General features: G+C 43.8%; 1 protein-coding gene across 10 annotated transcripts; it reads right to left on the bottom strand.

Moving 5' to 3' along the window:
• Window positions 1-11,314: 11,314 nt before the first annotated feature.
• Window positions 11,315-105,050, bottom strand: LOC127317621 (uncharacterized). 10 transcript variants are annotated; one of them, XR_007861298.2, is made up of 7 exons: window positions 104,725-105,050; window positions 101,717-102,321; window positions 101,142-101,228; window positions 100,621-100,896; window positions 99,741-100,230; window positions 99,273-99,397; window positions 11,315-11,792 (listed from the first exon to the last, which is right to left on the bottom strand). XR_007861298.2 is itself a non-coding variant. In XM_051348191.2 (5 exons), exons 1-4 carry the CDS (start codon window positions 104,947-104,949, stop codon window positions 100,647-100,649), a joined length of 1,167 nt encoding a protein of 388 aa, XP_051204151.1. In that variant the 5' UTR covers window positions 104,950-105,050; the 3' UTR covers window positions 99,687-100,230; window positions 100,621-100,646. The 10 variants fall into 10 exon arrangements, 2 of the variants coding, with proteins under 2 accessions (XP_051204151.1, XP_071679297.1); XR_007861296.2 differs by having other exon boundaries at window positions 99,273-99,448; XR_007861294.2 differs by lacking the exon at window positions 11,315-11,792 and having other exon boundaries at window positions 97,742-99,448; window positions 99,741-99,868; window positions 99,990-100,230.
• Window positions 105,051-144,179: the final 39,129 nt, after the last annotated feature.

The raw sequence follows: 144,179 nt of genomic DNA on the forward strand, positions 1-144,179 counted from the left end.
ATTTAATTGGGCATTACGACAAAGTACATAGACCGCCATCCAATCGCATCTATGCCTAAAAAGTCCACCTTCAAAGTTATCATCCAAACCCCTTCCAAGATTAAGTTGCAAAGCAACAGACAATTGCATTAAGTATGGTGCGTAATGTAATCAACAACTACATCCTTAGACATAGCATCAATGTTTTATCCCTAGTGGCAACAAAGACAACACAACCTTAGAACTTTCTCACATCGTCCTGTGTGTCAATGCGAGCATGAACCCACTATCGAGCATAAATACTCCCTCTTGGAGTTACAAGCATCTACTTGGCCAGAGCATCTACTAGTAACGGAAAGCATGCAAGATCATAAACAACACATAGATATAACTTTGATAATCAACATAACAAGTATTCTCTATTCATCGGATCTCAACAAACGCAACATATAGAATTACAGATAGATGATCTTGATCATGTTAGGCAGCTCACAAGATCCGACAATGATAGCACAATGGGGAGAAGACAACCATCTAGCTACTGCTATGGACCCATAGTCCAGGGGTAGACTACTCACACATCACTCCGGAGGCGACCATGGCGGCGTAGAGTCCTCCGGGAGATGATTCCCCTCTCCGGCAGGGTGCCGGAGGCGATCTCCTGGATCCCCCGAGATGGGATCGGCGTTGGCGGCGTCTCTGGAAGGTTTTCCGTATCGTGGCTCTCGATACTGGGGGTTTCGTCACGGAGGCTTTAAGTAGGCGGAAGGGTAGGTCAAGAGGCGGCGCGAGGGGCCCAGACCATAGGCCGGCGCGGCCAGGGGGTGGGCCGCGCCACCCTAGGGTTTGGCCACCCTGTGGCCCCACTTCGTTTCGTCTTCGGACTTCTGGAAGCTTCGTGGAAAAATAGGCCCCTGGGCGTTGATTTCGTCCAATTCCGAGAATATTTCCTTACTAGGATTTCTGAAACCAAAAACAGCAGAAACAAAGAATCGGCACTTCGGCATCTTGTTAATAGGTTAGTTCCAGAAAATGCACGAATATGACATAAAGTGTGCATAAAACATGTAGATAACATCAATAATGTGGCATGGAACATAAGAAATTATCGATACGTCGGAGACGTATCACTGCCTAACATGATCAAGATCATCTATCTGTAATGCTATATGTTGTGTTTGTCGGGATCCGATGGATAGAGAATACTATGTTATGTTGATTATCAATCTATTACCTATGTGTTGTTTATGATCTTGCATGCTCTCCGTTATTAGTAGAGACTCTGGCCAAGATTTTACTCTTAACTCCAAGAGGGAGTATTTATGCTCGATAGTGGGTTCATGCCTCCATTAAATCTGGGACAGTGACAGAAAGTTCTAAGGTTGTGGATGTGCTGTTGCCACTAGGGATAAAACATTGATGCTATGTCCGAGGATGTAGTTATTGATTACATTACGCACCATACTTAATGCAATTGTCTGTTGTTTGCAACTTAATACTGGAAGGGGTTCGGATGATAACCTGAAGGTGGACTTTTTAGGCATAGATGCATGCTGGATAGCGGTCTATGTACTTTGTCGTAATGCCCAATTAAATCTCACTATACTTATCATATCATGTATGTGCATTGTCATGCCCTCTCTATTTGTCAATTGCCCGACTGTAATTTGTTCACCCAACATGCTATTTATCTTATGGGAGAGACACCTCTAGTGAACTGTGGACCCTGGTCCTATTCTTTACATTGAATACAATCTGCTGCAATACTTGTTCTACTGTTTTCTGCAAACAATCATCATCCACACTATACATCTAATCCTTTGTTACAGCAAGCCGGTGAGATTGACAACCTCACTGTTTCGTTGGGCAAAGTAATTTGGTTGTGTTGTGCAGGTTCCACGTTGGCGCCGGAATCCCTGGTGTTGCGCCGCACTACATCCCGCCACCAACAACCTTCAACGTGCTTCTTGGCTCCTCCTGGTTCGATAAACCTTGGTTTCTTTCTGAGGGAAAACTTGCTACTGTGTGCATCATACCTTCCTCTTGGGGTTCCCAACGAACGTGTGTGTTACACGCCATCAAGGCCGCTCCCCTCCGCTCCGGCGCCACCTCGCCTCCTTCGGCGCCGAGGCCGCTCCCCTCCACTCCGGTGCCGCCTCGCCCTCGCCGGCGTCGAGGCCGCCTCGCCCTCGCCGGCGTCGAGGCCGCTCCGCCGGTGGCTCCTGCTTCCGTCGCAGCCCTGGCGCCCTGAGCCTCCGCCGAACGCTGTGCCGTCGCCTCCGTCGGCCATCGCGCCAGATTTGTGAGATGCAGATGCGGCGGCGCGTTGCCTCTGTTCGGTGCGATGCGAAACACGGTGCAGTGCGGGTTTGGCTGGGTGGAAACCAGTTGAAACCAGTGAGTAATATTTTTCATACGGGTTGACTGGGTTGCTGGATCGAACCGGATACAAACCGGAGAGACGGTGCGGTGCGGTTTGGGCTCACGGTTTGAACGGTTTTAAACCAAACCATGCCCAGATTGACTCAGGGCTCAACCATGGGCGGACCTAGCGGAACTCCGTCTCTGCCCTCCGCTCTGGCCCAATGATACCCCTAATCTTCTCTGGCCCAATGAAGCCCGAGCGAGAGCGAGAGCGAGGTCAGCGAACGGACCTGCGGAACTCCGTCTCTGCCCTCCGCTCTCCTTCTCTGTCCTGCCCCTTGCGCCCTCCGCCGCCAACTCGCCTGGCTCAGCCGGTCGGCCCTCCCCACATCCCCTGGCTCACCCCTCCCCTCCTCAGGCTCCTCTTCCTATCCCCTGGCCCTGGAGGCAGTCGGCCGGATCTCGCCGGTCGCTGGATACGCGCTCGGCCGGCCACTGCTCGCCCAGCGGCAGTCCAGCCTAACAGCATGTACCAGCCTGATCCTCCACTGCCGACATGGTTTGGCGAATTGGGGAAAAATATGTGACTATGTTTTGTTAAATCTCTCTCCATAGTTTGTTCATATTATGATAGGAGCGTAATAGTGTTACATGTTGCTTCATTATTCAATGCAAAATTGGGCAGGAGCGTAGCCCTGTTTAGATTATAAACCTGTAGATATGAAAGCCTGAAACCCTGTTGGGAAGAAGCTTTACCGATAGTAGAAATTGCATGAGACTGATCTGAGCACCTGCAGATTAGTGAAATCTAGCAGTATTTGTGTGGTACACTTTGTTTTCGAAATAAAGATAGAATGGATGTACAAATAGATAAAACATAGAAACAATTGGACAGAACCAACTTCATTTGTAAACCGATCAATAAACGGAGCTGGATGCAACTTCTGTCATGTTTGTGATGGTACAAGTGGACAGTGCTATATGATATTGCTAGACTTTTCTTTTTCTCAGTTTGTTTCTAGAGGAAACATGAATTTACTGAACATCAATTTAATACTACTATTTTCTGCAGAGCCTAATAATGAGCAGAATTTTCTTACATGAGGGAGAAATCTTGATAGGATTAAGTTGCTGGAGTGCAAAACATATTTCAAGAAGAATGTTCTTAGCCAAGTTGGGGGCATGGGAACTTGTGTAGAAAGAATAATGTTGTATTGGAAGTTAGTTATTGGATGTTTCCTAGTCATGAATTATACAATTATTAATTGATGCGTATTTCCTCAACTATCACGATTCTTATGAACAGCCACTGCATAAAATCACATTTCGAAAAATAACACTTCCTGCATATCCTTTATTCCTGATTATACCTTTTCATGTTTATGCTATATTATATCATGTAAGGCTCTTTTCAAGTTTTGAAATTTTTGTATTGCAATCCTGCACATTTGCTATATTGTATTGAACTTCAATGTTGACAACGATTTTTTCTTATGTATTATTCATTTGGCAAACATTACAGGGGGCGCAAAAAAAATTTTGAGGTGTGCCCCCCTCCAATTATTTCCTGCGTCCGCCACTGGGCTCAACACTTGATGCACCATAGCTATATGCATTACCCGCGTGGTGCACCAAACCGTACACCACGCATATTTATTACCAATTGCGCTTAGCCTTTTCAACTTTGAACTCGTATCGTGGAAGTGGTGTTAGGAACATGGAGCATATGCTCCCTCTATTTTGAAATGCATCTTACACACATTATGAATTATGAATTTAAAAAAAGTTCAAACAAAAAATTTGGACGTATATCTTCATGTGCTACGAGCTCACAAAGTCGTTTCACAAAAAATTAACTTATCATGTGTGTAAAAAGACAAAATTCAGTACTAAAAATAATGTTTTTTACAAGATAAATTTTCTCTTTTTTACATAGTCCATAAAAATATTGGTTTTTCGTGAAACTTGACGAACGCATATATACTATGGAGATATATACATGTAGAATTTGTTATCAAAAAAATTCAACACTTCGAAATATGATTTTTTTGGCAGAGGAGCGTACGCACCCGGGAGCCGAATTGAATTTCCGCTCGTATAGGTAGGACGAATCATAGCCTGAACTTAGAATTATTGATATTTTGTTTGTACCCTAAACTAACTAGCCCCCAGTCTAAATCGAACCCTGGAAATATTTTTCGGAAATAGAACCCCAAATCGATATTCTCACCGACTGCATTTTCCCAAATATCACAACAGCCACCTCGTGTAATCGTCGTCCGTCCCCATCGAAGCAAGAAACGCACTCCATTTCGGCGTGAGGCAAGCAAGGACGGTGATCTCGAGCTCTTGTCCCGTATATGCGCCTTGCTACTAGGCTCACAAGGGCAACACCATCAATATCGTGTGCTACAACGAAGGTGAGGCAGAACAACACACACATCAGCTAAGGCGCCAAGGCGCGCCCCTGGTCTACATTATCATCTTTGGCGCGCACCAGCAAAATCCTCGACGGAGTCTATCGAGCCACACATTGTCCTTCGTCTTTGATTTCGATGACGCCCAACCGCCTTGGGCTTCAACTTTTAGGGACACGACGACGGTGGTCCTCGTTCACGAGCATAGGGGCACGAGGGTGGTCTTCGATTTTGACAATGACGACCATCGTCGTGCTTCAACGAGCGGAAGTGTGGCATTAGCCCTCTTGTGCAAGAAGGGAGCATGACGGAGGCGCTCGACTACGAGCGGGAGGGCACAGAGCAGGCAAGGATGGGGACTCGGAGGCACCGCCGCTCATTTTTAGAGTAGCAGTCACGCGAGATGGGAACTCGCGGCAGAGGGTGAGTGTCGATGAATGGGAGGGTGAACCTCAAGCTTTGGATGCTAGTGGACGGTGCAATAGGTCCGACGCTAGGTTGCTTGGACTGGTGCGGGAGGGGATGAGGAGGAGGAGGAGGAGGAGGAGGAGGAGGAGGAGGAGGAGAGGAGGAGGAGAAGATGACGAGGAAGAAGAAGACGAGGAGTTTTGACTTGTTCGAACTTTAAGAGTTTTGAGTTAAACTGTACTTCCATTCCAAATTAAATATTACAGCTATGGTTAGACACGTTTCAGTGTGCATATTTGCTCATTTTAGAAGTAAAAAACTGCGATGATTTATTAATTTAAAAATTGATCGAGTTGTCGTCATCGTCAAATAAATAGATCGGGCTTGTGCGCGTCTCGACTGCACCCGCGTGTGCGTGCCGCCATGTGATGTGCCTACGCTCTAGCGCCGTAACAAGCTGGCGTCCTGATACGCGATCTGACAATGGAGATACACGCCACGCATCACCCATATTGGTGCTCTGCACGGGCTCTGAATTTTGTTTCGTTTGTTTGTTCGTGACTGCGTCTGTTCGTGCGATTGATTGCGTGGTGGGGGCTACTTTAATCGTCGGATCTGTGGTACGACCAATGGCTGTGATCGGAGGAGTGTGGCCTCCAGAAGTCAGAAATGATCGGGGGCTGTGACGGAACTGCTCCAGCTCTGACTTTCCCGTATTTTAAAGGTTAGTTGGGATAGCCCGATGTTCTGTCGGACGTGCTGTCACACGACGACGAAGCGATGCACGATTACTTCTGCTTCACACAAGTAGGCATGTTTGATTCATATGAATTTCAAAGAAAACTTGTACTAGGAGATTCTTGCCCATATTATTTTTTCCTATAGTTGCCATTTGATTCGGGATTCTCCAAAAAAATTATAGATTGCTTTCTTGTACTAGAATCCTATAGAAATTGAGAACCAACCTGAGGTTGGATGGTTAGGAGGATGGTTGTATCCCCAGTCCACCAGAGTTCAAACCCCAGGTTTGACATCTGTGTGTCTCATAAAGGCGGAATATTCATTCAGTGGGAGGCGACGTTCCTGGCCGACAATGAGCGCCTGTGGTGACTTCACAATTTCAAGATCTAATCCGCCGCTCGCCTTCCGGAGGTGCTCATAGGGGTAGAGTGTGCGTGTGTGCGTTCATAGGGGTGAGTGTATGCGCGTGTATGTGAGCGTCTGCGTTTGTACTGTGTTCCTCAAAAAAAAAAAATCCTATAGAAATTCTAACAAGAGGCTAGACCTTTTGGAAAATTATCTCTGTGTCTATGACAACTATAACACGTACTTGATCTCTATAGAAATTTCATGTATTTTTTTCTGTAGTGCAACCAAACCACGTCTGCAACTAATCGCTACGTTTTCCATTCATGTAGGATTTCATATGTCATGACATACTATTCCTCCGTTTTCCAATTCATGTGTTTTCCAAATCCTTTGAATCAAACAAGCCCGTAGAGTTTTCTGGTGAAGCTAGAATACTTCATTGTCATAAGATGCATCTGAATCTATAAAAAATAACATGAAATGGAGGAAGTATATGTATACATCTAGCTCATATATTGTGCAAAGTGGAGCCCTCTCTGACCGACCCGGAGGATGCCGACGGTTCTCTCGGAGGCCCAATGAACCTAATACTCGTGTCTCTCGGAGGAGGCTGATGGCCGTTGAGGCGGCGATCTTGCCTAGAATCGGGAGAGCCACATTGCCACAACTAGAATAGAAGCCGGGGGATGCACTTTTTTCTCTAGCAGCGAACTTTTTTTCCAACGGCAGAAACTAATCATTTTTCGCGCATCTATTAGTTGTGTTCGGTGGCGGAGGTCTTGATTGATTTTTATTTTTGAAGGCGTATTATTTTTAATTGCTTAAGCGTCTAGAGTTGTACTAGCCCTAGTGATGAAAGTAGGTAACTTGTTTCTTACAAAATCTGTTGCGTTTAGAGAATTCTTTCAAAATTTACTTGTGAAACATCAAACAAAGTCTGGAACTTGGTGAGGCCAAACTGAAATACAAATCTTCGGTACGCCATGGGCCACTCTCTGCGAGCTTATGCCACGTTGACATTTTCTCCTTAATATTAACCGGGTATAGTTAAGACATGACCACATACTAGTGGACCTAGGTGGCTCACGGGAGGTGAGGTCAGAAGGTCTACCAATAGGCCCATTTTCCAAGGACCAACATGGAGGCCCAGCCAGGTTGGATCCCAAGAGGAGTCTGTCTAAGAGTCTAAGCCGGTGCCCGCCTAAGGCCCAAGAGGAAGGCTTGGAGTAGAAGACACAATCGGGTTGTCGTCTTAGTCCGATACTCTGTATCCTAGTCGGTTAGGTCCATCCATGTAACCCTAGATCCGACGTAGTATATAAATCGCCCCCGTGTATCCTAAGAGCATAGAAAAACTCATTATAACCTTGCAAACATGTTGCCATATAGTCATTTTATAGAAGGAGTAGAGATCTCCACTGTTGTGGATCTCGAACCTGGGTACCTAGTGTGTACAACCACCCCGATCTCCCACACGCCTTACTCCCTGCTTCTCTCTAGGTTCTAAGGTACCACCTTGGCATACATATTGACAATATCACGAAAGGCTCCTCAAGCTCAAGCATGACTAACACGGAAACCTCCCTTTAAAAGACTCGTGTGCACCCCTCCTCTCCCTTCCTAACACATTTTGTGCTTCTGATCGATCACGCTGTTGGTGGCAAGATTGACAACTGCAAGCTATTTGCCAATTTATGTGTTCTATTTTTCCTACAATTCGTGTGAGGATTTCAATGATGATCAATTACCGTGGTACCGGATGGCTTGAAAGTAGATGCTCGATTTGGTTCATTCCGTTGATATGTTTATGTGTTGCATGATCCTCCATTTGATGGATTGAAACCCTATGTTTGCATTTAGATAAATGCATGGTAGATTTAGCCGGCCACCCTAATATTCAACCCAACGCATATATCCTCTATAGAAAAAGGGAAAAAAAAGTCCAACCCAAATCAGGTCTATCCCAACCTAGTAAAATGTCATGATTAGCAACTTCGTTAAATGGCAACTTAATATGAGTATACAAATCTGAAAATTATACTTTAAATGTTGTTGCATTTTTATTGGTAGACACATAAAGGTGAATTATTGTAAGGCGGAATGGATTCAAAATGGACTCATATGCTCAAAGACAGAGAAATACGGAGTAGGAGGGAAAAAAAAGTGAAATATAGTGATAACAATTTCTATGGAATCTATCCAAACAGTTCACTCTGAAAATCCAGATTTTAAAAAGGAAAGCCAGAGTTGCTGCCCCAACTCTGACATGCGGATTCTAGAAAGATTCATAGAATTAGAAGAACTTTCTCTCTTGGACAAGATGATAAAAGAGAAACTAAAGACACATGCACAAAAACCTCCTATAGGGATACACAAGGAAATAATACAATTGGTCAAAATGGATAATGAGGATCATCTCCATATCATTTTGCATTTCTCGACAAATATAATATGTTTGGCTATTCTAAGTGGTTTTTTTTTCTGAGTAAAGAGGAACTTGTCATTTTGAATTCTTGGGTTCAGGAATTCTTCTATAATTTAAATGACTCAATAAAAGCTTTTTTTATTATTTTAGTTACCGATTTTTTTGTGGGATTTCACTCCACACGCGGTTGGGAACTAGTAATTCGTTGGGTCTACAACGATCTTGGATGGGCACCCATAATATGTGGAAGTATCGATGTAATTTCATAGAGTCATTCGATCTGAATGCTACATGAAGAACATAAGCCAGATGACGGAACGCGGAGACCTAGGATGTAGAAGATCATAACATGAGCGATTCGGCCCAAGATCCAATAAATCCACTTAGGTCTACGTTGCCGCGATATTGTTCTATGGAAGCGGGTGGGCTGTTTTTTAGAAGTTCGGCCCGGTTTTGAATAAAAAAAAGGAGGGAGGGATTGACCTTTCTAACGCATATTTTGTCGTACCGGCATGGCCCCACTGATAAACCGGGGGAAGGCACACAAACCATTCCGGTTCAAGGGCCAACCCTGGTAGAACATGTGTGTACACGCTTGTGTACACGCATGTGTACGCCTGTGTGTACGCGTGAAGCGGGTCACTATACAAAAAAGGCAGGCAAGTGCATGAAAGGTACCAACCCACGTAAAAGTTCCTCACCATGCTAAAAATCATCGAAAAAGCCTCTGAGACCGTTTTTCCGATCGAGCTCACCCCTATCTATCGACCCGGATCAAGACCCTATCAGACCTAAGAAACCCTTTCCTCTAATAGCCCCTAGCATCAAGACAAACAACAATAAATAAATAAACCATCGACCCCTGCCCCTATCCAGGGGTTCCGAGGCGCCTGCAGCGTGCCCAACAACATAAAAGATTTTCTCCCTTCATCCCTTCCCGAACCGACGAGAGCCAACTTACCGTTACCAACCAGAATCAACTGCCTCCTTTTCCCGACCCCTATCTTGAAAAGCACCAAAACTGGCTTTCCCCTATTTCCCTAGTTTTTACCCGAGATTGAGCAACACCGAAAAGTGCTTGCTAACCGTTTTGCTAAGAAAAAGCACGTCTCTGTGCCTTTCTCAACCGAAGACCCTGACACCCGAAGACTCTTTTTAGCATGCCTTCCTGGTTAGAACTGAAAAGCCCATCATACTAGCCAAACAAAGCCACCTCAGCTAGCTCCTCATAACCTAAGCCCATAGCCTGACAAGAGCCAGAAAGGAGCACCTATCAACAAAGAGACCAGAATGCTGGCGTTTAGCCTGGCAAGTCTACCTAGTTGAGCACTCAACCCTAATGAACCAGCTTTCAACGCGAGTCGGACTCATTCACTGCTTACTTTTTTGAGGATCGTTCGTTCTTCACTCTCTACATATAGGATAAATCATACTAGTCCGGGCCTATTTCGTAGATAGTCTGAGTTCGAGCTACTGTAGTCTCCCCCGTTGACCTTCTTTTTTAGATAGAATCCTCAATGAGTGGAAAGGACTCCCAGACTTGCTCCACAGTACGAGCCCCATACAGCGAATCCTTAGAACAACTTGATTCCGTTGATTCACCGTCCATTTGTCCTTCAACCGGATTAATGGTCAACGACTTTGACAGCCTTTCCTTCACACAAGGTTTTTAATCCATCTCCCCCGCTTAGGGCAGTAAGGGGAAGTAGCGATATTCCGATTCCTTCGTGGGGAATCAACGAAGGCAGCCGCTCCAGCAGCTTTAGTACTTAAGTTAATGCCCCAGCCCTTATCCCGCGATGAGAAGGTAGATGCGGTAAGCCAACTCCTATCCTTCTTGCGGAAAGGGCATTCAATGCCATCTTCATTCCCTTCCTTGCTTCGAGGAGCAGGTCGAATAGTCAAAGAAGGGGATGGCTAATTCCAGGAATAGAGTACGACGAAAGCCCCTTGGCTATACTCTACTCTTCGCCTCCTGCTGTTCTGTTCTTTTCTTTTGGCTCGGCGGAGCGGAGCTGAACATCTGTAGCAGAATCCGAGATAGGCGAAGGAAGGTCAACTCCTTACACTTCAGAAGTAGAAGTCAACTCTTTACCTTCTTGACTGCCAGCATCAAGACGAGCGGTTACCTCAGAGCAACCCTAGGAGAAGGAATCCCTGTCTGGGTGTACTTCTTTCATACAGTGAAGAGTGCTTTGTCGCCGTGCATGGGTTAACTACCCTGCGTGTTGCCTCTGACGAATGTTAATGGGCTGCAATTTTTTGGGGGGCAAGTTATTTTTTTCTTGAGCAACGACATGGCACTGTTGACCTGCTTATTGGGTTATGAGCTTATGACCATTTGGATAGTCTAAATGACGGACGCATTGCACGACGCGGTTTTGGCAGTTTGTAACGAGGCCTAGCCCACGATCGCACATATCAACTTTCTCAAATCATCCGCCGATGCCCCCAGAAAAAAATCCGCGGATGATCAACGGATAGAGATCATCGTTATTCTTTTTTTTAAAAAAAAATCAGGTCTGTATTACTCACTTAACAAAATATTTGTTACAAGCACAAGCACAAGCACAGTCTATTTGAGCCACTTCAACCACACAGGGAGCCCTGTTCAAAAAAAAAAAAAAACCACACTCTTTAACACACCCCACTCCACTCTCTTCCGGCAAAGCCATCAAATTCATGCACCACATAATTGGCAGATCTATTTATTTTACAATTTTTCTGATCAACAAATAAAGACATAAAGTTCTTTACATTGGTCATGATCACTGATATAGGTGATTAGGTGATTTGCTACTACTCTTGGCATTTAGTTCTTGGACCACCATAGCATTGTCACATTCTTGCCCCTTCACGCACTCCTTGCTCTGCACGGCGGAGCTGTCAACGTGCATATATGTGATCTTCCTTAGAGTCCCGCAAGCTATATTGCGCCTTCATAATAAATCTCCCACTCCCACCTTGCAAGCGAGCCACTTCGGTTCAGTTGTTGCGCCATCCACAACAGACTCGTCTAGGACGCGTAGGAGAGAACCGGGTCATCTTCGTCATTACATGCATAGAGGGAGTGGCTCGCGCAGTAGACTCGAGGAGGAACGGTGGTGCTCCTGCACCGCACGTGGCCGCCTCTATCAGTGGTGGGGCAGCATGTATTTTGTGATATCGATTGACATCGCAAAAGTTTGGTTAGCACCACTATGTTGGCTATACATAAGCAACTTATGACTTAGGACTAGATATATTGATACTACTAGCCTAATATATTACTACCTCTTTCCATAAATACATGGCTTTGATTTATCAAAATTTAGATGTATGTAGATATTATTTAGTGTATAGATATATTCAAATTTAAACAAGTCTATGACATCAGAGGGAGTACATATTTGGGGAACTTCAGAGAGGCGTGAGATACGCGAACGATACCTACCGGGGCCTGGTTACTCTTGAAATAAAAAAGTGTTAATGTGCGAACAAGGGCCCCTTGCTACGGTCTCGCCCCCGGGCCCCGTGACAAGGTATCAACTTGTCAATGCCTATGGATTATAGGCTAGGGTTTAGTTAGAAGTAGAGGGTAAGTAGATCTCGAAGGTTTCAGCCGAAAAGTACTCGACGATTATGAAAACTAGGGTTTGTAAATAATGATTCGATGATCTCTTCGTCCCTCGACTCCCCCTTTATATAGGAGGTGGAGCCGAGGGATTCGTGTCTACAAGTTACAGAATCCGGGACGGTTTCTAACTCATCCCGCCAGATTACAAATAACACTTCCTATTACAACTCTAGCTTTCCTTAATATATCTTGGGCTTCCGAATCTTCTTATTCTTCGAGTAGTGGGCCTTCATTAAACCCCGGGTACTATTTTCGGCAGACCCATTTAGGGTGCCTATGTCAGTAGCCCCCGAGATTTTGCTTGAATCGTAGAGTCAAGGAAAATCTCCACTGTTTATTTTTAATCGACAGCTTTATCTTTTCTATATTTCTTCTCACAAAATTCTATATTGTACAGGGATAATGGTAGTTGGGGCTAGTTCATCTGACGGATCAGGTACTAGTTAACTGCTCTAGTGGCAATCCGTAAAAACCTACTTCAAGATCACGTCCCTGGACATGATCTCGGGATACTGGTGTAAACTTCGACAGGTGCCGCTTAAGGTCTTACCATTCTGTCGAGTCCCAGTCAAATTTATCGAGTACCTAACGCGTCCGTTAGGATTTTTCTTCGTATCTGTTGATACGGATAAAAGTAGCAGAGCACAGTCTTCGGCGATGCTACGCCTAGCAGAACGGATCTGGGGTCTTACCTTCGCAAATTTGCGGCATTCAGAAATTGATCGCAACTTTGGCGTTCTGAGAATATATTGTCGAGTGCTTTTTCGGCTGTTGGAATGGCACATTTTATCGAGTCAAATATAACTTATATTGCTCTCCCGATGGGAGTATATGTAGAGTTAATTATAACTCGAAATATACTCTTTTGCTCTTCTATTTTTCTTTTTTAATTTCATCGGGCACGCGAACAGCGTTCCCGATGGGAGTAGCCCCCGAGGCTACAGCCAAGAACTTGTGCTTGGTTGTAGGCTCAACATTTTAGTCCACCTTGTCGCTATATTGTCATTATTTCCCGATATGATCTTCATTTTATCTCTCGGGTGCGCGAACAGCGCTCCCGATGGGAGTAGCCCCCGAGGCTACAGCCAAGGACTTGTGCTTTGTTGTAGGCTCCCCCAATTTCTATATTGCCATACTCGAAATTTTACTTTTGTCGGAGTAGCCCCCGAGCATTTGGGCAAAAACTTGTATTTGACCAAAGGCTCCCGAGGTATACAAATATCTTCTTCTGTCGCCAATCTTCTTTTATTTTTCTTGTCGGCACGCTTCCCTTATTCAAATTCACTTCATCTCTGTTAATAATCGGGATATTTCTGCCTTGTGGGTCCATTGTTTCCACCACGTTGACACGTCGTGCAAGTGGGGGACACACGTCCTCCGCTTTTCTTGGCGCACGTATGGTAACGCCTATCTCAGTAAAAATACCTTTTTACCCTTTATCTAGAAGATCTTTTTTCACCACACGATTTCTTCATCCAACGGTGCATTGCTTCACCCGATTCTTATATAAACCTTTCTTCAACCTCCGTTCACTCCTTCGCTTGCGCCGCACATCTGTTCTTCTTTGCAAAAACTTCCCCTGCGCCCAACTCTCTCTGATCTTCCGCACTCACGAACATTGCTTTTTCCATTGCCATTGATGCCACCGCGCACGCGACTCACTCGCCACAGCACTCCAGAATCCAAGATGGCCGCCGGAGATCTTGAGTGGGAGAGATCTAAAATCTCCAACCAGGACGTCAACACGCTGAAGAGGCTTGGCCTGATGAAGAAAGAAGACGCCATCCGCTTTCCCAGCGAAGAAAGCTACCCCAACCCTCCAATGGAGTACCGGGTTAGTTTCGTTGATCACCTCATTCGCGGCCTTTCGGCTCCAATTCACGATTTCCTCCGCGGCCTTCTTTTTGTTTACGGGATTCAACTGCACCAGTTGACCCCCAATTCCATCCTTCACATTTCCATTTTTATCACACTGTGCGAATGCTTCCTTGGAATCCCTCCTAATTGGGCTCTGTGGAAACGCATTTTCTGCCTCCGCCGCAATGGCTCCCACAACGCCACCTATAACATAGGCGGCGTTGTTATCTGTGTCCGAACTGACGTTGATTATTTCGACGTCAAGTTTCCTGATTCTGTCCAAGGATGGCGCAAAAGATGGCTCTACATTCACGAAGAAAGTGCCAACTCTGTGGAACACAACATAATCCCTTTCGACGGAAGTGCCAGAATTCAGCGCCGCCGTTCCTGGGACGCTGAAGTTTCCGAAGAAGAGAAAAAGGCGACAGAAGCACTTATGTCTCGTATTCATCAGCTTCAAAATACTCGAGGCAAAGAACTATCCGGTGTTCAAATCACTGCCTACTTCCTTAGGATTAGAGTGCAACCTCTTCAGGCTCGCAAAAATCCCCTTTGGACGTACTCTGGTGAAAATGACGCCAATAGAATCTCCAGTGATCTTTCTACAAAGGACTTGGAGAAATTGATTCGAAGAGTTTCCCGCCTGGCTAAGAAGGATCCTATTCCCTCCTCTTGTCGCGTGGAACCATACAGCTCCTCCAATCCTCTCCCCGAGGTATTTTGTTTTCTCGAGTTTCTGTCTTGTTCCGAACTTTCCCTACATCTCATTGTATTGGTATCTCTCTAATCTTTCGTTTGTCGCTATTTTCTTGCAGAACCATCCTACTATGGCTTCCCTTCCTCCTCTTCCTGAGGATGGAGAAGTCGAAGAACAGGCTATCGTTGCCGAAGACACCCAAGGTTCTTCTATTCCTGAAAGTGAAGTCGTAGGTTCTCACAAATCTGCGGCTTCCCACGAAAAAGAAGTTGAATCTGAAGCCAGCGAATCGACGCAATCCCTTCCTCCTGCTGTTTCCCCAAGGAACAAAAGGAAAAGGAATAATGCCGAGGATTCTGGCACTTCTAAGGCTGAAAAAGTTGTTCCTTCTCATCCGAAGGTAGCTTATGATCCTTATAGTGAATCCTTCGTCAGCTCGTAAGTCGCCTTTATTTCTCCCTTTTTCTGTACTCGAGGAGTTTATCTTGTCTTGCTTTTTATGCTGCCGATTTTTGATCAACAGTGATGACGAAGAAGAAGTACCAACTGTTGACGTAGCTCCTCGGACAAGCACGTCACATACTGTACTTGCCTCAGACACGCTAGTTGAAGGAGAAGAATCCTCGCCTCCTCAACAAAACGTCGTCACCACAACTCCGCCAGCAAGCCCCCTTGCTCCTTCACCAAAAAGGACAAGGATTGAAAAAATTGTTGAACCTGTTCCTCAATTGGGCAGCTCGTCGACTCTGCTCTTAGATGATGTAAGTTTGTCGATATCTTTATTTCCTCTATTTTGCTTTTACACGCCTTCACTATCTTTTTCATGTCGATGTTTCTCTTGCTGTGTTCTTCTTTAACAGCCTATGATCAAAGAGCTTCTCCGCATCGGATCCCAATTCGTTGGGTATCGTGAATATGCTAGCAGAGCCGAAGGTAATCAACTTTTATATTTGCCGTGTTTTCTTGACTTTTTGCTCCTGTTGCTTCTCGCGATTTTTGATCTTTCTTCTTTCTTTTTATATCTCGACAGAGAAACTTGCAGAGGCCAACAAACGTGTCGACGCACTTGCTCAAAAACTTGAGCAGAGTGAGGCGGCTCGGAAGAAAGCCGAACTTGTTGCTAGCGAAGCCAAAGCCGAGGCTGATGAAGCCAAAGCAAAAGCTGCTAGTGTCGAGGAACTGCAGAAAAGACTTGAGGATGCTGCATCTGCCTTAAACGAGCACAAAGCTGCACAAGCTTCTCGTGAACAGGGGATCCTCAAGCGCCTGAAATCACAAAGTCGACGCACTCACAGTAATATTATTGATCCCTTCTATTTTTATGAGAACCGCTGTTTCTTGTTGCTGACCAACGTTTTGTTTCCTTGGTAGACCAAACAAACCAAGATTTTGATCTGGAGAATCCTGTCGATGACCCTCTCCTTGACGCACTTTCCTATCTGGAACTTCATGGGTCCGAAATTCGTGAAGGCGTGGCAAATGCTAATGCATGTTTGTCGGCGCTGTTCCCCTACTTCTTCCCGAAGAAAGAGGAGCCCCTGACTTTCCTTACCCTTGCCAAGATGTTCAATTCACCAGAAGACCTTGGACTGAAGATGCGCCAAGAAAATATGAAGATTGCTGTCGAAGGCACTGTTGCTCAGTTGCCGACAGCCAATGACCGTTGATTGGACAAAAGTTGGCGACACCGATCAGATAGAGCAATCAAGGTGGAGGTCCCTGATTAAGGCAGCCAAGCCCAACACGAAGAAAATCTTGGCTTATCTCGGGATCAAACCAGCTTCGACTCCTAGCTCATCAAGGCCGGAGGTCTAGTTGCATGCCTCTTTGTTTTTCTTGCTCTGTTTCTTTTGTTCTTGTCGCCAAAGTAGTTATTTGGCGACACGTACTTTGTTAGCTCCATTGTAAGGCCTTTGTAATTATTCCGGAAGATTAATGAAGACTCTATTTTTTGCTTGTTGATTGATGTTATCTTGTTTTATTATATTTCAGTTGGTAATTGATAACTATACTCCATCTTCCGCTCCTTCCAATGTTTCGCCTTCTTCCTCTTGCTTGAAGAGAATTCTTGCTGATGCCACACCTGTCGACGATTCTTTGCCACAAGAATTGGATGAACTTCGGCAGCAGCTTCAGTATGCAAAGAAGCAGACTCTTGTGATGATGGAAAAATCTCGTAAGTCATCTGAAGCCGAAAAAGTTGCACTTCAGCAAGCTTGCGAGGCCATGGCTGCTAAGGAAATTGCTGCTTCCGAGGCTGAAAAGGCGACTACTCGAGAAAATTTCATGCTCGAGTTAATGAATGAAGCCAGTGCGGATATGTCGGGTATGCTTGTTTCATCCTCCGATATCTTTCGTCTTCATGCTATGTCTCTTAAAATTTTCTACTCCGTTGTTTCTAATAGGTTCCTTTGCTGATGCTGCTGCCGAGGAAGAGAGGGTAAATACTAGGACGAACCTCCTTGTTAACCTTTCCCTTGACCATGGTTTATTGTTTTGGGCTACCCCGGAGAGGACCCGCCAAATTGTCAGATTTCAGGATCGCACCTCTCAAACTCGTGACTTCCTTGACTTCTGTACCAAGACCCTGTCCATGGTTTACAACTCCATGTTTCCTCGGAACGTGCAACCAAAAACTCTTCCCGAGTTAATGGAGAAATTTAAGGATGCCCATAGGATCCATGACTTTGTCAGAGCCCAACTGGTAGCTGGCGCCAGATTTGCCCTTATCATGCTTCAGATTTGCCACTCGAAACTTGACCTGACCCAAGTTGTTGCGAAAGTTCACGAGAAGGTGAAACGCCGAAGAGTTGGTGTCGACCGAATTAACACGAAGGTTTCGCCTATAGCCGAAGAAATGATTGAAGACCTTCTTCGGATGGATGCCGACTTTTTTGCAGATGGTCATTATGCTGATTTTCTTGGCGCTGCTCCTGAAGAGAACAGAATTACCCTTGATAACATATTGAATCATGACTGATTATTTTCCGTTGGTAGATAACTCTTTTTTGTAACCCATGATTGTGATTATATTGTGAAGCAATCATCAGATTTCTATATTTGTATAGCCCCCGAGTGTTTCGGTGGCTGTTTTCTGTATTTGTGTGTCGCGAGGTTTTGAACCAAGGCGTTTATTCAATATGTAGTTTTGCCGAGAATCAGCCTTCGGGCTTTTGTTGAGTACTATTTTGTATCTTTATTGACTCGCGAGGTATTTTGATACCAAGGCGAAGTTTTTCCTTTTTTCGAGGAACTATATTGAGATTCGTCGGGTCGGAGACTTTTTGACCGTGTCGATGGAGAAAAGTTATATTGACGCTATCTTTATTATATTGCAGCACCACGAGCCCGCCTCATTAAAAACCTTTCCCGGCCCCACTCGGTGCCCCGAAAAAGGAAAAGAGTGCGTCTGAAAACTCGTGGGCGTTTCAGTACATTGAAGTTTTACAAGGACTATATTTCAACTCTAGGCATAGAACCGCCTGAGTTGCGCCACGTTCCAAGGGTTTTGCTCCTCCACCCCTGTCTTCTTGTCCTTTAGCCTGTATGCTCCTCCTTCGATTACTTCCGTGACAATGTAAGGACCAAGCCATGGTGACTCGAGTTTTTCATGACTTTTTTGCGTTAGCCGAAGAACTAGGTCTCCCACCTGAAAAGATCTTGGCCGTAAACGTCGACTGTGGTAATTCTTCAAGTCCTGTTGGTATTTGGTTACCCTTGATAGTACTTCATCTCGAGCTTCATCAAGTGCGTCGACGTCGTCTTCCAATGCTATCTTGGAAGTTTCTCCATTATACTCGGTGACTCTGGGGGAGTCGTGCTCTATTTCTATTGGTAGTACTGCCTCTGCTCCATGGACCAGGAAAAACGGGGTCTCCTGTGTCGCCGTATTTGGTGTTGTTCGGATGCTCCACAACACACTTGGTAGTTCTTCTGGCCAGGTATGTCGAGCTTTTTCTAGTGGTCCTAACAGGCGTTTCTTGATGCCATTGCAGATGATGCCATTGGCTTTCTCGACTTGCCCATTGGTTTGAGGATGTGCAACTGACGCAAAGTGCAATTTGATACCCACTTCTTTGCAATAATCTTTGAATTCGTGGGATGTGAAGTTACTGCCATTGTCTGTGACGATGCTGTGGGGCACTCCGAATCTAAAAACGAGGCCTTTTATAAATTTTACTGCGGATGCTCCGTCTGGTGAATTTATCGGCTTCGCTTCTATCCACTTTGTAAATTTGTCGACAGCTACTAGCATGTACTCCTTTCCTCCTGGCCAAGACTTGTGTAACTTGCCCACCATATCAAGTCCCCATTGGGCAAAAGGCCACGACAATGGTATTGGTGTTAGTTCTGCTGCTGGAGAGTGAGGTTTTGCGGCGAACCTTTGACACGCGTCGCACGTTCTTACTATTTCCTTGGCGTCCTTGATTGCTGTCAACCAGTAGAATCCTGCCCGAAAAACCTTGGCTGCAATAGCTCGACTACTTGCGTGGTGGCCACATATTCCTTCGTGTACATCCTTCAGAATTATTCTTCCTTCTTCGGGTGTGACACACCTTTGCAGGACGCCTGAAATACTTCGTTTGTACAATTCTCCTTTGACCACCGTGAAAGCTTTGGAGCGTCGAATTACTCGCCTTGCCTCAACTGGATCGTCGGGTATTTCTTTCCTGAGGATGTATGATATGTACATCTGCATCCATGGTATCTGTATCATCATGATCAGGTCTTGATCTTCTTCTTCTTCTTGCTCTTCCTTGGTAGCCCCCGAGGGTTTCTTCTCCTTCTTTTTTGATTTTGCCGATTTAGTAGACCTCTCTGTTATCTCTTCCCAAAATACACCCGGAGGAATTGCAAGGCATTGCGACCCGATGTTTGCAAGAACGTCAGCTTCGTCGTTGCTCAATCTACTAATATGATTTACTTCGCATCCATCGAACAACTTCTCGAGCTCGTTGTACACTTCCTTGTATGCCATCATGCTATCATTGACTGCGTCACATTGGTTCATAACTTGCTGAGCCACCAATTGTGAGTCGCCGAAAATTTTTAGTCGAGTTGCACCGCAAGCTTTCGCCATCTTCATCCCGTGTATGAGTGCTTCATATTCTGCTTCGTTATTGGATGCGTTAGGGAACGTCATCCGAAGGACGTATTTTAACTTGTCGCCTTCAGGTGATATAAGTACTACTCCTGCGCCAGCTCCTTCAAGTCTCTTGGACCCATCAAAGTTCATGGTCCATGTTCTCGACAAGTCTGGGGGTCCTGTGTTTTGCAGCTCCATCCACTCTGCGATGAAGTCTGGCAGAACTTGCGACTTGATTGCTTTTCTTTTTTCATACGTGATGTCCCGAGGGGAAAGTTCTATTCCCCAAAGGGAGACACGACCCGTAGCTTCTGGATTGTTTAGTATATTTGACAAGGGAGCTTCATTGACCACTATGATCGGGTGTGCCGAAAAATAGTAGCGCAATTTTCGTGCTGTTGTGAGCACTCCATATGCTAGCTTTTGGTACTGAGGGTACCTTTGTTTTGATGGCGATAAAACTTCGCTGATGAAGTATACTGGCCTCTGTACTCCGTGGAGTTTTCCTTCTTCTTCTCTTTCGACAACTAGCACCGTGCTTACCACTTGGGGCGTGGCTGCAATATACAGCAGGAGAGGTTCCTTTTCCTTCGGCGCCACCAGAATTGGTGGTGTCGAAATTGTGCGCTTCAAATCCTCGAAGGCTCTATCGGCCTCTTCGTTCCACTGGAATTTATCTCCTTGCTTTATTAGAGCGTAAAAAGGTAACGCTTTTTCTCCCAACCTGGCGACAAATCTGCTCAAAGCTGCGACTCGCCCAGTTAGCTGCTGTACTTCTTTCAACTTTGTTGGCTTTCTCATTGTTACTATAGCTTGTATTTTGTCGGGATTTGCTTCAATCCCTCTTGCTGAAACTAAGAACCCCAGAAGTTCTCCTGCTGGGACGCCAAAAGAACACTTCGTCGGGTTCAGCTTGAGGCAGAATTTGTCGAGGTTGTCAAAGGTTTCCTTGAGATCCTCGATCAGTGTCGCCCCCTTTTTTGACGTTATGACGACATCATCGATGTATACTTGCACGTTTTTCCCAATCTGTGTCGCCAAACACTTCTGCATCATCCTCTGATATGTTGCTCCTGCATTTTTTAGACCAAAGGGCATTGTTCTGTAGCAAAACACGCCGTATGGTGTAATAAACGCGGTCTTTACTTCATCTTCTTCTTTCAATCTGATCTGGTTATAACCAGAATATGCATCCAGGAAGGAAAGACGTTCGCATCCAGCCGTGGAGTCGATAATTTGATCGATCCTCGGGAGGGGAAAGTGATCCTTTGGACAATGTTTATTGAGACACGTAAAGTCGACGCACATGCGAAGGACTGTCGTGTGTTTCTTTGGCACCATCACTGGATTAGCTACCCATGTGGCTTCTGTGGATATCTCTTTGATAAAACCAGCATCCTTGAGTCGATTTATTTCTGATAACATAGATTTGCGGTTTGGTTCCGAAAAACGCCGCAAGGGTTGTTTGATTGGTCTCGCGAGAGGATCTAAGTTGAGGTGGTGCTCGGCAAGTTCCCTGGGTACTCCTGGCATGTCAGCTGGACACCATGCGAAGATTTTCCAGTGCTCGCGGAGGAACTTGACGAGCGCGCTTTCCTATGCGATATCCATATTTGTTGCAATGGATGTCGTCTTTTTCGGGTCTGTTGGGTGAATCTGCACCTCCTTAGAATTTTTCTCGGTATTGAAAGTTGATTCTTTATTTGGCCTTCCAACATCTGGCAGCACGTCGTAGTCAGTCATACTTTTTGACGCCAAATACTCAGCTTGCATCCCGAAAGTTTCTGATAGTCGATGAAAATCCTTGTCGCACTTATCGGCTAGGGCGAAGCTTCCTTTGACTGTGATTGGTCCCTTTGGTCCAGGCAATCTCCACAACAGGTATGTGTAATGTGGCACCGCCATAAATCTAGCGTATGCTGGTCGTCCCAACAAAGCGTGGTACTGTGACGGAAAATCCACGACTTCAAATTCCAGCCTCTCGATTCTATAATTCTCTCGAGTTCCAAACTGAACGTCGAGATTGATCTTCCCCAATGGATAATTTGGCTTCTCCGGTGTGATACCGTGGAACCTTGTGTCTGTTGGCTTCAAGTTCGCTAAGGATATGTTCATCTTCCTCAATGTGTCTGCATACATGAGGTTTAAGCTGCTGCCGCCATCTATGAACACTCGGGAGACATCAAATCCCGCAATAACTGCTGGCAGAATAAGTGCTGACTGCCCTGGTCGAGGAACTTGTTGCGGATGATCTGCTATGGTGAAACCAATATCTTGCCCTGACCAATTAAGATACTCTACAGTTGGTGGAGGCATTTTTTCTGCCATAAACACCTGTCGTGAAATTACTTTTTGAGCTCTATTTGATGGCCTTGCCTTCTGAATCATCGACACCGCTCCGTGAGAGTTGGGATCAACATAAGGTGGTGGTGGTGGTGCTGCCGCTATTCTGAGCTGATGTCGATTATCTTCTGTAATCGCGGGAGGAGGTGGTAAGTGAATCTCGCTCCTGGGTTCTCGCGGATTTCTCTGTGCTGCCCGAGCGTTAGCGTGCTCTGCATACCTGAACATTGCCTGGAAATTGCGACAGTCTTTCTGCAGGTGTCCTGACTGTCTTTTACCGTTGCTGTCGATGAAAAAGTGCATCTGGCACGGCCCATTCATCATGTCTTCAGGGGACATGAAAGGCCTTGGGAACCTAGGCCCGCTGTTTTGCCTGCTGTTGCGAGAATCATCTCTGTTGTCACCTCGCTGTTCACTGCTTCTCTGATAATCATCTCTGTTGTTTCCTCCTGTGTTTGTCCGAAAACCTGCCGAAATTTGCCCTGGAACGTCGTAATTCGGGTACTGCCGAGGAAATCGTCGCCTCGATTGATAGTTTCGACTACGGTCCTCCTCTGGGGACCTATGCCGTTTGTTGTGGACAGCGTCTTCTCCATCTGCCCATTTGTTTGCAATCTCCATTAACGCGGATACTGTCTTTGGATTGGTCCTTCCCAAGTCCTCGACAAAATCTCCTCGCCTGACTCCTGCGACAAACGCATCTATTGCTCTTTCGTCAGATATATTTTCTGCTGAGTTTTTAAATGTATGGACCGGCCCTGGCAATGATGAGCAATGGCCATTACATCACTGGCCTCTAACTACACGACGACGTCATCAAAGAAGGGGAATATGAAGAAACTACTATGGGAGAACCCATCACTTGGGATGGTGAAACTCAACCTAGATGCATCCTTTATCGAGGCAACAAGGTCAGGTGGAACTCGACCTGTACTAAGGGATGCCCACGCCTTTTTCATTGGTGCATCAAATCAGATTCTCCTTTGGTTTCAGATGTTGAAATAATGGCTCTCCAACTTGGCCTCCTATCAGGGCATCTTCAATGGAACGCCACGAACGGACCAAAAGCATCTGTGCGGACAAAAACGTGCTCCAACAGTTGGACGTAAAATAATCGCAGTGTCCGTCTGATGCAAATGTGGTTTGCTTCGGCGTGTCCATTTTGGCCTGCTTAGCCCCTCTCTCTCCTTATTTAATAAACTAGCACAGTGGCCCGCGCACATGCGCGGGCAACCTCTTCATGATTTTTTTTCAAGTTTTGTACAATCATTTTAAAAGCTCATGAGATTTTTGCTTTTATTAAAAAAATGCTAAATGCAGTATGTAAGAAACCTATTCATTTTCATTTCTTAATTATTAATACATAGTACTTTTGCTATAATTAATTATGATTTTTTGAAAAGTCAAGCTAGGTACAGCTGGCAAATTTTTATGCGATCATCTATAGCTATGGATTACTTTAACATTTTTTTTCCAATTACAGATACTGCTAGCATGGAAAATTTGTGCATTTAAAATGTAATTAAATGACACCAGGATATGAAAAGTAAAATTAAGGTTTAAATAATGGTAAAAATCAAGGAAATTATGTAAATAAATTTATGCTTCAATATGGTAAATGGATCTTTCCTAACACTTTTTTGAAGATTGTGTTGGGATTCGTAGCATAGAAAACAAAAAAAATTCCTACCGCGAGAACGCAATCCAAGCCAAGATGCAATCTAGAAGACGGTAGCAACGAGGGGATGAACGAGACTAACCCTTGAAGATTTCCAAAGCCTACAAGAGGAGGCTCTCGTTGCTGCGGTAGACGATCACTTGCCGCTTTCAAAAGCGCGTAGAAGATCTTGACGGTGCCACAATTGTTGGGGGGATAACCCCCGGTATGCCAAAGGCATGCCAAACCGGATGGTTTGAGCCATCGAGATACCGGTTTAATGTTCTTACCGGAAACAAAGGTAGGAGTTTGGGCTAAGTGAAGCTAAGCCGGAATCCCCAAAGGGGTATGCCGGAACCCGGTAAAGAAGTTACCGGAAAGAAGGGCCTGTCGGCAGGACTGGTCAAAGATTCTCTTCAGAGCAAGAAGACAAGGATGAGCTAAGCAAAGTGACTTTAATCAGAGCCCTGGCGCCAAAGAGAGGGATGACGCTAAAAGAAGCCGGAGGACGTCAGCAGCCCTGATTAAAGAGGACCCCGGCGACATCTATGATTAAAGTAGCTTTGTAAAGTAGTTTGTCCAGTCAAAGATGCCATTAGGGTTTCTTGTTCTGTAAGCCACCCTCTCCCCTATATAAGGAGAGGGGGTACTGCCTCTTACAGGCGCGTGTCGACAGAAGGAATTAGACAATTGAACTTGTAACCATGTTGAGATCAATGAAGCAAGCGATCTAGTAAAGAGTTCTTCCTCTTGTCTCTCTTCTTGTATACCGGCCTCTGGCTGTGTTCTTGAGGAAAGCACCCGGAAGTTCTTCCCATCTAATCGCAAACCCTCCCCCGAATCCTCTAGTGTCCATTCGGCCCCAATCTAAGCCATCCTATGGCATCTGCTCGTTCACCACGACGACAGTTGGCGCCCACCGTGGGGCAGAAAGTGGCGCTTGAAGGAGTTCACATTCGGGCGGGCATCCTCGAGGTCGCCGGCGAGCGTACGGTGTCCGCGCTCGTGCAGCGCATCTACGCCATGGACTTCATCAACGACAACGCGGGCTGCTTCGCCAACGGCGGCATCTTCCCCAAGAACGGCCGCATCATCGAGTTTGGCAGCCACCGCGTCTACTTCGGCACCGTCCCTGTGCGCCAGCGCCTCTCGCCGGTGCTGGTGGCACCGGACCCGCCAAGATGGCTCTGTGCTGGCCGCGCCGCCGGCAGCGTCGAGGTAATGATGACCGGTGTGGTTGGTGCAGGAAAAGAGGCTGTGGGTGAAGGTGCTGGTCGTGCGGTTTCGACCCGTGCGGCCAAGCCACCGCTGGAGCGCAACGCAGGCGCAGCGGGAGCATCATCCGCACCACCGGAAACACCGCTCCAAGCGGCGATGAACGTCCTCGCCACCCCCATCGCGCAGAACATCGATCCGGCAGCGGCTCAGGCGGAGCTGGAGGCGCAGCGCCAAAAGGTGCTCGAGAGCGGCAAGGACATCATCCGGGCGCAGCGCGAGCTGAACCTTACCCTACGTGAGTACAACGCTGCCCATGGCTTTGCTTCTGTTAGCGTGCATGCTGCTAGGATGCCGGAAAACCGGCTAAAAGCTCGCAACCTAGATCAGGATTTGCGCAAAGAAATTCATGCCGGCAGGAGTACCTCTGCATCTGTTAGCATCGTGGAAAAACCTAAGTACAGTAGCCCGGATAAAACCATAAAAGCTGCTAAAGCTGTCGTAGAGCTATGCGAGTCGCTTTCCGGAGATGCTTTGGTAAAACAGCAAGAGCGTGTTAGAGAGCTGCTGGAAACTATTGAGCAGCAGAACGCTGAGCAGCTGGCTAAGTTGAACAAGGCCGCGGCCTCAAAATCCGCGCGTTCAACAAAGAATGCCTGTAGCAAGTCCCATGGGCAGGCTTCGTCCCCCCATCCGGACAGAAGAAGAGAAAAAGAAGTGAATGCGCAGCAGATGACTGTGTATGATCTGGTTCTTGCCGAAAAGCAACAAGCCGGGCAACATGATGCCGGTAGAAAAAGCCAAGGGGCAGAACGAGGCTACGCCAGAGGAGGCTATGCCGGAAACAATCATGCCGGTAGATATGAAACCGGGCAAAATTATCGAGCTGCAAGGGCAGCGTACGATGAGGAGGAAATAGATCCCCCGAGGTACCGGCAGGCAAGGGCCGCGGTACCGGAATGTTATGATGAAGCTGATTCTGCAAGACCGGCAGCATACCGGAACCCATTGGGAGAACGCCTGGGAGAGAGATACTTACCGGAACGGGATGCGAGGCACCGTCTGGATAGAGTATACTTGTCAGAAATGATCGAGGAGGAAGGTCCCCCAGGCCCAAAGTGCTTTGGCCCAAGGATCATGAAGGAAAAACCACCAGTGCGCAACTTTATGTTGCCCCGTGACACAAAAACATACGATGGCACTATAAAGCCGGAAGACTGGCTCGCTGATTACGTGACCGCGGTATACGTCGCAGGCGGTGGAGGAACCGTAGCAGGAGGAGGAAATCGGCGTTGGGCCGTGAGGATCATACCATCGTTTTTGGTTGGGCCGGCAAGAATCTAGCTGAACAATTTGCCGGCAGGAAGCATAAATGGCTGGCTGGATTTTGAGGAAGCTTTTGTGAGCAATTTCAGCAGCACCTATCAAAGGCCAAACAGGCCGCAGCAACTCGCTCTGTGCGTACAACGTGCAAATGAAACAGACCGGGATGATCTGGCCCGGTGGAACACTACAAGGAACTCCTGTGAAGGGGTAATCGAGGCACATGCCATTGCTTGGTTTAGCAGTGGGTGCAGAAGAGGTTCACCGTTGTGGCAAAAGCTGCAGCGAAACATGCCGACAACGTTGGCAGAGATGATACGTGTGGCGGATAGCTATGCGTTGGGAGACCCAACGCAGCCGGCAGTGCAACCTGAGCCGGAACAGCTGCGCCACGAACAACACCGGGATAACCGGAATAACAAAAGAAGAGAAGATTTTCCGGATCGAAGGTACGGTCCGCAGCAAGTTGCTGCTGTACAGGAAAACTCTGAGGCCAACGGCAGTCAGAGGCAAGGAACCGGATCGCAGCCATGGGCGGGTCCTAAGAAACAATGGGTGGAAAAGAAACCCTGGGTCCAGAAAAGAAACTGGCAAGAATCCGTGAAATACACCATGGAAGCTGCCATGGACCAACCTTGCCGGTGGCACACACCGAATCCGGCACACCCGTCAAACCACCTGACGAAGGATTGTACCTGGACCAAGTACTTGATGCAAAAGGGAGCAGTAAAAGATGCACAACCACCACAAGACATGCCGCGGCAACAACAGCTACCGCCACCACCACCACTTACCGGGGCAAACGCCTTACCGGTGCAGCCAAACCGGCAGCAGTACCAGCAAGTTAACCGGGTGGAGCAAAACGATAACCAACCGCCTCCACCGGCACCTTTAGGCCGGAATGTTTACGAAGACCCGCATATGTGCTGTGTTATTTTTGTCACTGAGCCAACAGACAGGCAAAGTATGCATCGCCGCTTCATGGGAGTAAACGCCGTGATGCCGGCAGTTCCCAAATACATGCCATGGTCCAATCAAGAAATTACCTGGTCATCTAAGGATCACCCCAAAATCATGCCGAATCCGGGTGGATATGCTCTTGTTGTGGACCCCATCATGAAAGGGCCGCAAACTCGAGTAAAGTTCAGCAAGGTGCTGATAGACAACGGCAGCAGCATAAACATCATGTACAAGCACACCATGCATACGCTAGGCATAACGGAAAACATGCTTCAGCCCACGCGTACAACGTTCCACGGAATCGTTCCAGGCTTGTCCTGTGCCCCGGTAGGAAAAGTTCGGGTGGACGTAGCATTTGGAGGACGCGACAATTGCCGGGTTGAAAATGTTGAGTTTGAGGTGGTGGATCTAGACAGTCCTTACCATGCGTTGTTGGGAAGACCAGCATTAGCAGCTTTCATGGCTACCACTCATACGGCTTACCTCAAGATGAAGATTCCGGCACCTCGTGGACCCTTAACTGTGGTGGGGAACTACAAAGTCTCACTGGAAACTGCATCTGCCGGATCGAACCTAGCGGAATCGCTGGTGATCGCGGAGGAAAAGAGAAGGATGCAAACAGCGGTTGCGCTGGCTCAGTCCTCACAGTTGAGCTTAGAGGCAATGAGTGGAAACTTGGGCTCACCGGCATTCAAGCCCACGAATGAAACAAAGGACATTGTGCTGGATCCGGCTTACCCAGAGCGCACAGTTTGCATCGGTGCCGGACTCGATCAAGCATAGGAAAGCGCGCTCGTCAGCTTCCTCCGTGAGAATCGGAATATCTTTGCCTGGTCAACTGATGATTTGGTAGGTGTTCCGAGGGAGCTGGCTGAGCACTCTTTAAATGTCCGCAAGGACGCCAAGCCGGTGCGACAACCCTTGCGCCGGTTCGCTGAAGATAGAAGGAAAATCATAGGAGAAGAGGTAACCAAACTGCTTGTTGCCGGATTCATTGTGGAGGTCACGCACACAGAGTGGCTGGCCAATCCGGTAATGGTCGAAAAGAAAAAAGATGAGAACCTGGAGGCAAAAGCTCCGAAGGTGTGGCGCATGTGCATCGACTACACCAACCTAAACAAGGCTTGCCCAAGAGACCCTTTTCCTCTACCACGGATCGATCAAGTGATTGATTCAACTGCTGGGTGTGAGTTGTTGTCCTTCCTGGATGCGTACTCCGGTTTCCACCAAATTCCCTTGAAAAAGGAAGATCAAATAAAAACTGCGTTCATTACCCCGCACGGGGCTTATTGCTATGTCACAATGCCTTTTGGTTTGCGCAATGCTGGTGCAACGTACCAGCGCTGTATGCAAAAATGCTTGTTTGATCAAATCGGAAAGAATGTGCAAGTCTATGTGGATGATATTGTGATAAAAACTAAGGTAAAGAACACCTTAATCGATGACATCCGGCAAACATTCGACAACCTAAGACGGTTCCGGATGAAACTCAATCCGGCAAAATGCACCTTTGGTGTCCCTGCCGGCAAGTTGCTCGGTTTCCTGGTATCAAGCCGGGGCATTGAAGTCAATCCGGTAAAGATCCGGGCGATAGAAAGAATGACTGTCCCACGAGAGCTAAAAGATGTGCAAAAATTTACCGGTAGCTTGGCATCGCTAAGCCGGTTCATAAGCAGATTGGGAGAAAAAGCCCTACCACTATATGCTCTCATGAAAAAATCTGACACGTTCGTCTGGACCCCTCAGGCAGACGCAGCGTTTAAGGAACTAAAAGCAATGCTGGCCACAGCGCCCATACTGGCTTCACCTCTAGAAAGAGAGCCTATGCTATTATACATAGCAGCAACAAACCGGGTTGTGAGCGTAGTAGTTGTGGTTGAAAGAGAAGAGGAAGGAAAAACCGTCCAGAGGCCGGTATACTACCTGAGCGAGGTGCTCTCCCTCTCAAAACAAAACTACCCTCACTTCCAAAAAATGACTTATGGCGTGTACATGGCCGCCACAAAACTCAAGCATTACTTTGAGGAGCACCCCATGAAAGTGGTGAGTGAAGCACCAATCTCCGATATCATGTGCAACAAAGACGCCAGTGGCCGGATTGCAAAATGGGCAATCCAGATATCACCATACGTGCCAGTATATGAAAGAAGAGATGCCATAAAGTCACAGGCTTTGGCTGACTTTCTCGTCGATTGGGCGGAAATGCAATACAAACCGCCAGATCAGAGGATAGAATACTGGAAAATGCACTTTGATGGGTCCAAACTCAAAGAGGGCCTAGGTGCCGGTGTGGTGCTTACCTCACCAAAAGGAGACTACCTCCGGTACGTTTTGCAAGTACATTTCAGGGCATCGAATAATGTCGCTGAATATGAAGCTTTGATCCATGGGCTTAAGGTCGCAAAAGAAATCGGTGCACACCGGATCATTTGCTATGGAGATTCAGATCTTGTGGTACAGCAGTGTTCCGGGGATTGGGATGCAATGGATGCCAACATGGCATCATACCGGTTTCACGTGCAAAAGATTGCCGGATTCTTCGAAGGGTGTGAATTTCACCATGTGCCGCGCGCAGAAAATGAAGCCGCGGATGCTTTGTCCAAGCTGGGCTCATCTAGGCAAGAAATTCCTCCCGGAATAGCTCTGGCTCACTTAAGAGCACCGTCGATCAAACCAAGTCCGGAATCAGAATCAATTTTTGTGCCGGAATCGCATGTAGTGCCCATGGAAATTGATGAAGGGAACCCGGGGACTGCTCCGGCAAGCTCGGGGACTGCTCCGGTAAGCTCGGGGACTGTTGTACCCATGCCGGAAGAAATGATGCTGGTAGATAGCATGGAGATAGATGCACCGGTGTTCTTGGTTCGAGAGACACCGTCGTGGGTTAAACCTATTAAGGAATTCCTGATCAACGGCACCTTGCCGGATGACGAAAATGAGTCAAGGAGAATACAAAGAAGGTCCAAAGCATACACGTTCATCAATGGTGAGGTGTACAAGAGAAGCGTTACCGGTGTCCTTCAAAGATGTGTGGAACCGGAAGAAGGGAAAGAAATGCTTGAGGAAATTCACCAAGGAGAATGTGGGCATCATGCCTCATCAAGGGCGCTAGTAGCAAAAGTATTCCGGCATGGGTTTTATTGGCCCACTGCTTTGGAGAACGCTGAGGATTTGGTAAGAAAATGCAACGGGTGCCAGAGGTACGCCAAGCAAAATCATACCCCAGCATCCGGTTTGAAGACAATACCATTAACATGGCCATTTGCCGTTTGGTGCCTCGATATGGTTGGCCCATTCAAAACTGCAAGAAGCAGCATGACTCACATCTTGGTTATGGTGGATAAATTCACCAAGTGGCTAGAAGTGAAACCTATCGCAAAATGTGATGGGCACACAGCGGTGAAATTCTTAAAAGATGTCATTTTGCGGTATGGATACCCGCACAACATCATCACTGACAATGGAACCAACTTTGCTCAAGGTGAGTTCAAAAGGTTCTGTGAGGACAACAACATCCGGTTGGATTTGTGCTCAGTGGCACACCCACAAGGCAATGGCCAAGTGGAAAGAATGAATGCTTTGGTACTTTCCGGTATCAAACCTAGACTCATTGATGCAGTGGAAAAGTCACCGGGATGTTGGCTCGATGAGCTACCATCAGTACTGTGGAGTATAAGAACAACTCCAAACCGGTCTACCGGATACACTCCTTTCTTCATGGTTTATGGAGCAGAAGCGGTCATACCGACTGACATCATTCATGATTCACCAAGGGTACAGCTCTATACTGAGCAAGAGGTCAAAGAGGCCAGAGAAGATGATGTGGACTTGCTAGAAGAAGCAAGAGAGCTGGCTTTGGCAAGAACAGCCATTTACCAGCAAAACCTAAGACGCTATCATAACCGGAAGGTTAACCCGAGAGTTTTCCGGGAAGGAGATCTTGTGCTTCGCCTAGTGCAGCGCACTGAAGGCCGGCATAAGCTTTTGCCACCATGGGAAGGTCCCTTCATTGTAAGCAAGGTGCTTCACAATGATGCGTACTACTTGATCGATGCACAGGAGTGGAAAAAAAGAAAGGCGGACAGGTCCGGAGAGGAGAGCAAGCGTCCATGGAACGTAGCTCATAAGGCGTCCTTTCTACTCTTGAAGTTGTGGTGTAAGAAGTTCCTTTTTTGTACCTTACATGCTATGAATAAAAGATGTCGGAACCTCGAATGAATCTCGGGGACTACCCCAATAAGGTTGCATGTAACTTGTTTATTTTTTTCAGTTTACCGGTTGCTTATTGAACGTTTTTCTTTCCGGTTTAGTAGTGTGCTAAATCCTACCGGAGTCTTCGACTCTGCTGCTGTCCGCAACCCGGCTTCATGGCAAGCAAGATAAACCGGTAGGAGATAAGCACATGAACTGCGGAGAGGGAGAGCAGGAAAGAACAATCCGGAAAATCTAACTAACCCCGGTTAAACCGGTTTTTTGCAAAATTTCGAAGTTATTTCTAAGTTCAAGAAAATGCTTGTTTGGTGAAAGAACCTTGTGCTCATACGCCAAAGAACGCCCAGAGAAGGCAGGCAGAGCCAAGGCAAAAGAACCAAGTGTGCATCGAATTGGATGCGGAAACAATTTGGAAATCTTTGCGATGCAAGATAAAAGCAAAATCAGAAGCAAATATGCTAAGGCAAACTTAGAAATACTTAGCTACCGGTATAACTTACCGGCATAAAATGTTGTACGGCAACCACAAGCAGACTTAAAGTTTTACATCATAAGCCCCGGCATACCGGGGCAGAATTTAACAGAACATTGTTTTAAGGCACGCAAGCCCAAACAGCACGGCGAGGTAAATCTTAAGGCAGGTGATCAGGCAGCAGGGTCTTCCGGAGGAGCGTCGCCAGCACCAGCGTCGTCTAGAGGCTCCTCATCGGCTTCATCCTCCTCCTCATCAAGATAATCTTTGACATCAGGAGGGGGGGGGATGAAGGTGCGCATGTCGGCGTACTCCGCAATGTGGTACGCACGATCCTGCCGCTTAGCGGTGAGAATCGGGTCCACATCGGTTTCCGCGCCTTCGCGCACTCCGGTGAGGGCATCCAGGTTAAGCTCCGGGTACCAAGAGCAAGCGACGCGGAGGGCAGAATCTGCTCCAGCGCGGGCAGCAGAGCACTGCCACTCGCGGATCCTCCTGCCGGCGCCCTTGAGACGATCGCTGATGAGGGAGAAGGTATCCGGCACCTCCTCGCCAGGCCACAGGGTCCTGAAGAGCTGGGTAGCTACATCAGGAATGTCAGATAGATTGCGATCTATGGCGCGCATATGAGACACCCGCGCGTTAAGCGCGACCAGATGGTCGTTGGGCATCCATGGCACGGTAAGATTCGCTTGGCCTTGGGTGGTGCGGCGCGCGTCAACCTTCTTGACAGCGTACTTCTGTGAGTCCGGAAAGAGGCCTGCGCGAAGGAAGAAAAAGGCTAAGGAAAAGAATCCGGAAGAAAAAGAATCTGGAAGAAAAAGAGACCGGAAGGAAAAGAATCCGGAAGAAAAAAGGCTAGTATGCAGTAATCAAGTATGTAAAAGAAAAAGACTTACGGTAGGCAAGGGTATCAGTTTGCAGGATCAACTGGTTGCACTCCCTGTGCTCCTCCTCCAGCCGCGCAGCTTTCTCCTCAGCACCCTTCCGGGCCTTGGCCAGCTCCTCCAGCTCAGCTCGCAGTACCACGGTGGCATTGCTGGCGTCCTCCAGAGCCTCGTCCATCTTGGCCGCTGCGTCGGTTTCAGCGGCTTTGAGGGCCTTGGCATGATCAAACCCCAGCTGAATGAGCTGGGATTTGAGCTCCTGGTAGCTGGTTTTCTGGGCGCTCAGCTCTTCCCGATGCCGCTGAATGAGCTGATCCTTCTCCTCTGCAACCCGGAAAAGAAGATGTTAACAAAATTGTGCTGGTGAAGGTGAAAAGAAAACCAAGTTAACAAGAGAAGGGAAAGAATTGTACGTTGGGCGGCGGCGAGCTGCTCCTTGAGAGCATCGATGGAAGCTTCCGGGATCACTGTTAAACAGAAATTATAAATGTCAGAAGGGAAAAAGGTTTCCGGTAAGAAAGATGCCGGTAGAACAAAAACTTACCTTGGCACTTATCGTGTGCCTCAGCGAGCTCCCGATGCTCCCATAGAAGCTCCTCAAAGAGGGCCTTCCGAGCGTCAGCCGTGAGCTGTTAAGTTTTGCGCTGAGAACAAAGTTCTCAACCCGAAACTCGGGGACTGGCAGTGCCGGTTTTGCGCGTTTCTAAGATAAGTTTTGCGCTAAGAACAAAGTTCTTAACCCGAAACTCGGGGACTGGCAGTGCCGGTTTTGCGCGTTTCTGAGATAAGTTGTACGCTAAGAAGAAGGTGTTTGACCCGAAACTCGGGGACTGGCAGTGCCGGTTTCACGCTAAGTTTTTAAGTTAAGTTTTGCGCTAAGAGCTGCGCTCTCACCACAAAACTCGGGGACTGGGAAGATAGACAAGAGAGAAACCGGCATGAACTAAGGAAAAGATAGAGCAAGCCGGAAGGAAGGAGACCGGTAAAGATTGAAGAAAGTTAGTAGAACGTACCATCAAGTTGTTCGTGGAATCGTACCACGCGCTGTCGAGCTCCTTCACGGCGCTGCGAAGCCGCATGAAGTGCTCCTCGGAAGACCGGTCCCCGACAGGGTCAGGTGCCGGCAGCCTGTCCTTGCCCAGGCCGCGGGTCGCCGGAGTCATGTCCGCGGCGTTCCACTTTTGGGCGTAGGGCACAAGATGCCCCAAGTCCCGGCCTTGGCGCTGGAATTCAGTAATACGGCCAAGGAGGCCGGTGGCCTTCATGGCGGTATCCTTGGCGGCCTTGGCGACATGCAGCACCAGGGGCTGCTGGCCGCCGGAAGGGGCGCTGGAGGCCGTCGCCTTCCCTTAATGAGCTTGGAGGCCTTGGGCGGCGGCGCAGTTGGAGCAGCCCGGGAGGGCTTGGCGCGAGGAGCGTCTGGCGGTGGCATGAGGATGGTTCGTGGAGAAGGGGGAGCGCTAGGCGCGTCACCCGGTTTGGAGCCTTCCGGCGCGGAAGTTGTCGTCTTTTCAAGGACGGGAGGAGCCGGAGGCTCCGCCCGCCCGGCAGCTTCTTCTTCTTCGGCGCCGATGTTGCTGGCGCCGGTGTCTTGGTTATCCGGGAGTGGGATGAATGCCGATATAGGCCTCCATGAAGGTGGCATAGCAAGAAAGGTAGAAGATGGCGTTGCCAGGAAGGTGGTGAGGTTGGAGTTTATAGAAATCTAAAAACTCCCGGAAAAAAGGGGAGGCAGGAAGGCCGAAGCAACGCTCAAAGTGAGCGAGAAAAACAACATGTTCACCGGGTTCGGGGTCCGGTTCGATTTCATCACCAGGAATCCGGCAAGTGACTCCTTCCGGAATCCTGCGGGACCGGTATAACCAATCGATCTCATACTCAGTGACATTGGAGCCCATCCAGGCTCCGCGAGTGATTGGGGAAGGCTCTGCGCCGGAAGATTGGCTAGAGCTACTCGCTTCTTGGCTACCGGAAGTTTGGCTAAAGCTACCGGATTCTAGATGGCCACCGGACTCTTGGCGGCTACCGGATTCCTGCTGGTTGCCGGAACCGGTGTCCATTGGATCTGAAGCCGTGGATTCGCCGGAAGATTGTCTACGGCGCTTAACGGAAAAAGAAGAAGAAGATGCGGAGGAAGATTCCTCGTCAGACATTGGAGAGGTAGGCGAAAAAACAGAAATCCCACACTTGAACCCCGCGTGAAGATCTACGAGTAAGAAGAAAACCAAAGAAAAAGAGGAAATAAGAACACCGTAGACCCAAGATCTGAAAAGCAAGCAGATGGCAAGCAAAGTTAAATTGGTACCAACCTGGAGCGGCGCAGTCGCTGAGGAAGGTGTTCGCCAGTGGTGGAGCGGACCTGCGGTCGCCAACGAGCACCGTCGACGGCGAGGCGGAGAAGCTCGCGAAGAGGCGAGAATGCAGCGGGCGCGGTGAAGGTGCTGCTGAAGATTCCCGCACGGCGAGGTCCGGCAGAAGCAGGGCGTGAGTTCGCCGGGCGCCGGAGCTTGAGCAAGCGACGGCGGACGGAGAGCGGCGGAAGCGCAAAGGCAAGGAGCACTGTGCGCGATGGATGAGGAATGCGAAGAAGAGGAAGAAGAAGGGGCAGTTGTGCTTATAAAGGAGAGAGGAGGTGGGCCGAAAACCGCTGGGCCGCGGCGGTTCGCCTCGCGGCCCGCGACGGTTCGCACCACGATCCACCTCGTGGCAAAGAGGTACACGCAAAAAAAAGGGGAAGCCACACGGAGGCACACACGGGATCCAAAACGGCTAGTGGGATCCGCAGTGGGGCATTTAATGACCGCGCGGGAGTCGAAGCGAAGTGACAACTGACACTGGCGTGGCAGTTAACAGTGCGCATGTCACTGACAGGCGCGGGGCCCAAAATATTCTCGACTTCGCCGAGGAAGGAGTAAATGCGAATGATGCCGGAAAGGAGAGATGCCGGAAGATACCTTGCAAGGAGAGAAAAGACAAAAAAGGGCAAAGATGCCGGATCCAAATTCAGGCCGGAGAGATTAAACCAGTATCCTGAAAAGATGAAAACCTGGCATGGTCTGTAGGATAGAATCCTCCAGACTATACCAGCTTCGGGGACTAATGTTGGGGGGATAACCCCCGGTATGCCAAAGGCATGCCAAACCGGATGGTTTGAGCCATCGAGATACCGGTTTAATGTTCTTACCGGAAACAAAGGTAGGAGTTTGGGCTAAGTGAAGCTAAGCCGGAATCCCCAAAGGGGTATGCCGGAACCCGGTAAAGAAGTTACCGGAAAGAAGGGCCTGTCGGCAGGACTGGTCAAAGATTCTCTTCAGAGCAAGAAGACAAGGATGAGCTAAGCAAAGTGACTTTAATCAGAGCCCTGGCGCCAAAGAGAGGGATGACGCTAAAAGAAGCCGGAGGACGTCAGCAGCCCTGATTAAAGAGGACCCCGGAGTCATCTATGATTAAAGTAGCTTTGTAAAGTAGTTTGTCCAGTCAAAGATGCCATTAGGGTTTCTTGTTCTGTAAGCCACCCTCTCCCCTATATAAGGAGAGGGGGTACTGCCTCTTACAGGCGCGTGTCGACAGAAGGAATTAGACAATTGAACTTGTAACCATGTTGAGATCAATGAAGCAAGCGATCTAGTAAAGAGTTCTTCCTCTTGTCTCTCTTCTTGTATACCGGCCTCTGGCTGTGTTCTTGAGGAAAGCACCCGGAAGTTCTTCCCATCTAATCGCAAACCCTCCCCCGAATCCTCTAGCGTCCATTCGGCCCCAATCTAAGCCATCCTATGGCATCTGCTCGTTCACCACGACGACAACAATCGGGCAGCACCTCTATACTCGGTCACACATACGGTGTTGATGAAGACGACGTCCTTCTCCCCGTTCCAGCGGGCAGCGGAAGTAGTAGATCCTCCTCGGAATCCCGGCAGCACGACGGCGTGGTGGCGGTGGTGGTGGAGAACTCCGGCAGGGCTTCGCCTATGCGCTGCAGGAGTATTATGTGGAGGAGGAGAGGCTAGGGTTTGGGGAGAGGGGGTGGCTAGGGCGCCGGCCATGGGCAGCCCTAGGTGGTGCGGCCAAGAGTGGCTGCCCCCCTCCCTCTCCTCCTCATTATATAGGTGGAAATCCCCAAGAGTTGTAGTCCAAGTCTTCGAATAAGACCCCAACAACAAAACCTCCCAAAAGTGGGAAACTGTAGGGATTCGTTGCATAGAAAACAAAAATTTTCCTACCGCGAGAACGCAATCCAAGCCAAGATGCAATCTAGAAGACGGGAGCAACGAGGGGATGATCAAGACTCACCCTTGAAGATTTCCAAAGCCTACAAGAGTAGGCTCTTGTTGCTGCGGTAGATGATCACTTGCCGCTTGCAAAAGCGCGTAGAAGATCTTGATCACGGTGCCACAATCGGGCAGCACCTCCGTACTCGGTCACACGTTCGGTGTTGATGAAGACGACGTCCTTCTCCCCGTTCCAGCGGGCAGCGGAAGTAGTAGATCCTCCTCGGAATCCCGGCAGCACAACGGCGTGGTGGCGGTGGTGGTGGAGATCTCCGACAGAGCTTCGCCTAAGCTATGTGGGAGAGAGAGGTAGGAGGAAACCGCTAGGGTTTGGGAGAGGGGGCGCCGGCTAGGGCAGCCTTGAGGGGTGCGGCCATGGTGGTGTTGTGGTGGCCGGCCAGCCCCTCTCCTCCCCTCTTTATATAGGTGGAAGCCCCAAGGTTTAGGTCAAAGTGTCCGAATAAGACCCCAACAAAAAACCTTCCATGTGACCAAACCTAGGGGGAGTGGGACTCCCCCCTTTCCTTGGTGGGGTGGCCGGCCACCATGGTGGGGAGTCCACTTGGGACTCTTCCTCCCTTAGGCTGGCCGGCCAAGGTGGGTGGACTCCCTCTGGGACTCCACCTTCCATCCTTATTTCTTCCGGACTCTTCTAGAACCTTCTAGAACCTTCCAGAGAAAATATCGGATCATTTTCAAACCTAGAAAATGACTTCCTATATATGAATCTTATTCTCCGGACCATTCCGGAACTCCTCGTGATGTCCTGGATCCCATCCGAGACTCCGAACAAAACTTCGAACTCCATTCCATATTCCATATCTACTTAAACGACATCAAACCTTAAGTGTGTCACCCTACGGTTCGTGAACTATGTAGACATGGTTGAGACTTCTCTCCGACCAATAACCAATAGCGGGATCTGGAGATCCATAATGGCTCCCACATATTCAACGATGACTTAGTGATCGAATGAACCATTCACATACGATACCAATTCCCTTTGTCACGTGATATTTTACTTGTCCGAGGTTTGATCATCGGTATCACTCTATACCTTGTTCAACCTCGTCTCCTGACAAGTACTCTTTACTCGTACCGTGGTATGTGGTCTCTTATGAACTTATTCATATGCTTGCAAGACATTAGATGACATTCCACCGAGAGGGCCCAGAGTATATCTATCCGTCATCGGGATGGACAAATCCCACTGTTGATCCATATGCTTCAACTCATACTTTCCGGATACTTAATCCCACCTTTATAACCACCCATTTACGCAGTGGCGTTTGATGTAATCAAAGTACCTTTCCAGCATAAGTGATTTATATGATCTCATGGTCATAAGGACTAGGTAACTATGTATCGAAAGCTTATAGCAAATAACTTAATGACATGATCTTATGCTACGCTTAATTGGGTGTGTCCATTACATCATTCATATAATGACATAACCTTGTTATTAATAACATCCAATGTTCATGATCACGAAACCATGATCATCTATTAATCAACAAGCTAGTTATACAAGAGGCTTACTAGGGACTCCTTGTTGTTCACATATCACACATGTATCAATGTTTCGGTTAATACAATTATAGCATGGTATGTAAACATTATCATAAACTTACAGATATATTATAATAACCATTTTATTATTGCCTCTTGGGCATATCTCCAACAGTCTCCCACTTGCACTAGAGTCAATAATCTAGTTTACATTTGTAGATATATAACACCTTGGCCTTCCGGTGCTTTATCATGTTTTGCTCACGGGAGAAGTTTTAGTCAACAGATCTGACATGCTCAGAAACGTATGTATTTTGCAATTCATTTGCGTCTCAACGCATCACTCATTTTCTAAATGAGTCGGCATTAAATATGTCTGGTCTTCTGGTGGAACCTTAATTCCGCGGTCTGAAATATGTCACTAATATTGTCATACACAATATAGCTTCAAAGTTCTGACACTATCGGAACTACACCAAGTTCTCAAAGAACTTCTTGACTTTAACATCCTCAATCATTGTCAAAACAATGACAAACTCTGCCTTCTTTTGTAGAATCCGTCACAATATTTAGAACTCTTCTAAATCAAGCATTGTGCTACCTTTTAAACAACACTTAGCCTAATTAGAGATTGAAATTTTATTTTTATATGTGACAAAACCAATATCGGTGCAACACCTTACAGCGATTTGTTTGTCATTTCTCCATACAAAACTATTTATATATCCTTGGTTCTTCTAAAGTACACAGGGATATTCTTACTGTTTGTCCAATGATTATCACATGAATCATTCTGGTATATGCTCCTAACATTTTAGAGCACAGGACATCTGATTGTGTACATATTAATTGTGATCTAAATCACTCATGTGTTTTTACTCATTGAGTGTCGGATACACTCAAGTTTTGTTAAAACTTCACATGACAAGAACATTTTCTTAATATTTCTATATTGAACTACTTCAATATCCTTTCTATGTACTTTGACTTAAACTTATTATGTGTTTCAATCTATCTTCATAGATCTTGACACTAAATATGTTTCAGTTCATATCCTTTCATTGAAGTTTAATTCTCAATGAAACCTTTTTAATCAATTATATAATTACATTATTTATAATCAATGATATGTCACATACATAAAGTATTACAAATATGTCGCAGCGCTCCCACTTAATTTCTTGCAAATGCAAGCCTCTTCATCGTCTCTGATGAAATCATAACTCTTTGATCATTTCATCCGGTGAAGATTCCAACTCCGCAATACTCACTTCATCCAATTGAAGTTTGTATTCCTATCTAGTATTCTACGGACTAGCAAAACTCTTGGTTGTATCTTGTATACACCTTTAATACACACTTCTGTTAAGTAATATATTTTGCCATCCTACTAACATATCTCATAAAAGAAATATGTAGTGATTACTAGAATAATCCATATAGACTATAAGCATTGCTACGGAAGATCTAATCTTATCGTAGTCAACTCTTTGAACTTTGTCGTAAACAACTTTTCGACAAGCCTAGCTTCTTTAAGGACATTTCATCAAAGTCTATCAATTTCATAGATTTATTTACTTTCAAAAAGAATTCATCTATCTTGGATTTCATGGCGTATAGCCATTTTAACGGAGTCAGGGCCCATCATAACTTCTTTGTTTGTAGTTGATTTATCATTGTTCAAAATGAATCCTTTGTTTACAAATCATTTATTTGATCACAAAGTAAACCATACCTACAAGGTTCAATATGTACTTTGATCTCCATGACTAAAACACTTTGTAGTCATGAGAGCTATGATCATCGTGACTGCTTCCGGAACCAATTCCAATGCTGCGCTACTCTGATCATTATGCTCAGGTTCATAAACCTTATCAAGTTCTATTGTCCTCCCACTCAAATACTTCGCTAGAAAACAATTTCTTGGAAATAAGTAAGAAACATTGACAAACACTTTTGTCTTTGTCTCCATAGTGGAAAGAATTCCCAATCAATTCTTTGGGATAACCAACAAAGACATTCATCCGATTTTGGTTGTAAACTTATTTACTTTGTGCTATGCATTCCAAAATTTAAGAAAGGACTATTAGGGTTCATACCCATGCCATAACTCGTATGGTGTCATTTCAACGGATCATGATGATGCTCTATTCAGTGTAAAATCGGTAGTCTCTAAAGCATAATCCACAAAAATATAATGGCATCAATATTTTATCTCATCATTGACCCAACAAGGTTTGGATACATCTCTCGGATACTCCATCATCACTATGATACTCCAAGAAACGTGAGTTGTAGAACAATTTCATAACTCTCTTAGATGTTCGCTAAAACTCGTAATTCAAATATTTCCACTATGATCCAATCATAGATATTTGAATTTTCTATTACGATGATTTCCACCTCATGCTGAAATTTATTTGAATCCATTCAAATGTTTCAAACTTCTTCCTTATCGAATATATCCACATATATATACTCAATTCATTGTTGGAAGTTTTTATGAAGTAGCAGAATCTCCCGCACAACCTATGCCCAGTGAACCACATACATCATCATGTATTTTTCACTAAGTTAGTTGCCCGTTCAACTCTTGGCCTATGAACGGTATTTCAGTCATTCTCTTTAGAAAAGATTTGCAAGCGCCAAACGATTCAAAAATCGAATGACTCCAAAAATCCATTTGCATGGAGTTCCTTCATGCGTTCCTTTCTAATATGACCTAAATTGCGGTTCCACAAATAAGTGGAATTCAAATCATTTGCCTTATAGCATTTTAGCGTCAGTATTATGTATGTGTGTTTCACCATTAAGATTTATAATAACTTATCCATCGTACATGGAGTAATGTCATAATTTGAACAACTCATTGTTTTCATTTGACCAGAGTAAAATAACAATTATTAAGTTCTTTATTATAAATTCTAAGGGCTAGATAGGATGCCAATGACGAACATAATAACACTTTATTTTTGTTCCAGAAGTGCATTCCTATCATATTCCTTGTCAGTCACTTAGGCCATTGTATTCTTGTATTGCGTTGTTTTGTATGACATTTCATACCAACTAATATGGTACTAATACCCAAGAATTTCATTGTGTGACCAAACTAGGAATACAACCGTAACATGTATATCATGTATATACACCTGAGCTAGACTTTCTAGTCTTCTCTTTTCTTTCTGCCAAAATATCTTTTGTAGTTTCTCTTTTAGCTTTCCTCATTATTCAGAAAATACTTCATCTTCAATAACTACTAGGTTTGTTGGTCAAATACCAATAACCTTGAGGTTCTTACTTTGAAGTTGATCATCATATGACAAGTGTTTCAGATTTCACTATTAGTAACTTTGTAATATGATGAACAATTTTACTCATAATTTTATCATATCATGACGACTTTTCCGAGACCATGTCTGTACATGCTAGGCTCGTAAAGTTTAACCTCAGTATTCGCATGTGCAAATCTGGCTTGCACCCGTTGTATGCGCACGTAGAATCTATAACACCCGATCATCACGTGATGCTACGAAACGATGAGTCTTAGCAACGGTGCATACTAAGGACGATCACTTCATGGATATGCGAATATTGTTAGTGCCCCAAAAGTTGGAGAATTGGGACGCCTGGCGTCTTTAACCTTCATACATTCCCATAAAACTTATGAGTTCATGTAGTCTCACCAAATTATATTCTATCATCTTGCAATAAGGTTTTAGATATCACATATATCTCATACCTTGATTATTTCTGAAAACAAAATTTTCAGCTCCTTACTTTTCAAACAGATTTGAACTTCAAGTTTCACGGAGACAAGATAACTTTAGGTACTAATTGAAACCATAGCTCTTTGAATCAACAATGTGAGGTTTACTAAAAGTTTGCAATAGGACTTAATCATTTCTTGATTCTTTAACAATACGGTACCAGTCCGTAAAGTTTCTTGTCAGATTTTAACAGTATTTCTATCTCAATTACAAGACTAGCGCTTGGTAGAAAACGGATGCCAATACTACAAATTAATTCAAAATACTACTCAGACTATGTTTATGATAATTAGTTCATGTTTTAATCTAATTACTAATGAACTCCCACTTAATACAACATCCCTCATAGTTGTTAAGTGGTACACGATCCACATCCACTACACCAAAACCGATCATCACGTGAGATGATGTAGCTTCAATGGTGAACATCAACATGTTGATCATATCATCCATATGACTCGTGTTCAACCTTTCGGTTTCCGTTGTCCCGAGGCCATGTCTGTACATGCTAGGCTCGTCAAGCAAACCCTAGTATTCCGCGTGTGCAACATGGCTTACACCCGTTGTATGTGAACGTTGAATCTATCACATCCGATCATCACGAGATGCTTCGAAATGACGAACTGTGCAACGGTGCATACGAGGGGAGAACACTTTATTATCTTGATATTAATGTGAGGGATCATCTTATAATGCTACCGTCAAGGTTTCTAAGCAAAATAAGATGCATAAAGGATTAACATCACATGCAATTCATATGTGATATGATATGGCCCTTTAGTCTTTGCGCCTTCGATCTTCATCTCCAAAGCACGGACATGATCTCCATCATCAACGGGCATGATCTCCATCATCGTCGGCGTAGCGTCAAGGTCCATGGCGTTGTCTTCATGATTGTTCACCTCATGTAGCAACTATTACAACTACTTTGAAATACTACTCAACATGAAATTTAAAGACAACCATAAGGCTCCTGCCGGTTGCCACAATACAATAATGATCATCTCATACATAGTCATCATCACATTATGGCCATATCACATCACCAAACCCTGCAAAAACAAGTTAGACGTTCTCTAATTTGGTTTGCATATTTTACGTGGTTTAGGGTTTTCGAGTGAGATCCAATCTACCTACGAACATGAACCACAACGGTGATACTAGTGTTGTCAATAGAAGAGTAAATTGAATCTTCACTATAGTAGGAGAGACAGACACCCGCAAAGCCACTTATGCAATACAAGTTACATGTCGAGCGTGGAGCAAATCTCATGAACGCGGTCATGTAAAGTTAGCCCGAGCCGCTTCATCCCACTATGCCACAAAGATGCAAAGTACTCAAACTAAAGACAACAAAAGCATCAATGCCCACAAAACCATTGTGTTCTACTCGTGCAACCATCTATGCATAAACCTGGCTCTGATACCACTGTAGGGATTCGTTGCATAGAAAACAAAAAAATTCCTACCGCGAGAACGCAATCCAAGCCAAGATGCAATCTAGAAGACGGGAGCAACGAGGGGATGATCAAGACTCACCCTTGAAGATTTCCAAAGCCTACAAGAGTAGGCTCTTGTTGCTGCGGTAGACGATCACTTGCCGCTTGCAAAAGCGCGTAGAAGATCTTGATCACGGTGCCACAATCGGGCAGCACCTCCGTACTCGGTCACACGTTCGGTGTTGATGAAGACGACGTCCTTCTCCCCGTTCCAGCGGGCAGCGGAAGTAGTAGATCCTCCTCGGAATCCCGGCAGCACAACGGCGTGGTGGCGGTGGTGGTGGAGATCTCCGACAGAGCTTCGCCTAAGCTATGTGGGAGAGAGAGGTAGGAGGGAACCGCTAGGGTTTGGGAGAGGGGGCGCCGGCTAGGGCAGCCTTGAGGGGTGCGGCCATGGTGGTGTTGTGGTGGCCGGCCAGCCCCTCTCCTCCCCTCTTTATATAGGTGGAAGCCCCAAGGTTTAGGTCAAAGTGTCCGAATAAGACCCCAACAAAAAACCTTCCATGTGACCAAACCTAGGGGGAGTGGGACTCCCCCCTTTCCTTGGTGGGGTGGCCGGCCACCATGGTGGGGAGTCCACTTGGGACTCTTCCTCCCTTAGGCTGGCCGGCCAATGTGGGCGGAGTCCCTCTGGGACTCCACCTTCCATCCTTATTTCTTCCGGACTCTTCTAGAACCTTCTAGAACCTTCCAGAGAAAACACCGGATCATTTTCAAACCTAGAAAATGACTTCCTATATATGAATCTTATTCTCCGGACCATTCCGGAACTCCTCGTGATGTCCTGGATCCCATCCGAGACTCCGAACAAAACTTCGAACTCCATTCCATATTCCATATCTACTTAAACGACATCAAACCTTAAGTGTGTCACCCTACGGTTCGTGAACTATGTAGACATGGTTGAGACTTCTCTCCGACCAATAACCAATAGCGGGATCTGGAGATCCATAATGGCTCCCACATATTCAACGATGACTTAGTGATCGAATGAACCATTCACATACGATACCAATTCCCTTTGTCACGCGATATTTTACTTGTCCGAGGTTTGATCATCGGTATCACTCTATACCTTGTTCAACCTCGTCTCCTGACAAGTACTCTTTACTCGTACCGTGGTATGTGGTCTCTTATGAACTTATTCATATGCTTGCAAGACATTAGACGACATTCCACCGAGAGGGCCCAGAGTATATCTATCCATCATCGGGATGGACAAATCCCACTGTTGATCCATATGCTTCAACTCATACTTTCCGGATACTTAATCCCACCTTTATAACCACCCATTTACGCAGTGGCGTTTGATGTAATCAAAGTACCTTTCCAGCATAAGTGATTTATATGATCTCATGGTCATAAGGACTAGGTAACTATGTATCGAAAGCTTATAGCAAATAACTTAATGACATGATCTTATGCTACGCTTAATTGGGTGTGTCCATTACATCATTCATATAATGACATAACCTTGTTATTAATAACATCCAATGTTCATGATCACGAAACCATGATCATCTATTAATCAACAAGCTAGTTATACAAGAGACTTACTAGGGACTCCTTGTTTTTTTTTTGAAACCTTTAACAGTAGGAAAGGCTCCTACTGTTTTAATATATTAACACAGGGGTCAAAGGACCCAGAAGTTACATCTGTTACACAAGGAAGTTCAGAAAGGTATACAGGGGAGGTACAGAAGGGTGTAAGAAGGGGTCTATATCTAGAGGGTAGCTATCAGGCTTCGAATAAAAGTATGTAAATCTATTTTTGTTCTATGCTCCAGTAAAGCAAAATCTTGCTTAAAGCGTCTGGCCCAGGAGTCAATATCTGGATCAATGCCCTCAAAAAGTTTCCTGTTTCTCTCTTTCCATATGCTCCAAGAGGCAACGATCACTATTTCCATGTATAAAGGTCTATGCCAATGTGTACGTCCTTGCTCTATAATCTCCAACCTATCCTTATTTTGCGTCCAAGTCATCTGCAATTTATTCCAACAGGCCTTACTGAAGTCACAGTAAAATAGCATGTGCTCAATTGTTTCTTCAGGTGGGGAGAGGCACATCAGGCAGTCATAAGAGGAATTCAAGGTGTAGTTTCTTCTTCTCAGCATATTTCTGGTATTCAGTCTATCTACCAGCACAAGCCACCAGAAAAATTTAAGCTTGGGAGTACATTTAGATTTCCATAGCCAAGAGAAAGCAATATGGGCAGTACACTCCCTGAAACAGAATTTATAGTAAGCCCTGGAGGAATATTCCACAGCACCCCATTCATATGTCCAAGAGTCATGTGTATCATTTGTGAAATCAATATAAGAGGATGAGGCTTGCAAGGTTCGAACTTCATCAAGTGCTTGTGGCGTCAGAGGCAAATAAAAGTTCTGTGATAACTGTGTAGAGGCTAGGAAGTCTCTGACTGAAACATCTTCATTCTTGGTGAAGGAGTAGGCTCTCGGAAATTCTTCTGAATTTATGTCTTGTAGCCATTTATCTTTCCAAAAAAGAGTACTTCTTCCATCATTAATATTACTCATAGATATTCCTCTAAAAATGGGTGAGAGATTAAAGACAGTGCGCCACCAATGTGACCCACATGTATCAATGTTTCGGTTAATACAATTATAGCATGGTATGTAAACATTATCATAAACTTAAAGATATATTATAATAACCATTTTATTATTGCCTCTTGGGCATATCTCCAACAGAAACCTACTCAAGGAGGGAGTCCTACCCAAGGTGGGACTCCCACCTTTCCTTTAGGTGGGGTGGCCGGCCACCTATGGTGGAGTCCACCTGGGACTCCACCCCCTTAGGGCTGGCCAGCCATGCTAGGTGGAGTCCCTCCGGGACTCCACTTTCCATGGTGATTTCTTCCGGACTTTTCTAGAACCTTCTAGAACCTGCCATAAATGCACCGGATCATTTCCAAACTTGGAATATGACTTTCTATATATGAATCTGATTCTCCGGACCATTCCGGACCTCCTCGTGATGTCCTGGATCCCATCCGAGACTCCGATCAAAACTTCGAACTCCATTCCATATTCCATATCTACTTAAACGACATCAAACCTTAAGTGTGTCACCCTACGGTTCGCGAACTATGCAGACATGGTTGAGACCTCTCTCTGACCAATAACCAATAGCGGGATCTGGAGATCCATAATGGCTCTCACATATTCAACGATGACTTTAGTGATCGACTGAACCATTTACATACGATACCAATTCCCTTTGTCACACGATATTTTACTTGTCCGAGGTTTGATCATCAGTATCTCTATACCTTGTTCAACCTCGTCTCCTGACAAGTACTCTTTACTCGTACCGTGGTATGTGGTCTCTTATAAACCATTCATATGCTTGCAAGCTAATTAGACGACATTCCACCGAGAGGGCCCAGAGTATATCTATCCGTCATCGGGATGGACAAATCTCACTGTTGATCCATATGCCTCAACTCATACTTTCCAGATAATTAATCCCACCTTTATAACCACCCATTTACGCAGTGGCGTTTGATGTAATCAAAGTACCCTTCCGGTATAAGTGATTTACATGATCTCATGATCGAAGGATTTAGGTAACTATGTATCGAAAGCTTATAGCAAATAACTTAATGACGTGATCTTATGCTACGCTTAATTGGGTGTGTCCATTACATCATTCGCATAATGATATAACCTTGTTATCAATAACATCCAATGTTCATGATCATGAAACTATGATCATCTATTAATCAACAAGCTAGTTATACAAGATGCTTACTAGGGACTCCTTGTTGTTTACATAACACACATGTATCAATGTTTCGGTTAATACAATTATAGCATGGTATGTAAACATTATCATAAACACAAAGATATATTATAATAACCATTTATTATTGCCTCTTGGGCATATCTCCAACAGTCTCCCACTTGCACTAGAGTCAATAATCCAGTTTACATATGTAAAGATATAACACCTTGGCCTTCCGGTGCTTTATCATGTTTTGCTCACGGAAGAAGTTTTAGTCAACGGATCTGACATGCTCAGAAACGTATGTATTTTGTAATTCATTTGCGTCTCAACGCATCACTCATTTTCCAAATGAGTCGGCATTAAATATGTTTGGTCTTCTGGTGGAACCTTAATCCCGCGGTCTGAAATATGTCACTAATATTGTCACATACAATATAGCTTTAAAGTTCTGACACTATCGGAACTACACCAAGTTCTCAAAGAACTTCTCGACTCAACATCCCCAGTCATTGTCAAAACAATGTCATGCTTTGCCTATGTTTGTAGAATCCGTCACAATATTTAGAACTCTTCTAAATCTAGCATTGTGTTACCTTTTAAACAATACTTAGCCTAATTGAGATTTCAATTTCATTTTTATATGTGACCAAACAAATATCGGTGCAACACCTTACAGCGATTTGTTTGACATTACCCCATATAAAATTATATATATATCCTTGGTTCTTCTAAAGTACTCAAGGATATTCTTACTGTCGTCCAATGATCATCACATGAATCATTCTGGTATATGCTCATAACATTTTAGAGCACATGACATCTGATTGTGTACATATTATTCGTGATCCACAATCACTCATGTGTTTTTACTCATTGAGTGTCAGATACACTCAAGTCTTGTTAAAACTTCACATGAAAAGAACACCTTCTTAATATTTCTATATTGAACTACTTCAATATCCATTCTATGTACTTTGACTTAAACTTATTATGTGTTTCAATCTATCTTCATAGATCTTGACACTAAATATGTTTCTGTCCATATTCTTTCATTGAAGTTAATTCTCAATGAAACCTTTTATAATCAAGTATATAATTACATCATTTATAACCAACTATATGTCATCTACATAAAGTATTATAAATATGTCTCAGCGCTCCCACTTAATTTCTTGCAAATGCAAGCATCTTCATCGTTTCTGATGAAATCCAAAACTCTTTGACTATTTCATCCGGTGAAGATTCCAACTCCGCGATAGTCACTTCATCCAATTGAAGTTCGTATACCTATCTAGTATTCCACGGACTAGCAAAACAATTGGTTGTATCTTGTATACACCTTTAATACACACTTCTGTTAAGTAATGTATTTTGCCATCCTACTATCATATCTCATGAAAGAAATATGTAGCGATTACTAGAATAATCCACATAGACTATAAGCATTGCTACGGAAGATCTAATCTTATCGTAGTCAACTCTTTGAACTTTGTCGTAAACAACTTTTCGACAAGTCGAGCTTATTCAAGGATATTCCATCCAAGTCCATCAATTTTATAGATCCATTATTTTCAAAAAGTATTCATCTATCTTGGATTTCATGGCGTATAGCCATTTTAACGGAGTCAGGTCCCATCATAACTTCTTTGTATGTAGTTGGTTTATCATTGTTCAAAAACAATCCTTTGTTCACAAATCATTTATTTGATCACAAAGTAAACCATACCTACAAGGTTCAATAAGTACTTCGATCTCCATGACTATAACATTTTGTAGACATGGGAGCCATGATCATCGTGGCCGCTTCCAGAACCAATTCCGATGCTGCGCTACTCTGATCATTATGCTCAGGTTCATAAACCTTATCAAGTTCTATTGTCCTCCCACTCAAATACTTCGCTAAAAACAATTTCTTGGAAATAAGTAAGAAACATCGACAAACACTTTTGTCTTTGTCTCCATAGTGGAAAGAATTCCCAATCAATTCTGTGGGATAACCAACAAAGACATTCATCCGATTTTGGTTGTAAACTTATTTACTTTGTGCTATGCATTCCAAAATTTAAGAAAGGACTATTAGGGTTCATACCCATGCCATAACTCGTATGGTGTCATTTCAATGGATCATGATGATGCTCTATTCAGTGTAAAAGCGGTAGTCACTAAAGCATAATCCACACAAATATAATGGCATCAATATTTTATCTCATCATTTGACCCAACAAGGTTTGGATACGTCTCTTGGATACTTCACCATCACTATGATACTCCAAGAAACGTGAGTTGTAGAACAATTTCATAACTCTCTTAGATGTTCGCTAAAACTCGTAATTCAAATATTTCCACCATGATCCAATCATAGATATTTGACTTTTCTATTACGATGATTTCCACTTCATGCTGAAATTTATTTGAATCCATTCAAATGATTCAAATTTCTTCCTTATCGAATATATCCACATATATATACTCAATTCATTGGAAGTTTTCATGAAGTAGAAGAATCTCCCGCACACAACTATGCCCAGTGAACCATATACATCATTATGTATGTTTCCACTAAGTTAGTTGCCCGTTCAACTCTTGGCCTATGAACGGTATTTCAGTCATTCTTCAGAAAAGATTTGCAAGCGCCAAACGATTCAAAACATTAAATGACTCCAAAAATCCATTTGCATGGAGTTCCTTCATGCGTTCCTTTCTAACATGACCTAAATGGCGGTTCCACAGATAAGTGGAATTCAAATCATTTGTCTTATGGCATTTTTAGCGTCAGTGTTATGTATATGTGTTTCACCATTAAGATTTATAATAAATTATCCATCGTACATGGAGTAATGTCATAATTTGAACAACTCATTGTTTTTATTTGACCAGAGCAAAATAACAATTATTAAGTTCTTTATTATAAATTCTAAGGGCTAGGTAGAATGCCAACGACAAACATAATAACACTTTATTATGTTCCAGACGTGCATTATTACCATATCCTTATCAGTCACTTAGGCCATCGTATTCTTGTATTGTGTTGTACTGTATGACATCTCATACCAACCAATTTGGTACAAATACCCAAGAACTTCATTATGTGACCAAACAAGGAATACATCCATAACATGTATATCATTTATATACACCTGAGCTAGACTTTCTAGTCTTTTCTTTCTTTCTGCCAAAATATCTTTTGTAGTTTCTCTTTTAGCTTTCCTCATTCTCAGAAAACACTTCACCTTCAATAAATTCTAAGTTTGTTGGTCAAATACCAATAATCTTGAGGTTCTTACTTTGAAGTTGATCATCAGATGACAAGTGTTTTAGATTTCACTATTAGTAACTTAGTAATATGATGAACAATTTCACTCATAATTTTATCCATCATATCATGATGACTTTCCGAGACCATGTCTGTACATGCTAGGCTCGTAAAGTTTAACCTCAGTATTCGCATGTGCAAATCTGGCTTGCACCCGTTGTATGCACACGTAGAATCTATAACATCCGATCATCACGTGATGCTTCGAAACTACGAGTCTTAGCAACGGTGCATACTAAGGACGATCACTTCATGGATATGTGAATATCGTTAGTGCCCCAATAGTTGGAGGATTGGGACGCCTTGTGTCTTCAACCTTCGTACATTCCCATAAAACTTATGAGTTTATGTAGTCTCACCAAATTATATTCTATCATCTTGCAATATGATCTTAGATATCACATATATCTCATACCTTGATTATTTCTGAAAACTAAATTTTCAGCTCCTTACTATTCAAACAGATTTGAACTTCAAGTTTCACGGAGACAAGATGACTTTAGGTACTAATTGAAATCATAGCTCTTTGAATCAACAATGTGAGGTTTACTAAAAGTTTGCAATAGGACTTAAACAATTCTTGATTCTTGAACAATACGGTACCAGTCCGTAAAGTTTCTTGTCAGATTTTAACAGTATTTCTATCTCAATTACAAGACTAGCGCATGGTAGAAAAACGGATGCCAATACTACAAAATTAATTCAAAATACTACTCAGACTATGTTTATGATAATTAGTTCATGTTTTAATCTAATTACTAATGAACTCCCACTTAATACAACATCCCTCATAGTTGTTAAGTGGTACACGATCCACATCCACTACACCAAAACCGATCATCACGTGAGATGATGTAGCTTCAATGGTGAACATCAACATGTTGATCATATCATCCATATGACTCGTGTTCAACCTTTCGGTTTCCGTTGTCCCGAGGCCATGTCTGTACATGCTAGGCTCGTCAAGCAAACCAAAGTATTCTGCGTGTGCAAACATGGCTTACACCCGTTGTTTATGAACGTAGAATCTATCACATCCGATCATCACGAGATGCTTCGAAACGATGAACTGTTGCAACGGTGCATACGAGGGGAGAACACTTTATTATCTTGATATTAATGTGAGGGATCATCTTATAATACTACCGTCGCGTTCTAAGCAAAATAAGATGCATAAAGGATTAACATCACATGCAATTCATATGTGATATGATATGGCCCTTTAGTCTTTGCACCTTCGATCTTCATCTCCAAAGCACGGACATGATCTCCATCATCAACGGGCATGATCTCCATCATCGTCGGCGTAGCGTCAAGGTCCATGGCGCCATCTTCATGGTTGTTTACCTCATGTAGCAACTATTACAACTACTTTGAAATACTACTCAACATGAAATTTAAAGACAACCATAAGGCTCCTGCCGGTTGCCACAATACAATAATGATCATCTCATACATATTCATCATCACATTATGGCCATATCACATCACCAAACCCTGCAAAAACAAGTTAGACGTCTCTAATTTGGTTTGCATATTTTACGTGGTTTAGGGTTTTCGAGTGAGATCTAATCTACCTACGAACATGAACCACAACGGTGATACTAGTGTTGTCAATAGAAGAGTAAATTGAATCTTCATTATAGTAGGAGAGACAGACACCCGCAAAGCCACTTATGCAATACAAGTTGCATGTCGAGCGTGGAGCAAATCTCATGAACGCGGTCATGTAAAGTTAGCCCGAGCCGCTTCATCCCACTATGCCACAAAGATGCAAAGTACTCAAACTAAAGACAACATAAGCATGAACGCCCACAAAACAATTGTGTTCTACTCGTGCAACCATCTATGCATAGACACGGCTCTGATACCACTGTTGGGATTCGTAGCTGATGCGCGTGAAACATACGTCCGTTGGGAACCCCAAGAGGAAGGTGTGATGTGCACATCAGTAAGTTTTCCCTCAGAAAGAAACCAAGGTTTATCGAACCAGGAGGAGCCAAGAAGCACGTTGAAGGTTGATGGCGGAGGGATGTAGTGCGGCGCAACACCAGTGATTCCGGCGCCAACGTGGAACCTGCACAACACAACCAAAGTACTTTGCCCCAACGTAACAGTGAGGTTGTCAATCTCACCGGCTTGCTGTAACAAAGGATTAACCGTATTGTGTGGAAGATGATTGTTTGCAGAAAACAGTAAAGAACAATTGCAGTAGATTGTATGCGATGTAAAGAATAGGACCGGGGTCCACAGTTCACTAGAGGTGTCTCTCTGATGCGTGTGGTTGGCACGTCCGTTGGGAACCCCAAGAGGAAGGTGTGATGCGCACAGCGGCAAGTTTCCCTCAGTAAGAAACCAAGGTTTAATCGGACCAGTAGGAGTCAAGAAGCACGTTGAAGGTTGATGGCGGCGAGATGTAGTGCGGCGCAACACCAGGGATTCCGGCGCCAACGTGGAACCTGCACAACACAACCAAAGTACTTTGCCCCAACGAAACAGTGAGGTTGTCAATCTCACCGGCTTGCTGTAACAAAGAGTTAACCGTATTGTGTGGAAGATGATTGTTTGCAGAAACAAGAGAACAAGTATTGCAAGAGATTGTATTTCAGTAAAGAGAATTGGACCGGGGTCCACAGTTCACTAGAGGTGTCTCTCCCATAAGACGAACAGCATGTTGGGTGAACAAATTACAGTTGGGCAATTGACAAATAAAGAGAGCATGACCATGCACATACATATCATGATGAGTATAGTGAGATTTAATTGGGCATTACGACAAAGTACATAGACCGCCATCCAACTGCATCTATGCCTAAAAAGTCCACCTTCAAAGTTATCATCCGAACCTCTCCAGATTAAGTTGCAAAGCAACAGACAATTGCATTAAGTATGGTGCGTAATGTAATCAACAACTACATCCTTAGACATAGCATCAATGTTTTATCCCTAGTGGCAACAAAGACAACACAACCTTAGAACTTTCTCACATCGTCCTGTGTCAATGCAGGCATGAACCCACTATCGAGCATAAGTACTCCCTCTTGGAGTTACAAGCATCTACTTGGCCAGAGCATCTACTAGTAACGGAAAGCATGCAAGATCATAAACAACACGTAGATATAACTTTGATAATCAACATAACAAGTATTCTCTATTCATCGGATCCCAACAAACGCAACATATAGAATTACAGATAGATGATCTTGATCATGTTAGGCAGCTCACAAGATCCGACAATGATAGCACAATGGGGAGAAGACAACCATCTAGCTACTGCTATGGACCCATAGTCCAGGGGTAGACTACTCACACATCACACCGGAGGCGACCATGGCGGCGTAGAGTCCTCCGGGAGATGATTCCCCTCTCCGGCAGGGTGCCGGAGGAGATCTCCAGAATCCCCCGAGATGGGATTGGCGGCGGCGGCGTCTCAGTAAGGTTTTCCGTATCGTGGCTCTCGGTACTGGGGGTTTCGTCACGGAGGCTTTAAGTAGGCGGAAGGGTAAGTCAAGAGGCGGTACGGGGGGCCCAAACCACAGGTCGGCGCGACCAGGGGTGGGGCCGCGCCGCCCTAGGGTTTGGCCACCCCGTGGCCCCTCTTCGTTTCATCTTCGGACTTCTGGAAGCTTCGTGGAAAAATAGGCCCCTGGGCTTTGATTTCGTCCAATTCCGAGAATATTTCCTTACTAGCATTTCTGAAACCAAAAACAGCAGAACAAAGAATCGGCACTTCGGCATCTTGTTAATAGGTTAGTTCCAGAAAATGCACGAATATGATATAAAGTGTGCATAAAACATGTAGATAACATCAATAATGTGGCATGGAACATAAGAAATTATCGATACGTCGGAGACGTATCAGCATCCCCAAGCTTAGTTCTGCTCGTCCCGAGCAGGTAAAACGATAACACAGATAATTTCTGGAGTGACATGCCATCATAATCTTGATCATACTATTTGTAAAGCATATGTAGTGAATGCAGCGATCAAAACAATGTATATGACATGAGTAAACAAGTGAATCATATAGCAAAGACTTTTCATGAATAGCACTTCAAGACAAGCATCAATAAGTCTTGCATAAGAGTTAACTCATAAAGCAATAATTCAAAGTAAAGGTATTGAAACAACACAAAAGAAGATTAAGTTTCAGCGGTTGCTTTCAACTTGTAACATGTATATCTCATGGATATTGTCAACATAGAGTAGTATAATAAGTGCAATAAACAAGTATGTATGAATCAATGCACAGTTCACACAAGTGTTTGCTTCTTGAGGTGGAGAGAAATAGGTGAACTGACTCAACATTTAAAGTAAAAGAATGGTCCTCCATAGAGGAAAAGCATCGATTGCTATATTTGTGCTAGAGCTTTGATTTTGAAAACATGAAACAATTTTGTCAACGGTAGTAATAAAGCATATGTATCATGTAAATTATATCTTACAAGTTGCAAGCCTCATGCATAGTGTACTAATAGTGCCCGCACCTTGTCCTAATTAGCTTGGACTACCGGATCATCACAATGCACATGTTTTAACCAAGTGTCACAATGGGGTACCTCTATGCTGCCTGTACAAAGGTCTAAGGAGAAAGCTCGCATTGGATTTCTCGCTATTGATTATTCTTCAACTTAGACATCCATACCGGGACAACATAGACAACAGATAATGGACTCCTCTTTTATGCATAAGCATGTAACAACAATTAATAATTTTCTCATTTGAGATTGAGGATATTTGTCCAAAACTGAAACTTCCACCATGGATCATGGCTTTAGTTAGCGGCCCAATGTTCTTCTCTAACAATATGCATGCTTAACCATAAGGTGGTAGATCTCTCTTACTTCAGACAAGACGAACATGCATAGCAACTCACATGAAATTCAACAAAGAGTAGTTGATGGCGTCCCCAGAAAACATGGTTATCGCACAACAAGCAACTTAATAAGAGATAAAGTGCATAATTACATATTCAATGCCACAATAGTTTTTAAGCTATTTGTCCCATGAGCTATATATTGCAAAGGTGAATGATGGAATTTTAAAGGTAGCACTCAAGCAATTTACTTTGGAATGGCGGAGAAATACCATGTAGTAGGTAGGTATGGTGGACACAAATGGCATAGTGGTTGGCTCAAGTATTTTGGATGCATGAGAAGTATTCCCTCTCAATACAAGGTTTAGGCTAGCAAGGCTTATTTGAAACAAACACAAGGATGAACCGGTGCAGCAAAACTCACATAAAAGACATATTGAAAACATTATAAGACTCTACACCGTCTTCCTTGTTGTTCAAACTCAATACTAGAAATTATCTAGACCTTAGAGAAACCAAATATGCAAACCAAATTTTAGCATGCTCTATGTATTTCTTCATTAATGGGTGCAAAGCATATGATGCAAGAGCTTAATCATGAGCACAACAATTGCCAAGTATCACATTACCCAAGACATTTATAGCAATTACTACATGTATCATTTTCCAATTCCAACCATATAACAATTTAACGAAGGAGAAACTTCGCCATGAATACTATGAGTAGAAACCAAGGACATACTTGTCCATATGCTACAGCGGAGCGTGTTTCTCTCCCATAAAGTGAATGCTAGGATCCATTTTATTCAAACAAAACAAAAATAAAAACAAACCGACGCTCCAAGCAAAGCACATAAGATGTGATGGAATAAAAATATAGTTTCAGGGGAGGAACCTGATAATGTTGTCGATGAAGAAGGGGATGCCTTGGGCATCCCCAAGCTTAGACGCTTGAGTCTTCTTAGAATATGCAGGGGTGAACCACCGGGGCATCCCCAAGCTTAGAGCTTTCACTCTCCTTGATCATGTTGCATCATACTCCTCTCTTGATCCTTGAAAACTTCCTCCACACCAAACTCGAAACAACTCATTAGAGGGTTAGTGCACAATAAAAAAAATTAACATATTCAGGGGTGACACAATCATTCTTAACACTTCTGGACATTGCATAATGCTACTGGACATTAGTGGATCAAAGAAATTCATCCAACATAGCAAAAGAGGCAATGCGAAATAAAAGGCAGAATCTGTCAAAACAGAACAGTTCGTATTGACGAATTTTAAAATGGCACCAGACTTGCTCAAATGAAAATGCTCAAATTGAATGAAAGTTGCGTACATATCTGAGGATCATGCACGTAAATTGGCTTAATTTTCTGAGCTACCTACAGGGAGGTGGACCCAGATTCGTGACAGCAAAGAAATCTGGAACTGTGCAGTAATCCAAATCTAGTACTTACTTTTCTATCAAAGACTTTACTTGGCACAACAAAACACAAAACTAAGATAAGGAGAGGTTGCTACAGTAGTAAACAACTTCCAAGACACAAAATAAAAACAAAGTACTGTAGGTAAAAACATGGGTTGTCTCCCATAAGCGCTTTTCTTTAACGCCTTTCAGCTAGGCGCAGAAAGTGTGTATCAAGTATTATCAAGAGACGAAGTGTCAACATCATAATTTGTTCTCATAATGGAATCAAAAGGTACCTTCATTCTCTTTCTAGGGAAGTGTTCCATACCTTTCTTGAGAGGAAATTGATATTTTATATTACCTTCCTTCATATCAATGATAGCACCAACAGTTCGAAGAAAAGGTCTTCCCAATATAATGGGACAAGATGCATTGCATTCAATATCCAAGACAACAAAATCAACGGGAACAAGGTTATTGTTAACGGTAATGTGAACATTATCAACTTTCCCCAAAGGTTTCTTTGTAGAATGATCAGCAAGATTAACATCCAAATAACAATTTTTCAGCGGTGGCAAGTCAAGCATATTATAGATTTTCTTAGGCATAACGGAAATACTTGCACCAAGATCACATAAAGCATTACAATCAAAATCTTTAACCTTCATCTTAATGATGGGCTCCCAACCATCCTCTAGCTTTTTAGGAATAGAGGCTTTGCGCTCTAGTTTCTCTTCTCTAGCTTTAATGAGAGCATTTGTAATATGATGTGTGAAAGCCAAATTTATAGCACTAGCATTAGGACTTTTAGCAAGTTTTTGCAAGAACTTTATAACTTCAGAGATGTGGCAATCATCAAAATTCAAACCATTATAATCTAAAGCAATGGGATCATCATCCCCAATGTTGGAAAAAATTTCAGCAGCTTTATCACTGCAGTTTCATAGCTTTAGCAAGCTTTAGCAGCTTTTTCGCGCTTTGTATTAGAAGTCGAAACATTGCTAACACCAATTCTTTTATTAGTATTAGTAGGAGGTGCAGCAACATGTGTAGCATTAGCATTACAAGTGGTGGTAATAGTCCAAACTTTAGCTATATTCTTCTCTTTAGCTAGTTTTTCATTTTCTTCTCTATCCCACCTAGCACGCAGTTCAGCCATTAATCTTATATTATCATTAATTCTAACTTGGATGGCATTTGCTGTAGTAACAATCTTATTATGATGATTCTCATTAGGCGTAACTTTCGATTTCAAAAGATCAACATCAGCAGCAAGACTATCGACTTTAGAAGCAAGTATATCAATTTTCCCAAGCTTTTCTTCAACAGATTTGTTAAAAGCAGTTTGTGTACTAATAAATTCTTTAAGCATGGCTTCAAGTCCAGGGGGTGTGTTCCTATTATTGTTGTAAGAATTCCCATAAGAATTACCATAGCCGTTGCCATTATTATAAGGATATGGCCTATAGTTGTTACTAGAATTGTTCCGGTAAGCATTGTTGTTGAAATTATTATTTTTAATGAAGTTTACATCAACATGTTCTTCTTGTGCAACCAATGAAGCTAATGGAACATTATTAGGATCAATATTAGTCCTATCATTCACAAGCATAGACATAATAGCATCAATCTTATCACTCAAGGAAGAGGTTTCTTCGACAGAATTTACCTTCTTACCTTGTGGAGCTCTTTCCGTGTGCCATTCAGAGTAGTTGATCATCATATTGTCAAGAAGCTTTGTTGCTTCACCAAGAGTGATGGACATAAAGGTACCTCCAGCAGCTGAATCCAATAAATTCCGTGAAGAAAAATTTAGTCCTGCATAGAAGGTTTGGATGATCATCCAAGTAGTCAGTCCATGGGTTGGGCAATTTTTAACCAGAGATTTCATTCTTTCCCAAGCTTGAGCAACATGTTCAGTATCTAATTGTTTAAAATTCATTATGCTACTCCTCAAAGATATAATTTTAGCAGGGGGATAATATCTACCAATAAAAGCATCCTTGCATTTAGTCCATGAATCAATACTATTCTTAGGCAGAGATAGCAACCAATCTTTAGCTCTTCCTCTTAATGAGAAAGGGAACAATTTTAGTTTAATAATATCACCATCTACATCTTTATATTTTTGCATTTCACATAGTTCAACAAAATTATTAAGATGGGCAGCAGCATCATCAGAACTAACACCAGAAAATTGCTCTCGCATAACAAGATTCAATAAAGCAGGTTTAATTTCAAAGAATTCTGCTGTAGTAGCAGGTGGAGCAATAGGTGTGCATAAGAAATCATTATTATTTGTGGTTGTGAAGTCACACAACTTAGTATTTTCAGCGTTGGCCATTTTAGCAACAGTAAATAAAACAAACTAGATAAGGTAAATGCAAGTAACTATTTTTTTTGTGTTTTTGATCTAGCAAATAAGATAGCAAATAAAGTAAAACTAGCAACTATTTTTTTTGTATTTTGATTTAGTGCAGCAAACAAAGTAGTAAATAAAACTAAGCAAGACAAAAACAAAGTAAAGAGATTGAGAAGTGGAGACTCCCCTTGCAGCGTGTCTTGATCTCCTCGCAACGGCGCCGTAAATTTGCTTCTCGGCGCGGGTTGGCGTGGGAGATATAAATCTTTGTGGTGTAACTTTTCTTCAGGTCCCCGGCAACGGCGCCAGAAATTTGCTTGATGCGTGTGGTTGGCACGTCCGTTGGGAACCCCAAGAGGAAGGTGTGATGCGCACAGCGGCAAGTTTCCCTCAGTAAGAAACCAAGGTTTAATCGGACCAGTAGGAGTCAAGAAGCACGTTGAAGGTTGATGGCGGCGAGATGTAGTGCGGCGCAACACCAGGGATTCCGGCGCCAACGTGGAACCTGCACAACACAACCAAAGTACTTTGCCCCAACGAAACAGTGAGGTTGTCAATCTCACCAGCTTGCTGTAACAAAGAGTTAACCGTATTGTGTGGAAGATGATTGTTTGCAGAAAACAGTAGAACAAGTATTGCAGTAGATTGTATTTCAGTAAAGAGAATTGGACCGGGGTCCACAGTTCACTAGAGGTGTCTCTCCCATAAGACGAACAACATGTTGGGTGAACAAATTACAGTTGGGCAATTGACAAATAAAGAGAGCATGACCATGCACATACATATCATGATGAGTATAGTGAGATTTAATTGGGCATTACGACAAAGTACATAGACCGCCATCCAACCGCATCTATGCCTAAAAAGTCCACCTTCGCTTTATCATCCGAACCCCTCCGCATTAAGTTGCAAAGCAACAGACAATTGCATTAAGTATGGTGCGTAATGTAATCAACAACTACATCCTTAGACATAGCATCAATGTTTTATCCCTAGTGGCAACAGCACAACACAACCTTAGAACTTTCTCACATCGTCCTGTGTCAATGCAGGCATGAACCCACTATCGAGCATAAGTACTCCCTCTTGGAGTTACAAGCATCTACTTGGCCAGAGCATCTACTAGTAACGGAAAGCATGCAAGATCATAAACAACACGTAGATATAACTTTGATAATCAACATAACAAGTATTCTCTATTCATCGGATCCCAACAAACGCAACATATAGAATTACAGATAGATGATCTTGATCATGTTAGGCAGCTCACAAGATCCGACAATGATAGCACAATGGGGAGAAGACAACCATCTAGCTACTGCTATGGACCCATAGTCCAGGGGTAGACTACTCACACATCACACCGGAGGCGACCATGGCGGCGTAGAGTCCTCCGGGAGATGATTCCCCTCTCCGGCAGGGTGCCGGAGGAGATCTCCAGAATCCCCCGAGATGGGATTGGCGGCGGCGGCGTCTCAGTAAGGTTTTCCGTATCGTGGCTCTCGGTACTGGGGGTTTCGTCACGGAGGCTTTAAGTAGGCGGAAGGGTAAGTCAAGAGGCGGCACGGGGGGCCCAAACCACAGGCCGGCGCGGCCAGGGGTGGGGCCGCGCCGCCCTAGGGTTTGGCCACCCCGTGGCCCCTCTTCGTTTCATCTTCGGACTTCTGGAAGCTTCGTGGAAAAATAGGCCCCTGGGCTTTGATTTCGTCCAATTCCGAGAATATTTCCTTACTAGGATTTCTGAAACCAAAAACAGCAGTAAAACAAAGAATCGGCACTTTGGCATCTTGTTAATAGGTTAGTTCCAGAAAATGCACGAATATGATATAAAGTGTGCATAAAACATGTAGATAACATCAATAATGTGGCATGGAACATAAGAAATTATCGATACGTCGGAGACGTATCACTCTCCCATAAGATAATTAGCATGTTGGGTGAACAAATTACAGTCGGGCAATTGACAAATAGAGAGGGCATGACAATGCACATACATGATATGATAAGTATTGTGATATTTAATTGGGCATTACGACAAAGTACATAGACCGCTATCCAGCATGCATCTATGCCTAAAAAGTCCACCTTCAGGTTATCATCCGAACCCCTTCCGGTATTAAGTTGCAAACAACAGACAATTGCATTAAGTATGGTGCGTAATGTAATCAATAACTACATCCTTGGACATAGCATCAATATTTTATCCCTAGTGGCAACAAAGACATCCACAACCTTAGAACTTTCTCATCGTCCTGCATTTAATGGAGGCATGAACCCACTATCGAGCATAAATACTCCCTCTTGGAGTTAAGAGCAAAAACTTGGCCAGAGCCTCTACTAATAACGGAGAGCATGCAAGATCATAAACAACACATAGGTAATAGATTGATAATTAACATAACATAGTATTCTCTATCCATCGGATCCCGACAAACACAACATATAGCATTACAGATAGATGATCTTGATCATGTTAGGCAGCTCACAAGATCCGACAATGAAGCACATAAGGAGAAGACGACCATCTAGCTACTGCTATGGACCCATAGTCCAGGGGTGAACTACTCACTCATCACTCCGGAGGCGATCATGGCGGTGAAGAGTCCTCCGGGAGATGATTCCCCTCTCCGGCAGGGTGCCGGAGGCGATCTCCTGAATCCCCCGAGATGGGATTGGCAGTGGCGGCGTCTCAGTAAGGTTTTCCGTATCGTGGCTCTCGGTACTGGGGGTTTCGCGACGGAGGCTTTAAGTAGGCGGAAGGGTAGGTCGGGAGGCGACGCGAGGGGCCCACACAACAGGGCCGCGCGGCCAGGAGGTGGGCCGCGCCGCCCTGGCGTGTCGCCGCCTCGTCTCCTCACTTCGTTTCCCTTTCGGTCTTCTGGAAGCTTCGTGGCAAAATAGGACCCTGGGCGTTGATCTCGTCCAATTCTGAGAATATTTCCTTTGTAGGATTTCTGAAACCAAAAATAGCAGAAAACAGCAACTGGCTCTTCGGCATCTTGTTAATAGGTTAGTGCTGGAAAATGCATAAATACGACATATAATGTGTATAAAACATGTAGATATCATCAATAATGTGGCATTGAACATAAGAAATTATCGATACGTCGGAGACGTATCAGCATCCCCAAGCTTAGTTCCTGCTCGTCCCGAGCAGGTAAACGATAACAAAGATAATTTCTGGAGTGACATGCCATCATAACCTTGATCATACTATTGTAAGCATATGTAATGAATGCAGCGATCAAAACAATGGTAATGACATGAGTAAACAAATGAATCATAAAGCAAAGACTTTTCATGAATAGTACTTCAAGACAAGCATCAATAAGTCTTGCATAAGAGTTAACTCATAAAGCAATAAATCAAAGTAAAGGTATTGAAGCAACACAAAAGAAGATTAAGTTTCAGCGGTTGCTTTCAACTTATAACATGTATATCTCATGGATATTGTCAATGTAAAGTAATATAACAAGTGCAATATGCAAGTATGTAGGAATCAATGCACAGTTCACACAAGTGTTTGCTTCTTGAGGTGGAGAGAGATAGGTGAACTAACTCAACATAAAAGTAAAAGAAAGGTCCTTCAAAGAGGAAAGCATCGATTGCTATATTTGTGCTAGAGCTTTTATTTTGAAAACATGAAACAATTTTGTCAACGGTAGTAATAAAGCATATGTATCATGTAAATTATATCTTACAAGTTGCAAGCCTCATGCGTAGTATACTAATAGTGCCCGCACCTTGTCCTAATTAGCTTGGACTACCGGGATCATCGCAATACACATGCTTTAACCAAGTGTCACAAAGGGGTACCTCCATGCCGCCTGTACAAAGGTCTAAGGAGAAAGCTCGCATTTTGGATTTCTCGCTTTTGATTATTCTCAACTTAGACATCCATACCGGGACAACATGGACAACAGATAATGGACTCCTCTTTAATGCATAAGCATGTAGCAACAATTAGTGTTCTCATATGAGATTGAGGATATATGTCCAAAACTGAAACTTCCACCATGATTCATGGTTTTAGTTAGCGGCCCAGTGTTCTTCTCTAACAATATGCATGCTCTAGCCATTAAGTGGTAGATCTCCCTTACTTCAGACAAGACGGACATGCATAGCAACTCACATGATATTCAACAAGGAGTTGATGGCGTCCCCAGGAACATGGTTATCGCACAACAAGCAACTTAATAAGAGATAAAGTGCATAAGTACATATTCAATACCACAATAGTTTTTAAGGCTATTTTGTCCCATGAGCTATATATTGCAAGGCGAATGATGGAAATTTAAAGGTAGCACTCAAGCAATTTACTTTGGAATGGCGGAGAAATACCATGTAGTAGGTAGGTATGGTGGACACAAATGGCATAGTGGTTGGCTCAAGGATTTTGGATGCATGAGAAGTATTCCCTCTCGATACAAGGTTTAGGCTAGCAAGGTTATTTGAAACAAACACAAGGATGAACCGGTGCAGCAAAACTCACATAAAAGACATATTGTAAACATTATAAGACTCTACACCGTCTTCCTTGTTGTTCAAAACTCAATACTAGAAATTATCTAGACTTTAGAGAGACCAAATATGCAAACCAAATTTTAGCAAGCTCTACGTATTTCTTCATTAATGGGTGCAAAGTATATGATGCAAGAGCTTAAACATGAGCACAACAATTGCCAAGTATCAAATTATTCAAGACATTTTAGAATTACTACATGTAGCATTTCCCAATTCCAACCATATAACAATTTAACGAAGAAGATTCAACCTTCGCCATGAATACTATGAGTAAAGCCTAAGGACATATTTGTCCATATGCAACAGCGGAGCGTGTCTCTCTCCCACACAATGAATGCTAGGATCCATTTTATTCAAACAAAAACAAAAGCAAACCGACGCTCCAAGCAAAGTACATAAGATGTGACTGAATAAAAATATAGTTTCAGGGGAGGAACCTGATGATGTTGTCGATGAAGAAGGGGATGCCTTGGGCATCCCCAAGCTTAGACGCTTGAGTCTTCTTAAAATATGCAGGGGTGAACCACCGGGGCATCCCCAAGCTTAGAGCTTTCACTCCTCTTGATCTTGGTATATCATACTCCTCTCTTGACCCTTGAAAACTTCCTTCACAGCAAACTTCAAGCAAACTCATTAGAGGGTTAGTGCATAATCAAAAATTCACATGTTCAGAGGTGACACAATCATTATTAATACTTCTGGACATTGCACAAAGCTACTGGACATTAATGGATCAAAGAAATTCATCCAACATAGCAAAAGAGGCAATGCGAAATAAAAGGCAGAATCTGTCAAAAACAGAACAGTTCGTAAAGACGAACCTGGAAGGGGCACTTAACTTGCTCAAACGGAAAAACTCAAAACTAATGAAAGTTGCGTACATATCTGAGGATCACACACGTAAATTTGCAGATTTTTTTGATTTTTTTACAGAGACTTCTGCGCGAATTCGTGACAGACAGCAATGCTGTTTCTGCGCAGCAATCCAAATCTAGCATCAACTTTACCATAGAGACTTTACTTGGCACAAAAACATGATAAGGAGAGGTTGCTACAGTAGTAAACAACTTCCAAGACTCAAATATAAAACAAAGTACTGTAGTAAAAACATGGGTTGTCTCCCATAAGCGCTTTTCTTTAACGCCTTTCAGCTAGGCGCAGAAAGTGTGTATCAAGTATTATCAAGAGATGAAGCATCGACATTCTTACCAGGGGTGTTGGGAGTTACCTCAACAATGCATGTTATCTTATCTATGTAAGTTTCAGAGGCTCCCTTTTCATTACTCTTAGGCTTGCTATTCTCATTAAACAAATTTTCAGGAACAATCCAATCATAATTCTTTTCTAGTGGCTCGAACATTCCTGCGAGCTTGCAAGGTATTGATGTCTTAATATCCCCTACATCATTAATATTATTAGCGTACTTTATTCTATCAATGTCCATCTTTTCAAGGGTACTAGCAAAGTTGGTGCAAGAACCAAGCATCTTATATTTGATAAAGACTTTTCTAGCCTCTCTTGCTACACCACCAAATTCTTTAAGAAGGGTTTCTAAAACAAAATCTTTCTTTTCCCCTTCTTCCATATCACCAAGTGTGAGAAACATGTGTTGGATTATAGGATTAAGATTAACAAATTTAGTTTCCAACATGTGAACTAAAGAAGCAGCAGCAATTTCATAAGTAGGAGCAAGTTCTACCAAGTGTCTATCTTCAAAATCTTCAGTAGTACTAATATGAGTGAAAAAATCTTCTATATTATCTCTTCCAATGATAGACCCACGTCCTACTGGTATGTCTTTTAGAGTGTAATTAGGGGGAAACATGATGAAATAAACAAAAGGTAAATAAAGTAAATGCAAGTAACTAATTTTTTTTGTGTTTTTGATATAGAGAGCAAGACAACAAATAAAGTAAAGCTAGCAACTAATTTTTTGTGTTTTGTTTAAGTGCAGCAAACAAAGTAGATAAAATAAAGCAAGACAAAAAACAAAGTAAAGAGATTGGGAAGTGGAGACTCCCCTTGCAGCGTGTCTTGATCTCCCCGGCAACGGCGCCAGAAAACAGTCTTGATGCGCGTGAAACACACGTCCGTTGGGAACCCCAAGAGGAAGGTGTGATGTGCACAGCAGTAAGTTTTCCTCAGAAAGAAACCAAGGTTTATCGAACCAGGAGGAGCCAAGAAGCACGTTGAAGGTTGATGGCGGAGGGATGTAGTGCGGCGCAACACCAGTGATTCCGGCGCCAACGTGGAACCTGCACAACACAACCAAAGTACTTTGCCCCAACGTAACAGTGAGGTTGTCAATCTCACCGGCTTGCTGTAACAAAGGATTAACCGTATTGTGTGGAAGATGATTGTTTGCAGAAAACAGTAAAGAACAATTGCAGTAGATTGTATGCGATGTAAAGAATAGGACTGGGGTCCACAGTTCACTAGAGGTGTCTCTCCCATAAGATAAATAGCATGTTGGGTGAACAAATTACAGTCGGGCAATTGACAAATAGAGAGGGCATGACAATGCACATACATGATATGATAAGTATTGTGAGATTTAATTGGGCATTACGACAAAGTACATAGACCGCTATCCAGCATGCATCTATGCCTAAAAAGTCCACCTTCAGGTTATCATCTGAACCCCTTCCGGTATTAAGTTGCAAACAACAGACAATTGCATTAAGTATGGTGCGTAATGTAATCAATAACTACATCCTTGGACATAGCATCAATGTTTTTTCCCTAGTGGCAACAACACATCCACAACCTTAGAACTTTCTCACATCGTCCTGCATTTAATGGAGGCATGAACCCACTATCGAGCATAAATACTCCCTCTTGGAGTTAAGAGCAAAAACTTGGCCAGAGCCTCTACTAATAACGGAGAGCATGCAAGATCATAAACAACACATAGGTAATAGATTGATAATTAACATAACATAGTATTCTCTATCCATCGGATCCCGACAAACACAACATATAGCATTACAGATAGATGATCTTGATCATGTTAGGCAGCTCACAAGATCCGACAATGAAGCACATAAGGAGAAGACGACCATCTAGCTACTGCTATGGATCCATAGTCCAGGGGTGAACTACTCACTCATCACTCCGGAGGCGATCATGGCGGTGAAGAGTCCTCCGGGAGATGATTCCCCTCTCCGGCAGGGTGCCGGAGGCGATCTCCTGAATCCCCCGAGATGGGATTGGCGGCGGCGGTGTCTCAGTAAGGTTTTCCGTATCGTGGCTCTCGGTACTGGGGGTTTCGCGACGGAGGCTTTAAGTAGGCGGAAGGGTAGGTCAGGAGGCGACGTGAGGGGCCCACACAACAGGGCCGCGCGGCCAGGAGGTGGGCCGCGCCGCCCTGGCGTGTCGCCGCCTCGTCGCCTCACTTCGTTTCCCTTTCGGTCTTCTGGAAGCTTCGTGGCAAAATAGGACCCTGGGCGTTGATTTCGTCCAATTCCGAGAATATTTCCTTTGTAGGATTTCTGAAACCAAAAACAGCAGAAAACAAAGAATCGGCTCTTCGGCATCTTGTTAATAGGTTAGTGCCGGAAAATGCATAAATACGACATATAATGTGTATAAAACATGTAGATATCATCAATAATGTGGCATGGAACATAAGAAATTATCGATACGTCGGAGACGTATCAGTAGCATAGAAAACAAAAAAAATTCCTACCGCGAGAACGCAATCCAAGCCAAGATGCAATCTAGAAGACGGTAGCAACGAGGGTGCCGGAAAATGCATAAATACGACATATAATGTGTATAAAACATGTAGATATCATCAATAATGTGGCATGGAACATAAGAAATTATCGATACGTCGGAGACGTATCAGTAGCATAGAAAACAAAAAAAATTCCTACCGCGAGAACGCAATCCAAGCCAAGATGCAATCTAGAAGACGGTAGCAACGAGGGGATGAACGAGACTAACCCTTGAAGATTTACAAAGCCTACAAGAGGAGGCTCTCGTTGCTGCGGTAGACGATCACTTGCCGCTTTGAAAAGCGCGTAGAAGATCTTGACGGTGCCACAATCGGGCAGCACCTCCGTACTCGGTCACACATACGGTGTTGATGAAGACGACGTCCTTCTCCCCGTTCCAGCGGGCAGCGGAAGTAGTAGATCCTCCTCGGAATCCCGGCAGCACGATGGCGTGGTGGCGGTGGTGGTGGAGAACTCCGGCAGGGCTTCGCCTATGCACTGCGGGAGTATTATGTGGAGGAGGAGAGGCTAGGGTTTGGGGAGAGGGGGTGGCTAGGGCGCCGGCCATGGGCAGCCCTAGGTGGTGCGGCCAAAAGTGGCTGCCCCCCTCCCTCTCCTCCTCATTATATAGGTGGAAATCCCCAAGAGTTGTAGTCCAAGTCTTCGAATAAGACCCCAACAACAAAACCTCCCAAAAGTGGGAAACCTACTCAAGGAGGGAGTCCTACCCAAGGTGGGACTCCCACCTTTCCTTTAGGTGGGGTGGCCGGCCACCTATGGTGGAGTCCACCTGGGACTCCACCCCCTTTGTGCTGGCCAGCCATGTTAGGTGGAGTCCCTCCGGGACTCCACTTTCCATGGTGATTTCTTCCGGACTTTTCTAGAACCTTCTAGAACCTGCCATAAATGCACCGGATCATTTCCAAACTTGGAATATGACTTCCTATATATGAATCTTATTCTCCGGACCATTCCGGACCTCCTCGTGATGTCCTGGATCCCATCCGAGACTCCGAACAAAACTTCGAACTCCATTCCATATTCCATATCTACTTAAACGACATCAAACCTTAAGTGTGTCACCCTGCGGTTCGCGAACTATGCAAACATGGTTGAGACCTCTCTCTGACCAATAACCAATAGCGGGATCTGGAGATCCATAATGGCTCCCACATATTCAACGATGACTTTAGTGATCGACTGAACCATTTACATACGATACCAATTCCCTTTGTCACACGATATTTTACTTGTCCGAGGTTTGATCATCAGTATCTCTATACCTTGTTCAACCTCATCTCCTGACAAGTACTCTTTACTCGTACCGTGGTATGTGGTCTCTTATGAACCATTCATATGCTTGCAAGCTAATTAGACGACATTCCACCGAGAGGGCCCAGAGTATATCTATCCGTCATCGGGATGGACAAATCTCACTGTTGATCCATATGCCTCAACTCATACTTTCCAGATACTTAATCCCACCTTTATAACCACCCATTTACGCAGTGGCGTTTGATGTAATCAAAGTACCCTTCCGGTATAAATAATTTACATGATCTCATGATCGAAGGATTTAGGTAACTATGTATCAAAAGCTTATAGCAAATAACTTAATGACGTGATCTTATGCTACGCTTAATTGGGTGTGTCCATTACATCATTCGCATAATGATATAACCTTGTTATTAATAACATCCAATGTTCATGATCATGAAACTATGATCATCTATTAATCAACAAGCTAGTTATACAAGATGCTTACTAGGGACTCCTTGTTGTTTACATAACACACATGTATCAATATTTCGGTTAATACAATTATAGCATGGTATGTAAACATTATCATAAACACAAAGATATATTATAATAACCATTTATTATTGCCTCTTGGGCATATCTCCAACAGATTGTATGTATATATTTTGTAGTATTTGTGGCCGGCATGTTTTCCGTATATGTATCATATAGTATTAGTTACTTTTCAAGAAGAAGGTTACAGCAAAAGCCTATAAGGTGAGGAACACATATATCCATCCGAATATAAGTTCACAACCTTGCACTATCCATAATTGCAGGATACAAACAATCATTTTATTGCGTGCGCAACATTATAACTGCTTTCAATAATATCATGAATCACATGATGATTTAATCAACTCCAAAATATATTATAATAGTTTTATAAAAAATTGACATAAAAATATTCAATAATGTGTGAAAGAACTTGAATACATATGGACAATTTAAGTTGTTCCAACATAAGTGTATCGTATGTATCTTTATGTGCATTTATCGGCATGTTATATGCATGGTGGAACCTTACCCTTTTATTATTATATTATTAGTGTTCTATATGGGAGTGCGTTGACAATATCTTTTCTCACTATAGAAGTATAATTTGTTACAAAGGTATGGCGTTCGTACCAACAAAGATATAATGTAAAGAGAGATCACACGTGCCAGAGGACAAAAGTTCATGTCCTAGATAGAATGTTGGACATAGCGTTTTTATAAATCACATAACATAGATATTGTGCCAACCAAGTAACTAAACTTATCTATATATGTGTAGATAATGAGAAACAAAACCTCAACGCTTGGGTTACCAGTTTGTGTCATTAAAAATTAGTGGTGATACAAAGGAGGAAGGGAGAGACATTAAGGTATAGTCTTCAAACAGGTTTGTTGCAACTTTGGTGGTTTGTCATTCCGTCAGGTTATGTTGCATTGTAAGCTGACAATAGTGCTCTAAATTGTATACCTGGATAAAGAAAATTTACATAAAATTTTAATTGTATTGCCAAGTTTGTGAAGACAAAGACACAATCTACGAAATTGTACATTTACAATCAATTTAGTGCAAACCTGTTGTCTCGTACTAAGTAGTATACATTGCAAAGATAATGTCATGATAATCTAGTTTTTTTATTTACAGATTTTCGAACTTAGATTATTTGATTGGTAATTAATTATTAAAGGACATGCACTTTGACTTGGTGGTAGTACACAACAAAGCATGTTTACCAAGTTTCATATCTACTTCTTTTATAGCTCTGGGGTACTAAAAGTGCACAAAATGGTGTTGAGAAGAATAGATAAAAGCCAATATATAAAAATATCTTGAAGTGTATCATTAGGTCCATATGAATTTTCTAAAACCCAAGAACCTAGTTTGCATGCCATAGTCTCTCTCAAAGCATCTCATTATATTTATGACTCGTCCAACATCTCAAAATAGTAAGAGTGGAAACATGTGATCAACAATTCTTAGTTAACAAAAAAACCCGACCACAAATGTTACACTATTGGATAAGTAAGAGGAGGATCATACATACTTTTTTCAAAGATTTGTATATTATGAATAAAGAAGAAAATCTGGTGCTATAGAATATTGTTTAAGCATGAGTGACACATGGAAAAAATGTAAAGCTTTTTGTGCTCTATTGTCTAGAATTAGAGATCAATTTTAGAATGCTATTTGGATCCATAATCATATACAAATTACTTATAGTTGATGCATTATACAACATATATATAAACTTACCAACATATATTGAAGGATGTAAAGCTTTCAGGCTTATCTATCATAACAAAGCTAGTGTTGACAAATCATTTTGATGCCAGTGTGATGTTCTCATAAGAAATATTATCATGATGTTTGGCACCGAGTGGAAGATGGATTAGTATCTAACTAATCCAAAAGTGCTAAACACAGTCGTAAATAAATTGTTTGTTGGTACTATACACACACTAAATAACTCAGGCCTAATACATGCTTCTAGATAAGCTCATCAATTCGCTGTAAGATACCTACAACTACTAATGGCAATGTTTACAAAAGATTGCTATAGAAAAAGTATTTCTTTTAAAAAATATCTATCTGTTGACCAGTACATGGCAAAATTATTAACCACGAATATGTCATATTATCAGCATTACTCGATATGTAATTAGGGTATTATGTCTGTCAACATCTTATGCATTTGGTATATCTGATGTGATAAAAAGAAAATTTTACCAAGAAAACATGTGCATAAGATGAACTATGGAAAAAATTGAAATAAAATATATGGTCAAATTTTAGAGACTGCATGAAGCATGGATCGAGCTCGTAATTGCTAGCCTGTGTCAAACAGTATGCATGCTTTTGCAAGAAAATTAAGTAAATCAGTCAAATGCATTGTTCCCTGTGTATTTTCGAGTACAACTACCATTATATACATTGAGATGTAAACCTCACAGTAGAACTATGTTCCCTACGTACTGATGATGCTAATGCTAATGTTTATTGCTCCTCATTGTGAAACAAAACATGAATCAAACAATAATGGATACAAAAGTTATTGAGAATTATAGGCTAAATTATTCCAAAATAGATCGAGAAGTCAAAAGAAAAACACCAGTCATGTGACATGCTAGTACCTAGCTCTCGGCTGAATGTACCAGGCAATTTTTCAATCGATCTTGCAGGGTTGATTGAACCTCGTGCCTATGATATCCATGCAAGGGAAAGAGGATCAACCTACCAAACCTGTGGAGATCGATGGGTCTTGCAGGGCTATGTGCCTGATGCACCTTGCGATCTACCCCACCGAATCACCATGATATGCATGCTCAAGAACAGAGTCAATCGGCGAAGGGCACTATGATATGAGCAATCGGTAAAACATATTCAATCTATTTATTGAAAAAAAATCTAACACCATACATGACCACTCATTTACGTTGAAACTCGGTTGGGTGGACTTAATTGGTTCCAGGGGAACACAGTGCCCTCGCTACCTGGTTGGTGGCCGACGGGGCTCGCTTCCCGCCAACGCCAGCCGCGAGTTCAACTCCTTCACCCTGCTGGTTCTCGAAAAAAGAAATTTCGCCCCATCCACATAATGGAATATGAACCGGAAATACATTCGGTGGTCTTAGCCCGCGAGCTCCCATAGTCTACCTTGACTTCCTAATTTCGGAGAAATTTTATTCCAAATGTTCACTTCAATATTTAACGTTATTTTATAATGTTATATTTTCTCCATGCATAATTGATTTGAACTTAAACTCCGGTGCAAGATAACAGATATAGATAGAACAAATAAACAATTACCTTTTTTCCAGGGAAATCATAATTCATAGCATATAAAGTAGTACACGTAGTAGGTTATTCTTCTTTGTTTCTTCCCTTGGATAATTCCTATGAAATAAATTGCTTACTTCAATCCCATTACATGCGGGAAATCATATTTGATAGCATCTAAAATACACGCCAATATATGATTCTTCTATATGTTTCTTGGCTTGGAGAATTCCTATGAAACAGGATGCTTACTTCAATCCCACCGCATGGACCCGCATAAATATGTCCGTACGAACTCTCTGACTTGGAACGTGGCAGACGTGTGTCTGATCCATTGCAAGCAAGGAAATTAACTAAGCTCAATCAAAATGCACAATTAATGTGAGTACAGTTTTACTGCCATACCTTAGTAAAAAATCATGATCAGACATGCAGCCTGGAGCCCTGGAGAGGACATGAATGCTGCGTATATCCACCAGTATAACTGCGTGAGATAAATACTGATCTTTAGTACTAAGTGCTAAGCTAGCATGCATCAGCATGCGGATATAAAAAAAAAGGCTGCGAGACCGGCTGACGATCGATATACATACCTTCAGTTTCTACAGATCGTGCATACTTGCATGTCTTGCATGGTGCCTGTTTAATTTGCGTACGTAAGCCAGGAATCGATTTTACTGGCAGCGCTCCAAACGATCGGAAAAACCTTGATGCATCGGCTTAGTGCATCGAACCTTTGCGCGTTTGTTGCCGCCGGTGGATTGTAAGTCTAGAAAAAACTGCCCGACGCCCCGATCACCAGTCAGGTTCTACATACGCGGACAGCCGACCTGCAGAACATATCCCGTGACTTGGTGCCGATCCAGTTGCCGCGCCGGCAGGGGATTGTCGCCAAGCGCCGATTTGGTTCCCACATGCTCGGATATGAATGACGTAGCTGATCTGAGCCTGCAGCTGCGGCGGCCTTTGGGAGGAGAAACGGATGGGTAAATTAGGGGTTAGAAAAGAAGCATGCTTTGATATTAGACCTAATGGCATACGTGGGTAATTTCTTTGATACTAGATCTAATGGATGTAGTTTCTTTTCTGCTAAAATTAAAGGTTGGATGTTTCTGTTTTTTGTGGGATTTTCTAGCTATTTCTCTAATTTTTGGTTAGCCCTTAATGCACTTTTAATATATAATAGATGCATGCCCATGTGCTGCCCACTCCTAGGCACATAAAAGACATCTTTCATCTCTCTCCTTTCTAATTAATGCATGACAGTGCTTTTGCGGTCAAAAAATGAGTCTTTGTCACTGGGAAGGGCAGACGCATGCGAATATGTGACCAATTTTCTTATCCACACCTGACGCAAATTGATATAATTTATGTTCAAAATGCGACGCCCCGTTGGAGATGCCCTTACAAATAGCTTCTGGGATAGACACCGAAGAAACAACACGCCACACGGCATCTAGGGGTGTAAATGGTACAGATAATTTCCGCTCTGAATCCGCATCCGGCATCCTTTTTGAGGATACGGTATTCACTTTTAGAAATCCGATGGATATGGATGCGGATGTGAATATTGGTCAAGCGAATATCTGGCGGATATGGATTATCCGATATTTTTTGTGGATTATCCGAGGTTCTCGAAGAGGATAATTCGATAAAATAACTCAGCCCCAAATATCTAGATAATATAGTTAGTTCATCGACCCAACTATCTATTCTACTAGCACGTAACTTTCTTTGTTACATGAACAAGTGTGCAGATTTGGCTACAGTCTAATGTTAAATGCTTTCTTGTTTACATATTTTACACTAAATAACATTTTTTATTTTATCTATACACTTTCTCAACCACCCGCTTTCGATCCGAGTTTGCTCCAAATTTGTTGCATATCCGTAATCCGGTATAATCCACATCTAGATCCGCATCCGACCATTATCCGCTTCGGTCCGAATCTGCTAGATAAATATGGTAAATGATATGAAAATATCAAAATCCAATCTGATCCGATCCGTCTACATCCCTAACGGCATCTACCGAAGATTCACAATAAACCTCACGGTTTTCTGTCAAAGAACAAAAACTTGGCCTCCTATTTGCAAAGAAGGTGGGTGCACTCGTACACCAAAGAGAGAAGTTCAATTTACCCCCCTAAACTCGTCTTAAAGTTCAGATTACAACCCTCAATTTTATTTTGGTTCAACCATCAACCCTGAATCTATAAATTGTTCGGAATTGAACCTTCTACCCTTTTTTGACATGTTTTGAACCGGTTTTTCTAGCCAGTTAGCGGTATTTCTTCCTATATATTGTGCCAACTCATCAACATACAACATACACAGTACATGTACTTTCTCTCTCTCTCTCTCCATATCGCATGATCACCTAATGCCTCATCATGATCGTCTTCCTACCTGGAACGAGGCCATGGCGACCACGAAGGGGTGCCTCCGCCGGACAATAATACCAGGCTTTGGCGTCTGCCCTCTACATCATCTGTCGTGCCCAGCCTTCCACCAGCACGGGGCAACCACCATGCAGTGCAGCGAGCCGCGGGGGAGGCGTTTTTATTTCGACGGGTGAAGAGTTGAAGTTGAAGCATAGAGTTGAAGATGAAGAGTTAAAGACATTGTACGCACTATTTTACCAATACAATACATTACGTGACAAGAAAAACCAGCTTAATACAATGCAAGGGGTGATTTTTGAACCATTTTTAGAATTCAGGGTTAAAAGTTGAACTAAAATAAAGTTGAGGGTTGTAAACTGAACTTTGAGACAAATTTAGGGGATAAATTGGACTTCTCTCTCACCAAACGTTCATTGAAGCGATGAATCAACAAGATTTCACAAGGAGTGTCAGGAGGTGATGAGGACATCCCATCTATTGATACAACCGCTGTACCTACAGCCACACAAATACAAGGACCAATCACTCGAGCTCATGCCAAACAACTTAATTATCAGGTACTTTCGTTTCTTGAAACTATTCCTCACATACATGAGAATATGATGCTGCCTAAATCAGATATGTTTGTTATTCTTATGAATGATGGACCTAGCATGGATGAGGAGGACAAGCATTGGAGCATGATCACACATGGAGGAGATGGCAGCAAGCATTTGAGGATTGAAGAGGACGCCGCAAGTGGAGATTTCAGAACTTTGAAGCCACCATAAGAAGAGATGAAGACATAGACGAAATATAGAGTTATCCACTTCATAATTTCGTCCATAGCATAATATGGTGCTGCTTCACCTTTAGTTTTGGGCTAGGCCCATGTCATTTCCGCAGGAATTAAGTCAGCCACTTTTTAGAGTCTGTATTGAAGGGGGAAAGGCCTTCTAGGATTTGGTTCGGCCACCATACGTATGGCTGGCCGAAACCCCACATTTTCCTCCTTTAAATACCCCCATAGCCGTCACGTTTAGACTCGGATTTTGATTAGATTAAAAGTTAGCCATTGCTGCAACTCTCGTGTACTTCTTTTGAGGCCAACGCCCAGAACAAGACCGACTATTCGGAATCCCACTTTTTTCAATAAAGTTTTAATATTTCATCCACAATATTCTGATTGCAATATTAGTTCTTACTTGTTCTCAATTTTAGGTAGGAATTAAGACTCTCGCTGGTTAGGCTGATCGTGCATCCGCAAGATCAGTAACTCCCGGAGATTGTCCTAGCGATTGCATTGGCGCACGAGCTTTGCACGTGTAGTCGGATCGTCAAGCACGAACTCCGCCAACAAATCGATTTATCCACGTCTCATCGAAAGATTGGCCACCTTTGCCCTATCAAGTGGTATCAGATTTCAGGTTGCTCGGTGAGATTTTACTGTTTTCCTAGTGTAGATTGCATCTGCCATCATACCCATAAAGCACGAAAAAGCTAAAAAAAATACAGTTAGGGTTTAGATCATATCGTCCCATAAATCCCCCTGCCACATCTTTGCATTGTCTTTTCAGTTTTGCATAGTTGAATTTATGTCTGCATCTTCGTGTCGAGTTGTTGGTCTTAGTGTCTAGTTCCTTTAGAGTTTCGAATTCTGGTCATATTAGTCACGCCGCCGCCACCCGCTCGCACCATACGCAGATCACCGCCACCACATCCATATAGTTCCGCCACTGTCATATACACCCAACAAGATCGTTTCCGCCACCGTCATATACATCTTCCATATACCTTGTTTCCCACCGTGACACGGATTTGTGATGTTTCTCTGCCGCGACAGAGTCCGTGTAGACTAAGATTTTCCCGTTTTCCTTAATAGTTGTTGCCTTCTAATTTTATCCGGTGCTGTAAAAAAAATTCCGTGAGATAAGTTTCGGCCACCAGTAAACATTTGGAAGGAGAGCAAGAAAAAAATTGGGCAGTTATAGTCTGAATTGGGCAGTTTTGGACAGCAAACTTTGACTGACCATAACTTTTGCATACGAACACCGTTTTCGACGTTCGACCACTCAAAATCACCGGGAGAAAAAGTTCTATCCAGCCACAACTATCTCACGGTTGTTCGGTTGTCCGAACTCTCAGAATTGCCAAAAAACGACGGGAAGGTTGAGAATTTTGACCTTTAAGTTTACTACCCGGAAATTCCTGTGTTCTTCACTTATATCTTGCTTTTGAGCTATTCCTTTGTGCTTGTTGGAGCCAACTGCCACCATATATCACTTCATCACTACTCGTTGCTTGTGTGCCGCGCCGTGACTTCGTTGGTGAACTAGGCTCGCGTCTCTAGTACGGTCGAGCCTAGGACCAGCACAGTACTGTTGTTGAGCATACTTTCAATATTGCATTGCTGTTTTGGCAATTGATGTTTGCTACCATATTAGCCTTCCTACAGCTCTACATATTATCTCCACGTGCTCTGTGTCGACACCTGGTAATCGTTTTGGCAATCTTTGGAGACGCTGATCCTTGTTGGTTGCCATATCACCTTCCTCCTGTTTGGTAAGAACTTGTAAGAACTTCGTATTTTGCATGACGGATTACGCGTGAACCACCATATTCTGTAGTTTGTAGGCATATACATTGTTGCTTGTTGCATACTAACCATGACAGGCACAGATTCGGCGACCGTTGACCCGGATAAGATGACGAATGCAGAGATGCATGCTCACTTCACCCATCTTTTGGGCGGGCATGCACAGGACGTGGACGCGCGCCTTGGTGATGTTGAAGCCAAACTCACCAACGCCGTTGGACCAGATCGATGTCCTCGAGGAAGCCTTCAACTCCAAGCTCGACTTTCTCAGTTAGCAACAGAATTTGGGAATGCAATCTTTTCATATTGTCCTATAGATATAAATGGAGTACGTGGTAGATGAACTAGCAAAGCAAGCTACTGATTCTTGTAATAGTTGCCTAAATGATCATCCACCCTCTTTTAGAATAACTTGTATCAGATTTGGCCATTGCTGAGTAATAAGAGCATCTCCACCGGCGCGCTCCATAGCGGCCCCGATAACGTTTCGGGGGCTGGTAGCGAAAATGGGCTCACACCGGTGCGCCCCAAAAAGCGCCGACGCTTTTTCGATCCTAATAGAAGCACCGACAACCCCGTGCCGGCCCCTTGACGAAGGACGTGAATCGGGCGCTCCGGTGTCTTGCAAGGCAATTTTTTTGGGTGTGGAGTCGCCTGTCAGCCACACATCCCAAAAGTCCACGCCAGCAGGGAGTGGCGGGGCCAACGCGTCAGCGGCACGATCAATTTTAACCTCACCGTCGCCTACCTCGCGATAGAAGTTATTGGCGCGCAGCGGCGGTACAGTTTCCGCAGAGGCGCAGTGAACCGTCTCGTCGTGCCTAGCTCTCTGTGTTGGCGTTAATGAGCGCCACCGCTCCCCCGCCTCCTTCCGGCCTATAAAAAGGGCGCTCTCGCATCGTCCCTCCCACACAAATCCTGGCGCCTCTCTCCCCAACCCTAGCATCCACCATCACAAGAGACGACGCCATGGCTGGTAGAGGCAGAGGCCGAGGCCGATGTCGCAGCCGTGGTCGTGGCCGCGGCAGAGCTGCACGCACGCCGTCGCCTGCGACACCGTCGTCTTCATCGTCGGACCTGCAGGAAGATAAGGAAGTGTTGTTCGAGTTCGTCGTCGTCCTCAAAGGCGACCCACTCGGCATCCAAAGTTTGCCGGACAAGTTCACTGACTTCATCGCCGGCAACGAGCCGACCGCGCTGCATCTGCGGGAGGCTGGCTGCGACTGCTGTCGGTGGCCGGTGGGCGTGCTCTTCGATGGGCGCGGCAATATGTACCTCCACACCGGCTAGGAGAAGTTTGCGCGCTACCACGACCTCGAAGCCGGCTGCGTGCTCACATTCTCCTACCTTGGCGACGCCGATAGGAGCGTCAAGGTGTTCGACGAGACGCGCTGCCGCCGGCACTACCATGGAGACACTGATGAGGAGGACGATTGAGTGTTGTTTCTTCGCTGCGAAAATAGACACGGAGGTTTCTGGATGTTCTTCCTCGAAAGGACCAACTGGGCTATCATCACCAGCTAGATTTTCCAGTTTGGGTGACTGGGAGTGCGTGGGAGTGTTCTTTGTTAGCAGCGAACACACGAAACTTGTGATGCTAGAACTAGTTAGGTTTTCTCATTTTCCAATTTTTAATTTGTGTCAACCCTGGTTCAAACTATGTATTAGTTTGTGGAAACCATGTTCCAAACTATGTCTTAATTTGTGTAAACCATGTTGCGAATTATGTATTAGTTTGTGAAAAGTTCCTCCTCATTATTCAAATTTCTATGCTTTTATTTGAGATGTTAATTCAAATCATCTATCGGGGCCGCCGGTGTAAAAACATCACCCCCATATAGATAGAGGATGCAGTGCCGGCAGCCCCCTCATATGGCAGTGCCAGCGCGAATAAAAAGATAGGAAGGAGAGAGGGTGGTAGGGCCCACAGTTGTTTGACTCGCACGTAGCCACGGGTGACACTAGTGGAAAACGAGGCTTTATCACTGGTTTAAAATGGCCTTTTTTACTAGATGGGCAACCGGTGCAACTCATCCGGTGCTAAAGGCCCCCCTTTAACACCGGTTCAGTTGCAAATCGGTGCTAAAGGGGCACCACGTGGCCCGCAGAGGAGCGCCCGGGCGGAGGACCTTTAGCACCGGTTCGTAACATGAACCGGTGCTAAAGGTTTCTGCCGCGACAGTGTTTTGGGGCCCTTCCCTGCCGCGGCAGGGAATTTCACTGAAACGCTGTCGCGGCAGACTCTGTTGCGGTAGGGAATTACACTAAAACGCTGTCGCGGCAGAGAATTTCACCAGAACGCTGCCACGGCAGGGAATTTCCGTCTTGTAATTCTGTTCTTGCTTGTTTTTTGGGACTTTCATACGATACTGGTCCTCCCATGCTTTTGGTGTATATTTTGTCTTCCCATACATGCCTAAGAAGTCTAGCAGGTTCACTCAAAGATTCTTCGTCACGTGCATCACGTCGATTGAAGAGCGGACCTCTAGGACTTTCCAATAGGGTAGCTCCCCAAATAAAGATTTTTTTTCTTCCACATGGGTGCGTGTCCGGTAGCGACGTTATTCCGAACAGATTGACCGCCATGACCCTTTTCAAAGATTACTTTTATGTCCTTGACCATATCAAGTAAAGCATCACCAGTACGGAGTTCAGGCTTCTGCAGGTGATCTGCCTCACCTCCGAAATGATTGTCTTTCTTTCTGACGGGGTGCCTCTTTGGAAGAAATCGACGATGCCCCAGGTACACAACCTTCTTACATTTATTAAAATATGCACCTTCGGTCTCATCTAAACAGTGCGTGCATGCATTGTATCCCTTGTTTGTCAGTCCTGAAAGGATACTAAGAGCAGGCCAATCATTGATGGTCACGAAAAGCAACGCTCGTAGGTCAAATGGCTCCTGTTTGTGCTCATCCCACACATGTACACTGGTTTGGCCCACAACTATAAGAGTTCTTCAAATAATGGTCTTAGGTACACATCAATGTCGTTGCCGGGTTGCTTTTGGCCTTGGATGCGCACTAACATCATAATGAACTTTTGCTTCATGCACAACCAAGGCGGAAGGTTATAGATACATAGAGTTACAGGCCAAGTTCTATGACTGCAGCTCTGCTCCCCAAACGGATTCATGTCATCTGTATTTAGACCAAACCTTAAGTTCCTCGCGTCACCTGCAAAGTCCGGGAACTCTCTATCGATTTTCCTCCATTGTGACCCATCAGCGGGGTGTCTGACCATCTCGTCTTTCTTACGGTCTTCTTTGTGCCATCGCAACAACCTGACATGCTCTTTGTTTCTGAACAGATATTTCAACCGTGGTATTATAGGAGCATACCACATAACCTTGGCAGGAACCCTCTTCCTGGGGGGGCTCGCCCTCAACATCACCAGGGTCATCTCGCGTGATCTTATACCGCAGTGCAGTGCATACCGGGAATTTTTCCAAATTTTCGTACTCACCGCGGTAGAGGATGCAGTCATTAATGCATGCATGTATCTTCTGCACCTCTAATCCTAGAGGGCAGAGAACCTTCTTTGCTTCGTACGTACTGTCAGGCAATTCGTTATCCTTTGGAAGCTTCTTCTTCATTATTTTCAGTAACTTCTCAAATACCTTGTCACATATACCAGCCTCTGCCTTCCATTGCAGCAACTTCAGTGTGGTACCGAGCTTTCTGTTGCCATCTTCGTAAGTTGGGTACAACTTTTTTTGTGATCCTCTAACATGCCCATTAACTTCCGTTTCTCGTTTTCAGTTTCTGCTTCTCTGTGTGCATCAGCAATGGCCCGACGAAGATCATCATCAACGTGCTCATCTGATGCCTCTTCATCTTCAACTCCCCTGCCTCTTCATCTTCATCATGCCCCGTTGCAGTATCATCGTAGTTAGGGTACATATCATCATCCTCTTCTTCTTCATTGTCTTTCATCATAACCCCTCTTTCTCCATGCTTGATCCAACAATTATAGCTGGGCATGAAACGTTTCCAAAGCAGGTAGGAGTCAAGGACTTGCCATTCACGGTATTGCTTTAAGTTCCGGCAACCAACACATGGACAACACATAAAACCATCCGCATGTGGGTTTTCCTTAGCCACACGAAGAAAATCTTTCAGGCCTTCAGTGAACTCGGGTAGGCGTCGGTCAACGTACATCCATTGCCACCGATTCATCTACATCATATAATTAAATTTATCAAAAAACCATTACAAAACATCATAATATAAATAGTGGAAAATACCACTGTACAAATAAAAGGGTAAAGTTGCTTAACCTTGATCGAGGAGGAAAGAAAGAGGAGAAAGCTTAAGTGTCGCTCCGGCACCTCATATCATTTTTGTTTTGTGTGAAATCAAGCGGTATCATTCTCTCAGACATTTCATCGAGCACCTCATGTTCATGGCAAAGAAAAGCAAGCAAGCACACAACCCTCACATCTTCCACCAAGAAAAAAATGGAGTGAGGGTTGGCTGGGGGTGAGCTGAATACATAGGGCAAAGGGGGGCTTTAGCACTGGTTCGTGTCATGAACCGGTGCTACTGTTTTTTTCCTTTAACAACGGTTTGTGTCACGAATCGGTGCTAAAAGTTTCGTGGCTGCCACATGCCTGTCAACAAACCTTTAGCACCAGTTCGCGTCACGAACCGGTGCTAAAGATCCCGCACGAACCAGTACTAATGCTCTGCTAGTCCCCTGCGACATCCTAGCCGCACGAACTGGTGCTAATGCAATCTTTAGTCTGGGTTGATAGCATAACCGGTATTAATGCTCTTTGGAGCAAAAAACTAAAAGCCTATTTTCTACTAGTTGAACTGGAAAGAGACAGTTGGACAGTCAATAAAACGTGCATACGGGATGCCAGCTAATAATTAGCCGCGTCAACGCTCGCTGCCACGGCTATCTGTGTACGATATCGATCGCATTCCGAAGCCACGCATGCTATTGGAACAAAAAAAAAGTCGCGGTTAAACAGTACATCCACGCAAGCCAGACGATCATTTCCTAATTGTACAAAAACCACACAGGAGGTCGGCCTATAGCAGATTAGCAGTCCTCAATGCCCCTGCAAGGAGAGGGACACCAACTCAAGCTCCTAGCTAGTCGACGCTACCAGCTAGCGTGCAAGCTTCGGCGGCTGGCATGATTCTGCTTCAGAGCACCGTGTTGTTCCTCGTTCTGTTTGGCGTCGTTATGCAGATGCAGCTGAGCCCTGTGGTGCCCCTTGCGGTGGCCCCTAGAGTGTTGCCGGAGATCATCATTGGCCCAAAAGCCGCTAAAGGCGGTGCTAACGCTACAAGCAATGACGAAGGCGGTGAACGCCGTGGCGGTCACGGCATCCCGTGGCATAGCCAAGGCGGCGGCTGAGCTCAGTGAAGTCGCTGGACCTCCTGGTGGATGATGTGGTCCATCGGCCAAACCGGTGAGTGTGTTGTGCAACTTCGCGCGGTGTGTGAGAGATGGTTTTGGGTGTGTCGTCTTCATTTTGCATGTTCTCTTTGTTCTCCCCTATGTTTTTTTAAAGGGAAGGCCTCCAGGCCCGGCTTTATATATAAAGCCACACACGGCATGAAACAATAGTCAAGTTACAACTCCTCACACACACATCCAGCATAAGTTCAAAGACACCGACCACACCCGGGTCACAAGACGACAAGATCACGACAAAGCCATCAAGCGCAATCAAACCCTAGCCTATGATAAGTGGTGCGTTGGATCATCCTCCTCCTCCTGGGTCGTCCGCCTCCGGCCTAGTCCTCGCGTACAGTCGTCTGACGTCTCCCACCGCCACGTCCAGGAGCCCCCTGTCCTTCGGTCTGGCCAGAACCCTCCAGCTCTGCATGTAGATAGTCATTTGGTACAGAGCATCAGCCGGGTTGCCAATAAGTTTGCCTTCAATTGCTAGTTTATTACGAATGTTCCAAAGTGTCCAGCATTGCGCAGCAAAGGTAAACCAAACTAATCTACGCAATCTACCCGACAGCCTTTGGGATGTAGCAATGAAGGCACCTGCCCCCGCAGGGTTCGAATCACAGTGCAGGAGCTCCCTTGCCCCCGCCCACAGGAATCTCGCAAGGTGACACGAGAAGAAAATATGGTTGCAGTCCTGCCATTCCCCGCAGAGAGCACAGCGACCATTGGAGGGGCCGTGTCTCTTTGCAAGCTGTTCCCCAGAGGGAAGTCGTCCTCTGATCAGTTGCCAGAGGAAGATCTTAATCTTGGGGGGCACACGTGTGCGCCACACGTCCTTAAAGAAGGTCACCGTCGCCCTCTACGACATGCCTAGGTATATTGAGCGCGTCGAAAACTCCCCATCGTTCTCGAGCGCCCAGGAAACTCTGTCCTCCGTAGTCAAAGAAGGAAGCGCATGTACTTCTCTACACAAGTTCTCCCATTCCACCGTCTCAGCGAGACCAAATTGTCTCCTGAACCGGGTGCGCCATTCCCCCGGCACCCCCCCTTCCACCCTTGTGTCGTGAACTGTGAGGAAGGGATCCGCACAGCAGGCGAATAGAAGGGGAAATCTAGCACGCAGTGGGGTCGTCCCCGACCACCAATCCAACCAGAAGAAGGTTCGCTTCCCATTGCGTACCTCGTGCTTAGCACCAAGCTTGAAGAACCATTTCAGCTTTTGAATCGACTTCCAGAATTGCGATCCGTTAGCTGACGCCTCTCTAGAGAACATGTCCCTCCCTCTCAGGTACTTAGCCCTGACGAGGTCTGCCCATAGACCCTCATCGTTCTGATATAGTTTCCAAACCCATTTGAGCATCAAAGCAATATTCATGAGTTTGGTGTTTAGGATTCCCAATCCTCCAAGCTCTTTGGGTTTGCAAACCGTGGCCCAGTCCACCATGTGGTATTTCCGTTTGTTGCCCACTCCTTCCCAAAAGAAGCGGGCCCTGGACCTGTCCATGGTTTTGTGAGTGGAATCATGGAGCAGATACAAGCTCATGGCGAACATGGGTAAACTGGACAGACAAGAGTTTGTGAGCTCCAGCCTCCCGCCGGAAGCCAGAAAGAGGCCCTGCCATGGGTCAACCCTATGTCCCACTTTTTCCGGGAGGAAGCCCCAGTCCCTAACCCGTAGCGGCTTGTCGCTAATCGGCAGCCCAAGTACTTGATGGGAAAAGTGCCCAACTTGCAGTTAAGAGCATTCGCAACCCTTTGCTGCTCCTCGATTGTGACCCCTGTCACAATCGCCTCACTCTTGTCAAAGTTGATCTTAAGGCCCGACATGTTCTCAAAACATAAGAGCAGGAGTTTAAGGTTCGCGACCCCCAAACTCGAGGGCTCAATCATAATCATCGTGTCGTCCGCGTACTGAAGATGGGTCACCCCCCTGGGATGAGATGTGGGACTAAGCCCACCAGGTGCCCTGCCGAGCTCGCCTTAGACAGGATAGCGGCGAGCCCGTCCACCATAAAGTCGAACAGAATGGGGGAAAGGGGGTCTCCCTGACGCACCCCTCGGGCATTACGGAAGAAGGGTCCCACTTCTCCATTAACATTTATCGCAGTCTGGCCACCCTTGACCAGTTGCATCAGCCGATGGACAATCATCGGAGAGAAGCCCTTAAAAGTCAACACCTCCTGCAGGAAGTCCCAGTTGACTCGATCATAGGCTTTCTCGAAGTCGAGCTTAAGAAGCAGACCCTTCTGCTTCTTAACTCGTAACTCGTAAACAATCTCATGGAGGGCAAGCGCACCCTCATGAAGGCATCTGCCTTTGATGAAGGTCGATTGGCTGCGGTCGATCGTCCTATGAGCTAGCGGAGCAAGTCTAATCGCATACGCCTTAGCCACAAACTTAAAGATAACATTAATAAGCGTGATGGGACGGAATTGCTTAATGCGGTCGGCCCCCTGAACCTTCGGGATCAGGGAGATAATCCCAAAGTTAAGCCTAGCCACATCCACCCTCCCCAGTACAAAGTCGTTGAGGAGCTGTAGGATTGGCGCCTTTAAGATTCCCCAGAATATTTTGAAGAAGAGGACCGGGAACCCATCCGGTCCAGGAGCCGAATCTGGCTTCATACTAAGGAGAACTTCCTCCAGCTCATCAGCGGTGAAGGTGAGCTCCAGCTCCTGGTTCTCCTCCAACGAAATCCTTTTGTCCTCCTCCCAGAGGTTCGGGGAAACTCCAAACGCCCGTGGTTCCCCCGCAGAGCCCATTAAGCCCTGGAAGAACGCGTAAATGTGCTCCATCAGAGCCTGCTGCTCCTCAACCTCCCCTGAGGCCGTGATGAGCCTCGGGATCGCACATTTCCTCCGGCGGCCATTGGCAATGGCATGGAAATACGCAGTGCCCGAGTCCCCTTTCAGCGTCCATTGCACCCTGCTACGCTGACGCCAATATTCCTCCTCGACCTTGTCCATCCAAACAAGCTGATCTTCCAGATGGTAACGGAGGGCCCACCCCTCCTCATCTAGGCCTGACTGGTCTGCCAGCTTGTCCAGATTCGCGACCTGTGCCAGGAGGTTGGTCTTGAACTCCCGTCTCTCCTTCCCCAGGTTGGCTCCCCAGCCCTTTAAGAAGGTGCGAGCATGTCTAGCAACGAATTGCCACAGATCAATGCTCCCCCTATGTGGCCCATAGTTAGACAGGAAGTCCGAGAGTTTCCCGGCGAGGCTATCCCCAAAGCCTGGCACCTGGAACCACCAGGATTGGAAAAAGAATCTCGACTGTCGCGTAGGGGTATCTTCCCCGTTGCTCAGCAGCAAGGGGTTGTGATCCGATCCAATCCGGGTGATGGCCGTAAGCGAACATAACGGGAACACAGCCTCCCAGGCACGTGAAACAAACACTCGATCCAAGACACAGCGTATCGGATTAAGTTGTTTGTTGGTCCAGGTGTACCGGGCCCCGACCCTAGCAACCTCCCGCAAGGACATAGCGGCGATCGCATCATTAAACCTCCAGACCCGTGGCCAGCAGATGTTGGAGTTGTTTTTATCGTTCGCGCCGCGGATGAGATTGAAATCTCCGGCTAGGACCACCGGGTAGGGGCTGGCGTCCACCTCCCGAGCCAGTTCCCCGAGAAACTCGTCAGATCTCCCATGATCCGCCGGGCCGTACACAAGGATGAAACACCACTTCATCCTGTTAGTTCGTTGCATTATGGAAGCACTAATGAAGAAAGTCCCCGTCTTCCAGGCACCCACATCAAAGCTGTCATCGCGGAAACCCAGCAGCATTCCCCCTGAACGCCCATCCGCCGGTAGCCAGTTCCACATGAACTGACAACCGAACTCCAAGGACCGAAGCTCGGCCGTGGAGAAGTCGGTCCGGATGGTCTCTTGGAGCCCAATGATATCCAGTCGATTTTCCCTAATATAATCCTTTAGCTGAGTTCGGCGTCCCAACTGTCCGAACCCGCGTATATTATAAATGAGGGCTCTCATTTAGCCGTCTTACGTTTGGTGCTCCCCTTCCTCACCGAGAGCGACGAGCTCTTAGCGCGTCGCGGCCGGCCCCTTGTGGCGGGCGGCACCTTACATGGCAGGTCCTCCCGTTGGCCTGCCAGATTCTGCCCCGTCCCAACGGGAACAGGATCCGTGCTGACTCTCCCAGAGCCGCACGAGGGAGCCTGTGGCCACACCGGGTCCACAGCCGTATCCGCCACCGGATGTGCATCCCCGGGGCCGACGGTAGGAGCAGCAGCCTCCCTGGCCGCTAGCTCCGCAGCCTCCCTGGCCGCAAGTTCTTCGGCCTGACGTTGGATTTGCAAGGCCTTGGCCTATGTGGAATCGAATTTCGAATAAGTTTGGGCCAACGTGTTCGTTTGTGTTCTAATGTGGTGTGTGCCGTCCATGGTTTCTGGGGCCAACGGTGGGGTGCGGCCGGAAGAGGCCGGACTGGTGGTGGGAGGTTCTAGGGAGGAACACCAGTAGTGGGGGCCAGGGAGCCGGCCTGACATCGATGGAGAAAGGGGAGGTGGCATACCATGAGCAGGGTAGCGATAGAGGGGCGTCCTCGGTGAAGGGGTCGCGTCCAATTTTGTGGTACACCTACCCACCTGCTGAGCCGGCAACTGTGGGGAAGTAACACGAGCAAGGTTGGTACAGGAGGCGCGTGGAAGATGGCCTACGTTCGACAGGATCTAATTGTGGCGGTGTGGTATACGTGGGAAGTTAGTAGCTTAATGCACTAGTGGAGACAGGTCCTTCAGTCGCGGTCCGTAACAGGCTCTAGTCCCGTTTTCCCAACCGCGACTATACAAAGTCTTTAGTCGCAGACCTATTACCAGCCGGGATATATGGCCCTCCACGTGGTCGCGGTATAGGGCTTGGGCCGGAGAACCTTTAGTCCAAGCACCTAATCGCAACCGCGACTAAATATTATTTTCAATAATTATGTTTTCATTTTTCTAATTTCTTTCTTCTAATTTCTTTTTTCTTTTTTTTTCTAATTGTTTGACTTGTTACTCTCTCACTTGGACCATTTTTAATACTAATTACACTTAATATGTAGTCAAATTGTAGACTTGGTCATCACTTCTCGGTCGGGCACCCATCCGCACACTACTCCACCCTCAGCACGCTTAACTCCTCGGTTCTTTCCTGCTGTGGTCCCGTGAATGTGATTGTACCTTGTTGTAAATACTACCGTATCAATCCTATTAACTCTTATACCATTTGAATATGAAATAATTATGTTTTTAATTATTATTATTATTATCAAATAATATATGCATTATTCATATAATATGGCCAAATAATTAATATCTTTAAATCTTTAAACCGCAATTGGATAAATAATATATGCTTTATTATTATAAAAATGTGGGGAATTTGAATATGAAATAATTATGTTTTTATTCATTATTATTATTATCAAATAATATATGCATTATTCATACAATATGGCCAAATAATTAATGTCTTGAAATCTATAAAACACAATTGGAAAAATAATATATGCTTTATTATTAGAAAAATGTGGGGAATTTGAATATGACATAATTACGTTTTTATTGATTTTATTATTATTATCAAATAATATATGTATTATTCATTTAATATGGCCAAATAATTAATATCTTGAAATCTATAAACCGCAATTGGACAAATAATGTATGCTTTATTATTAGAAAAATGTGGGAAATTTGAATATAAAATAATTAATACATGTAGTCAAATTGTGGAGGTGGCGGTATGCAGAGATACAAGAAACGCGATGATGATGGAGGTGGGTCTAGAGGAGACGGCATGGAGTGAATATATTGAAAGACACATAGTTCATATATATTTAAAGACACATAGTTCATGTATATTGAAAGACACATATAGTTCATACATATTGAAATACACATAGTTCATATCTTGAAAGAGCTCTAAGCTTCCAGGATTGCGCACGCCTCTGGTTCGTTTTAGCCCTACCTGTCAGCGTTTTGTTGCATTTAATCTGCGTCTTGCGTCTTGTGGATTGTTGTTAAACCGTTCGTGGAGTGGGATACCTCCTCATCACACGCAAAAAGGAAAACAACTACGATCTCATAGGGATGCACGCTATCATATCAGGCTTCTCTCTCTCCTCTCCGGAATCCCCTCATTTCCCACATGACCTATTTTTTCCCGTCGCGCCGCCGCGTCCGATCTCCTCCACCGAGTAGGGACTGTTGTGGGTTGGTCTGGAGGACGCTCTGGGTTCCGTTGAGGGTGGCGGCGCTCGGTGTTGAGGCCATCCCTGCTGGGGCTTACCAGCGCATCGTCAACCGATCCCTAGATCCGTTAAAGGAGGGAGGGATGTTAGGACCCTTGCCCGGCATACATCTCGATGGGTTGGTACAAGGGGCCTGCTACGATGAGCTCGGCCCAGCTCCTAGCCAGCTACATATGGACATCTACAAATACCAAACAAAAGCAACAGAATAGGCATCCAAGTTGGATCACGAACCGGCGGCGGCGACTCTGTTTCTCCCGTTCCCTTTCATGATGTTCATCTAGTATCCAGATTATCTACCAAATTCCTGTAATAGTTGCTAGATTTGAGGAAATTGAGATTTGGCTGTTAACATCACTAAATCGCTGGGCAACGTTGAGCGTGAGCGAACTTTGCGCCGTGTCTATCATTGATGGTTTCCTGATAGAAAGTTGTTGTTGTTGTTGTTGTTGTTGTTGTTGTTGTTTCTTTACTATGTCTAATTGTATTGCGAATAAGTTTGGGCCAGTCCAGTGCTATTTAGCTTTGCTTGCCAGTCAGCAGGCCCGGGCCCACGGGAGTGCGGGCCGTGCGGCCGCACAAGGCCCCATATTTTCGGGGGCCCATAATTTCTAAGTTGGCCTTTTATATATAGATAATAGTCAACTACGTCATATATTAATCACGAAATCAACCTAGCTCAACTGGTTCTCTGATCTCACCCGGTATATGTTGAGTAGGAGGTTCCAAGTTCAATTCCTGGACGACCCGGACGTTACTTTGATTTTCTCTATTCTTATTGGTACTTCTTTTTTTCCCTCTAATCCAACAACCTTTTCCAATTCTTTTTTTTTACATTTTCCTATTCTGCTTGATGCCTATGCCTATGATACAAATACTTAATTATCCATTCTACTAGTATCGAGTAAAACTTACATGGTGGATGCATAAATCACACTATATCCACTTTTGAGACAATTTTATAAATCACACCATATCTACTTCGGGTACAAAATTTCTAATTCAAGTCTTAAACATATCAGGAAGTTTGAAATTTGATATTGTGATACTGCATTTCTCTCATAGGGTAGTTCTTATAATAGGATTACCCTATTTCTCTCATAGGCTTTAGTCCTATTAGACATAGATATTTTTGGTTAGACCGTTGGTTCGATCTTCAGAATATAGGGTGTTGAGGGTAGTTATTGGGTTTGAATGTACATCGACGACATATATATGTTATAATTGTTTAATATTTTATATTTATGTAGTGAAATAGGGCCCATTTTAAAATGTCGCACAGGGCCCCGGATTTTGCCGGCCCGGCCCTGCCAGTCAGTGGTTGCTCTATGTAAAATTTAGAAATTGTGCTAGGTAACGGATGGTCCGAGCATGTCCCCGTGTGTTTTCGTGTGTTTTTTTAGGCTGGTCATAGTGGTAAGTATCATGTAGTAGTATTATGCATATGATACTTGTGTATGGTATTATCTCTATAGTGGTTACTATCATGAAGTAGTACCATAGTTTTGCTATATTTATTGTTTTTTAGAATCTCAATGTAAATTTGTGCACAAGATTTGTTTGCTCTCGTGACATGCGTTATGATACAATATCCACCTATGTTACTGTAATCTCCTCTCTCCTCCTTAATTAGCTGCCATATCAGTATTTTTGTGGGACCAATATGCATGATACTAGTTATAATACTAGCACTATGACTAGTCACAATGGGATATCATACACTAGTATCATGCACATGATACTAGTTTGTGATATCACCTCCACAATGCATAGTATCATAATATGGTATCATACTTATGTTATATTTAATGTTTTGTAGAATCTCAATGTAAATGTGTGTACATGATGTATTTCTCATGAAGTTTTCTAGGTTTATGTGTCATGATACGGTATCATATTCTCATCTCTCACCTCATTAATTAATGTGACACGTCAGATTTTTGCCAACATGGCATGCATGATACTAATTATGATACTACTCACATTGGGGCTAGTCTTAGTGTGGTGCGTGTGCTTCATGGTTTCTTGGGCTAGAATGTGTACTTGTTTGAATTAAATGTTACATGTGGGCCAACTCATCTAGTTATTAACATTTGAGTGTGCAAACTTGAAGTTTAATGGCATTCGAAGACTCTTTGATCTTTTGAATGTTGTTACCAGACAACTTTTGCAAACAATAAAACTTGATGAAACTAGTCCCAGACCATGGTTGTAATCTTTTTTACTACATATGTATCTTAAAATGTATTGTGCCTATGCCATTTTCTGTTACACTACTATTTTTTTATTTTGATGAAAGAACAGTCATCCACTACCAACTCATTTCTCGATAATTATAAGGTGTGCCTGTCTATTTTGTTCAAGCTGGCACAGTTCAGGTATTGATGACTCTGACAATGTGCTGCTCAGGTATTTGTACATATCAACGTGATTATCCTAATCCAAGAACCCTAGAACATGAACGTAAAGCGGACAACATATATGGGTATGCATATATATATGTAAATGAGAAAAATAGTGATGAGAAAAACTAAATGAGTACTAGTTAAGAAGCTTTTTTTTATCAGAAGTAATGTACAAAATCCTATTCTTACAATGAATATAGTTTTCAGGAAACTTTATTCACGTTTGCTAAGATTAAGCGAAGGGAACAAATCAAGAGCGAAATCAAGCAATGGAATGCTGACTATTAAGCAAGAGATATGGAAATTTTTTGATCAGATGATTGCTGCTAAGACCAAGTGCCAAGTTCACATCTCCCTCATTCTGAAACGAAGCATTCATGTTAAGTTTTCAGACCCAATACAAAGCATGTAGGATGCGTCAATAACATATGATAACTCCTGGCACAATAAGGTAGCACAAAAAAATTATATGAAGATCAAGTATTCAATATAGTAGATTTCTGCTAAAGAACGACATCCAGTAGTACTCAGTTAGCATGCAGCACATATATAGGACATTCTCAAAAGCCCCAAAGTTCACCATCTGCATCCTAATATAGTTTTGCAATTGCCATGCTCACTTCTTATTTTCGTTAATCTTTTCAAGAGTTCTCACTTTCTTTTTAACTTTCTCCATTTCCTTTTGAGCATTTTCACTCTCCTTGTTTATCTTCTGTAGCATCTCCTTAACTTTCCGGGTCTCCTCTTCTGATTTTAATATAACTTCTGCTGCCCTATTGTCCGACTCCAGCCTAGCTTTATGCTCCTCCAAGAGCAGTTTTTCGAATCTGGTGACTGTACTAGTAGGGTTTTCCTCCACCTATTCGAGCAAAGTAGATTGTTTAATTGAAAAACAATGGTAATTGATGCATTATAAGTACTAGTGGAATGCCCGTGCTTCGCCACGGCTCCCTACCTTATGCCAGTCACAATATTACATGGATCCCTACTTTATGTAGTTTCACAAATATTACAAGTGTAAATGATGCGCAAAAACATTTAAGTACATAAAAATAACCACATAATATTTAAAATATCATAAGATCATATCACATAATTTAGTGTAATAATTATAAAAGGCAACGACCGACATATTATTTTTTATATTATTTATTAAATCCATGCTCTCTTGATCGTGAATAACATATGCTCGCACAACATCCTGTATGTTATTTTCAATGTCATTAGCAAGGTACTTGAGTATGTGTACCAAAAATCTCTTTGTCAACTCGTAGCCATCCTGCACAATCAATCTATCGAGTTAGCATGAAGTTTTATTTTCATAAAAATATAAGAATGTGAACATAAAGTACTCCCGGTGCAAATTGGATGAACAAATCATTTGTCGCATGAAAGCATAAAAGAAAATACTAAGTAACCAAACAATTTTTTGCAAATAAATAGAAAATATTATTATCTCTTGGTCATTAGGATGATAATACTTTTTTTTGTAATGATAACCACAAAAAACCACATGTCAGTGCTTGTTGGTATTGGAGTATTGAGAAAAGTCGGACAATCCTGCTTTCTTCCTCACCTAAATTTCCCCATTTTTAATTTTAAAATAACAAACTTTCCCCAATTTCACATTCTCCCGACACCACCGCATGGGTTACTCATGCCGCCTGCGGCCACACACGCCGCCAAGGTCACTCGCTGTTTGGCGCCCGTCCACGGCTAGCTCTCTCACGTCCATCCCATCCTCCGGCGCCGAGCCACTCACCGTCGGCCTCCACACCCCCCGGCGCACGGTTTCGGCTGCCGGCCTCCCTGCCATTCGGCGGACGGTTCAGGCTGCCGACCTCCCCGCCCTCCGGAGCTAAACCACTCCTCCATCAGCCGCACGGTTGTTACTCAGCCGTTGAAGAGTTGCCCGTGCTTTCCTTTGGTTCCCACGCGGGGCCACTATTACTATTTTTGGAAATATTCCTTTACCACAAATGGATAGTTTCGGTGACCTGACTATAAGCAAAAACAAGGTCGACCTCGATGTAGTTCTGTCCAGGATAGAATGGGAAATTAATATGGCATGAACCAGAATCATTCAATAGATCAGTTTGAACCGTAAAATTGGTTTATAATACACAAACTTTACCGTTCATTTTTCTCCGCTCTTTCCCATTCTCATGGCACAACAAAAAAAATCATATGATAGAAATTTATTTCTGACATTGCCATATGTTTTATATGATACGGAATTAATTTCTGATATTACCCATAAAAAATGGTATAGAATTCCAACACGATTTACACATATGGAGATTAAACAAAAGTTTTATTCAGAACAAACCATCCATTGACATTTGGATCTGAAGCATTTGTTATTGAGATTCCCTTCAACAAAAAAATCGGTTTGAACAAGAACGATTGGCTCAATAAATATAATGGAGTATATGAACAAGAATTTTCTGCAACATGAAGTAGATAAATAAGATGCATGGACCAACGTGAGCCCTCTCCACGTCAGAAATTTAAATCAGGCTACAATCATGTTCCACGGTCACAGGTTATCATGAATATATCACAGATTCTGCATATATTAACAAACAAGCAAAACAGATTTTGGGGGATCCAAGATCCATGAATACATCGGTAATAAAAACAGGAAAATACAGAATCCAAAAGCAATTATAGAACAAATAAACAGATCGGAGACTTCAGGGGAGAGAAAAAAATATCGGATCTGCAATCTCCATAAATCAAACATCTCAGACTAATTACTTACATAAGCTAAGCAAGATCACCACGTGATCTGAACGGTGAAGTATCCAAAGACATGACGGAAGTCAACAAAGCAGTAATAGGATCACCACTTCGTATGTCAAAAAAACCCTGAACGCGGTGCCGTTGGATGGAGGCGTGGCCCGCTGGTTGCCGGCCTGAGGTGCTGGGAAACAAAAAGTTTTACAGCAGTCAGGAAAGCAGCATCTAACACTCCTGTACGTGCTAGCAAGCAGAATCAATAGCAATTAGCAGCCGCGGCATACACAAGAAAGCACACGCGCTCATTCTGAGATAAAATAAGACGAAGCGGAAACACACCTTTGCAATTGGCAGGCAAACACGCGCGCTAGCAGTCAGCGGCAGCAGCAGTAAACACACAAGCCAAATCTATGTCTCCACCTATTCTCATCTCTTTTCTCAATTTCTCTTGCGCACGGCAAATGAGGCGTACGCGGTAGACCACACGCCATGGTCGCTGCTTAACCCTCGATCTACTCCCTCCCTCCTCCATCGAAAGAGCCGAAAAAATTCAGTCTCCCCGTTCATCCAAAGAGCTACCGGCGGCCGCGACGTGCACGCACCATGGGAAAGCCGACTCGCACTGCTACACCTTCCAGATTTGCGCCTGGCAGTCCCACCCATCGGTGCGGCGATGCCACGCCACTAGAGTCGGAAACGATGCGTTTGGTAAATTGAGTCAAACTGTGATAACTCCATCAAGGTAGTTGTTCCTATTAGCAAGATAAGATAAGATAAGATAATATAAGATGGTTAGCTATTTTTGAGGAGTGCGGACCGGGTGGTTTGAGGGAGGAAATATCAATTGATTAGCGCAGTGGCATTTGACATGTAAATACCGTAAAGTGTGACATCAGACCGAGTGTGACATTGCATGTTTCACTTTAATAGTAAAAATAGTTGACGTGGGGGGTATTATTGTCCATCCTGAAAATGTGACACCAGGCATTCACCAGTTTGCTCTTAATAGTAGAGATTGGCTGATTCAAAGCAGATAAATAACTATGTGAGCAGTAGGAACCTCGAAATTTCTTCACAATATGTTACTAACTGTAGTAAATCAAGAGAAATAACCTTTGCATTCGAGTTAATATTAACTGTTGGTTCCAAGTCAAAACAAGCGATACTTCACCAAAGGACCATTTGGCAGATTTAAATGAAAGGGAAGAAAATTATTTGCATATTTACTTCTGTACAAGTTTTACAGTGGTTGACATTTTTAATAGCCGTTCATCTGCCCTGATCTGATGGTGGTAAATAGATGGAACCAAACAGACGAAACCAAAATCGTAGGACCGGAACCAAAATCTGTGGGACAGGAACCAATAATATATTTTACGAAGATAGTAAAAACCGAACAACCTTTAGATCCGCCAAACTATTGGATTAGTCTGCACAAATCTTAAAGTCACCCAAGTCTATTTACCCTGTTTTCCTCACCCATCTCTCGCATCTCTCAGTCTCTCACGGATGAACTCTCGTATCTTTCTCCCGATTCCGATGAGCGATGGCAGGCGAGGCAAGGATCAGCGGCGGTGGCCTGTCGCGCGCTACCCGGCACTGCCAGGTACTGCCCCCTGCTGGCCTCGTGCGACGGCCTCCGCTTGCTCGGCATCGGCCGCGCCGCCGGCCACAGCGTTGGGCAGTACCTCATCTGCAACCTTACACGTGAGTGGAGCAACCTCCTGCGGCCCTCCGGCAAGTACTGTCTCCGTCTTCAACATCCACGAGCCCTCCGGCAAATACTGGCTCCTGTAGTATGCCACGATTGAGTTGTTCATCAGCGGCCAAGCACCATACTACTACGTCAGCTTTAGTCCCGGTGATATTGCCCGGGCTAGCTTTAGTGTAGTTTGTAGGAACTAGTAGTTTCTATTTTGCCTAAATTTGTAAATTATGTCAGATGATCACGAAATTACTCAATTTCCTAGTTTAAACATCTCACGCAAAAAATCTGAAATCACGTTTAGGGGTAAATTTGTAAATTCTGTCGGATGATCACGGAATAACTCGATTTCCTAGTTTAAACATCTCACGCAAAAAATCTGAAATCGCATTTAGGGGTAAGTATACAGGATCTGTTCTGCCGATTTCATTTTTCTCGCGAAAAAAGTTGATGCTGTTAAACCCATCCACTTGGATTTAGGGTTTCGAATGGGGTATCCGCTAGAGTTGCTCTAAGAGATGCCACCACATCGGGCGTTGCCGAAACGCCTTCAAAAATTATGTGCCCACGTCTCCTTCCAAATGTGCCAGAAAATATAGATCACCATCCAATATGACAAATATGTTTAGAAATTGGTCGAATGGTATCGACAAAGAAAACTAATACTAAAATTCGCATTTGTGTTTCAGCTCTATGTTGATCAATTTCGAATTGCAGAAAGGACATTGTGTTTAACATGAATGATTCTACAAATATTTTGCAGCTTATCCATATGGCACTTAACCAGAACATATCCTTGGAGAATGCACAACAAAAACGCCATCCAATATCACAATTATGTTCGGAAATTGGTTGAATGCTATCGACAAAGAAAACTAATGCTAAAATTCGCATTTGTGTTTCAGCAATTACGAATTGCAGAAAGGACATAGTGTTTAACAGGAATGATTCTACAAATATTTTGCAGGTTATCCATATGGCACTTAACCGGAACATAACCTTGGAGAATGCACAACAAAAACGCCAAACATCTCCCTTACAAAAAAAATAACAGGATTCCTTGAGGTCTTATTTGGTACTAAAGTTTATGTGGGGATTAGTGTGAATAATACTCTAGAGTATTGGGTGATCTCCTGCAGTCACCCAATCCCTGCAAATCCCCATCTCCAATCCACTAGCCAAGGGGTAGAGTATTGAGGATTGAAAAAAATAAGATTTGGAAAAAAGTGGGAATAAATGGGGGATTAAACTCGTTCAATACTCTAGTACCAAACAAACTTTTAGAAACAAGTGGGGATTTGAAATTTGGTGGAGATTATCCTCACTATCCCCACAAAAACTCGAGTACCAAAACAAAGCCTGATAGATAATCTCTATGCTGCGTATTTATCAGGCAATGCAAGGCACCAACACCCTGACAAATAGGATAACCGGTTAACCAAAGACCTTGAAATTCGGCAGCCTACTTAAAGTCCTTGACTGCATGTTGGAGAATTGGGAGGGAAGAAATCTTACAAGTCCTAAATTATCTCATGCAAAGAAATTTTTTGCTAAGCTTAGCAGCACTGTAGATGCAATGCTTGAGTTGCATGCTTCAGTTAGTTTCTTGGTCCACTGTTTCAACGTAATTACTAACAACAGCATAATATTTACACAATACTTACTTCCCAACTTGACATGAGAAGCTGCATTAAAAATGAGCAGTCAAATGACAGTTATGTTTGTATAACCTCACGGATAGTGTAAAATCAGGAGGTGTCCAACTTGGCAGTCCCAGTCTCGGAGGAACGCATTGACTATCCAGCAAGAAGCCACTGCTCGTGATATTTGGTGCTCTTCAGAGTCTGGACAACCATGCAGTAGCACCATCGCATAGCAGACAATAACAATATGTAATCTACACACGGGGATGTATCAGGTGAAAATGGACCAGATTCTGCAAATCTGAAAATTTGCTATACTGACCACTAGATTCCGTACCGATGGCTAGGATCCTTTGCAACTGCCACCCACGTCTCAATGTGCGTTTTACAAAAAGACGCCAGCAATGGTACAACTATTTTGCAGAGAACCCCTCCACAATTCTCAGTCCCCTAAATCCTCATCCTTCGTTGGACACTTGGACTGCAGGATGGACATGAGATTCCTTTTTCACGGTGGTAATGTAGTAGACCAAATTCCCAATCTTCATGGCAGAATTAAATTTGGGATCTGAACAACAATGCTTTGAACACCAATTAAATCTCATGTAATCCGAATCCAAGTTGCGCAGAACATGGAATCCGTATCCAAGCCGCAGGTAGAAAGCTAACAGCCGAAGACAACGAAAATGGAATAAAACTCAAATCTGGTATATACTTCCATTTTTATTCCCGGAGAAAACACATCAGAGGATCAACAAAAACTAACCCTAACCAAGAACACTTGTTCAACATCTGAGCCAAATATAAATTCATGAAGAACTGCACGAGGGTCAGCTTAGATTTGGGGAGGACAAAAACCACACCAAGAAGCTATATGTAGCTGGATCCATGGGTTAAGAGTCCCCCGTGTAGGAGGAAGATACCGGCGTCCATTTTTGGTGTGGGCGGATGTTTAGGCGGCAGTGGAGGGGAGTCGCTATCGCTAGGAAGGGGATGATGTCTCATGCATATTGATAGAAGAGCGGGTACAGAAGTCAACCAGAATAAGTGTGTAGGGGTGTTTCCATAAAGGCACAATAGAGATAAGAACGGGAAGAAATCTGACCACACGTACCTGATGTAACGGTCTTGAGTCTTGACGGATATTTGCAGATTTGCAGAAACTATCCGTTTTCAGGTGATACGTTCCCATCTACACACTACCTTTCAATATCCAGCTGGCAGTCTTCAAGGCACAACCTGGTGAACGTTACCTTCCCTGTCAATAATTACTGTAGAACAGTAGGAAACCTGGTAACCAATCATCATGCAGTAAATATCCTACCAAATCCATAAATCCCCATAAATCAACTTTGCGGCACTAGGACACAAATCAGCTTTAATCGATCTAGTTTGAGAATGCAAGTCACCCAACAATGGATATCTCAAAAAACTCATCTACATCTTAGTATATTTTGTTCACAACAAGGAAATGCAAATGCATGCAGGAAACTATGTACTTTTAGTATTTTAATCAAAGGTAGTATCGAAAAAAAACTTGGCAATTGTGTAAGCTTCTTCTTAGTACAAGTATCATAATCACCTCATTCAGCTTTCAGGGTTAGGAGGTCACCCCATATGAGGACCTGAAGTACGCCATCAATCTTAAAAGCGGCCTCTGATCTATGACAAGAGGTTGACTCTGGAGTATCTGCTCAAGCCTCAAGCCCCCTATTGTTGTCGGTATAACAAAACCATAATAAATACATGCAGCAAAGCAACCAGTCCTGGTCTACTTGTACAGCTGTATACAAAGAATAAAATCCAATAAGCTAATGAATTGTAGTAGCACCTTGTAATCACATGAGCTGAGCAACAGAAGATTTGAAGCTGATCGCTGAAGTGTCCCAGTCAAATACTCTGAGTATAACTGTTGCATGGGCTTGAGAATAGCTTCACTATATGAGTTCAGACTCTGAGTACTGTGGTTTGCTCCCAGGTGTCTCGGGCCCCCATCACTTTTCAATAAATGAAGAATTGTATTCCAAAGTTCCAAGAAATTATGTAAGGAACCCCAGATGTGAGCTACATTCCTGTAAAATTTCAACAACTAGTAACTTGATTCCTGTAAAATTTCAACAATTAGTAACTTAATTCCTGTAAAATTTCAACAGATAGCAAATAATACCTCCATTATAGATCCACACATTTTTTTAAACAAAAAAAATTCTTCTGAAAATTTACAGGTAAGGCATCAGGATCTATATGTGCTTGTTAAAAAAAAGTTTTGAAAAAATTAATCAAACTCCAATAGACCTAAACTTTGTTTGGGTTTTCATTCAAGCTATGTTATATTGGGATTTGTTGAAAACAAATAGAGGCAATGGTGAGGCCTAATATAGTAATACTAGACACACAGCCATCATACAAAAAATGAATATATGTAATACACGTTTAAAGAAAAGACAAAGGATCAATCATACCTTGAAATAATTTCAGTACTTCCATTTCACATCCAATGTGACCATCTTACTGCAAGAGCTGTTAGGAACAAAAATGCTGAATATCCTGTCATTATGTACCATTCCTGAGCTAGCAAGCAGCACTTCACAGATACAGCCCCTTTCTGTCCAAATGTAGCGATGACAAAACCTGGCACTCCACTCTTCTTCCATGTCATGGCAGGCACTGTAACTTCCCTTGTCCCATCAGCGTGGGTGTAGTCTGAGAAGCTATGAGCATGAGCACTAAATATTATCCTGCGGAAGAAGAAATGATAGTATGACTTCATGTGCATTCCTATGAGAAAGAAACTCAATAAGATTTGTTTCAACAAGCATATCGAACAAAATATTATTCTCCTTTTTTGAAAAGTAATTTACCACAAGTAACTGAAAAATTGCAGCAGGTGACCAATGCAACAAAAGAATCACATTTAGCAGTTATAAGTAATTCAATTCACAGCTATACATTCAGAAACTACGGCGGTATACTAAGGAGTAACCTTGGTTTAAGTGCCTGAAGAATATACTGCGTTGAATTTGCAGGGAGGGTATGCAGTCGATCATACAGCTTTGTGCCATCATCTCCACTGCAGGATCAGATTACAGTCAATATGATGATCACCCCAATACTCAGGGCAACACAGACAACAGTGGCACAAAATTGCACATTCAAGATAATTATTATTCCAAAATTGAAGGCAAGCAGTACAAAATGACACTGAATGAATGGAGGGGAAAAGTTCACATGTAATAGTTAAATACTTCCTCTGTTCATTACTGTAAGACCTTTTAGATATTTTGACCTTTTAGACGCAAATTTCAGCGTGTGGGAAAAGTTCACATGTAACAGTTAAATACTTCGTCTGTTCACTCATGTTCTAAAATGTCTTACAATAGTGAATGGAGGGGGGTAAGTTTAAATATGCACAGAATATATCATGTGCTTTTCAAAATGCCAATCTTGCATAATGATGGAAACAGAATATAGCATTGGTATAGAACATAAGTTATGAATTTCACAAAAAGGGGAAATGAATTGTGCCTTAACTCATGGTACATAATATCTAAATTTTACCTTTGTTTAGAACTGAAGGAAACCAGAGGATGATCTGAGACAGTTCCCTCTGGAAATATGGGGACACCGATGATTCCTCCATCAGACTTATCGGACTTATGTAGTGGAATATGGAGTAAAATGATTGGACCAGATCCCGAAGTCATGCTGTTTTGTCTCCAACTGTGGGCACCGGAATCTTGTTGTTTTTCACTTCCCAGAGAATAATGTTGTGGTCCGTTTAACCTTTTCCTTTGAAAACGATGGCTTTCCATCTCCATAACCTTCTCAACGCCAAACCGCAACATGTTGTCACCACAGAGCAGTGCAATCGCATTTAAAGACAAAAAACTGGTATTACTTATCTCAAAGGAACCACAACCACTTGAATCTAATCCTGGCAAATGATTGGCCATACGGTGCACCAATTTACCATCCAAACTCAAACATCCGCCCACATCTTTATCACCTAACACGATATGAATAGGAAGGGAAGAGTACTGCCCCAGTATCCCCTCAAACTGTTCAAGAACAGCTACCCATTTGCTCTCGCTCTGCTCTGAACCCTTTGCTGAGATGTCCCCAAGGACTACGATCATATCTGGATTCGTTGTCTGAATAGATTTCTGGCAAAGGCATAACAAACCAAATTAAGCTTTTGCGCCATAGAGAGAGTGATAAGCATAAGTGTGTATATCAGTAGTACCCATCCAAAATCTGATAATTGACACATCACATTGGAGTTAGACTTTAATAAACTGCCTCGTATATGAAATGACGTTGCAAATTATATGACTGAAAAGTGAAAATAGCATCCATGGCAATATGTAAATAGTCTTATCTATACCTAATAATAAAAGCAAAAGGGCTTCTTGTTGGTCCGTCTGTTTTTGCCCCTAATTTTCTTCTAAATTACAACAGCTGCCACCGCCAAGTGAATAAAGTAACGGTTCGTCCGTAGGCTCCAATCTATTTGGTCTATGTACGTGAGTCAAGGCCCGTGGCGTTAAGCCAATGACAGTCAAGTCATGTAAAAAAAAAGGCAGCCAAGTCCCGTGGCCCGGCCCAATCCTCAAGCCGGTTCCACTTCATCTTCTCCAAGGCAACGCTCCGCCACGGGAATCCTCAGGCTTCTCCAATACGAACACTGCTCCGACAAGAATTATTCCAGACGGCTCCGTCACGGACCGTGCTCGGCCACGCGACCATAGTATTACCTCATAAAAAGACTCCAGACCCTCGATTCCCTCGATCGAAATCGAAATCGAAACCCCAGCTCCAAGTCCGGCCGGATGTTCGGGACTCCAGTCCCTCGATTCCCTCGATAGGAAACAAAATCGAAATCCAAGCTCAAAGTTCCGCCGGAAATTTCGCCCAAAATGCCTCGAGCGAAATCGAATTCGAAACTGCAGCTCGAAGTCCCATCGGAAGTTCCGCCCAAGATGGACATTGCGATTCCGAACTTCCGCCTCAGGTCGACGTTTCCGCCGTCTCGCCACTTCCGTCTTCACTGCTGCAACTTTCACTGAGCAGATCAGCCCTGGGAGTCGGCGCGGCGTAGCTGTTTTTTGCAACTAGACGATACGGTGGCGGATCTGATGATGATGCCGTTTCTGTTGCGACCCTGCAATTTATTTCCTCTTGAGCTCATAGCATACTCGGCGACCAGATGAGGTGGTAATGAGCCGACCGATTGGGCGGCGTTCTGCTGTGGAGGACCTGAAGCCAGACTGCACGCGCACATCGTCGTCGCCAGCGCGTCCACGCGTTGGAAACTCCGTGATGGCGCCGCACGCCACGAATGCTCCTCCCGCCTTCACCAACCCCTGATATTTTCTTGCTGCTGGCTGTGGTGATGTGGTGTGCTGTCGCAGCTAGCTCATCAAAGCGCTTTTAGATTTAAATGAGCTCTGTTTCTGCTCTTTGTTTGCTACGCACATTAGCAGGTTCGTGTAATTTGACAGGTGATTGATGTTTATGCTCTTCTTAGTCTATTTTCTTTTTCTGGAGTTCGTTACTTTGATGACCTAACTATACCTCAAGCTAAACTCAGTCATTGGCTGTAACAAACTTCAGTGGTGCATTCCTGTATAAGAATTTGGTAATATAAAGATCTTTTTTTGTAGATGATAGATGGAATATGGAGTAGAATTTAGCATGAACACTTGAGCTAGGATAACAATAAAATATTCCTTTAGGCTATATCAACTAAAACCATTAAACACGATTCATATGGAGCATTTTGGATTGTGAAATGGATAATAGTAATAATACAAAGGGACAAAGGAAACAACCGTTAGCATTTTTCTTCTCATGTCACATGTGTAAACATAAATGAATATCTTTAAATCCAAAAAAATTCATTTTATTTTCTTTGTTTGTAGTGCTACATTTTGTTCAAGAAATAGGTTCATGCCAAACCTAGATCTCATATCTGTCTGTAAGTATTTAATTATAAATTCGTTTGGATTTCTATATTAATAAAATTTATAGAAGGGTGGCGCCTACCATCTTTACAAGTATGTGTATTACAAGTCGGTATAACAATGGCTCTACGAATTGATTATGTATGAGAAATCGTGTCCGATGATGACCAAGAGAAGAAGTATCAACGGAGGTGATGAGCAGGAGCATTTGGGGAGTATTTGTTTCTCTCAAGTATTTATTTATCCCGGTGCAACGCACGGCCACTTTTACTTGTACATACCTAAAAGGACATAGCTTCCTAAAGTTTGAGCACAGTGAACAACTTACTATAATAAGGTGAAACAAGCAGCTGATTCCTACTAAATGAAGAAGAGTAATCAACCTAACGCATTACTAAAATAGTAAGTGGCCTGAATCACTCGAACAGGTATGAAAATTCCCAATTCCCCGACGTTCCGCCTATATAACAGGTACAGTCTACAGGTGATATATACTTTCTACACGGGAAGTTAAGCATGCAGACACATAAAGAGTAAATACACACACACAAAATCGATGAAATTTGGGTCGCTCGCATCTGAATCTGATCAGCGATCACTTACGGTGATTAGCTTGGACATGAGGTTATCCCGGAAGAAGCGGTCGGCGTATGTAGCATCCGAACCAAGGAGCATCAGGTCCGCGACCATCATGGCCCTGAGGTCGCCGGAGGTGGGGTCGAGGGCGGGCGAGCCGCCGGAGCAGGAGGGCGTGGAGAGCCAGTCCTCGAAGGCGAGCAGGGCCGCGATGAGGAGTAGCGGAAGATACGGGTTGGGCCATGCCGCCATCGCCGGTCCGTGGAGGGGAATCCGGAGAGGAGACAGAGGGCGAGGTTCCGATTTGGTCGTCGCTGGCCATGACGATTGTTGCTTCTGACGGTGAGATTTGACCGGCGGTAAAACGGCAGTTAGGGGGCATTTTCAATCTATATCTATACCTAATAACAAAGGAGCTAACGTTTCCGTGGTTCGGTCCGTCGGTTTCTGCCAAAAAGTTTCGTCAACGCTTTTTCTTGGACCGTTTTGCTCTCCCACTAAATCTCATAATACGTCCGATGCCACAGTACCGTTTCGTTCGCTTCTTTTCTCCAACCGGAAAACACGACGAGGTCGACCTCTTCCGAACCATCCTCATTCGCACGCGCGCCTCCACGAATGTCTGGGCATCTCCCGGAGAACTAGGCGACGCAGCGCGACGAGGACCAAGTGACGGAAGACAGCGGAGGTCGCACTTGCTCGGGGAAGGGCGAGCACGTGCAGGTGAGGTCCCGCGTGACGAGGAGCGTCGGGGACGGCGCAGCTCACGGAAGGCGCGTGGAGGAGGGCTGTCGCCTGCGATCACAACGAACGGAGCGGAGGCCGGCCGGAGAAGGAGCGCAGGGCGGCAGCGTCCTTGGCGACTGGCGGAGGCCGGCGTTGACGATGGGGAGGAGCGAGGCGATGAGGGCGGAAAACAGGAGCGAGGCGCGGGTTGGGCTCGAGCGAGCAGGCACAGACAGTCAGACAGTGGCTGAGAGGTGAGGGATCCGATGGCAAACTTGGCCGGCGGCGGGAGGGGGTTTGTGCAAAAGTGCCCAGGAGGTTTGATGGCTGGTTAGGGTTTGGCTGGGGAGGCTCCGGCTGGGCTTAGCTGGGCCGGATGGTGGGTTGGTCGGGTGGCAATGAAGAAGGTTGCCGGCTGGGCCTAGCCTTGGCCTGGCCGGTTGGGGTTCTCTCACGTACCTATACGCTGCGTACGTGTCAAGCAGAGTCCAATGCGAATTAAAGCAGACGGGGCTGCATCGTGCTTCTATATATGTCATGAGCCTGACCAGCTCGACCCTAGCAGCTTCTGAGATTTGCCTCGGCTGTACCACGCCGGTCGTCGGGCGCGAAGATGATTCCGTAGGCGCCGTCGGGGATGGCCAGCCCAAGCGTGCGGCTGATTGGGCGCATGGCGAAGTCGACGTCGTAGGACCACCGTAAACTCCCGATGCTTCAGCGGAGGAGGTAACCACCACCAGGAGAACGCCGAGGAGGAGTTGCACCAACGAGTCATGGTGCCGCGCGAGGTGGCGGCGTGGCGCAAGGCTCAGTGCGGCAGGTACCCGGCGAGGTAGTGGAGGCAGCCAAGCACCATGAGCGGCCACGGTGACGGATGCACTGCACGTCGCCATTTGTTGGGGCGGAGGAACGGGACGATGGCGAGGAGAGAGAGGGAAGCAGGTAAGGCGGCAAAGCCAGTGACGTCGCCGTGGCCTCCATTCTTTCGTGCTAGCGATTCCCTTGGGCTTATCGCCACGATCGTCGCCATCTACTCTGCGCGTGGCGACCAGCTGCGGCTCGCTGAGGTACACATCGATGAGCAGCACTACCGGTCGGCATCCTTCTCCATGGAGAGGTCCAAGCCGAGGGTACCGCCACGGCAGCGGTAGGGCGTTCCATGCCAGCGGGAGCTCCATCAACGCCTGACACTGCTGAACCACCGTCTAACAAACATCCGCACCGGCGAGAGGCTTTCCTGATTTAATCACTGATTTCAGTCCTGACACATTGCATCTTTAGTACCCTCTTTCGGCTCTTTACATCACACGCTGTTCTCCGTTGGCTAATCTGCAATGACAACATGCTTGGGAGTTGGGATCAAGGGGACCAAGAAACGGAAGAGCAGTACATTTTAGGACAAAATCTTGACTTCCTTTACCTTGTGTGCTGATTTTCAGTTGAATTGAGCCGATAACTGCTACAAGTAGTGTTGGTTAAGATTTTGTGAGACACAAATCTAACAAGACCGAAATCTGGCATACAGATCTGCGGTACAAAATGTTTATGCAGAGAGGCTCGTAAGTTCATCTTCTTAGGATTAATCATTTAATTCATCAATAAGATAAAAGGTGACCACGGGGTTTGTCGATAGTGAGTAGTGACACAATGGAAAAGTGTCACCATGGATGATTCGTTGAAGCGTTCAAATTTTTTCTTCTCCCGATGCAACGCACGGGCACTTTTGCTAGTCTTAACCTAAAACTACAAGGGTGGTACCTGCTTGTCATCATGTGGCCTACCACGACCGGAGTTAATTCCAGTCGCGCAGGGTCGCCAGAGGGGGCGGCACCGTCGCCAAAGCTCGACCGCCTGACGCACTCGTTGTGCCGCGCACGCCGCCCATCGGACTCCTCGTCCTGCCGCATGCGGTGTTCGAGGGCCTCAGTCAGAGATGAGTCCTAGTGACTCTCTTCGCCGCCTCCTCCGCCACCGCCATGTCAGCTGGTAGCGGGCCCTGTCCCTAGTCGCTGCCGCCAACGCTTCATCCCTGGTGGTGATGGGGCGGGCTCCGGTCCCCTCCGCGCGACCGAATTCAGGTAGGAGCATAGGTACGCCCGACTCATGGCGAATGCATGGCTGCGAGCTGTCTCCTCCGCTGTCCGAGCCTGACGGCGATCGACGTCCCTAGGTAGGCTCTCGAACGACGCGACAGAGCTCGCCGCCGAACTATAATTGGTCGTCCTCGTCGTTGGCGGCGATGTCGTCGATGATGGCATCCGCGGGTGGGCCGCCGGAAACGTAGGAGCCGCCGCCATCTCCGCCCGCGGCTCCGCGAGCTCCGCCCTGGCCTCGGCGATTCCGCCATGGCCGCCATCCACCGCCCGCCACTGACGCTTTAGCACGCGCCCTGCCGCCGCCTCCCGGTCCAGCTACTCGGCCTGAAGGGCGTCGCGGTGAGCTGCTGAAAGGACACGGATGTCGCCTAGAGGGGGGTGAATAGGCGGTTTAAAACTTTTACGAGATGGGCTTAACAAATGCGAAATAAAACTAGCGTTTACTTTGTCAAGCCCAAAGCCTATATGCTATGGTTCACCTATGTGCACCAACAACTTATGCTAAGCAATACAAGCAACTATGTGATAGCAAGATATATAACTTCAAGCACGATGGCTATCACGGAGCAAAGTCCATAAGTAAAGAGCTCGGGTATAGAGTTAACCGAGGCACGCGGGAGACGATGATGTATCTCGAAGTTCACACTCTTGCGAGTGTTACTCTCCGTTGGAGCGGTGTGGAGGACAAGTCACTCCAAATGCACGAGGGCCACCGTATTCTCCTCGAGAATTCCAACCAAAAGGGATGTCCTCGATCCACTATGGGACCTTAGGAAGGTCACCGAACCCGCACAAAGCTTGGGGCTATCTCCACAACTTAATTGGAGGCTCCCAATAAACTGCCACTAAGGCCTTGCCATTGAAGAATCTCCACAACTTAATTGGAGTCCCCAAGAACACCACTAAGATGCCACAAAGGCCTTGCCCTTGAAGAATCTCCACAACTTAATTGGAGTCTCCAAGAACACCACTAAGATGCCACAAAGTCCACTAAGCCGTCTAGGGTCCAAAGACCCAAGAGTAACAACCTTCTTGCTTTCACTTCCACGAATCACCGTGGAGAACTCAAACCTATGCACCAAATGCAATGGCAAGAACACCACAAAGATGCTCAAATCCTTCTCTCTCAAATTCCAACAAAGCTACAAAATCTATTGTGGGAATAAGAGAGGAAGAACAAATAAGAGGAGGAACACCAAATTTCTCCAAGATCTAGATCTAGTGGATTCCACTCACAAAGAGAGGGATTTGATTGGTCAAGATGTAGATCTAGATCTCCTCTCTCTTTTCCCTCAAATGGGGGCAAGAATCATGGAGGGATTGAGAGATAGGGCAAGCTTCTCAAGAACAACAATGGAGTAGAGAGAGAGTATAAGAAGCACCAGCCCAAGGAGGAAGAAGGGGGTATTTATACCCCCCAAGAAAATCGAGCCGTTGGGACAAATCGAGGGCCGGGTTATCCGGTGTAAGTTAGGGCCGGATTATCCGGCCCCCCTGAAATATCCGGCCCTGGGAAAATCCGGGCAAAAGTCCGGCAAAAAATCCGGCCCCTATCCAGGGTATTACTGAGCCACTTCGCCAAAAGTCCTTAGCCGATTTTCAGGGGCCGGATATTTTGCAAATATCCGGCCTGGAAAATCCGGCCTGGTGATATAGACTTGCTACCTTGTAAAATCCAAAACTTAAGATTGGTAGCTCCGAATAGAGTGAAACCAATTTTGTTGGAAAGAGGACGATGATGTCTACTTCCCCCTCCTTTTCCTGTAGACAGTGTTGGGCCTCCAAGAGCAGAGGTTTGTAGAACAGCAGCAAGTTTTCCCTTAAGTGGATCACCCAAGGTTTATCGAACTCAGGGAGGAAGAGGTCAAAGATATCCCTCTCATGCAACCCTGCAACCACAAAGCAAGAAGTCTCTTGTGTCCCCAACACACCTAATAGGTGCACTAGTTCGGCGAAGAGATAGTGAAATACAGGTGGTATGAATATATATGAGCAAGAGTAAAATGGTGCGTAAAAATAGCTTGTCGGGCGTGTAGTTGATGGTGGTAGTATTGCAAAGTAGTAACACAAATGAAACAAGAAACAAGCAGTAGTAACGCAGCAGTATTTAGGAACAAGGCCTAGGGATTAGACTTTCACTAGTGGACACTCTCAACATTGATCACATAACAGAATAGATAAATGCATACTCTACACTCTTGTTGGATGATGAACACATTGCGTAGGATTACACGAACCCTCAATGCCGGAGTTAACAAGCTCCACAATTTAATGTTCATATTTAAGTAACCTTAGAGTGTAAGATAGATCAATTCGACTAAACCAAGTACTAACATAGCATGCACACTGTCACCTTCATGCATATGTAGGAGGAATAGATCACATCAATACTATCATAGCAATAGTTAACTTCGCAATCTACAAGAGATCATGATCATAGCATAAACCAAGTACTAACACGGATGCACACACTGTCACCTTTACATCGTGTAGGAGGAATAAAACTACTTTAATAACATTGCTAGAGTAGCACATAGATAAATTGTGATACAAAATACATTGCAATCATAAAGAGATATAAATAAGCACCTCACTATGCCATTCATCAGTGAATAAGTATTCTGTGAAATATAGCCTAAGAGACCCACACGGTGCACACACTGTCACCTTTACACACGTGGGACAAGGAGTCTCCGGAGATCACATAAGTAAAATTCACTTGACTAGCATAACGACATCTAGATTACAAGCATCATCATATGAATCTCAATCATGTAAGGCAGCTCATGAGATTATTGTATTGAAGTACATAGGAGAGAGATGAACCACATAGCTACCGGTACAGCCCCGAGCCTCGATGGAGAACTACTCCCTCCTCATGGGAGCAGCAGCGGTGATGAAGATGGCGGTGGTGATGATGGAGAAGCCTTCCGGGGGCACTTCCCCGTTCCGGCAGCGTGCCGGAACAGAGACTCCTGTCCCCCAGATCTTGGCTTCGCGATGGCGGCGGCTCTGGAAGGTTTCTATGGGTTTCGTCGAACGCAATAGGGTTTTCGCGATGGAGGCTTTAAGTAGGCGGAAGGGCAGCCTCGGAGGGGGCCTGGGGGGCCCACACTATAGGGCGGCGCGGCCCCCCCTCTGGCCGCGCCAGGGTGTGGTGTGGGGCCCCCAGGGCTTCCCTCTGGCGGCTCTCGGGTGTTCTGGATGCTTACGGGCAAAATAGGAACCTGGGCGTTGATTTCGTCCAATTCCGAGAATATTTCTTTACTAGGATTTCTGAAACCAAAAACAGCAGAAAACAGGAACTGGCACTTCGGCATCTTGTTAATAGGTTAGTTCCAGAAAATGCACGAATATGACATAAAGTGTGCATAAAACATGTAGATAACATCAATAATGTGGCATGGAACACAAGAAATTATCGATACGTTGGAGACGTATCAGACGACAAGAGCATACCCAATAAAAAGGTGGAAACTAGTGGGGGTGATTTTCTATAATATTTAGAGGTGCAACACCTCAACATGAGAAACCGAGAAAATCACCAAACTCGAAAACGCAACAAGTGATCTATGCGAAATCCGTTTTCGATGAACTAGAGCTTGTCATGAGAATAAGCACAAGCTCTAAAACATCACATGGATAAGATCCAAATAACAACCAAGAAAGATGATGCAAGGATGCAAAGGTTTGAGCTCTCTCCGAACGATACGACCGAGTTACTCACTCGAGAGCCCTCTTGATAGTACGGCAACTAAACTATAAACCGGTCTCCAACTACACTATGAGACCGGTGAGAGAGAAACCCTATCAAGAGCAAACCTTATACTTGCGCATTCCACTTGAGCTCGATGATGACGATCTTGACCTCAACAAGATGGAACGTCTTTCTTGATTGTGTTTTGCTTGACGAAGTCTTGTGGATTGCTCCCCATAATCCACCATGGGAGAGCTTCTTCTTCGGCGCATCTTCACATATCCATGATCACCATATGGATTGCTCCCCCATAATCCACCATGGGAGAGCTTCTTCTTCGGCGCATCTTCACATATCCATGATCACCATATGGATGCCAAGAGTCAAGCAAAGGATCTCTTCGAGATGGCTCATCTTGAACTTGCACTTCATTTCTTCATGGCAAGCTTCAAGCTTATGATCTCTTCGAGTTGGCTCATCTTGAACTTGCACTTCATTTCTTCATGGCAAGCTTCAAGCATATGATCTCTTCAAGTTGGCTCATCTTGAGATTGCACTATATTTCGTTGATGTCTTGAAGTTAACCTTGAGAGCTCACTTCATCTTCATCTTCAAGACATACTTGACACTTGATCTTCTTCATTTGCTCCTTATTGCAATCTTGAAGCCAACATATGGTTCAAGCATTACCTATGGACAACTCCTACAAATATAACTCAATGCAAACATTAGTCCACAGGGATTGTCATTAATTACCAAAACCGCACATGGGGCCTCCATGCACTTTCAATCTCCCCCATTTTGGTAATTGATGACAATCTCTTTGAGAGGGTTTATATAAGGAATTTAAGTAACAGACAAGTTGAATATATAGAGCAAACTCCCCCATAATATATGCATGTGTGAATGATCTAGACTTTCATTGCATATATTGGCATTCAAAGCCTAGTGGAGTTTTCTCTAAATATTCAACTATGCAAAGCAACAAGATGCAATGCAATAAAGGCACATGCTTAAGCACAAAGCAAAGACATAACCAAATTCCCTTAAACCCTCCAAATTTATCCCCCATTGGCACCAATTGCCGAAATGGGTGAAAAGTTTAGAAGGCCAAAATAGTGAGAGTTCCTTCAAAGCGTGTGCATTTCTCATAATTTGAGTGGAATCAAATGCACGTATCCAATGACGAATATTCGGAAGGAATCACACCATAGATAGATCAAAGATTACAAAAAGATAACAAAGTCAAGAAGCTTCAACAAATGAAGCAAGCAACCAAATGAACCACAAGGAAGATACCAAAAGGAAGATAGATATTATGATAAGATCAAGAAGATTGCTCTAAATAATATGAGGAAGCTCCCCAAGGTTTGTGCACAAAACTAAACAATTTGCATTGGAGTATAAAGTTCACAAAGATGGAATCATCACTCCCATAATATCATTCAAAACAAAAGATACCAAGTGAATCAAACTCTAATGATCACCACAAAATAGTGCCTTAAATAAAATGAGTAAGCTCCCCAAGGTACATGTATAAATTAAAATGTTGCATTTGAATACAATATGCATAACATGGAATCCTCACTCCCTCATTACCATTTAAAACACAAACAATTGCAATAGATCATAGATAGAAAATTAAAATTAACACTTGCAACAAACAAATGGTTGAGCAACAAGTAAGAGGCACCATAATAAAAGGCTCAACCAAGAGGATATATGTGAAAGGCATGACAAAGCATATTATAGGACTATTACAAGGATGAGAAAAACGTATCATCATAGTCTTCAATGAATTATATTGCTTAGCATGACCAATCAACACACAATAAATAAATAAATAAATAAGATATCAAATGGAGATGTATCATCTCTTATTTGTATAAGTTTCTCTAAGTGGGCAATATCACAAAGATATTTCTCCACAAAGAAACATACACAAACAAAATAGATACACAAGAAATATAGCATGATATCCAAGACGAAGTCATGCAATATATTGGTACGTCTCCAACTTATCTATAATTTCTTATGTTCCATGCTAGTTTTATGACAATACCTACATGTTTTATTCATACTTTATAATGTTTTTATGCATTTTCTGGGACTAACCTATTAACAAGATGCCACAGTGCCAGTTCCTGTTTTCTGCTGTTTTTTATTTCACAAAAGCTAGTTTACAAATATTCTCGGAATTGGACGAAACAAAAGCCCATGGCCCTATTTTCCACGGAGTGTTCCAGAAGTCCGAAGAAGAGTCGAGGAAGGCCAGCAGGGGGCCCACACCATAGGGCGGCGCGGCAGTGGGGCCCCCCGCGCCGACATGTGGGGAGGGAGCCCCCTGGCTCCCCCGACTCTGCCCCTTCGCCTATTTATTCCTTCGTCCCCGAAAACCCTAACACGGAGAGCCAAAATACCAGAATAGTTCCAGAGACGCCACCGCTGTCAACCCTAACTCGGGGGGTTCAGAAGATATCCTCCGGCACCCTGCCGGAGAGGGGAATCATCACCGGAGGGCTCTACATCACCATGCCCGCCTCCGGACTGATGCGTGAGTAGTTCATCCTTGGACTACGGGTCCATAGCAGTAGCTAGATGGTTGTCTTCTCCTCTTGTGCCATCATGTTTAGATCTTGCGAGCTGCCTATCATGATCAAGATCATCTAATTGTAATGCTACATGTTGTGTTTGTTGGGATCCGATGAATATGGAATACTATGTCAAGTTGATTATTGATCTATCACATATATGTTATTTATGATCTTGCATGCTCTCCGTTGCTAGTAGAGGCTCTGGCCAAGTTGATACTTGTAACTCCAAGAGGGGGTATTTATGCTAGATAGTGGGTTCATGTCTCCATTGAATCTGGGGGAGTGACAGCAACCCCTAAGGTTGTGGATGTGCTGTTGCCACTAGGGATAAAACATCAATGCTTTGTCTAAGGATATTTGTATTGTTTACATTACGCACAGTACTTAATGCAATTGTCTGTTGTTTGCAACTTAATACTGGAAGGGGTGCGGATGCTAACCCGAAGGTGGAATTTTTAGGCATAGATGCATGCTGGATGGCGGTCTATGTTCTTTGTCGTAATGCCCTAAGTAGAACTCATAGTAGTCATCATGATATGTATGTGCATTGTTATGCTCTCTCTATTTGTCAATTGCCCAACTGTAATTTGTTTGCCCAACATGTTATTTATCTTATTGGAGAGACACCACTAGTGAACTGTGGACCCCGGTCCATTCTTTTACATCTGAAATACAACCTACTGCAATCATTGTTCTCTTTTGTTTTCTGCAAGCAAACATTATTCTCCACACCATACGTTTAATCCTTTGTTTTCAGCAAGCCGGTGAGATTGACAACTGATACGTCCAAAACGTATCTACTTTCCCGAACACTTTTGCTATTGTTTTGCCTCTAATTTGTGTATTTTGGATGCAACTAACACGGACTAACGTTGTTTTCAGCAGAACTGCTCTGGTGTCTCGTTTTTGTGCAGAAATCCAACTTTCAGGAAAATCCTCGGAATTTATGTGAAAGGTCCTATTTTCCCAGAATATTGATGGAGCCAGAAGGGCAAGCCAGGTGGGGGCCCGAGGCCCCCACACACTAGGCCGGCGCGGCCCAGGAGGGGGGCGCTCCGCCCTATTGTGTGGCCGCCTCGGCTGGCCCCCGACGCCCTCCTTTGGACTACTTAACTGTAGGATAACGTTGCATAGAAAACAAAAATTTTCCTACCGCGAACACGCAATCCAAGCCAAGATGCAATCTAGAAGACGGTAGCAACGAGGGGGTATCGAGTCTCACCCTTGAAGAGATTCCAAAGCCTACAAGATGAGGCTCTTGTTGCTGCGGTAGACGATCACTTGCCGCTTGCAAAAGCGCGTAGAAGATCTTGATCACGATCGGTTCCGGCGCCACGAACGGGCAGCACCTCCGTACTCGGTCACACGTTCGGTTGTTGATGAAGACGACGTCCACCTCCCCGTTCCAGCGGGCAGCGGAAGTAGTAGCTCCTCTTGAATCCGACAGCACGACGGCGTGGTGTCGGTGGCGGTGTAGAAGTCTGGCGGAGCTTCGCTAAGCTACGCGGGAAATATGAAGTGGAGGAGCAAAGCTAGGGTTTGGGAGGGGGTGGCCGGCCACTCAAGGGGGGCGGCCAAGCTATGGTCTTGGGGTGGCCGGCCCCCTCCCTTGGCCCCTCATTATATAGGTGGATCCCAAGTGTTGGTGTCCAAGTCTTCGAATAAGACCCGAAACCAAAACCTTCCATAGGAGGGGGCAAACCTAGCCCAACTAGGACTCCCACCCAAAGGTGGGATTCCCACCTCCCATGTGGGGGTGGCCGGCCCCCTATGGTGGAGTCCACTTGGGACTCCACCCCCACTAGGGCTGGCCGGCCATGGAGGTGGAGTCCCTTGTGGACTCCACCTTCCTTGGTGGTTTCTTCCGGACTTTTCTAGAACCTTCTAGAACCTTCCATAGAACCTTCCGCGACATTTTATTTCACATAAAATGACATCCTATATATGAATCTTATTCTCCGGACCATTCCGGAACTCCTCGTGATGTCCGGGATCTCATCCGGGACTCCGAACAAATATTCGAACTCCATTCCATAATTCAAGAACTACCATTTCAACATCCAACTTTAAGTGTGTCACCCTACGGTTCGAGAACTATGCGGACATGGTTGAGTACTCACTCCGACCAATAACCAATAGCGGGATCTGGAGATCCATAATGGCTCCCACATATTCAACGATGACTTTAGTGATCGAATGAACCATTCACATACATTACCAATTCCCTTTGTCTCACGATATTTTACTTGTCCGAGGTTTGATCTTCGGTATCACTCTATACCTTGTTCAACCTCGTCTCCTGACAAGTACTCTTTACTCGTACCGTGGTATGTGGTCTCTTATGAACTCTTTCATATGCTTGCAAGACATTAGACGACATTCCACCGAGAGGGCCCAGAGTATATCTATCCGTCATCGGGATGGACAAATCCCACCGTTGATCCATATGCCTCAACTCATACTTTCCTGGATACTTAATCCCACCTTTATAGCCACCCATTTACGCAGTGGTGTTTGGTGTAATCAAAGTACCTTTCCGGTATAAGTGATTTACATGATCTCATGGTCATAAGGACTAGGTAACTATGTATCGAAAGCTTATAGCAAATAACTTAATGACGAGATCTTATGCTACGCTTAATTGGGTGTGTCCATTATATCATTCACACAATGACATAACCTTGTTATTAATAACATCCAATGTTCATGATTATGAAACTAATCATCCATTAATCAACAAGCTAGTTTAAGAGGCATACTAGGGACTTCTTGTTTGTCTACATATCACACATGTACTAATGTTTCGGTTAATACAATTCTAGCATGATATATAAACATTTATCATAAACATAAAGATATAAATAATAACCACTTTATTATTGCCTCTAGGGCATATCTCCTTCAGTCTCCCACTTGCACTAGAGTCAATAATCTAGTTTACATTTGTAAAGATATAACACCTTGGCCTTCTCGGTGCTTTATCATGTATTGCTCACGGGAGAGGTTTTTAGTCATCGGATCCGACACGCTCGTAAACGTATGTATTTTGTAATTCATTTGCGTCTCAACGCATCACTCATTTCCAAATGAGCTGGCATTAAATATGTTTGATCTTCCGGTGGAACCTTAATTCCATTGTTCGAAATATGTCACTAATATTGTCACACACAATATAGCTTCAAAGTTCGACTCATTTTAACTACACCAAGTTCTCAAAGAACCTCTTGACTTAACATCCTTTGTCATTGTCAAAACAATGACATACTCGCCTTCTTTTGTAGAATCCGTCACCATATTTAGAACCCTTCTAAATCTAGCATAGACAACTTCTAGCTCATTGTGCTACCTTTTAAACAACACTTCGTCTAATTTGAGATTGAATTTATATTTTATATGTGATAAAACCAATATCGGTGTAACACCTTACATCGATTTGTTTGTCATTTCTTCATACAAAAATATATATATATATCCTTAGTTCTTCTAAAGTACTCAAGGATATTCTTACTGTCGTCCAATGATCATCATATGAATCATTCTGGTATATGCTCATAACACTTTATAGCACATGATATCTGATTGTGTACATATTATTCGTGATCTATAATCACTCATGTGTTTTTAATCATTGAGTGTCGATACACTCAAGTCTGGTTAAACCTTCACATGACAAGAACATTTTCTTAATATTTCTATATTGAACTACTTCAATATCCATCATATGCACTTTGACTTAAACTTATTTATGTGTTTCAATCTATCTTCATAGATCTTGACACTAAATTTGTTTCAGTCCATATCCTTTCATTGAAGTTAATTCTCAATGAAACCTTTTAATCAAGTATATAATTACATCATTTATAACCAACTATATGTCACCTACATAAAGTATTATAAATGTGTCTTAGCGCTCCCACTTAATTTCTTGCAAATGCAAGCCTCTTCATTGTTTCGATGAAATCAAAAACTCTTTGACTATTTCATCTAGTGAAGATTCAAACTCCGCTATACTTACTTCATCAAATTGAAGTTTGTATACCTATCTAGTATTCCACGGATCAGCAAAACTCTTGGTTGTATCTTGTATACACCTTTAATACACACTTCTGATAAGTAATGTATTTTGCCATCCTACTAACATATCTCATAAAGGAAATATGTAGTGATTACTAGAATAATCCATATAGACTTTAAGCATTGCTACGGAAGATCTAATCTTGTCGTAGTCAACTCTTTGAACTTTGTCGTAAACAACTTTTCGACAAGTTAAGCTTCTTCAAGGATATTTCATCCAAGTCCATCAATTTTATAGATCTATTTTCTTTCAAAAAGTATTCATCTATCTTGGATTTCATGGCGTCTGGACATTTTAACTGAGTCGTGGCCCATCATAACTTCTTTGTTTTGTAGTTGGTTTATCATTGTTCAAAATCAATCCTTTGTCCACAAATCATTTATTTGATCACAAAGTAAACCATACCTACAAGGTTCAATATGTACTTCGATCTCCATGGCTAAAACACTTTGTAGTCATGGGAGCCATGATCGTTGTGGCCGCTTTCGAAACCAATTCCGATGCTGCGCTACTCGATCATTATGCTCAGGTTCATAAACCTTATCAAAATATATTGTCCTCCCACTCAAATACTTCACTAGAAACAATTTCTCGGAAATAAGAAACATTGACAAACACTTTTTCTTTGTCTCGTGGGAAGAATTCCCAATCAAATCTCTCGGGATAACCAACAAAGACATTCATCCGATTTTGGTTGACTATTAGGGTTTATACCCATGCCATAACTTGTATGGTGTCATTTCAACGGATCATGATGATGCTCTATTCAGTGTAAAAGCGGTAGTCACTAAAGCATAATCCACAAAAATATAATGGCATCAATATTTTATCTCATCATTGATCCAACAAAGTTTGGATATATCTCTTGGATACTTCATCATCACTATGATACTCCAAGAAACGTAAGTTGTAGAACAATTTCATAACTCTCTTAGATGTTCGCTAAAACTCGTAATTCAAATATTTCCACCATGATCCAATCATAGATATTTGATTTCTATTACGATGATTTCCACTTCATGCTGAAATTTATTTGAATCCTATTCAAATGTTTCAAACTTTTCCTTATTGAATATATCCACATATATACTCAATTCATTGTTTGAAAGTTTTCATGAAGTAGAAGAATCTTCCGCACACAACTATGCCCATGAACCACATATATCATTATGTATGTTTTCACTAAGTTAGTTGCCCGTTCAACTCTTCGGCCTATGAACGGTATTTCAGTCATTACCTTTTAGAAAAGATTTTGCAAGTGCCAAACGATTCAACAAATCGAATGACTCCAAAAATCCATTTGCATGGAGTTCCTTCATGCGATCCTTTCTAACATGACCTAAATTGCGGTTCCACAAATAAGTGGAATTCAAATCATTTGCCTTATGGCATTTTTAGCGTCAGTGTTATGTATGTGTGTTTCACCATTTAAGATTTATAATAACTTATCCATCATACATGGAGTAATGTCATAATTTGAACAACTCATTGTTTTCATTTGACCAGCAAAATAACAATTTATTAAGCTCTTTATTATAAATTCTAAGGGCTAGATAGAATGCCAACGACGAACATAATAACACTTTATTTTTGTTCCAGGCGAACATTCTTATCATATTCCTTGTCGGTCACTTAGGCCATTGTATTCTTGAATTGCGTTGTTTTGTATGACACTTCATACCAACCAATATGGTATTAATACCCAAGAATTTCATTGTGTGACTTAACTAGGAATACAACCATAACATGTATATCATTTATATACACCTGAGCTAGACTTTCTAGTCTTTTCTTTTCTGTTGCCAAAATATCTTTTGCGCTTTCTTTTAGCTTTCCTCATTATTCAGAAAAACATTTCAACATCAATAACTTCTAGGTTTGTTGGTCAAATACCAATAACCTTGAGGTTCTTACTTTGAAGTTGATCATCATATGACAAGTGTTCTAGATTTCACATATTAGTAACTATGATGAACAATTTCACTCATAATTTTATCCATCAATTCATGACAACTTTTTGAGACCATGTTCAGTACATGCTAGGCTCATAAAGTTTAACCTTAGTATTCGCATGTGCAAATCAGGCTTGCACCCATTGTAAGCACACGTAGAATCTATAACACCCGATCATCACGTGATGCTTCGAAACGACTTAGTCTTAGCAAGCCGGTGCATACTAAGGATGATAACTTCATGGATATGCGAATATCATTAGTGCCCCAATAGCTGGAGGATTGTGACGTCCTTTGCGTCTTCAACCTTCATACATTCCCATAAAACTTATGAGTTTATGTAGTCTCACCAAATTATATTCTATCATCTTGCAATAAGGTCTTAGATATCACATATATCTCATACCTTGATTATTTCGAAAACTAAATTTTCAGCTCCTTATTTTTCAAACATATTTGAACTTTCAAGTTTCATGGAGACAAGATAACTTTAGGTACTAATTGAAACCATAGCTCTTTGAATCAACAATGTGAGGTTTACTAAAAGTTTGCAATAGGACTTAATCAATTCTTGATTCTTTAACAATACGGTACCAATCCGTAAAGTTTCTTGTCGATTTTAACAAGATTTCTATCTCAATAACAAGACTAGCGCATAGTAGTAAACGGATGCCAATACTACAAAATTAATTCAAAATACTACTCAGACTATGTTTATGATAATTAGTTCATGTTTTAATCTAATTACTAATGAACTCCCACTTAATACAACATCCCTCATAGTTGTTAAGTGGTACACGATCCAAATCCACTACACCAAAACCGATCATCACGTGAGATGATGTAGCTTCAATGGTGAACATCAACATGTTGATCATATCATCCATATGACTCGTGTTCAACCTTTCGGTTTCCGTTGTCCCGAGGCCATGTCTGTACATGCTAGGCTCGTCAAGCAAACCCAAGTATTCCGCGTGTGCAACATGGCTTACACCCGTTGTATGTCAAGTTTATCACACCCGATCATCACGAGATGCTTCAAAACGTCGAACAATGCAACGGTGCATACGAGGGAAGAACACTTTATTATCTTGATATTAATGTGAGGGATCATCTTATAATGCTACCGTCGCGATCTAAGCAAAATAAGATGCATAAAAGGATTAACATCACATGCAGTTCATATGTGATATGATATGGCCCTTTTGTCTTTGCGCCTTTGATCTTCATCTCCAAAGCACGGATATGATCTCCATCATCTTCGGGCATGATCTCCATCATCGTCGGTGTACCGTCAAGGTTCATGGCGCCGTCTTCATGGTTGTTCACCTCATGTAGCAACTATAACAACTACTTTGAAATACTACTCAACATGAAAATTAAAGACAACCATAAGGCTCCTGCCGGTTGCCACAATACAATAATGATCATCTCATACATATTCATCATCATATCATGGCCATATCACATCACCAAACCCTGCAAAAACAAGTTAGACGTCTCTAATTTTGTTTTGCATATTTTACGTGGTTTAGGGTTTTCGAGAGAGATCTAATCTACCTACGAACATGAACCACAACGTTGATACTAATGTTTTCAATAGAAGAGTAAATTGAATCTTCACTATAGTAGGAGAGACAGACACCCGCAAAGCCTCTTATGCAATACAAGTTGCATGTCAAACGAGGAACAAGTCTCATGAACGCGGTCATGTAAAGTTAGTCCGAGCCGCTTCATCCCACTATGCCACAAAGATGCAAAGTACTCAAACTAAAGATAACAAGAGCATCAACGCCCACAAACCATTGTGTTCTACTCGTGCAACCATCTATGCATAGATACGGCTCGATACCACTTTGTAGGATAACGTTGCATAGAAAACAAAAATTTTCCTACCGCGAACACGCAATCCAAGCCAAGATGCAATCTAGAAGACGGTAGCAACGAGGGGGTATCGAGTCTCACCCTTGAAGAGATTCCAAAGCCTACAAGATGAGGCTCTTGTTGCTGCGGTAGACGATCACTTGCCGCTTGCAAAAGCGCGTAGAAGATCTTGATCACGATCGGTTCCGGCGCCACGAACGGGCAGCACCTCCGTACTCGGTCACACGTTCGGTTGTTGATGAAGACGACGTCCACCTCCCCGTTCCAGCGGGCAGCGGAAGTAGTAGCTCCTCTTGAATCCGACAGCACGACGGCGTGGTGTCGGTGGCGGTGTAGAAGTCTGGCGGAGCTTCGCTAAGCTACGCGGGAAATATGAAGTGGAGGAGCAAAGCTAGGGTTTGGGAGGGGTGGCCGGCCACTCAAGGGGGCGGCCAAGCTATGGTCTTGGGGTGGCCGGCCCCCTCCCTTGGCCCCTCATTATATAGGTGGATCCCAAGTGTTGGTGTCCAACACTTCGAATAAGACCCGAAACCAAAACCTTCCAAAGGAGGGGCAAACCTAGCCCAACTAGGACTCCCACCCAAAGGTGGGATTCCCACCTCCCATGTGGGGGGTGGCCGGCCCCCTATGGTGGAGTCCACTTGGGACTCCACCCCCACTAGGGCTGGCCGGCCATGGAGGTGGAGTCCCTTGTGGACTCCACCTTCCTTGGTGGTTTCTTCCGGACTTTTCTAGAACCTTCTAGAACCTTCCATAGAACCTTCCGCGACATTTTATTTCACATAAAATGACATCCTATATATGAATCTTATTCTCCGACCATTCCTAACTCCTCGTGATGTCCGGATCTCATCCGGGACTCCGAACAAATATTCGAACTCCATTCCATAATTCAAGAACTACCATTTCAACATCCAACTTTAAGTGTGTCACCCTACGGTTCGAGAACTATGCGGACATGGTTGAGTACTCACTCCGACCAATAACCAATAGCGGGATCTGGAGATCCATAATGGCTCCCACATATTCAACGATGACTTTAGTGATCGAATGAACCATTCACATACATTACCAATTCCCTTTGTCTCACGATATTTTACTTGTCCGAGGTTTGATCTTCGGTATCACTCTATACCTTGTTCAACCTCGTCTCCTGACAAGTACTCTTTACTCGTACCGTGGTATGTGGTCTCTTATGAACTCTTTCATATGCTTGCAAGACATTAGACGACATTCCACCGAGAGGGCCCAGAGTATATCTATCCGTCATCGGGATGGACAAATCCCACTGTTGATCCATATGCCTCAACTCATACTTTCCGGATACTTAATCCCACCTTTATAGCCACCCATTTACGCAGTGGTGTTTGGTGTAATCAAAGTACCTTTCCGGTATAAGTGATTTACATGATCTCATGGTCATAAGGACTAGGTAACTATGTATCGAAAGCTTATAGCAAATAACTTAATGACGAGATCTTATGCTACGCTTAATTGGGTGTGTCCATTATATCATTCACACAATGACATAACCTTGTTATTAATAACATCCAATGTTCATGATTATGAAACTAATCATCCATTAATCAACAAGCTAGTTTAAGAGGCATACTAGGGACTTCTTGTTTGTCTACATATCACACATGTACTAATGTTTCGGTTAATACAATTCTAGCATGATATATAAACATTTATCATAAACATAAAGATATAAATAATAACCACTTTATTATTGCCTCTAGGGCATATCTCCTTCATTAACGCCTTCGACCTAAAAACGCACGGGGGTTAGACGAAATCGCCAGAAGACATCCAGTACGCCGCCACCGTTGCGAAACTCCATCTCGGGACCAGAAACTCCGTTCTGGCACTCCGCCGGGACGGGGAATTGGAGGAGATCATCGCCATCATCATCACCGACGCCTCTCCATCGACCAGCCATGTTTCCCCCATCCATGTGTGAGTAATTCCCCCGGTGTAGGCTGAAGGGGATGGTAGGGATTGGATGAGATTGGTCATGTAATAGCATAAGATTGTTAGGGCGTAGTGCCTAGTGTCCGTAATTGTTACTTTTATGATATTGTTCAACTTGTTATGCTTAATGCTTGTCACTAGGGCCCGAGTGCCATGATCTCAGATCTGAACATGTTATTGATTCATGAAGATATTCGTTGTTTATGATCTTACCTGCAAGTTGTATACACGTATTGTTATCCGGAACCCGAGGCCCCAAAGTGACAGAAATTGGGACAACCGAAGGGGAAGGCGGTGATATGAGGATCACATGTGTTCACGAAGTGTTAATGCTTTGCTCCGGTGCTCTATTAAAAGGAGTGCCTTAATTTCCAGTAGATTCCCTAGAGGCCCGGCTGCCACCGGCTGGTAGGACAAAAGATGTTGTGCAAGTTTCTCATTGCGAGCACGTACGACTAAATATGGAACACATGCCTATTGATTGATTAGTACTTGGATACCGTTTTATTATTATCTTCAAATGCCCTGCTTTGATTGTTACATGAGTTTCTCTCATCCATGCAACGCCCGTTCATTCATCCCTGTGCCTACAGTATTTTAATCCTGCTGTTTACTATAATCACTACTGCTGTCTTTGTTACTCTGCTGCTGTTATTTCACTACTGCTACTGCTATAAAACTGTTACTATTGATAAACTCTTGCGAGCAAGTCTGTTTCCAGGTGCAGCTGAATTGACAACTCCGCTGTTAAGGCTTTCAAGTATTCTTTGTCTTCCCTTGTGTCGAATCAATAAATTGGGTTTACTTCCCGCGAAGACTGTTGCGATCCCCTATACTTGTGGGTTATCAAGACTATTTTCTGGCGCCGTTGCCGGGGAACATAGCTTTATTTGGAAGTTCACTTGGATTGATATTGTTCGCTGCAAATTCTCCATCATGGGTAAACCTCGCGATACTAAAGTCGCCATATTACCATCCACTACAAGAAAAGGTGCAACTCTGAGTACCTCTGCTGCTCTTGATTCACCATCTGTGATAGATAAACTTGTTTCACCACCACATGCTGGTACTTATGCTAGATCTGAAAATTCCTCTCATAATTTTGATGATGCTTCTGTTGTGCTTGATAATGATGGTTCACTAGGATCTTTTCTAGATGCTACAATTGCTAGGTCTAGACAAATTGAAAATACTGAAACTCCTAATGAAAATGCTGCTACACCTGTTAATTCACCTGAGTCTGTTGAATACTCTAGTGATGATCCTGATGAGGATTATGTGGAACTTGATGATGATTTCATTGATAAATGCAATGCTACTACTGATGCAAGAAAAATTAAAAAGTTGCTTGCACAACATACTGTTAGATATAAACTGTCTCCTGATCCTAAATTTGCCACATCTCCTATAAACATTAAGGATAAGGATTATGATTTTTCTCTTGATCTATCTCATATAGCTATTGTTGAGAAAACACCTTTTTGTGGTACTGAAAAAGAAAGTGATGTAGAACACATGATTGAGCTATCTACTCTGAGTAGCTTGTTTTCTGATGATGTTAAGAAGCGTACTTACTTTGTTGCTAAAAATTTTCCATTATCATTAAAGGAAGATGCTAAAACTTGGTATAATAGTTTGCCACCTGATTCTATTAATAGTCCAAAAGAATTGCTTGATGTTTTCTTCCGGAAATACTTTCCTGCTAGTGCTCAACATATTGCTTTGCAGAGAATTTATAATTTTGATCAGGAAGATGGAGAGAAATCGCCTGAGGCTTGGGCTAGATTTTGCTCTCTTATTAGAGCTCGGCCTGAACATAATTTGGAAAAGCATGATTTACTTGATATATTTTATAGTGGACTAACCATTGAGTCTAGGGCATACCTGGATAGTTGTGCTGGTTGTGTTTTCAGGAAAAGAACTCCAGACGACGCTGAAGAATTATTGGCTAGAATAGGCCGGAATCATGATGATTGGTCTACACCTGAACCAACCCCGACACCAATATTGAAGAAGAGGGGGATGATTAAATTAAATGATGAAGATATGAGGGAAGCCAAGAAATCTCTTAAAGAGAAGGGTATTAAATCCGAAGATGTGAAGAATTTACCTCCCATAGAAGATTTATGTAAGATAACTCCCCCTTCATCCATGATTGAGGTACACTCTCTTGAACGCTTTACTAGAGAAGATATTCCGTATTCAAAACCTCCTGCTCAATGCTTAGATGAGTTTGATAATTATATTGTTAAGCAAGAAAATTTTAATATGAGAATAGAGAATCATTTAATGGAAAATTCTCAAGCTATTAGTGAATTGCATGGTATTGTGGAGAGAACCTCCAAAGATGTTAAGATGCTTGTTAAACATTTTCATATGGTTCAAACTCAAATTGATCAACTCACTAAAGTGCAAAATGACTTGTTAAAAAATAATTCTAAAGAAAAACATGCTTATGAAGTAACAACTAGAGGTGGTGTTTCTACTCAGGATCCTCTATATCCCGAGGGGCATCCCAAAAGAGTTGAACAAGATTCTCAACGAACTAAAACTACTGCTCCTTCTAAGAAAAAGAAAAAGAAACATAAAACTGTTGTAGAATCCTCTGAGCCTATTAATGATCCTAATAGTATTTCTATTTCTGATGCTGAAACTGAAAGTGGTAATGAACATGATAAAGATAATGATAAGAATGATGCTTCTGATAAAGAAGAGGTTGAAGAAGAACCTGAAAAGCATGCTAAAAATAAAAAGTACACTAAAGAAGATTTTATTGCTAAGAAACATGGTAATGAAAGAGAACCTTGGGTTCAAAAGCAAATGCCTTTTCCTACTAAGAAACTAAAATCAAAGGAAGAAGAACACTATAATAAATTTTGTGATTGGATGAAACCTTTATTCCTGCAAATCCCTTTGACTGATGCTATTAAATTGCCTCCTTATTCAAAGTATATGAAAGATATTGTCTCTAACAAAAGGAAACTTCCTAATGAGGAAATTTCCACTATGCTTGCTAATTATTCTTTCAATGGCAAGGTTCCAAAGAAGCTTGGCGACCCAGGTATACCGACTATTCCTTGTTCTATTAAGAATAATTATGTTAGAACTGCTCTATGTGATTTGGGAGCGGGTGTTAGTGTTATGCCTTTTTCTCTTTACAAGAGACTTTATTTAGATAAGTTGATACCTGATACGTCTCCAACGTATCTATAATTTCTGATGTTCCATGCTTGTTTTATGACAATACCGACATGTTTTGTTCACACTTTATGTCATTATTATGCGTTTTCCGGAACTAACCTATTGACGAGATGCCGAAAGGCAAGTTGCTGTTTTCTGCTGTTTTTGGTTCCAGAAAGGCTGTTCGGGCAATATTCTCGGAATTGGACGAAATCAACGCCAAACCTCCTATTTTTCCCGGAAGGCTCCAGAACACCGAAGGAGAGTCGGAGGAGAGCCAGGGGGCCCCACACCATAGGGCCGCGCGGGCCAGACCCTGGCCGCGCCGGCCTAGGGTGAGGCCACCCTGTCAGCCCTCCTGCGCCGCCTCTTCGCCTATAAAACCCCTTTCGACCTAAAAACGCAGTACCAATTGACGAAACTCCAGAAAGACTCCAGGGGCGCCGCCACCGTCGCGAAACTCCAATTCGGGGGACAGAACTCTGTTCCGGCACCCTGCCGGGACGGGGAATTGCCCCCGGAGCCATCTCCACCGCCGTCTTCACCGCCATCTTCACCGCCATCGCTGCCTCCATGATGAGGAGGGAGTAATCCACCCCCGAGGCTGAGGGCTCCGCTGTAGCTATGTGGTTAATCTCTCTCCCATGTACCTCAATACAATAATCTCATGAGCTGCTTTACATGATTGAGATTCATATGAGTTTTGTATCACTACTATTCTATGTGCTACTCTAGTGATGTTATTAAAGTAGTTTTATTCCTCCTGCACGGTGTAATGGTGACAGTGTGTGCATCCGTGTTAGTACTTGGCGTAGGCTATGATTGTAATCTCTTGTAGATTATGAAGTTAACTATTGCTATGATAGTATTGATGTGATCTATGCCTCCTTCATGGTATGATGGTGACAGTGTGCATGCTATGTTAGTTCTTGGTGTAATTGTGTTGATCTATCTTACACTCTAAGGTTATTTAAATATGAACATTGAATATTGTGGAGCTTGTTAACTCCGGCATTGAGGGTTCGTGTAATCCTACACAGTTAGCGGTGTTCATCATCCAACAAAAGAGTGTAGAGTAGTCCTATTATGTGATCATTGTTGAGAGTGTCCACTAGTGAAAGCAGGATCCCTGGGCCTTGCTTCCAAGCATCGAATCTCCGTTTGTTTACTGTTTTACTCCAGTACTACTGCTGCGTTACTACGCTTGTTTATCGTCCCGGGCAAAGCACTTTTCTCCGGTGCCGTTGCTACTGCTTATTCATACCACCTGTATTTCACTATCTCTTCGCCGAACTAGTGCACCTCTTAGGTGTGTTGGGGACACAAGAGACTTCTTGCTTTGTGGTTGCAGGGTTGCATGAGAGGGATATCTTTGACCTCTTCCTCCCTGAGATCGATAAACCTTGGGTGATCCACTTAAGGGAAACTTGCTGCTGTTCTACAAACCTCTGCTCTTGGAGGCCCAACACTGTCTACAAGAATAGAAGCTCCCGTAGACATCAAGCTATTTTCTGGCGCCGTTGCCGGGGAGGAAAGGTAAAAGGCACTCATACTTCGGTTCCAGGTAAAGTACTTTTCTGGCGCCATTGTGTTTGTGCTCGAAGCTATTTCCTTTAGATCCTGCAATTGCATCTTTTTGTTTCTTGTTTTACACTAGTTAGGCATAATGGAATATAACTATGAGCTTCTTAATTTATTTCCTAAGCTAAGACATGAATTGTGTGATGCGAAAATTAAAGAACCTATGAAACCTCATTTGCATGCTAGTAGCAATATTATTGGTATGAACGCAATCACTGCTAATGCTATGAATAAGTCTAAGCTTGGGGAAGCTAGTTTCTGTGATCTTTTTGGCTTCCCATCTTTAGGGTAGAAAATTTGTTCTGATAATGCTTTATCTCCCATATGCGATAACTCTAATGATGCTTGTGATATTTTAAATCCACCTACTGCAAGTACTGCTTTCAAGATACCCATGAAAATTATTGAACGTGTTATGGATAACCGCTATGAAGGGGATGGAACTGTCCATCCTAAAGATCATTTACTGTTTTTGCATGAATTATGCGGGTTATTCAAGTGTGCAGGTATCTCTATGGATGAAGTGAGGAAGAAGCTATTCTCTGTTTCGCTGTCTGGTAAAGCGGCGCATTGGTATAAATTGTTGGAGAATAGTCATTCTCTTGGTTGGGAGGAAATTGCATCTCTCTTTTATTCTAAATTTTATCCTCCTCATGAAGTGCATATTGATAGGAATTATATTTATAACTTTTATCCTCGTGATGGAGAGAGTATTTCTCAAGCGTGGGGGAGATTGAAATCACTAATGCTCAAATGTCCCATTCATGAGATCCCCCGTAATGTTATTGTTAACAATTTTTATGCGAGACTTTCAGGACAATACAAGGACTATCTGGATGCCTGTTCGGAAGGATCTTTCACAAGCAAAGAGGTTGAAGCTAGGTGGGATCTTCTTGATCGGATTGAGGACAACGCTGAAGGATGGGAGAACGACAAAGGTAAAGAGTCAGGTATAAATTATGATTATGAATGCATTGAAGCTTTTATGGATACCGATAAATTTCGAAATATGAGTGCTACTTATGGTCTTGACTCTCAAGTTGCTGCAAATCTTTATAAAGCCTTTGCTTCTCATTTTGAATTGCCTAAAAAGAATTTTGATAAGTATCATGAACCTTTTAAAGAGGCTTGCATGAAGAATGAAATTGTTGTTAATTATTGCAATAAGCATGCTCAAACTCCTAAGAATGCTATTTCTTATAAGCATGTTAATTTTTGTGGAATACATAGACCTTGTGGAATTAATCAAATCAAAGATGAATATTGTATCCATCATGCTAATGAAAAAACTAGAAAGTGGTTTAGGGCTTTAGATGATCTTGGTAAAAAAGTTTGTGCCGTCTATCCTTTTATTTGTGAAGTTTTCCATGAAGTGGGTCATTTTAATTTTCAATGCTCCTCCAATGATAATTTGAACCCAATGAGTGCTGCGAATTTGTATTGTGATAATGAAATTACTCCTAATCAGCATGATGAACTTACTTTATTTTTGGGGTGTGAAGAACTGTCGAGAAAAATCTCTTTGTTACATATGAGTGATCTTGATATTGATGATGTCCTGCATGGGTGTTTTTCTTATTGCATTGATAATAGCCATACAAATACTTACATACAAAATATTTTAGAAGATGACACCTTGCCAAAATATGATAGGACCGCTGTGTGTTTTCAACTAATTAATGAAAAGGAGGGATCCTCCCAAGTTTCTTCTATTGTTTCTGAAAGTAAATCAGGTTATGCGGACAAGCCACCCTTCAAGCCTCTTCCTCCTAAAGAAGGGAACGAGGAGAAGGAAGAGAAGAAGAAGAAGAAAAAGGGAACGAAGAAGAAGAAGAAGGAGAATAAAAAGAAAGAGGTAACGGCGTATCCCCGCGTGAATGAGATAACGCTAGGTAACCGTAAGTATGTTGCTCCTAATGATTATTGTGATAATGAATCTGAATACGATGATCTTCCTATGCCCTTTACATACATTAGCAATCATGATTTGAATGAGCACACTACTTTTGATATTGCAAATCTCTGGGAAACTAATTCTGAAAATGATGATGATAATAATTGCCATAGTGTCAGTGCTATCCATGCTTCCTCTCATAATGATATAGAAAGCTCTAAGCTTGGGGAAGAGGTGTTTGAAAATCCTTTAGCTACTGGTCATTATGTTCTTGATACATCTCCTTCTAATAACAATGATGGTGTGGACACAGATAAACCGACTGTGAAAGATAACTATTCTATTTCCTATGATGACACTGTGCCTCCGATCTCTGATGATTATTATAAAGAATGCTATGATATAGGTTCTAACTATCCTTATGAAACTTGTCATAGTCATGATTGGATTACCAAAAACAATTCCCTTAATATGCAACTTGTTTACCATGTTCAAATTCTTGATAATAATCTTGCTCCAATTACTATTAATGAGAATAACTCTTCTTATGCCAAATTTAATGATACTTCTATGCATATGAACCATGATAAGAATGTTTTAAGTGATGGGTATATTGTGGATTTCATCAATGATGCTACTGAAAGTTATTATGAGAGAGGTAAATATGGTTATATGCATCTTAATAATATTAAGTTTCCCCTCTTTATGTTGAGAATCTTGAAGTTACTCGTGTTTTATCCTCTTATGCTTGTCACTTTGTTCTTTATGAATTCATTTGTGTACAAGATTCCTCTTCATAGGAAGCATGTTAGACTTAAATGAGTTTTTAATTTGCCTCTTGAAACTCTCTTTTGCTTCAAATACTATCTCTTGCAAGTGCATCATTAAAACTGCCGAGCCCATCTTAATGGCTATAAAGAAAGAACTTCTTGGGAGATAACCCATGTGTTATTTTGCTACAGTACTTTGTTTTATATTTGTGTCTTGGAAGTTGTTTACTACTGTAGCAACCTCTCCTTATCTTAGTTTTGTGTTTTGTTGTGCCAAGTAAAGTCGTTGATAGTATGGTTCATACTAGATTTGGATTACTGCGCAGAAACAGATTTCTTTGCTGTCACGAATCTGGGCAAAATTCTCTGTAGGTAACTCAGAAAATTATGCCAATTTACGTGAGTGATCCTCAGATATGTACGCAACTTTCATTAAATTTGAGCATTTTCATTTGAGCAAGTCTGGTGCCTCAATAAAATTCGTCTTTACGGACTGTTCTGTTTTGACAGATTCTGCCTTTTATTTCGCATTGTTTCTTTTGCTATGTGGGATGGATTTCTTTGTTCCATTGACTTCCAGTAGCTTTGAGCAATGTCCAGAAGTGTTAAGAATGATTGTGTCACCTCTGAACATGTGAGTTTTTGATTATGCACTAACCCTCTAATGAGTTTGTTTCGAGTTTGGTGTGGAGGAAGTTTTCAAGGGTCAAGAGAGGAGGATGATATACTACGATCAAGAAGAGTGAAAGCTCTAAGCTTGGGGATGCCCCGGTGGTTCACCCCTGCATGTTTCAAGAAGACTCAAGCATCTAAGCTTGGGGATGCCCAAGGCATCCCCTTCTTCATCGACAAATTATCAGGTTCCTTCTCTTGAAACTATATTTTTATTCGGCCACATCTTATGTACTTTACTTGGAGCGTCTGTATGTTTCTTGTTTTTGTTTTTGTTTGAATAAATGCTTGTGTGGGAGAGAGACACACTCCGCTGGTTCATATGAACACATGTGTTCTTAGCTTTTAATTTTCATAGCGAAGGTTGAAACTGCTTCGTTAAATTGTTATATGGTTGGAATTGGAAAATGATACATGTAGTAATTGCTATAATGTCTTGGATAAATGTGATACTTGGCAATTGTTGTGCTCATGTTTAATCTCTTGCATCATATACTTTGCACCTATTAATGAAGAAATACATAGAGCTTGTTAAAATTTGGTTTGCATATTTGGTCTCTCTAAGGTCTAGATAATTTCTAGTATTGAGTTTGAACAACAAGGAAGACGGTGTAGAGTCTTATAATGTTTACAATATGTCTTTTATGTGAGTTTTGCTGCACCGGTTCATCCTTGTGTTTGTTTCAAATAACCTTGCTAGCCTAAACCTTGTATCGAGAGGGAATACTTCTCATGCATCCAAATACTTGAGCCAATCACTATGCCATTTGTGTCCACCATACCTACCTACTACATGGTATTTCTCCGCCATTCCAAAGTAAATTGCTTGAGTGCTACCTTTAAACAATTCAAAAATTATTACCTCTGATTTGTGTCAATGTTTTATAGCTCATGAGGAAGTATGTGGTGTTTATCTTTCAATCTTGTTGGGCAACTTTCACCAATGGACTAGTGGCTTCATCCGCTTATCCAATAATTTTGCAAAAAGAGCTGGCAATGGGATTCCCAGTCCCAAATTAATTAATAAAAATAGACACTCCTCCATGGTATGTGATTGATTGGAAGGCACCCGAAGGATTCGGTTAGCCATGGCTTGAGAAAGCAAAGGTGGGGAGGAGTGTCATCATAATAAAACTAAAATAAAAAGGCACTCCTTCATGGTATGAGATTGTTGGCAGGCACCCGAAGGATTCGGTTAGCCATGGTTTGTGAAAGAAAGGTTGGAAGGAGTGCCACAAAAAAATAAAATAAAATGGGAGCCGCTCTTTGAAGGTTTGTCTGGCAAGGGGGTTAGAGTGCCCACTACCATTCGTTGACAACAACAAACACCTCTCAAAATTTTACTTTTATTGCTCTCTATATGTTTTCAAAATCAAAGCTCTAGCACAAATATAGCAATCAATGCTTTCCTCTTTGAAGGACCTTTCTTTTACTTTTATTGTTGAGTCAGTTCACCTATTTCTCTCCACCTCAAGAAGCAAACACTTGTGTGAACTGTGCATTGATTCCTACATATTTGCATATTGCACTTGTTATATTACTCTATGTTGACAATATCCATGAGATATACATGTTACAAGTTGAAAGCAACCGCTGAAACTTAATCTTCCTTTGTGTTGCTTCAATACCTTTACCAAGAATTTATTGCTTTATGAGTAACTCTTATGCAAGACTTATTGATGCTTGTCTTGAAAGTACTATTCATGAAAAGTCTTTGCTATATGATTCAATTGTTTACTCATTGCATTTACATTGTTTCGAATCGCTGCATTCATCTCATATGCTTTACAATAGTATGATTAAGATTATGTTGGTAGCATGTCACCTCAGAAATTATCTTTTATTGTTTACCTACTCGAGGACGAGTAGGAACTAAGCTTGGGGATGCTGATACGTCTCCAACGTATCTATAATTTCTGATGTTCCATGCTTGTTTTATGACAATACCGACATGTTTTGTTCACACTTTATGTCATTATTATGCGTTTTCCGGAACTAACCTATTGACGAGATGCCGAAAGGCCAGTTCTTTGTTTTCTGCTGTTTTTGGTTCCGTAAAGGCTGTTCGGGCAATATTCTCGGAATTGGACGAAATCAACGCCAAACCTCCTATTTTTCCCGGAAGGCTCCAGAACACCGAAGGAGAGTCGGAGGAGAGCCAGGGGGCCCCACACCATAGGGCCGCGCGGGCCAGACCCTGGCCGCGCCGGCCTAGGGTGAGGCCACCCTGTCAGCCCTCCTGCGCCGCCTCTTCGCCTATAAAACCCCTTTCGACCTAAAAACGCAGTACCAATTGATGAAACTCCAGAAAGACTCCAGGGGCGCCGCCACCGTCGCGAAACTCCAATTCGGAGGACAGAACTCTCTGTTCCGGCACCCTGCCGGGACGGGGAATTGCCCCCGGAGCCATCTCCACCGCCGTCTTCACCGCCATCTTCACCGCCATCGCTGCCTCCATGATGAGGAGGGAGTAATCCACCCCCGAAGCTGAGGGCTCCGCTGTAGCTATGTGGTTAATCTCTCTCCCATGTACCTCAATACAATAATCTCATGAGCTGCTTTACATGATTGAGATTCATATGAGTTTTGTATCACTACTATTCTATGTGCTACTCTAGTGATGTTATTAAAGTAGTTTTATTCCTCCTGCACGGTGTAATGGTGACAGTGTGTGCATCCGTGTTAGTACTTGGCGTAGGCTATGATTGTAATCTCTTGTAGATTATGAAGTTAACTATTGCTATGATAGTATTGATGTGATCTATGCCTCCTTCATGGTATGATGGTGACAGTGTGCATGCTATGTTAGTTCTTGGTGTAATTGTGTTGATCTATCTTACACTCTAAGGTTATTTAAATATGAACATTGAATATTGTGGAGCTTGTTAACTCCGGCATTGAGGGTTCGTGTAATCCTACACAGTTAGCGGTGTTCATCATCCAACAAAAGAGTGTAGAGTAGTCCTATTATGTGATCATTGTTGAGAGTGTCCACTAGTGAAAGCAGGATCCCTGGGCCTTGCTTCCAAGCATCGAATCTCCGTTTGTTTCTTCGTTTCTTTGCGTTACTACTGCTGCGTTACTACTGCTTGTTTACTGTCCTGGGCAAAGCACTTTTCTGGTGCCGTTGCTACTGCTTATTCATACCACCTGTATTTCACTATCTCTTCGCCGAACTAGTGCACCTCTTAGGTGTGTTGGGGACACAAGAGACTTCTTGCTTTGTGGTTGCAGGGTTGCATGAGAGGGATATCTTTGACCTCTTCCTCCCTGAGATCGATAAACCTTGGGTGATCCACTTAAGGGAAACTTGCTGCTGTTCTACAAACCTCTGCTCTTGGAGGCCCAACACTGTCTACAAGAATAGAAGCTCCCGTAGACATCAATACCGACTGATATATCTTTGCAAATGGCTGATAAATCTACTGCTATTCCTGTTGGTATATGTGAGGATGTTCCTGTTCAAGTTACTAATAACTGCTTGATATTAACTGATTTTGTTGTGTTGGAAATGCCTGAAGATGATAATATGTCTATTATTCTTGGGAGACCTTTTCTTAACACCGCAGGGGCTGTTATTGATTGCAATAAAGGAAAAGTTACTTTCAATGTTGATGACAAGGAGCATACCGTTTATTTTCCCAAGAGGATTGAGAAAGCATGTGGAGTTAATACAATTTCTAATGTGAGAACTATCAAAGTGGGAACCATTGATTGTCCTATATATGAGCCTGAACAAGGATATCAAAATATTATGATTGGATCAATGTCAATACAATTCAAGGTAACATGATTGATTTGAGGTTTAATTTTTCTTATGTTATGTAAAATTTATTTGGTGGCAAGACTTGATCACCCTTGTTAACAAATTCATTTTATATGCATAGAAGAGCTAAACAACATCTCTTTCTTCCTCCACTTGATCTACTTGCTGTAGCACTTTTGTTTTGCGAAGTTCTTTAGTTAATTAGAGATTTCAAAATCTTTTTCTGCCCAGTAATAATAAATTTAACACCCAGAAATGTGCATTTTTCAAAGTTTTCAAAAATTCACAAAAATTATACCATTGGTCCTATTTTTCGACGAGGCACCTGGGAACACCTGGGGATGACCAGTGGGGCACCCCAGGGTGGCACCCCATAGGCCGGCGCGGCCAGCAAGGGGGGCGCGCCACCCTGTTGTGTGGGCCCCTCCTTGCCCCACTACATCATCTTTTCCTCCCACTCTCCTCTCTCTCCCGAAAAAACTCGCACCAGATTTCTCTCACTCGCGTTTCTGCTCAAGAGCTTAAGATTTCTCGATCTCTTTGCTCAGCCTAGATTTCTGTCTAAAATTTGGCACATTTGCTCTCCGGTATGTGACTCCTCTGATTATCTAAGTAGAATTTTGTTTGGTTGAGTATATCTTGAATATTTTGCTGCTGTAGGTAATATGTTTAGTGAGCTTGCATGCTTGTTCTAAGTTGTAGAAACTAGTTTTGATGCATGTTTAGTACTCTAGCAAGTTCCTATAGTAGTTTTTCTCAGTTATATGTCACCAAATCAAATTTTATAGTGTTTGTTGAAACATTTCAGAAAAGGGGGATGGACAACTATAACTTTGGAGAAATGTTTGAGGGGGAGACGACAAGCTCGAGGAGGCCCTCAAGGGCAGCCACCCGATTCAGGCGATCCTATAATGAGGATGTCATCGCGCCAAGCTTCGAGCCCGAAGAGGACAATGGAGTCCCTAACGCTTCATCTTTCCCATGTTATGACTTTTTGAGTAATGCAGGGTTGCTGGATGATTTCTTGACCCTTGTCGGTAAGGCGGGCTTAACCACCTACATGGGAGATGAGAGGGAGCAATACCACATGCTCACTAAAATCTTTGTGGAGAGCTTCAAGTTCAACAACAAGCACTATCACCCGACAGTTGCATTCAGGATCTATGGTAATCCTATTACTATGAAGTTGAAGGATTTTTGTACTGCATTGGATATCGCCCCTGTAGGTACTGCAAAGAGGATTGAGGACAATCCCAGGGTTTTGCTTGAGCTCTATCAAGAGATCACCAATGATGACTGCCGCACCATTCAGCGTGGCAAGATAAGAAACATTCAACTCCCCGCCATTAAGTATTTTGCTTATTACCTTGCTACTAGCATTCTTGGTAGGGAGAACACTAGTAATATTTCTAGCTACCATCTTGCTTTCTTAATTGCTGCACTCACTGGAGAGACACCGTATCATCTTGGCGCTCTTATTGCTCGCCGCTTGTCTAACAGGGGGTCTATTTTTGGAGGAATCATTGCATCACACATTTTAGCATATCTAGAACTTCCTCTTGACCCTACTGATGTGAAGTTAACTCCTATAAGGCTTGATATTGCTGCTATGAAGAGTCATCAATTTGTCACAACCGACTCTAGTTCAGATAATATTGTCTATAGAATGTTGTTTGCTGACGGGGAAGAGAGGGAAGTTCCATTGCCCCAGCCAGATTTGTTCAGTGTTGATAGGAAACCATGGTCGCGCTCTAAGGAGGAGGTGGATGAGCAAATGAAGATACAAGGCTTCCACCAGCAGCATGACTCCGAGGACGCCGATCCCTCCTACGACTACACCGTCACGTATCCGGGTGCTTCTTCCAGCACATACCCGGAATATGATCCATCTTCGTCGTACTACGGAGGTGTTACTTCATGGGCACCATGGGATTGATCTCCACTTAGGCCAAAAGCCTAAGCTTGGGGGGAGGTATACCGGCATCACTCATTCTTTGCATATTATGGTTGTTGGATACTTGTACATACTTGTTTAGTTTCTGTAAGTGGTTTTCTAATAAGAGGGAGATGATATTTGGGGAAGTGCTGCCTGAAAACAGATTCTGTACTGTTATTAAAAAAATTCGTGCGCACAGCCAGAACGTTATTTTGAGTTGCAATTTTTTTTGCATGTTCCCCAGGCTGTTATCTAACTTTCATTAGTTGAGCACTTTTCGAACTGAGCAACGGAATATTTTTGTAAAAATCGATTACTGTACTGCTGTCAAGTTTTGGCAGATTTCTGCCATCTTGCTTTTCTGTGTTTCTTTTAGTTTTCATTTTCTTGTTTTTGCTTTGTTTCTTTCCTAAAACACAAAAAGACCAAAAATATTTCTGTTGTTTCTCTTTACCATTTGTTTATTTTGGTTTCTTGCTTTCATTTTGCTTTGTTTGCTATCGTTGGTTTGCTATAAGAAAACCCAAAAAGATTTTGCTTTGTTTGCTTGTTTCCTTTTGTTTTTGTTTCCAATTCGAAAACACCAAAAATATTTGCTGTTCTTCTTTGGTTTTGTAAAGTTCATTATGGATTTCAATGGTTTTCGGTGGCTGGAGCGTGCTTCCATTCCATATTATTCAAGCTACACAAGTGAAAAGGCAATAATGACGATCTACAACAATTTGACTGTGGTGAGAGGCTGGTATGAACTCTATTTGTTTCCATTTTTGTACATATACTCATCGATGTGAGCGTGCTTAGTTGGTTCATGTGAGGTATATGTCATTTAAGAAAGTCTAGTTGTCGAGGGTGCTCCTCGGCAATGCCCTCCGATAGGGGCTTAGGGTTGATGGAATCCTGCAAGCTGACACGAGACATCGGTACACAGACAAGCGGGGAGAGTGATTTACCCAGGTTCGGGGCCCTCGATGAGGTAAAACCCTTACGTCCTGCCTGTCTGTTCTTTGATTATGATGAAAACAGATTACAATGGGGTGCCGAACAGTTCGGCTGTGATCTCGTCGAGATGCTAGTTGCTAGGGTAACCTAGTTCTAAGCTTTTGTTGGCTATTGCTGCTAAGATTGATTGTGTCCCTCGGCAGGCCCTCTCCTGGCCTTTATATAGGAGGCCAGGTCTCAAGGGTCCTACCCGAGGACGACTAGGTTTACAGTAGATTAGATCTAATCTTTCCTTGTTTGTCCGTTTCCTGATCTTGTCCACCAAGGAACCTTCTGACGCACCGGCCTAGTGGCCCATCTCGCCTTCTGGTAGCTTCATGGGCCTCCAACTTGTCAATATCAGATAGGGCAATACTGGTTACCCGAAGGGTAATGCCCACGTCAGTAGCCCCCGAGTGTCTAGCCGAAAATAATTCGGGTAGAGACTGATGCATGTTTTCTTCTCCTTCACTGTTCTTGCTCATCTTTAATTGTGCTTCAGCTTCTTCTTATCGGGTGCGCGTCAGCGCTCCCGATGGGAGTAGCCCCCGAGTCTAGGTACGGATGCTTGCAATCCGTGCGTAGACTCAAGTTGTACCACTCGAATACTTTCCTCTGCCGAGGTCTTCATAAATCATCTGATATATTTTTTACGCAAAGGATACTGAGTAACGTGCCCAACTGTTGTTTAGTTAACTGCCGATGGCAAAACACCGTTACCCTACACAGAATCAAGTCCCCGGGCATGATCCTGGAGTGCAAAAAATTTCTATCGGGTGTGCACCACGAACTCCCGATGGGAGTAACGGGCCCCAAGTATCTGGATGCGAGCGTTTTGCAACCGAGTACTGGCTCAAAACTTTATCCTTTGACTGCTCATTCTGTCGAGTCCTCATTTATCGAGTGCGCGTCAGCGCTCCCGATGGGAGTAGCCCCCGAGTCTAGGTACGGATGCTCGCAATCTGTGCTTAGACTCAAGTCCTTCATCCGATAACTTTTCATGTTTCCTTCGAATGCTTTCAAATGACATCATTGTTGACGTGTGTCGTCTGTGACCTGATTGACAAGACTTGACCTGACGGGCCCACCCTAGTTCTGCGTAGGCAGTTTTTAGGGCTTGATCAATGCACGCGTGGCGATTGAGGCACCTCCTCGATTTTCGCACGACGTGGGAATAATGGGCCGCCGGTTCTACTCCTTATTCAGGCGCCACGTGTACAGCCAGATCTGCCCCACTTCCCACGACTCTTTGGGGAGTTATGGCCACGATTGGGCACAAATTCTTACGGGATAAATAGGGAGTCTCTCCTCTTTTTTATCTTTTACCTCGCTTGCTGCTCATCTTCTTCCTCAAGCCCCCTTGTTCCTCCGCCTCTTCAACAGGAGCTCCGTTCACCATGGGCAAGAAGAAGAGTGGCAGCACCTCGGAGGCGGTCAAAGTCAGCCGCGATTGGAGCGCCTCCGCCATTTCCAGCCGCGACATCAATAAGCTTCGCGCCCTCGGCTTCATCTCCGCATCTGAGGAAGACATTCGTCTCCTGTGTCCAAGCATTCGCCCAAAACCTCCGAAGGGTTTCACCATTATGTTTGCTGCTTTCCTGTTTCGTGGTCTCTCTCTTCCGGCACACGAGTTTCTTCGCTCCCTCCTTTTCTTCTATGGGATTCAGCTCTGGCAGCTGACCCCAAATTCCATCCTTCATCTTTCCATATTTATTACCGTTTGCGAGGCTTTCCTCGGCATTGAGCCTCACTGGGGCCTCTGGAGGAAGATCTTTTATGTGAAACGTCGCAATGATAGCAATGGCCCCCCTGTCGTTGGTGGCGTTGGTTTCGTCGTCAGGAAGGAGGTCGACTACTTCGACTACCCGATGAAGGAATCCGTTCAAGGCTGGCGCAACAAATGGTTCTACCTGCGAGACCCCGCTGTTCCTGGGCGGCGGTCAAACCTCCCCCCTTTTGACGATGTCTTGGTGGCTCACAAGAAGAAATCTTGGAACAACGCCCTTTCTCCCGAAGAAAAGGCAACAGCCGACGAGCTTTTCAAGCAAATTGTCATTTTGAAGAATTCAGGAGGCATGGCGATGTGCGGTACTGAAGTAGTTTCAGTTTTCCTACAACCTCGAGTGCAGCCGCTGATGTCCCGCCCTCATCAGCTGTGGCTTTTTACCGGTAAGAACGACAAGTCGAGAGTTAATTCTGCCGATCTGTCAGCAGAGGAACTCCAGAACGAAGTTCGTTGGCTAACATGCCTCAGCACCAGGGACACTATTGTCTTGACATCAGCACGCCCTCCTTATGATTTGAAGCACCTTCCGTCCGAGGTAACCTTGTCATTCTTCGTTCACTGTCATTAATTCTTTTTTCTGCTTGCACCTTATGTGTTTTTTATCCTTTCGCAGGCTCTCACTGTCGCCCGATGTTATCCTCCCTCACCCGAGAGCGGAGTGGTATTAGAAGATGACGATGACGACTCTGAGGGAACCGAAAATGCTCAGCATGCCCTTGAGGACAGCGATGTCCAAGAGGAGGAAACTGCTGAAAATGACGCCTTCTTCAGGAGCAAACGTCGCAAGCAGGTACATGATGATCTTATCGCTTCGGCTGAATCAAGTTCTTCGGGAGGAGATAATGATGCCGACGAAGCTGCTTCGCCCCCTCCTGCTAAGAAGGGTTCAACAAGTTTCTTCGTGGACGAAGATGATCTGGACCTGTGAGCATTCATACTCTTTGTTACTTTTATTTCTTGTCACCTTGTATACTAACTGCTCGCCATACTTGAACAGCTCTGCCGATGACGATGACAATGTTCCTCTCGCAAAGAGGGCTAAACTAGCTTCCGAAAGGGTAGCATCGGCTAAGGAATCGAATCCTTCTCCTGCCAAGTCGACACCTCCATCCCGAACGGGTGTAGAGAAGGTCCCAGTGTCGAGAGTTATTCCTTCCGATGATGCTCCCACCCTGCCGGCTGGTCGTGATCACGTAAGTATTTTAATCTGTCAAGCTTTGCTGAATTTCCATCACCTGACTCCTCTTGACTTTTTCTGGCTGCAGCCAATTTACGCCACAGTCGATGCTGTAGCGGACTTTGCGGAACAATTTACCCGCCTCGAAGCCGAAAACTCCCAACTTCGGAAGGCCGTCAAATCTTCGGCTGATCAGGTGGTCGAAGTCAACAGGCTTGCTGCCGATGCCAAAAGTGAAAATGCTTTGTTGAAGGAAGAAGTAGGTCGGCTGAAGCGTCAAATGAAGGATGACCAAGATGCCAGGCGTGCAGCGGCGGCTGTGATTGATGAGAAGGAGGGTGTCCTCCGTGAATCTATCAAGGATTTATTGGGTAGAAATCCTTACGGTGCTCCGTCCCTTTCTTGATGCTTTCTCCGTTGATTACTAATACTCTCTTTTTCAGAGGCCGCCAATTTAACTGTCAGCCTACGCCATCAGCTTCGGGAGGATTCTACGGCCGACGCCTTGTCACTGGCTGCTGGGTCAAATGTCCAAATCCTCCGATTACTGCAGAAGTCCAAGGGAGCATTGTCGAAGTTATACTCGATGATCTTCCCTAAGGCGAAGTTGGACAAGACTCTTGACGAGATGGCTGAAGCCTTCCTTGTCGATCCCTCCGAACCTATAGAGGTACTGAAACGTCGCAGCCGCTTGATTGGTGCAGTTCTTACTTTCCAGTTGCTTATGTGCCACTGGATGGTGTCGGAATTGGAAGATTTTTCTAAGGCATTGCCTGTTGATTTTGAAAATCATCGAGTCGAACTTGAGCCTTTCAAACAATCGGCAATTACCTGCACCAACCGGCTTCGAAGTTGGTGGATGAAGCACGAGCCGAGCTCGCTTCGAGTCAGCCCCTGTTTCAACATCGGCTGATCCTTGAACTGTTATTTGATTTGTTGTACATAACAATTGTTTAAATTCGGCTCTGTTGCCAAACATCCTTTTGCCTGTATGATGTGCACTTAATGCTCCCGATGGGAGTTTCTTTTGTATATGAACACTTTGGTCTGAAGTAAGGACGTGTTGCAGATTCCCTCGTCTTCTTCCCGTGCCGAGCTTTTCCCGAATCCTTCGGATAATGATGAATCAGGCCTTGTTCGTCAGTTACGCGACCAGGTGTCTAGTCTAAATAAAGACATTACTTCTCTTCGTGCGATGGCTACCTTGGTGAAGAAGAAGGGAGAGATAGCGACTGCCATTGAACAATACGCTCTTGATGGTCTTCATGTTGCTACCGAAAGCTTGAACTGTGAGTGTTAGCCCGCCTCCTGTTCCTAGGTATAGCTTGAATGTTCTAACATTCGTTCCTTTTCCAGTCGTGGCTTCGGATGCAGCTGAGGAAAACAAAAAGATCCATGAAGAGGTTGAAGCCATGACTGACGTTGCGCATCCGAATCATGGTTTGTGGTCGCATCGTCCGAAGGCTGTCGTCATGGCGAAGTTTAAATATCGGATGGGAAAGGCGCATTATTACTTTGATAAGTTTCATGCTCATCTTCTAATGGTTTGGAACACCTTGTTTCCTCTAGACCAGGCACCCGCAAACTTATCTGCCTTGTTCACCCGATTCAAGTCTCCCGAAAGGATTCGGCTGTTGGTACGGAAGGAACTCCTGGCTGGTGCAGAGCTTGCTTTTGCTTCAATACTGGCATGCCATCCATCTTTAGATTTGGGAGCCGTGGCGAATACTGAGAGGAGCTTAGGCCAGTATTATGATGCTGCTAGGGGTCCTGCTTTCACCATCGTTTCTCGGATGGAGTCATGCCTTGAGAAGGACCTGAAGTCACATTGGGAGCGGGGAGTTCGACCATGAATGTAATAGCCTTATTTCCTGCATGAAATGATTTTGTGTAAATTTATTGCATACGTTGTATGCTATATTAATTTGTTTGTCGGGGGCGGCTGAGTGATCAGTTCAGCCTGCTCTCCTGACGACTTCGTTGGATTGTGCAACGTTATTGCGAAGCCTTTGCGTAAGTTTTTGCAAGAGCGAGACCCATCGACTTAGTCGAGGGAATTAGACGCTTGGCTTCGTCACGCGGTGCACCGGTTTGAGCCTTGTTTTATGATAATGTAACCATCGACTGCAGCACTCGTATATTTTCTCGAGGCTTGGATTGGTTGTTTTTTCTTTTTGCGTGCCACTAATCTTAGCTCTCGCTGAGAGTATTTAATTAATGACACTGCGTGTTTCTTGGGCCAACGCTCCCGATGGGAGTAAGAGCCGATGGTAGGGGCCTCAGTCGACCTGTTCGGGTGGTGGGGCCTGAGTTTTAAGAAAAGAGGCAGAAAAACCTGATTAAGACTTTATTTATAAAGTAAAGCAACCTTAAGGGCTGTAAGTAACAAAAACAATCGCGCTCTATGTATAAAATCGTCGCAGGTGCGCAACATTCCATGGATTGTCGACATCTTTTCCTGAAGTTGGATTTTTGAGCCTATATGCTCCTCCTGGTATCACTTCGGTGATGATGTAGGGTCCCTCCCATGGAGACTCGAGTTTCGAGGGTCTTTTTTGCTTTAGCCGAAGTACCATATCTCCAACGTTAAAGCATCGGTTGCGTCTGCGTCGGCTGTGGTAATTCCTCAGCGCCTGCTAGTATACCGTGGTTCGGGCTAAAGCAATGTCTCTGGCTTCATCCAAGAGGGTCAACGGCGTCTTGCGGTGCAATGTTGGAGGAAGGTTACGTGTATGCCGTCACTC

The sequence above is a fragment of the Lolium perenne genome, chromosome 7 (assembly GCF_019359855.2).
Source record: "Lolium perenne isolate Kyuss_39 chromosome 7, Kyuss_2.0, whole genome shotgun sequence".
In the NCBI taxonomy this organism is placed as follows: domain Eukaryota; kingdom Viridiplantae; phylum Streptophyta; class Magnoliopsida; order Poales; family Poaceae; genus Lolium; species Lolium perenne.

Bases quoted from the DNA above. Each gene is read 5' to 3' on its own strand.
- LOC127317621 (XM_051348191.2), bottom strand. From the start codon at position 104,949: ATGGCGGCATGGCCCAACCCGTATCTTCCGCTACTCCTCATCGCGGCC. The intron at 102,322-104,724 runs GTAAGTGATCGC...TGCCTTTGCCAG, and splicing joins TCATGTCCAAGCTAATCACC to AAATCTATTCAGACAACGAA. The intron at 101,229-101,716 runs GTAAAATTTAGA...CTGATCCTGCAG, and splicing joins TCCTTCAGTTCTAAACAAAG to TGGAGATGATGGCACAAAGC.